The sequence below is a fragment of the Platalea leucorodia genome (genome assembly GCF_965183815.1).
Source record: "Platalea leucorodia genome assembly, chromosome: Z".
NCBI classification, from domain to species: domain Eukaryota; kingdom Metazoa; phylum Chordata; class Aves; order Pelecaniformes; family Threskiornithidae; genus Platalea; species Platalea leucorodia.
Genome location: NC_138858.1, coordinates 72,159,467 through 72,299,544, shown reverse-complemented (window position 1 = coordinate 72,299,544; position 140,078 = coordinate 72,159,467). Strand labels below are relative to the sequence as shown.

Below are 140,078 nucleotides of genomic sequence, written 5' to 3'. Positions count from 1 at the left end.
ACAGAGGAAGCAGCTCCTCTGCCTCTCCAAGCAGGATAATGCAACTGCAAGAGATACAGCAAGGACATACACATAGTTTTAAATTATTCCCTGAAGCCCCTCACAACAGGCATTTTTGGGTGCTTGGCTCTGAGCGGAAAGAAGGACACAACATGAACTAGCATGAGAGACAGATCTGATCGTATGGAGGGCCTCAACTACAGAGCAGAGGAACCGTCATGCAATCTGGTCTCAAAATAAAGATCCTCATCTCTTGTCCAAGGTCTAGAACAGAGCAGGAGGCAGAGAAAGTGAGGTCACGGCTGCAAACTTCTCCCACCTGCTGAGAACAGGGGTCTTGCTAGAATCCAAGCTCTCTGACATGAAAACTTTGTCTGGTCCAGCCCCTTGCAAGCCGTAGGGATTCGGACAACTGGCCCAGCATAATGGAGCCCTGAGGGTAAGCAGAGAAACCTCTGGAGATGTCTTCAATGTGCAGCACAGAGTGCAGGCTTCACTGAAAAATGCTCTACTGTTTCTGTGTATGGACAGGTTAAGTCATGAATGCAGCAAGCACAGTCAGCAACGTCTCATGCAAGGAAGACCAGAAGGGAATCAACCTGGAATTAATGTCTAAGTTTGCTGCCTGCAATACCTTTTTTTTTTCCTTTTTTCAAAGACACAGTCGTATTGTCCTTGGCTCAGCAGTTGGGTCTGATATTATAAGATAAAAGAGCAAAGCAGTAGCAGTTCTGAGCCTGGTCCTCAGAACAGGTGGGATTCCTCTTCCTGGCACCTGAAAAGGTGCCCAGAAAACCACTGGGGTACTTTGATACCCTGAAGCACAGCCTACTCAGCCCTTTCGTGCTTACCAGACATGAGCATGGAAATGCTTATGTGACCTCTAAAGAACAGACAGTTAAAGATGGAGAATCCAGGTCCACCACAAAGCAGCAGCACTGAAGGGACCTTGCTTTAGCTCTGGCTCTTTTAGGAGGTTGTTTATGAAAAGTGAGCTTTTCATGACTCATCTGTGAAACCTCACTGCAAAGGTCCTAGCTCCTTGCTGAAGGTGCAAGCTCCTAAAAGGGCTGTGAAGCCTAGCACTCAGAGGCAGTCTTCAGAGAGCTATGCTGTGGCATATTTAGTACTCTCTAGAAAATGTCAGACAAAACAAAAACGGGCATATGCATGTCCAACTGACTGAACATGTGCTTCATTGTAGGCCAACATGTTCCCACTTGCCCCATTGCGTGCTATTTACCTTAGGATTACAGATTTGCCTGCACTGTGCATGAAATTTGAATTCTGGATGAATTTCTCTTGCTCCTGGACAAAATAACCACACGGAAACAGTGAAATATGTTCGAGGAAACCCAGACATATGGTAGCCTAATCCAGACCCAACTGAGAGCACCTTCTCCTCTGGTGCACAGTATTTTGTAAAGAGTCACAGCAGTCAGGTCAGCCCTAATAGTCTAGAAACTCCAGACATTGGCAGCACTTTATTCTGCCTTTTACCATCTTTGATATCCTTGGCATCAATAGTGCCAGGAGCTGGAGGGCGTAGAGACGAGGAAGTTATTTTCCTTATACCCTGAGGAAGGCCCAAAAGAAGATTGATGGGCACCTTATCTCCTGGAAATACCAACTCTTGGGTGTGGCTCCACCCACTGTTAGAGCTGACCTCTCCAGCACACGCTCCTGGCACTCTCAGTCCCATCCCTGAGCTGATTTCTCTTGCCCAAAGAGCAGAAAATTAACCAGGCGAGAGGGGGTGTTTAAAAAAAAAAAAAAAAAAAACACAACAGAGTAAGGCACTTGAGCATAATCAGATCATTAAAAGTATATCTGATGCGGGTCAAAGAGAGCACAAATGGGGGGCATTCCCTCTGGAAGCAGAGGGAACTGGAGCATCTTTGGCAGCGATGAGATCCCCTCAGCTCAGCCAAGGAACCACAGCCAGGCGTTGTGACAGTGTCGCACCAGGAAAGGAGGAGTAGCTAGGCACCAGACCTTGCTTCCTTCCCCTGTGAACAGGCATGCACATCTCCCAGCAACGGCTGGATGCGCACTGCGGGCTGTGCTGCACCCAGCTGGAGCAGGGAGGAATTTAGACTACATCGAGGTCAGATAGGAGATGGGTTTGTAACCTGACCAAGAAGTCCGGGGCCAGGAAATCCCACTTAGCATGCCCAGCTCCTATATGGCACTCCTTTCAGTGCGTGCCAGCCTTCTGCTCTTTCCCAGTCCCCAGGGACCAGCAATCTCCAAAGCACGCACCATCTGCCACCCAGCATCCCCTATCGTCACGCACACAAAATGTCACAGCAGATCCCCACTGTGGGAGAGAAGAGGTGACGTGGGAGTCAGGACCTCCATGCATCCCGCTGGCTGCCAGGAAGGGCACTCATTTTCTAATTCCCAGGTGCAGAGAGCAGAACTATCAGCTGCCAGGCCCCCGTCTGCCAAACAGACGCCATGGGCTAAGCATGCATGACTCTTTCTGCAGCCAAGAGTGTCCACTGCCATCCATCCTGATTCAGCAACGGGCTTAGTGTCGGTGACGATTTTCCACTGACTTCATGCGAGGGGAAAGGCTCAGTAATCCCTTCATTTACCAACCTGGATGTTCTCTGTGTATTTTTTTTTCCTTCCAGGCATGTTCCCTGCTCTGAAAATACAAGCAAGGAATGAGGTAGACTGGCTCTGTGCCAATACATAACCATGGCATGAGCCATCTGTATTTCTAGGACAGAAACAATACACAAGTGTGCAGAGAGGACAACGCTGGACTGCCGGCTCTCCTGCCCCACTCCATGTGCCTGCCCTGGGATTTCAGTTCAGCTTGGGTTTCCCATGACCACCAACACGAACATCAGACGAAAGACTTCAGCTCTGGACACTGCTCTTAGGAAAGGTGCCAGACAGCTAGAAGAGAATTTAGTGGAGAGTGGTACAGACCAGTGATCAAGGGTGTGTGACCTGCTAAGAAATCCTAAAAGCTTCAGGGTTGAGATGATGGAGGGAAGCCACAGACAGTAGGCTTCAAACATGGAAAAAGTTGCTACAAAGAGGACATAAATTGTCTGCTTTCAAAGTCTAGGGGAGACAGAGAGTCAAAAAACTTGTGTTTTAACTGCATCAGAGAAGTCTCCACTTAGGCAAAAGTAAAACTCCCTAAGAGTCACAGGAGTGGGAGAGGGAAAGGCATGAATCTCCATCAGCAGCATTTCCCAGGCAGACTCGATAAAAGCCTAGCAATGATGACAGAGCTATGGCTGACCCTGATTTGGACAGGAGACAGACTCACAGAGCTGGAACAGAGAAATCACATAATATTATGATTTCATGTGCAGTAAGCCTGCTATGTCCAGTGTGTGGCAGGGCTACACCCGCTCATACTAGCTGCGCTAACCCCTTCAGCAGGGCACCCAGTATCTCCATTTTAAGCAATTTTCAATTGCAATACTTAATGTCAGAATTGCAATTCTTAACATCCGGGGCAAAACAGCTGAATCAGATATAGCTACTGCAGAACAATCTGTTTCATTATGGTACCAAGAGCCACGCTGCAAGCCACGCTGTTTAGCAATGGCCATCATTCCTGCCACTAACAGGTCAGAGTAGCTCCTTTTGAATGTATCACTGTTCAGGGTCACTATTAAGAGTGGTATAATGGCAGATGAAAGCCAAAAGTTTAATTTGAGTTCATTTGTTTAATGCAGCATTTGAGCTGAAACCTTCTCTACAGCCCTCATCAAAACAAGCAGGCCCTATTTCCCTAAGATTAGCCTCAACAACTGTATGGGACTGCAAAAATGACGCATAGAGGGAAGAGATCACCCCATCCAGATGCAGAGCTGAAGATGATGGTGAGAAAAAGGGATTGGACCTTCAGAAGCAGAGATCACATGACATCACGGAAAAGGAAGGAAACTGAGGAATAAAACCATTCAAAGAGGCACAAAATGGCGTCTGGAGAAGTCACAGGAGTTGAACAAGCCCAGTGGGCACAGGAAACTTCTCCCCTTGGCAAGGCCACCTGGAGCTCCTTCAGAGAAGGTGTCTGAGGTCTCTAGCTACAGGAAGTTTTTCAAGCTACTCAAGCTGGAAACCACCTCCCTGTTCACAGAGAGCTGCCTGTCCATGCCCAGAGCTGCCCCCAGGCCATCCCAGCACCCATCTCCTGTCAGGCCAGGCTCCAGACATGAACTAAGCCCCTCTCTCCACCTTCATGCACAGCACATCCATGGGCCTGGCAGCACCCAGCATGCCTCCATCCAACATGCATCCACTGAGACACAAGTCCGCGGCCCCTTCTGTCCCCACGCCAACACATACTAACATTTCACTGACTCAAGGCTGTAGAGGGAGGAGGTTCACTGCTGTCTCCAGTGATACAAACAGGCTTCCTACTCCACCAACTATAAGATCACCTTTATTCAAAGCCTTTTTTATAAGTTTCATCCAAACTAAGCCTGCACAAGTGCAAGATCACAGCCTGTAGAGCATCACATCAGATGAGGGGTCTCTCACAATACTGTATTACAATCCTGGCAAGGAAGCAGGGCACATAAAGGCTGCATGGATTGCAGAAGCAGCACTCAGCTCAGCCAGTGCAGAATTTCTAGGCCAAGTAACAGTCTGTAAGCTCAAACAGAAAGCTCTCCAGCTCTGCCTGCCTTCAGGTAAGCAAGGGGAGAACAGGCTGCCTGTCTCCGCCCCTGATGTAAGGACTACTGCAGTGATCAAAGGACAGACAGAGCTCTTCTGGAGACCAGAATCTGACACAGCATCTCCTGAAGGGACAGACTTGCATCCTCTCCACATCCAAACACACACAGAGATGCTCACACTCCTTAGAACACCCCATGCCTGGGCTGAGAGCCTTCCAGCTCATCATGCGCAATGTGGATGGTACATGCTCCTCGCCAAACAATTGTTTTCCGTTTTCTTGGACTGCTCACCTCTGAGCAAATACAGGCCAATGAATTAATAACGGTTATGTTTGCTTCACGCTCCCCCAGTTTCGCACAAGAAGCCTCCCTTCTCCTTGAGACCTGTGCTCCGCATGGCCTGTGCTGCACTCCTGCATGAAAGCTGCCCTGGCATCAGGAGACATGGGCTGAAATCCAGCCAATACCTCTGGAGACCTCGCCCCAGTGCACTCCTGGGGAAAGCACATAACATGACAATCTTCCAAAACACTTTTAAGTACTGTTTTCTGTTGTTCCTAGGCAGGTTTCCAAACTCTGCCTATACCTCCCCTGCCACTCTCAAAAGCACTTCAGATGTTCAGGTGATCCAGCCTGGCAAGTTGGACTCTCTTCCTCCCCTGTCCTTTTTGACAGAGAATCAAGAGAATTTACAGTTCTGAAGGACTTTTCTGAGGTCCCAATCTCTTGAAAGTTAGTGATAATTTGAAAAGCAGAGGGACCAACAGAAAAAAATAAATTTACCCCTCATTCCTTCTTTTGCATGCAGGGTCAAAAAGAGATACAGGTAGAAAGGAAGGAATGCAAATGCTAATAAGGGGGATTTTGAAAATTACAATTAACATTTCAATCTGAAATGCCATGAAAACTTTTCATTTCCCTTTTCATTTTCTCTTTTGGAATGCTAAACTTGTACTGCATAGGTAACACCTTTTCCGTTCCAACCTCATCATTTTTAGGCGATGTTTCTATGGCCAAAAAACCCATAGGGCAGCCTTGCTAGTCTCTTGAGAGCACTGTTTGCACGTAACCAAGGAGAGCGCCACAAGAGATTCAAACTTCCAACTCCATGCAAATAAGCAGACTGAAACTGGCACAAGGATACACAACTAGAAGGCTCCAGAGAAGACACACATCCTCTTCTCAGTCCTGTATCAGCAGTCCATGAAATAAAAATCTTTACATGCACTCAGCTCCAAGTAATAAAATAAAACAAAAGCAAGAATCACTGGCCTTCCCGAAATCTGCCCAGGCCCATGATTTTCTCTGGCCCCTTCTATCCTACTGTCTTCCACTCAGTTTCATTCATCTTATCCTTCTCCTTTCCTGTTAAATCCTCTCTCCTCCCTTCCCTGTCCTTTTCTTGCACACAGCTGATCTCTCAAAATTCACCCCTCCCCATCCAAAAATGAATAATGTAACTTCCTGCCAAAAGACAAGAAGATTCACTCTGGGAGACTCAAAAAGCCTTTTCAGCTACCTTGTCTCTGCCAATGGCAATTAGACAATGCTTAGATCGGTATGATGAGAGCAAGATGTACATGATGTACATGAAGTCAGTTTCAACACTGCCCTACACTGAACACCAAGCTGCACATGGGAAATAGGAGAGACATTCCCATTCCCAGTACTCCAGGACTTGGAGAAAGGAAGCAGTTAAATACATTATTTTAAATAAGGCAATTAATATATCATGAAATACTGCTGGTTTTCTGCCTGAGAGCCAGCTACATGCACTGTAAATTTCATGACATGACTCCATGTGGAGCAGACTGTACAAGAGAGCTCCATAAAAACTATTCCCCCTCTCCTCACTCTGCTGTCCCCACAACAGATTTATGTTGAAGCAGGAAGACATTTGCTACCTGCTCCCAAACCAGGCTTGTGCAATCTTCATGCAGGCACAAAGTCTTGGTTTCAATGTCTCCACTTTAAAGAGACTGTTGATCCCTCTTCTGACCAGAGAGAGGCGTGCTTCTTGCTGCATCTTGCTTCTTGCTGAATCTCAGCAGAGGAACAGCTGCAGAGCAGGCTTCTCCAAAAGCTTCTGCTCTTACCTAGCCAGCATCAGGGCACAGCTGGGGAGCAGTGCAGTACATACATCAGGTTAGGAAGGTCAGAATTTCTTACCCCTCCTGCAGAAGACATCTGTCACCTGGATGCAGTACGCTAGCAAGACTCACATACAAGCACATTTCACTTGGAAACGGCTGCTTTTAGCCGTTGACTAACCAACCAAGCCGACTAAGTCCCAGGTCCACCCAGCTAGACTGGGACAGTTTTGGCAAAGACAAATTCATCACATCATTATATTTACTCTGAATAATGCTACTAATGCTCCTCCCACAGGGCAAAGATTCTCCCCAAGACCGGGTACTGCAGGCCATGTGCTCCAATACACCCTGCCCCCGTGGTTTAACAAGAGCATTCAAAGTGACAGGCATTGAAAAAATAGTGTGCAGAGGAACTTCTCACTTCCAGATGGCTTTAAAACTTTCAACCTCACATCGCTCCACACGCGTTTCTCACCCTTTCTTCTTGCCTTATGCAGAGAAAAGGCTGTTGGCTGCAACCCTGATAGGAGCATAGTGATCACAAAACAAGCAAGCAGCGAGAAAGGTGTCTGCTTGTTGTGCTAGTCTGCAGGTGCCACTTTCTAGCTACAAGCAACCAGTGCTGGGTTTCAATTTCCCATCCCATGTGTCCTTGTTAGCTACCAGCTTTCATGGCAATGAAAAGGGCTTCATTAGAAACAGCAGAGTGGGCAAACGTGTCCCTTTTGCTAAATTGAGTATTGTAATAAGATACAGTTTTCTGCAAGTAGCGTGCGCTCATCCCAGGAGGGTTTTGGAAGACGGGACAGACTCTTTCCTGCTAGCACGGACCAGACTCAGGCATGAACAGTCAGCCCGTTGGAGTACAGTCTGGTCCCGCCATCATTCCTTCTACCCCACACAAATATTATTCCCAGGTGATTTCACCTGAGCAGTCAGCTCTTCACACCTCACCCTGTTCCAACCCTCCTCTTTCCCCTTTCGTCAGAAGCAGCCGCAAGGGACAATTTTATCACAGATGTTAGTGAACAACCCTCTCGCTCAGAGCAAGGCCACCCCCAGTGACACATCCGTATGGCTGCAGCTTTCTCCAGCTGTGCCTTGCAAACCCCAGGAGAGACCTCCTCACTTTCCTGGTGCCCTGCACCACCCTCTTTAGGTTGACCTACCCCTGGAGACTTCTGCTCACGGCTCTCCATGCATGGCCTGGAGAACCAGCAGAGCAGGGAGTACTTTCGGAGACACCCACCTCCTGCACCCAGAGAGGACTCACCAGCAGCCTAGGGGAAGCCTGCTGGGTTGGGCTTGTAAGTCCCTTAATGACAGGGTCACTAATAATATGGGTGTACTCATAAACAGCAAGTCCTATGCACCACCAGGCAGATGAAGAGGCCGTCCCTGGTTTGTAGCCTGCGAAGAAACTAGAGGAGATGCTCAAAACTCCAAGAGAATTACTGCACTATTGGATTGTTGCAAGAGCAGGTGGAGGCTTTGCCAAGACACCCCTTTGCTCTACTGGTTTGGGACCATCCTCATCTCATCCTATTAGCAGCTCTTCATTCCCCATGTTGAAGGTCTCTATCACAAAGGCAAATGCTCCTCTCTCCTGTCCTCTCCTGCTCAGTGGCACCTCATTTATAACAAGCTCTTCCCAAGAGAATGTTCATCAATAAATCAAAGGCAAACCCTCATACAGCCATCCAAACCTTGTTTTGAAAGGGGCATGCTATCCTTTCTCATTTTAAGCACTCTTTGTCTTGAGGCATGGGAAGCTTTGGGTAAGACTGTATGAAATACACTGCTGACACTGTGGAGTTCTATTGCTAAGAACTGATCATGGAGATGAACATTTAACAGGTTCTCTTGTCCTCAACAACCATCAACAGCAGGCAGTGGTACTGCACGGGGCATCTTCCAGTCCTCTGTACCTAGGACGCAGCTCGCTGGCACACCAGGAAGATGCAGGTGTTGTAGCAGATCTCCAGCATTTCATCTCCTTTCTTAAAGGAAATTTAAACCTTTTCTTTTGTCCAGAGAAGGCAGAAAGCCCAAACATTAACTGCAACTCTGTTTTGTCTCAGGAAGTAGCTGCAAGCACAAATGAGGAAGCTTGTTGCAAAGGAGCAACAGAACCATAGAATCATTTAGGCTGGAAAACACCTTTAAGATCATCAAGTCCAACCATTAACCTAGCACTGCCAAGTCCACCACTAAACCATGTCACTAAGCACCGCATCTACCCATCTTTTAAATACCTCCAGGGATGGGGACTCAACCACTTCCCTGGGCAGCCTGGTCCAGTGCCTGACTACCCTTTCAGGGAAGAAATTTTTCCTAATATCCAACCTAAACCTCCCCTGGCGCAGCTTGCGGCCGTTTCCTCTTGTCCTATCACTTGTTACTTGGGAGAAGAGACCGACCACCACCTCGCTACACCCTCCTTTCATTAGCTGTAGAGAGCGATAAGGTCTCCCCTCAGCCTCCTCTTCTCCAGGCTAAACAACCCCAGCTCCCTCAGCCGCTCCTCATAAGACTTGTGCTCCAGACCTTTCACCAGCTTCCTTGCCCTCCTCTGGACACGCTCCAGCACCTCGATGTCCTTCTTGTAGTGAGGGGCCCAAAACTGAACACAGGACTCGAGGTGCGGCCTCACCAGTGCTGAGTACAGAGGAATGATCACTTCCCTGGTCCTGCTGGCCACAGTTTCTGATACAAGCCAGGATGCTATTCACCTTCTTGGCCACCTGGGCACGCTGCTGGCTCATGTTCAGCTGGCTGTCGACCAACACCCCCAGGTCCTTTTCCGCTGGGCAGCTCTCCAGCCACTCTTCCCGAAGCCTGTAGCGTTGCATGGGGTTGTTGTGATGCAAGTGCAGGACCCGGCACTGAGCCTTGTTGGACCTCATACAGTTGGCCTCAGCCCATCGATCCAGCCTGTCCAGGTCCCTCTGTAGGGCCTTCCTACTCTCCAGCAAATCAACACTCCTGCCCAACTTGGTGTAGTCTGCAAACTTACTGAGGGTGCACTCAATCCCCTCATCCAGATCGTTGATAAAGATATTAAACAGAACCAGCACCAGTACTGAGCCCTGGGTAACACCTCTTGTGACCGGTTGCCAACTGGATTTAACTCCATTTACCACAGCTCTTTTGGCCCAGCCATACAGCCAGTCTTTTACCTAGTGAAGAGTATAAGAAGCAGCAGCTAAAATAGTTAAGTCCTTCCAGGTGGCATGGAAATATTCAAGAGCACTATACTGAGAGCAAGAGAGGTTAAAGTTGCAGCCAAATGAAGAAAACAGAAAGGGGCTCATAAGTTTAGGCAGATTTAATATAAAAAACTGCAACTAAGTGGATGAGAAACAATTTCTAAATGGCACAAAAGCTACTAAATTCTTTCTGAAGCACAACCAGAGCAGGATTTTCAAGGTTCACCTCCTCCAAGTTCATAGTCGTCCATCCCAAAATGCAAGAAAACAAGCAAAGGCAGCATGAGACCTGCATGGATGAACCAGGACATCCTCATAAAACTCAACCATAAAAAGGGTACACACAGGAGGTTTGTATAAAGGATACACAAAGGAGGTGGAAGCAGGGACAAGTGTCCCAGCAGGAATATAGAAACACTGTCCAAAGATGCAGTGCTGGGTGTAGGAAAGCGAAAGCCCACCTGAAGTTGAATCCGGCAAGGGATGTGAAGAAAGGTTTCTACCAGTGTATCATCAGCGAAAGGATGACTAGGGAAAATGTGGGCCTGCTGAGGAACGGGAATGGGGACTTGGTGAGAAAGGACACCAGAAAGGCTGAGGCATTGAATGCCTTCTTCACCTCAGTCTTTACTGCTAAGATGAGCCTTCAGGTATCCTATGCCCCTGAGACCTGTGGAAAGTCCAGGGCAAGGAAGACTTACCCTTAGTGGAGGAGGATCAGGTCAGGGAACATTTAAACAGACTGGACATGCACAAGGACCTGATGGGATGCACCCACAGGAGCTGAGGAAGCTGACCCATGTTGTTGCAAGGTCATTCTTGGTTTTCTCTGAAAGGTCATGGTAATCGGGAGATGTCCCTGAGGACTGGAAAAAGGCAAATGTCACCCTTACCTTCAGAAAGGCCAAGACAGAGGATCTGGTGAACAACAGGCCCTTCAGCCTGAGCTTGATCAGGCAGTTAAATGTAAGAAGAAACTTTTTTACTGTGAGGGTGGTCAAACACTGGCACAGGTTGCTAAGAGAGGCTGTGGAGTCTCCATCCTTAGAGATACTCAAAACCCAACCAGACAATGCCCTGAGTAACCTGCTGTAGGTGAACCTGCTTTCAGCTGGCAGTTGGACTAGATGATCTCCAGAGATGCCTCCACTTTCAGCCATGCTATGACCCTGGGAAATCTGCACAGTGATCTCTAGGGAGAGCATCCTGACCAGATACGGTGAAAGCAGACCAGAACTTTCCATGTGCATTCAGCGTGAAGGAGATGGGAGAAGTTCCCGTTACACAACACTGCCTGCCAGGGACTCATCAGACAGGCCATGCTCACAGGAAGGAAAACGAGCAGCAGCTCAACCAGCTGACTTAAAGCAACAAAAATAGCTGGACTACAGTGTGCACTCTCTCCTTTCCATCCAACCATATGAGGAAAGCAAGAAAGCAATGTTAGAAGACTTTCAGGGGAGGCTGGGGAAAGGAAAATGACATGAAAGAAGTAAAAAACAGAACAAAGTTAGATGACACAGATAAAAGTGAGATAGATGGAGAGTCAGCATAGCTTTTGTAAACCCTTGCCAGGCCTCACAAGCCAAACTGCACTAACAAAAGCCAAAATCTCTGTGACACAGTGTACTCAGTTTCCAATACTAGCATGGTTCCTCACCACCGTGATAAGGCAGCATGAGGTTAGCAAGAAGGTCCTCACATGGATAAGTGGTTTGTGAAAAATGGGAAATATCTACTTTTTGAGTGCTGCCGGCTTAAGTTCAAAATAGACTCTCACCACCCTATTTATACACCCACAAGAAGGATAAATATGCGGAACAGAGGCAGATTGTCACAGGTCTTGGGAGTCCGTCTTTTTTCCCATTCTTCTCATTCATTTCTCTACATCCTTCCCTAAGGATCTTTTTCTAAAATTCTCCAGTAATGGACAGACCATCATCTTCCTGTGAAACTCATCCCAGCACCCAGCTGCCTTTACGATTACAAAGCTTTTCCCTGCTTTCAAAATTAAATCTCTTTTTGTGCCATCAATGTCCCTTGCTTCTTACCCTGTTTAGCCAGATCACAGGAAAAAGACTATTCCCTTCTTGCTGCAGCAAGCTTTCCTCCACAGCTGATACATATCTTTCCAGTCTTCTCCAGTTTTTACCTCATTCTCCTTCTGTCAGCCACATTTTCTAAAGAGCTGATGAATTTGTCCTCTTCGCTTCCGCTGTCTTTGGCTGATCTGTATTTTTCCAGAGCAGTTGCACCTAAAACTGCCATACATTTATTTTACTAACATGGATGAACAGACGCTTCCTTTATAATTTACCAGATACTCTCCTGCTCATATTTATAATTTTCTTGCTACAGCACATCACTGGGTCGTGCTCAGCCTGGAATGAACTGCAGCCCCTGGACACTTTTCTGCAGAACTGCACTGGGTCTGATGGTACTGAGTCATCTGAAGACCTGAACCTCTCACTCCTGAACTGTATCCTGATTTTCCCATGCCATTTCTTCAGTTCATCAAGGCAATTTCAAACCAGAGCCTTGTCCTTCTGCAGGCTTCCTGCTCCTCCTCGTTTCCTGTTTATTATTTATTCCTTTGTCCTAATTACTAACAAAAATACCAAACAGCATCAGATGGCAGAAGAACCCTGCAAAACTCTTCTCAATAAATCCTCACATTTTGATAATTAACTGTCACATAAGCTCTCCTATATAGCTCCCTCACCAGATTTGCATGTACCTTACCATAGACAGGTGTATCCAGTGCATATTCCCTTATCTTAATTGTGTGGGACAGGACTGAACACTTTCCTAAAGTCAAGATAAATGACATCTCCTGCTTCTCCACATCCACCGGGCTCACCACTCTTTGCAAGCAGAAATCAGAGTGTGTTGACATGATTGGTTTTGCCATGCTCATTCTGCCCCTTTTGTCTCATTATTTCTCCCATGTGTTCCACTTTTTCTTGTTGTTCTGATATTCTCCTTATGGAGAGACTCAAGCTTCCCCCTGTCTAGAGCTCAGGAATCTCCTCCACTCTCTGCAGAGTCCTCAAAGACAACCTGGTAATTTCTCTGAGTTAATTTCGGACAGTTCTTCATGTGTCCTACAGCCCGCACCCTACTGGGGTCCCCACGCACCTGCCATGAGCACTGCCTAACCTCACCTGCCCCACTGTAGCCCAAATTACCAGTCATCCCTTCTTGCTGTTGCAGCAGAATATAGCCAGGTTTGGGAAGGGCTCTGCATTTGTCCCTCCAAGAAGCCAATATGGTTGGATGCTGTAAGCCCTGCTAGCCAGGACTGTGCTGCTGGGGTGATCACAGGGCATGCCAAGCTTGCAAGGTGGCAACTGACTGGCTAAGCAACCAGTACCCCACTACCCACTGGGGTCCAGGGACTGGACTGCATGCAGGACAGAAAACTGCTTGTTCTTCATACCAGCTTACCAGGGTTGCAACTTCTTCAGGATCTCCAAGCTTTTGCTCTCATGGGGCTTCGGAAACAGGTTTTTGCAATACATGAGACTGAGGTCCAGGTCCAGCACACCAAATATCTGTATTGTCAGCAGGTCACTCAGGGAAAGTCTCATCTGCAGCAGGACGAGAGCTCCTGTCTCACCTGTGACTGGAGATCTGGAGCAACACCCAGGAGTCCAAATTCAAAATCAGTGAGCCAGGAGACACCTCCTGTCACAGAACACTTTCTCAGGCTGCACAAGATCTTGCTGCTCCTACTGTGGAAAGTCAGGCCCGCAGTGCTGTGCGTGCTGGCGGCTCTCTGCAGGACAGGCTGCCTCACACCCCTGCCTGCATTGGGTTTTGCTCAGCACACCAACAAATGCCCCTGTGCAGACATGCTTATCTACAGGCAAGATGGGGATGAAGAGCATCTTCACCTCTTCCCCTGTGAGAAGTACCCCTTTTGGATTAGTTTTTGCATGCCAAGGTGGACCAGCAACACTGGTGTGATTGTAATAATATAATTACAGGCTTCAGCTTCTACTGAAAAAGTATTCCCACATAAATAGGCCTGGAAAGCCCAGGGGTAGTAACAGGATAAGTAAAGGTGTCCGTACTTTGCAGTACATGAGCAATCACACCTCACACTTTACAGCTCAGCAGATAACACTATCAATCCTATTTTCTTTTCCTCTTCCTCTTATTCCAGCCATAGCTCTTTAATTTCAAAACAGAAATTGTCTTTTCCTGCACAGGAAAGGGGTGGGGGATAGCTCCCAGAGAACACTTTCTTTGGAAAATTTATTCATTCCTGCCAATTTGATTGCTTTTGCAAGTAATCTGTCATCCACCTCTTAGATCCAGCGTGCCTGACTGTTGCCCTTTGCCAGTCGTTCCCCTGCACCCAGCAGCACAGTCAGAGCACGGGCAGATGCACATAGCAGCTATGCCATATGGCCCTGCTGGCCTACGCTAGGCATTTCACTTGCCCCAGTGTGTGGATTTGCCGCAGCCATGTTACAGGCTGGCATGCTGGCTCCAACCCTCATCCAGGCAACATTTTTCACTAATTCAAGGCTCTCAGGTTTACATTTTTGAGTTTGCTTTTTTTTAAAAAAAAAAATCCACCCACACACTTCCATCCTCAAAGTTTCAAAATGTAAGAAAGACGAGTACATCCTCAAAAAAGCAACCCTCAAAGCAAACAGGAATGTCAGTGTTATCTACAATTTGTACGACACACACATATGAAACAGTCTCCTGCCTTCTACAGATGTTTTATCACTGTTTGTGTGAGCTACTCCTTCAAGATAAAATCAGAGCCCTCAGAACTTCATCACCAGCCATCAGCCTCCTGGGTTGGGTGCCAAATAAGCACAAACAGTTTCGTTTCTGGTCCAGCTTCTCTCAAACCTGCCACACCAAATGGTTTGTGAGCCTCAGAGCTTAAGCTGGGCTCCCCTCCAAGCCATGGACGCTCTCCTAGGCACATCTACAAGAGAGTGGGTCATGCACCCCCGGACACACCTTGCCGTCCAAATTCCACTTCTGCTGTGTAATAACACTATCAAGGAGAAATTATCAGTAATAAACTGCTTTGGATCCAAAGTCGACCAGACAACGTGATTATGCAAATATTTTGGAACCCAGAGTTCTAAATACCACCTGTATGTGTCATCTCAAACAATACTACAAGCTGAGACACTACAGATTTAGTGTTACGAGAGTAATAAACAGTACAGGTACAGTAGCTTTCAACTCTTAGTTCACAGCTTCGTTCTACCTAACATAGGGCAAACAGAGGCAGTTGCCTCTTCCACAACTGTAGGCTGAGAAGCAAAATCCTGCCTACAAGGATGTTGCCTTGGAGGTGAGGTTTGTCAGCTCAGAGTCCCCAGATGGACAACCTGACCTCTGGACCACGGCCTTGACCATGTCACTTGACAGCCACTTGCTAAAAGACAGTGAAGGTTGCTACAGAAAGAGGCATGTTCCCAGGCTGGCGTTTTATGCATCAGCCCACAGACTAGTACAACTACAGTCAGTGGCCACAACTGGGAAACAAAGTCTGCCTTGCTGAGTACAGCAAGGTCTTCTCCCCACCAGACGTGGTACAAGCAGGAAAAGCATTTCCCATCTGCAATTCCAGGGTCTGCAGTATAATTTAAGGCTGTTTCTGCAAGAAGCGCACACTACTGGCTGCCAGCAGCTCAGAAGGGGATCTCTGGGGCCTCAAGCAGTCCAGGCACCTGCATACACGCTGCAGTTGTGCTTCTTCCCACGGAAAGAGGGCCCTGTATCTCAGAGCATGGCACCCTGTACCCTGCGTGAGGTTTTCCCACTGTGCCCAGCACACAGAAACACAGGAGCTGTCTCCCGCAGCCCTGCTGCTGGTGGTGGGTGCCCTAGCATCTACGTTCAGCAGCGGGAATCTTCATGGGTAAGACTATTACACTAATGGAGAATCCAACACGGGGCACTGTTACTGCCGGCACTCGGTTTTCAAACTGTGTTGGCATGCATACTGCACCTTGGACACTTGAGCCCCATCAGGGAAGTGTAAGTTGGTGCCACAAGAAAACTGAGTTACTGGTGAAGTCTCACAAGCAGGACCAGTCTAGCAAGCAGTTTTGTATGAATAATGCATTCGGGAAAAAAAAAAAAAAAAAAAGCTGGGAATAGTTTGTAAACAAGAAAGGAGGTGGAGAGCCATTAGCTAAGTGATCTCGCATTCCTCGATTTGCTTTATCAAATCTCAGTATTCAGAAAAAAAGCTTAAGAGCAGCCCAGGCTCTCCAGTGAATCAACAAAACCACACAAAGGACTGTACCACTTCTCATAGCCTCCAGGCTGTGCATTAGCTTTTAGCAAAGGTATCTACCACATGAATAATGCAGCACGTCTTCCAGAGCATCTGTACTCCAATCAATCCACAGTAGCAAATAAAAACCTTTCAGCACGCCTTTCTATCAGGCAGCAGGACCTTTTTACAGCTGCTCAGAGGCATATCCTTGGAAAAACAACCCTATCTGCTACCAGAGCTGGAAGCCTTTTAAATTGGCCAGCTGGGAACCAGCCTTTTAAATCAGCCGTCCTGTGATGGGCCTTGATTTCATCAATTGCCTTTCTTTGTCTTTTGTTCCTAAAGGATCCACACCCACCATTACGGGGCTCAGATTAAGGGAGTTCAGACTAAGGTTTCAGTCCACTTTTGGAAACAGACACATGCCACCCCCCAAAATCAGCAGCTCACAGCCTGCAGCCTGCCCAGGCACCCTCTCCTTCCCAAGGGGACAAGGTAGCCACACAGCAGGCATGCTGCATCCCTCTCCTGTGCTGTAAAGCAGCCTCATAATCAAAGTACCCTTCCCCAATGCGGGGGTATGAGCAAAGAGCCTTCACCAAACCAAGCCTCAGTCATATGCTCAAACCTCTGTATTTTCAGAGGCAAAGCAGGTGACGGAAAGCGGTGCTTTGTCCATGTCCATCACTAGCACTAGTTCGAACATCAGTACTCTGCAGAAGCATGAAGGTCCCTTCTCCTTGGCAGCCCGCTGGGAGCTGTGGGAACTGCTTCTGCCACCTCATTTCAGCAGCACAACCTGCAGGCTACTGGCTACCCGAGGGAGGATGTGCTGCTGGTGCAGATGGATTAGGATCTGCAGAGGTGGTGTGGGACAAAATGACAACAGCGAGCAAGATCTCAAAAGAGACCATATTCTAGAGATGTGTTATCTTTCATCAGAAAATCCAGCTCTAAGTAACACTCCAAAATATTTGCAATTCTCCAGTGTGGCAAAGATACTTAAATATAGTGCCCTGGAAAGCTGGTTGTGAAAAAACGCCTCTGCCTGTAGTATAAACATTGCACAAATACAGAGGACATGAAGCGGGGGGTGAAGGAGTCACTCAAAATGGAAATGAGTTGATTTCCTCATCCACAAAACAGCAAGACCCAAGCCCTTCTTTGAGTGGGCACAGCAGCCCCTCTTGCCCTTTGTTTTTGATGCACGCTGGGCAGGGCAGGACGTGAGCTCTCACACATGTCCCTGGGAGGAGGCATGTCAGACCCTTCCCCATGCTAGCAGTAGGTCAAAGCTTACGCAGAGGGTACCAGGTGGACAAAGCCCCAGGAGAGGTGAGACAGTGGCTCCTCCGCTGACACAGGCATCATCTGCTTGGACTACAAGCAGAAGGGGGTTCCAGTACTTTTGGCTCCCCCACATATCTGCTTGGGCTGGGGAAGGCAAACATTGCATAAGACCTGGCCTGTACTGAACAGCAAGACTCCAGCAGCCCACTGCAGCCCTGCACCCCACAAATATCGCCACCAGCTAGTACATCGTCTCAGAGCATCTCTCTAGTGAGGGACCCCAAAGCAGCCCACCAAGGACATACCAAAGCCCCAAAAGCTTGGCAAAACACACATTATGCAAATTTTGTTCATGTTAGAAGAGACACCAAGTGTTGTGAACCTCAAAATAATTTTAAGCATATATGTCCAGGGGCAGGCTAGGCTGCCAGGAGTGAAACAAGACCACTGTCCACAAGGTACGGTTGAGACAGCAAAAATCGAGTGGCCATCCTGGATGAGCTTTCTGACTGCATTTGTATTCAGTGAAAGTTGAAGCCACAATGCACTCCCCAAGGCAGGCAGCAACACCCAATGGGGTCCAGCATAAAAACTCCCTGATGGTGACATCCACTCACGGTATTGCCACATCCCTTCCACCTGGTATTACTGCATGGTTGTGCTCTTCTGTTATGCTGGCACCACAGGGAGATGGACAAAGGAGCATACGTATCTCACAAAAATAGCTCAGCCAGGTTATTTTTAACTGGGTCATCCCAGCACAGCCAGTGGCAACAGCCAGGAGCAGGGAAGAAAGCAAAGCTAAAAACTGGCAAAGACCACAGCTTCAGGCAGCTCCCAAGAGGCTCAGACTCTCCTATCATCACCTGACCTGACGAGGAGCCCAAGACTGTATTTTGGGTAGGATCCCCAAGAACACTGTAAAGTGAAGCCATGTCATGAAGTACTGGCTGAATTGTCACCCATTCTTTATTTTATTGCCAGGGTCACTTCCAAGCCTGACACTGAATGTGTACTTGAGCCCCCCCCGGGACAAGCGGGAGAAGGAAAAAGAAATTACAACAATAAAGCATACAGAATCACAGGAAAAAAACAGGCCAGAAGGCACTTCTGGAGGTCCCAAGTCCTGTCCTCAAAGCTCACTCCAAAAGCAGGTCATGTTGCTCAGACTCCAGCTGAGTTTGGAAGACCAACAAGGATTGAGATCCCACAGCCTCCTTGGGAAACCTATCTGCCTACAGTATTGTGCAGAAGCGGAGGTTGCAGTTGGCCTGCAGGGCTTGCAAAGTTACCCAGACGACTCTGGTCAAACTTGCTGCCCTCCAGGACCCTCGTGGCCTTCGCTGAAGAGCTGCTCTCTTGCCAGTTGGACCTAGCCTGCACCACTGCAGGGAGCTGCTGCAAATCAGGGGCAGAAGTTGACATTTATCTTTATTGCAGTTCATGAGGGGCTGGTTTTCCCCTCCTGAGAGGCATGAGGGCCTGCTTTAGGCTGGGAGCCTCCGGGTTGCGTAGGAAGCCCAGGTGATGGGAAGTGCCCATGGAGGGTCTGTTGCCAGACCTTGGACCTCCCTGCAGTGGCTAGACAAGCATCGCTCTTCCCATGAGCAATCAAAGTGATTCACCCTGGAGCAAGGGAGCCTGAGGCACCTGTGGGACCATCACTGCTGCCAACGGCACCTGGAGCTCCACTTCCTGAAGGTTCACACCTTGCACTCAGGCACAGAGAGTGAAATGCCACCTCGCTGCGCATTAATTCCCCCAGGCTGCAGGAGAAGTTGCTTCATGAATATTTTTAAGCCAACATCAGCTAGAAAACAAGCTGAAGAGCACAGCCCACCCTTCAACGAGTGTGAAGAAACTTGTGTTTGGTCAATGCAAAGTGAGTTTGTGCATTCCGAGAGGGACAAAGGAATCCTCCAGGGATGATCCCACACTCGGTGGCAGCACCATTTTCTGGCAGTTCAACCTCCCCCTTCACCACGTGTCCCATGTCTGCTTCATGTGGTGCCCTTACTCTGCAAGCTCAGAGACTTGCAAGCAGAAAGAAAGATGATATGTTGAGGACACAAATGGCTTCAGCCAACATGGCCTTTAAGAAATACAGTAGTGGGTCAGGGGAGCGTGAAAGGCAGGCAAAACCCAAAATGACTCCGAAACTCAACTCAGTTTCATTAGGCTTATCAGAGCTCCCAGGAAGGGCAGGAGGTAGTATGACTGAAGCAGAGGATGGGGCCACCCCAGCTTCTTTGGAGAGCGAGCCCCTCCTTCCCCTGGTTCACCTCCAGCTTTCCAAGATAGCCTGTGTACTCCGGCAGAAAGATAAAGCCAACTTGCTTGCATTCTCCAGAAACAATACCCTCTTTCACTCTGCTGGTTACCTGGGCAGCGAAGAAAATATTATTGCTTATCAACTTCCTTGTGAGTACTAATGTGCTTCTGAATTCAATGAGAGGGCAAATTCCACCTTACAAAGCTTTTCTACGCTGGCAAGATCCTGCTGTGTTACGAAAGAAAAGCAAATACAACAAGCCCAGTTCAAAGAACAATAAAAACTGAAGCCTCCTCCACCCCCCCAGCCTTCAAAAAGTCATTATAAAAAGGAAGTGGTGAAATGCACAAACTTTAAGAGATGTTGCCACACTTCTTGTCAGAAAGGCAGCCTTGAAAAACTCATCATCTGACCCTCTGCTAGCTCAGCAGTTTCTCCTGAAACCAGAACGCCGTGCTTTCACTCTCCTATTTCACAGGAAGAAGCTTCCTGCTATTCAAGGCTAAGCCAGCTTCTGAGTTTCAGGAACCAAAGTTCAGCTCCCCATTGAAAAGATGCAGCTGAGTCTCAGTAGCCTGCAATGTTGTTTGGGAAGATAGGGACACTTGGTCCCACTGCTCTTTATGATGAGGTCTGAGCATGCCTGCAGACACCTGGCAGATGGTGTATCTCTGCTCAAGGCTGCCATACAGAGGCTTTCCTTGCAGCAAAGCTGAGCATCACTGGTTTAAGGGGTTTGGCCACCTTCAGGGAATCCCAATACCTCGGTTAGTTGCCCATAGGAGTCCAAGTGGGGTCCACTGGGCTAGCCAGAGTTCTTCCCAGACCTCTTCTGCGTAGCTGAGGAGTTGTGGCTGCCAGCAGGACACAGATACCTGAAGTGGCCAGCAGGATGGCGAGGCAGTGGAAATACACCAAGTGCAGATGTTTCTTCTGAGTTCTTTGAAGGTTTGGGGGCTACACACTTCACTTGAATGTCTGAAGATAGAGCCCTTACATCTAACGTGATCTGATGTAATCACATTCCCCCATGACTGAAGCACTAACCAGCCCACAGGCTAGAATGCTTGCAGGACGTGATGAGATTCTGGCCAGCGAGACCAAGCCTGGCCTTAGGATCTCATCTCCGACGCTACCTGGGAAAACTGGGAGTCTGATCAATCACATGAAAATGGAAACTGCTACAGAGCTGGGGCACTAACCAGGCTCTGACTGTCTGGGCAGGAAAGCACAAGCACAGTTTCAAGGACACAGTCTAGGGGAGCTCGCCTCTAGTGGCCACCAGTCCAGCCTCACAGCAAACCTGCCCATAGCTCTAAATCAGGGCAAATGTGGAGTCTTCAAAACCCCCAAGGATGAAGGCCTCCACCTGCCTGGTCCCAGGGCTGCATTGCCCTCCTGGGGATGCAGCTTTCTCTAAAATGTGACCTACTTCCCTCCAGCTGCAGCTGGCATCCTTTTCTCCTTGTTACACTATCTGTCACTGCCAAGAAGAGTCTGGCTCTGTAACGAGTTGTATCCCGCTGTCAGTAAATCGGTTTGGCAGCAACAGAAACAGGTACCTACTCCCATGGACTAGAGAAGAACCAGCTGTGGGTTTCCCAGTTGTGAGCCAGGAGCAAAGGGAAATGGTCCCTGTCCTTCTGGGAGCAATGACAGCAGGACCTTGTTCTTTGAAAGGTCATGGGCAGCATCAGAGGTCTTCTCTGAAGCCCGTAGCTGCAGAGTTCTTCCATCTCCCTTGCAGCATCATCTGCGTGCAAAAAACATTTAGATGCCCACAGAAAAGAGAAGTGTGGGGAGCAATCCCACACCTATGCAGCGCCTGTGGAATTGCGTTATGATTCCAGTTGAGGCTTTTCTATTTCACTGGCTGATTAAATCAGAATTGACATCTCTCTCTGTTCTTTGGAAAACTCCTAATGTATTTTTGAGCTCTCTAACAGCAGGCCCCATTTATCTGATGCATGACAAGCCAGCAAGAGAGTGTGGCAAAGGCGGGTGTTACAAACACAGTTTTCTTCTCCTGCTTCACAAGTTTTAAAATTGATTCACCATTTAGAGCAGCAATAGCGGGTTCCGTTTTGCTTTTTTTGGTTCTTAGTCTGGCTTTGATTGATGCTGACTAAGTGGGAGGACTACTCATGCTTTCCCTGCCAGGGTAATAAGATTCTGTGCCCATTCATTCACCCACTGGGCTTGGCAAATGCACGGTCTCTGGGAAATCAGTGGCATCACTCTGAACCAAATCCATCGGTGCAAGTGCAGTAGTGTTTGGTTCAGACTGGCAGCACGCTTTTAAACCAAATCTCCTTATTGCTGCCACTTATTGCACTCCAGTTTGCATTGCAAAGCCGTCTTGGAGCATGCAGACAGGATTCCCTCCAGATGAAACTAAAACCATTCCAGGATCAGAACCCAGTGCACTCCATCTGTTAATGGGATCAGCTGGGTCAAATTAAAACATCCAAAATGCCTGTGGATATGAAGTCCTGGTACCACCTCCTTCACTCCACAGGTCTACTCCTTTTGCTCTGTAGATGTGGCTATAGTTAACAGAGAGGTGAGGTCAGTCACTGCACAGACACTTTTCCATAGACATCCCTCTCTGTTTGACCTTCAGCCTTGTCTGTCTTCAGATAAACCATTTTCTTTACCTCCTCTCCAACAAGTATTGCTCTTTTATACTGGTTTTGGGTGTTCCTCCATCTCTGATCACTTCATTCAGCATCACTGCTCTCGTCTGGGACCAGTTCCCCTCTTCACAGCTACCATCTATCAGCAATTAAGATCAGTCTCTGCTCCCATATAGTAGTTTATTTCCTACATACTTCATTCCTGCCAGGCTCTTTGCATATCTCCTCCAGTACGAGTTTTGATCGTCTTCCAGCTCTGTCCCTCTGCACCACCCCTCTCTCCAGCCCTTCCAGCTGGGGAGCGTCCTGGCAGAACCTCCACGTCCCAGCGGAGGTCCCCACTACAGGCTCACTCTCTCTCCCTCTGCCACTGCTGCTTTCCATGCCAGCCTATTTCTCCAGCAGAGCTGATATCCACACCAAGCAGCTGATCTTTTCTCTGCCTTTGAGTCAGCTCTGGGCATCTGTGCCTCAGGGACTTTTTGAGCCAAAGGCTTATCTGTCTGTTTAGCCAGCCCTAATGGATTTTCCGCCTGCAGATTCATCTAATGGCTTTTCTTGAACCACATCCCCAACATCCTGTGTCAATGAGTTCCACTGTTTATCTGTATCCTGTAGTTCCTGGGAAGCGATAAACAGAGGAACAGTCACTCCCTACCTGAACTCTCTATCCCATCATCCTACCATATGTCAAAGGCAATATGTCATATCCCTTTTCAGGCATACCTTTTCCAAGCTAAACAGTTGTCCCTCTCTGCCTTCTCTTCTGCACTACCAGGTCCTCAATGAGCTGCAGAAAGCTAGCATTGCATGAGGCATTCAAGACGCAGGTTCACTGTAGATGTATCCAGACAGTATTTGATCTTTTCACAGTGCCAGTGCAAAGGCGGGGGGGAAGAAAAAAAAAGAAAGGAAAGGTAGCACAGCCCTTGAAGTCTGGCTGTGAATTAAAGCAGCATTTGGACTCCTGACATAATGCAGGCCACGCAGCTTGGGATGCAATTTCCATGCCTTAGGCAGCAAAAACAAAGACTGTCTGAGTGAAGAAGAGTGAGAAGCACTGGGTAGGACGCACTGGGCCACACTGTTCCTGACTGAATATGCAGTTTTCTCTGGATATCTTATATGCGTTCATGAAATTACATCTGCATCTAGGGTTTTTCAGTACCAGAGAAAGTCTTCAGGCTCCAGGAAACTTCTGGAGACTGCTCAGAGCCAGAGAAGAGTCAGCGCCGTGCTCCCAGCTCTTGCTCAGCCAGAGATGACAGCAAGTGGGAAGAGTCCCACAGAGGGGTCCCCAAGCAGGCTTGAGTGCCACCGCTGCCCCGTGTGATGCCCTGGGCGCCCCGCGATGCCAGGGAACTCCAGGCGCAGGAAGGACAGCAGACAATGACACAGGCAGATATGGAAGTAAAGAAAGGGAAGGGTTTTCAGAAAGAGCTCAAAATAAAGACCTGAATTTCCTGGGGAAGACTTGCCTTTCTGGAGGAGTTCAAGACACTTGCACATTTCCAGACTTACAGACTAAGAGACCATGCCATCATCTGCCTGTACTGCCGGTGGCCAGTGGGACCAGTGGCAGCAGAACCCCACAACAGTGAAACGTGTGTGAAACCCTTCTAGTCCCACATATGGTGTCTGTGCCATCAGTCTTCCAAACCCCCACAACCGAGCTCGACTGCAAGACAGGCAGAAACAAGAGTATAAACACCGCTATATTTTTTTTAATATGTAAGACACAAGCTGTCATGAAGCCACAGAGAAGTTCATGTTGCAAGTCATGCTGTTAGGGAAGGAAGAATAGGTAAGATGCTGGAAAACTCTTCTGAAATGCACAAAACCATACACAAGATAATGACTGGTTTCACTGGTTTCTCAAAATCGAAATAAAAGAGCACATAGAGAAATTGTCACTTCAGTTCCCTCTTTACACATCAAACAGATCTACTTTCAATTAAGCTTAAGAAGTCCTGTTCCACTAACAGCCCATAAAGGGCTGGGCACCAAAACCAAGCTCTCAACAGTAAGATTCCCCAAGCTAACAGCAAGATGAGCTTTATTGAAATGTTTTTTGAAACCACAAGGATGACCACAATATATTCAAGGACATTCTTTGATATTTTGCCTCCGTCCAGTGGATGGACCCATAAAGCAGATATGCGTGCTGCAGCAGAAAGTCAGGGATTCTCACCACTCATCCAAGTTCAACATTCAGCATGAGTGCTGGGAAAGAAGCATGAGAGAGAGGGACCGAGGTAGACTTTCCAGGTGGACTTTAGGTATGGGTTTCTGTGGTTTAACTCCTTGGAACTTTGGCTCCTAATATCATTCCCAGGTTTTCACTTCTACTATCATCACAGAATCACAGGCAAATTTAGGCTGGAAGGGGTCTGTGAGGGTCTGTAGCCCAAAATCCTCATCAAAGCAGGGTCAGCCTCTAAGTCAGGCCAGGTTTTTCAGAGCCTTGTCCACATAAATTCTGAAAATCTCCAAAGCTGGAGGCACTACAGGCAAACAAACCATCCTGCTAAGCCCCTGTCTGGCTAATAACTGTGACCTCAGTCAGTCAATACACACCATCTGCAGAGGCAGGTACCGGTCCTACACAGGGCTCTCCCTCCATGAGGATGAGTGACCTACGCCTCCCTTTCCAGATCTCCAGCCAACACAGTCAGTGGAGTCCATCCCCACTTACAGTCAATGTCCCAAGTGGCTCAGAGGACTTCTGCCTGCAAATTGTCATCCCTCCAGTGACCACAAAACAAAAGTCAGGAGAGAAAATCAGCTGTCATGTTGTGGAACAAGAATACCACCTTGGGACCCTAAAGGCAAAGCCCAGAAGAACATGCTGAGAACTTGGAGAGAGAAGTGTGTGCTCTCCACCACGGTGAGACAGGATGCTTTGGGGATGACAAGCCAGGGAAAGAAATCTCTGCAGGATGCCAGGTAGCTGCTCTTCAGCTAATGGCAGGCTGAAAGATGCCACCTACTTCCAGAGAGCACTGCTGTCTGCACTGAGTGACATTATTTAGAAGATCATCCTGTTCAAGTTTCTAGCAATGGATCATCCCGGGAAGCTCTTCCCACGATTCCTCCTCTTTGCTGCTAAAAACACAACTGCCTTATTATTTTGCCAAACAATAACTTCTGCTTCCAGCTACTGGCTCTCATTCTGGTTTGTCAGCCAGATTGAAGAATCTATTATCTATAAAGATACGAGAGGCTTCTGATCTTTTCAACTCCACAGGAAGGAAGAGTTCACCAAAACACAGCCTGGACACCAAGAAAGATGAAAGCGTCAACTTTCCACTTGAGCTTTTACTTATAAATCTCAGTGAGGGGTTGGGTTTTTCTGCTCCAAGACTTGGTTTGCCTGGCAGGGTGAATCACATTTACAGCTGTTGCACAGGGCTTAATGTATGGCAGGGGACACGAGCGTCAAATAGATGGAAGGGGCCGTAAAGTCAAGCCCTTCAGTCCCTATTAAGCCTTTAAATGAGTGCCATGATTTTTAAAACCATGAGACACTGAATTCCTATCGATTTCTATGGAAGCTGTCAGATGCCAGGCTATCATTAGCAAAATCAATCTTTTCAATTAAGACTTCAGGCATCAGTTACTGACATCAAGACCTTTGCAAATTCAAAGAGAAACATGAGGCACAGCCATGACCACAGGCAGGAGGGGTCAGAAGGGAGACTCTGATCCTCCCTGACTGTAAGGAAAAGAGCCTCTATACGTAGGAGGAGCTCGATATTATGAGAGCAGGAACTTGTAGCAATGCTATTCTGATTTTGTTTTTATTCCTCTCTGTGTGTGTATTTTGGTATTCAAATTAAATTAGAGAAAATGGCAGAGAAAAATAATATGAACTAATTACATTTAAGTAGAGGTTAGCAAGACAATCTTTGACTTCTTCTATTTGTCTATTGCAATTAAAGAGCTGTCTGGGTTCTCTGTGCCTATTACCCTGCAATTTTGTTGCCAGCACAGGCTCCTTTTAGGGGCCAGATAGAATGGAAGAAACCAGAGGATGACAAGGAAGATTGGTCCTTCCTGGCATTGTTCACATTACCAGACAGTGTTCCCAATAACATCAATGCAAGATTCCTTAGAAAGGAGCCCTGCAACTGTGCCAGCAGTTCAGGCAAAATGGTAGCTACACTTTTCTAAGGCAATACGTTTTATATTTTTCAAGATTTGTGTATTCTTGCTCAGGGCAAACACTGTGAAACACTGGTTTAAATAACTAGTTTTAAATAACCTCACACATAACTATGTGGAAGGTGTCTGAGAGCTGAATGGCACAGGCAGAGCCAAACTTTCCACAGCCTGGAAAGCAAAACTCCACAGATATACCCGATGGGAGAAGAGCTACCATGCTACAGAGGGCGGTGAAAAGCCTGTCGCTGGATTCAGCACAGATCGCCGGTGTGACCATGACACTGGGTGGCACTCAGGGGCAGCACCACTTCAAGGGTCCTTTTGGCAGACAGTCAAACGTGCTACATGCAAACGCTCCCTGCCTAAACGAGACCCAGGCAAGGCTGGAATAGGAAAAGCAGCTTCCAGAGAGATCCGCTGCTCCCAGTCCCATGCTTGCACATGCTCTCGTTTGCCTGCTGCATCAGTCCATACCCCAACCCAGGGAGAGGGCAACATCTGAGAAAAAGACACTTGTCTACCAAGCACTACCCACGCACCGTGCCTGTGGTTCCCAGAAAACCTGGGATGGGATCCAGAGCTTTCTGACTCTCCAAAGGAGGATTTCAGCCCTCTGCACAGGCACCCTGCAAGGAGAGTTTAAATCATGGTATCTGTAGAGCAAGGATTGCTTAATTTCTGCCCTTGGGAGTAGGCCCAGTACTTACCTTGGCTCCTACCTGCACCTTTTTTCTGACTGTCCCTGCTCTACTCTACGTACAAGGTGGAGCCACAAGGCTCATATTCGCTTTACTGGTGTAACCCTGACCTGGGGAGCCTTGCCCAGCCACCTTTTCCTGGGAGGAGCTCTCCCCCCGACGTTGCCTCCTCTCATGTTTAAGCACAGCTCCCAGAGCTGCAGGAGGAAGAACAAGATGGAGTTTGGCCTCTCCTTTCCTGGAAGCTATCTAATCAATTTCCATGGACTTTGTCTCCAACTCAGTGATAAAAATATCACAGATGCTGGGAGTTTCTGCTACTTTGTCTTCCTTATCATTTTCCTCAGTGACTTTGTCCCACAGAGGGAGAGAGACAGTGCAGAGTCACCGGCGCAGAAGACCTCTTCTCTGCAGGTAGGAATGTCCGTGTTTCCTGGCACAGAGATAAAGAGCACAGCGACTCACCAGGCTGGAAGGAAACCCTTGCACAAACCAAAGCCCAGAAGGATGGTTGGAACAGGGAGGGAGAGAGAGGCCAAACTTCGGGCACCGCTGTGGAAAATGTGAAACCATGTGAAATAGAGCAGGGAGCAGGTCAACAGGGATAGAGAGAACAAGGCTTGGAGCTGCACACTATCATTGGCCCTACCATGGGCAGAGACATGTCTCCAAGCTTTAGAAAGGGCTTTGCTTGGCTGAGGGTCAGAAAGTCCCATTTGTGAATTTTGAAGTGCTTTGGAAATAGTAAGCATCAGCATTACCCTAATAGAGCCCTGCAGGGCGTATTTTCAAGATGGAGAATTGTTGGCAAGCCTGTAATACCGCAGAGGGGAAATCCCTGGAAATACTAGGCCAGTCTGGCTTCTACTTGCAAGCCAGCATAACCCTGTGAGTGTCAAATGCCCTCAGCCCATACAGCCTCCTGGATGATCTAAAGGTCTTTCCTGTTTCTCCTGCGCAGAGGCAGAAGGCGCGTCAGCGTAATTGCTATGTGTTGCAGGCTGCTTGCCTCAATCAGCTCTCTGCAGCCAGAGCAGCTTAACGTGCACTTAAGGGCAGCCAGGTAACAACTACATGTGAAACACCTCACCGCATTATCGCTCTGGTGTCTTCTTGCCATGGCAGCAAGAGACCACACCGTCTGTGGTCCTCTTGTGCATCAAGAGGCAGCCAGCCCCGGCTGTTTCAAAGAGCAGCTGCTGTCCAGCCTCAAGCAGGGATGGGTCTGCAGGTCCCCTTGGGTCTAAGCAGGAGGTTTAGCAGCAAGTTCCTCAGCAGCTGCCCAGGCATCAGCCCACTAGCCAACTGTAATACTGGCTACCATTTTATTGCCAAGAAAGACTGCTGCTCTTTATAACTGGCAGATGGGAATACTCAGAAAAGGTGGGGGGTGGGGGGGGTTCATTGAAGCAAACACTTTAAGCAAACTTTCTTGGAGAAGGTTTATTTATGAGAGTGGAGAACAGTGTCTGACCATTAAGAATCAGGACTCTGCTGAGGTCCCCTTGGACCGACCAAGAACAGATGGTGGGTAGCTGATCTGGGACAGTCTCCCTCCACCCTGTTTCATCACAGAAGGTCTGTCATACCCTGTCACAACCCACCCTCCAAAAGTTTCCCCATCGAAATCCCTGCTGTGGAAATCAGGGCCCACCAGGGTGGGATGAAGACTTCATGCTGTGCAGCTGCTGTGGGCCAAGGAAATACAAAAACATCAGAGGCAGCAAACTGACCACAACATATGAGGACCCTGCAAGGTCATGCACAAAATCTACCTTAGCTTGCCCCTGAGCCAGCAGTCTCTCACTCCAAAGCATCACCTTCGCTTCTGGGGATTTGCCAAAGCCTTCTGTTCTCTCCATAAGTCTCTGTAACACTGAAACGCCTGTGTGCCTGGACACCTGCAGCTCACAGCACAGGGACCTGCTCTGTACTCGAGCGTACAACCCCAAAACACAGTCCACACAGCACTCAGACACCTGGCAGTCCAGACAGCCCACAGGCAAGGGAGAGCTGCCCTTGCGCAAGCACCACAAACCAGTTTGAGAGACCAGCAGCCTGCCCAGTGCCAACCCACCTAGAAAGAGACCCACAGGAACCTGCCACGGAGTCAGACAACCCAAAATCCACTCATTGCCCAGCTACTAACAAATGTAGCAGACATAGAAACATTCAAAATATTATCCATTACTGACATTTTCTGAGAAAGAAATCTGCTCAGAGGGGACAAACCAACATACTCAAGAGACAGGCAGAAATTACCCAGGGGGGTAAAACAGAGTGAGAAACCCACCACATTTGGAGATACCCTGACCTGCTATCAGGAAACCCACCTGCTGCACAGACACAGCCAGCAACCAGTCTGATCAATGGGACAGAGGTGGGCGATGCTGCTGGCCAGGCTGGTGCAGCTGGCGCACAGATGGCAGCACTGTCCCTCTCCCCCCAGACTTGCAAAACCAGCACGCTCAAGCAAAGCCGCTTCGCCTCCAAGGAAGAGAGGTCTGGAGGAGCTCGGGGCAGAGATGGGGTGCAGGCAGCAGAACTGTCTGGCTCTTTGACCATACATCTCCAGTGCCCGGGCCTCACATTTCCCAGGTCCACGGCAGCTCTACAGAGGTGACATTTGTTGCTGCGGCCTAATGGATTGAATGAATCGGAAATACCTCTCACTGATGGAGCTATAGCTTGTCTGCAATAATGCTAATTCACCAAACAACATCAGCACGGATGAAAACACCTCCTTTTTGGCTTGTCTCTAAGGAGCAACCAGCTCCCCCCTATCCCACCTCCCAAAGCTTTGCTCTAGAGTTTCCTGAAATGCTCACACCAAAACATGAACTCCCTGCATGTCTCCATCAGTCACGCCCTATCTCTGATCAAACCAGGAGAGATCTGAGCTCTCCAAAGAGGGCACAGCCAGTGGGAGAACAAAGGGAACGACAGGGCTACACAGGCTACTCCTTTGTTAACCCACCGGGGAGCCTGCGTTGGGAGGCTTAAAAGGCAACCAACACCCAACCTCCCCCCCAGCGTTCTCCGAATCCTCTGAGAAATCACTTCCCTTGAGCACCCAAGAGGCCAGAAGAGGTTAAGCCTGTCCAAGCGAATTCCCTTTACAGCAACTGCAGCAAACATGGTGCTTTCTTAGGAGGTGTAAGTGAACGGGGGGATTAGGAACAGCCAGGATGCTGCAGGGCTGTTTTTCCACACTCCAGAGCAAGACAAGGAGGGCACCACTCCCTGCTGGGTGAACAATGGATGTTCGGCAAGACGCTGCACATAGCTGGCCTCCCCAGGCCGCCAGGGACTTGTTTGCAAAGTGCTGTCATCATTACATATCCCTTCGCCCCTGACAGAGCTGTGGCGTCAAAGCCAGACCCATGGGAAGAAGCGCTACTCCAAAGCTGTGCTGCCTGGAAGTAAGACCCCTTCAAGGGCTTGCCCTGAAGGGCGAACTGGCACCAGGAGACCCCACTCCCAGACAGCATGGCCCAGTGTCATTTATGCAGCTGTCATCGTGCTCTGCGCAAGATGTGACCTGCCCTGACATCAAGCACCCGAAGTCCCCATGACTCCAGCACAAAGGGGCCAAATTCAGCCACTCGCACACACACACAGAGCCATAGATGAGGCTTCTCCCTGTCTCATAAGCAAAGTTGTACAGACGCCAAGCCGTGCCACCCGTTGCCAGCGGGGCTGGCAGGAAGAGGCGCAGCCTTCCCGGGCCGGCAGCACGATGCTGACTCCCACCTGCCTCAACTCGGCGAGAAGCCCTGTTGCTCCGTGCACCGGCCGCGCACCTCGGAGCGGAGCCCGGCCCGCCGCAGAACCCCCGGGCCGGCCGGCTCCTACCGAGGGCCGGCTCTCGGTCCGCCAGGCCGCTCCGCAGAGAAAATCCCCCCTGCAGTTACCTGCAGGAGCAGCCCAAGGGCAGGGCGCTGCTGGGGAGCGAGAATCCCGCCCGGGGACGGCGCGACCGCCACCGGCCGCCGCCACCGCGGCCGGCGGGGAAGCCCCGCTCCCGCTGCCGCTCCCGCTGCCGCTGCCGCCCCCGCCGCACACGCCGGGGGATGCCCGAGGCCCGCGGCACCGGGCGGCCGCCGCATCCTCCGGGCTGCCGGTGTCCCCGCGGCTGCAGGCGGCGGCGGTGGCGGCGGCCCCGGCTCGGCACAAAGCGGGGTGGGGCCGGCGGGGGCTGCGGCACCCCAGGCGCACACGGGTAGGGCAGGCGCCCCCCCTCCGCTCCCCGCCACCGCCGGGCTCCGCAGGCCCGGGGCTGCGGCAGGTGCCGCGGCCGGCCCTGCCCACGCGTGTCCCGGCCCCATGACCCCCCCACACCACCACCACCACCACCACCCCGGTCTCATACCTTGCCGCTGGCGGCGGGGGTCCGGCAGCGCGCAGGGCGTGCGCATGGGAGCCGAGCCGCGCCGCGCCGCGCCGTGCCGTGCCAGCCCAGCCCTGCCCAGCCCGGCCCGCCGCGGTCCCCGCCCCGGCCCGCCCCCCCCGCCGCGCCCCGCAGCCGGGAGGTGCCGGCGGGGCTCGGAGGCCGCCCGCCAGCCCCCTGATGCGGAGCCCGCAGAGCTCCGGGGCGCCTTCCCGGGTCCGGTCCTGTGCCCAACCCCTGGGCGCGATTTGCCGTGGGAAGCGTGGGGTTTGCTCTGCTGCTGTCGTGGGGAGAGCCCCTCCGTAACCACAGCGAAGTGCTCAAGCATCCCTCCTTTCCCTGGGCTCGGGGAGCCAGCCCGCCTGGGCCGACGTGCGCAGCTCCCTGTCACCATCACCGCTGCAGGCAGGTCCCCCAGGTCTGTGCCTGGAGGTACATTGCGAAGGCTGGGTACATTTTCCTAGGAGATCATCCTGACAGCATCAGGACTTGGCCGTCATCCGCACAGAGGGTACCCACAGGCCTTGCCTTAGCTCACAGAGGTGCTGAGGACACGGCGGCATGTTCCCATATCCTCGGTGCGACCACCAGGTACTGGGCATCACACTCTGAACACTGCACACACCCCTGCACCACGTATTAGCGTGCCAGCCTTAGCGGGCAGCCTCTGGCTGGCTCAGCAGTCCCTGGCAGATGGAGAGACACTGGCCCATGTCAGCCCAAAGCTGCAGGGCCTTCACTGATGGCAAATGGCTTTAGAAAGCTCCTCACGCCTGCAGAGCTCACACTCAGACTTCGGGGTTAGCCAGTATCTTGGCAGCACTACAAGCCCACCTGGTACCCTGCATGAGGAACTTGGCAAGTAGACAGCAATGCCCAAGATCAAAGGGCAGAGGAGATGTCCTTGGCCAGCTCACCCACTCAGCTAACACCGCTCTGGTCCTGTCTGAACAGACCCTGAGACAGCTGGCTCATCTCCATGCTTTAGTCCCACCAGTCTGTGGGTAGCAACAGCAACTCTGGGCTGAGACTGGGTGTCCTCCACAAGTGAGATGCTGCAGTTCAGATGTCTCTGCTTTGATTCTGTGGTGGTGAGAGGGGAGTCTGCCAGTCCCTCAGGGCAGCTGAAGTCCTGTCAGGGAAGGAAAAGCAGGCCCTTGACAAGAGCAGTCCCACCGAATCCTTTGAGGGAGTTGAGCTGAATTTCAGAAGCAACCAGCAGCCCCCGAGAGTGATCTCCATGCCTTGCTGCCAGGTGCCAGGCTGGGACAACCCAGGAGACTGAGGCAGTCGAGCAGAGGCACAGCTGTTGAGACGCACTGTCCATGGATGGAGCGCAGGAAGCCATCCAGCTGTGGACACGAACCATAGCTGCTTGTGCAGCAGCTGTCCTGGACCTGCCCTTCCTGCAGGAATTGAGATGACTTCTGGTACCCCTCAGGACCCTCGCAGCGTGTGCTCACATCTTCACCATGGAGAAGTACAAGACAGGTCAGGTGCTGATGCACAGATATCTCCAGTGCTTCCTCTCACATACACTGCGCTCCAGCCCTGACTGAGCTGCAGAAGATTGCATGCAGAACTGATGGGGGGACAAAGATGTCTTTGTTTGAGGTTATTGGTGGGAAACATTTTCAGTGCCTGCAGCCCTGTCGGCTGTAGGCATCCAGCTACGCAAGTGCCGCTCCTTAGAGCTCTTTTAAGCACTGACAAAGTGAACGGTTTTGCTGCTCATTCCCCTTTGCAGTCTAAGACAGAGTGGCTGGGACCAGTGCCTGTACCTCGGTGTCCTCAGTGATTGGGGTGAACTCTACTCTCTGTCCTCTTTCCTGGGACTTCTCAACTGGTCATCCAACAGCAAGGGCCTGGCTGAGCAACTGCTGCTGACCACCTGTGTCTGCAGAGGTGGCTTGTGGCAAAGACCACTCCCACACAACACCTGTCCTGCTGTGTAAAGGGCCTCCAGCAGCCCCAAAAAAAACACTGCCGTTGGTGCTTTCTGTTGGGATCCAACAGCGGAGATTGGAGCAGTGTGCCCTGTAACTCTCTGCCATCCCACATCCTTAAGTGCCACAAATCGGGACAGCGGCAGGCTAGTGTCACCTCTGGACATCTCTTCCCAGCCTGTGCAAATTAATGAAAGTGGAAAGCTACCACTGCAGACAGCAGAGTTCGTTATGGAGGGGAGCCTGACAACAGCGCAATTGAACACCACCACTGGCCCACTGCTAGCCAGAAACCATGTGCAGCACTGCAACCTGCAGCAAGCTGCTGAGAAGAGCAGAGCTGGCACCTGTTGTGGCCGCTCTGTGTTGCAGGAGCCACATCGGTGTGGCTGCATTTGTGGTACCTGTGCAGCTGTGGATAAAGCACCTCTCACCCAGCTGGGGGCAGCTCCCAGGGAGCAGAGTCCTGCCTTGCAGGAAGCAGTTGCAGAAGTGGATGAGATGAGACAGAAGGAAAACGGCTTTCTGCTTGGTGATATGCCTTGCAACCCTAGGAAGGGCATGACCTGTTTGTAGACACAATATCCTCAAGTAGGTTAGTTCAAGGCTATGTTATACTGGTGCACAGCCCAGTACACCTGCACTGAAGAGGAGGTGCTGCAGCAAGCACCGTACCCTGTTTCATCCCAGTCTGTGGAGGACAAGGTAGGTTTGGATGGAGCCACGTGGAGGAAGCTGCTAATCAGTTATACCCAATTAGCATTATGTTTAACAAGAACTTCCCTTAGTTCCCACCTCTCCTGTTGTAATTATTTCCAGCCCTGCAAAGTTCAAGACCACTGACTGTGCCACATGCATGGGGGCAGGTGGCACAGAGGCGTAGGGTGGAAGCTGGGCCCACGCAACACCCACCAGCTTCGGGGACTGATTTAAAACACCATTGTGACGGCAGCATCAAAACTGGAAGTCTTTTCAGAGTCTGTGGCATCGGCATTCCCCCTCAATGCGCAAGAGCTTTTATCACATTGTGTCGTGGTTTAACCCCAGCCAGCAACTAAGCACGACGCAGCCGCTCACTCACTCCCCACCAGTGGGATGGGGGAGAGAATCAGAAGAGTAAAAGGGAGAAAACTCGTGGGTTGAGACAAAGACAGTTTAATAGGTAAAGCAAAAGCCGCATGCACAAGCAAAGCAAGGAATTCACTCTCTGCTTCCCATGGGCAGGCAGGTGTTCAGCCATCCCCAGGAAAGCAGGGCTCCATCACACGTAACCGTTACTTGGGAAGACAAATGCCATCGCTCCAAATGTCCCCCCCTCTTCCTTCTCCTTCCCCCAGTTTCTATACTGAGCATGACGTCATACGGTATGGAATAGCCCTTTGGCCAGTCTGGGTCAGACCCCCTGGCTGTGCCCCCTCCCAGCTTCTTGTGCACCCGGCAGATCATGCAAAGCTGAAAAGTCTTTGACTGGTGTAAGCACTGCTTAGCAACAACTAAAACATCAGTGTGTTGTCAACATTATTCTCATACTAAATCCAAAACACGGCACTATACCAGCTACTAGGAAGAAAATGAACTCTTATCTCAGCTGAAACCAGGACACATTGAAAAATGTTAAATTATTGGAAGATGAAGCAAAAAATATCAGTTGCTTTTAATTTCCTTTTGGAACTTTTCCTCCCTGTAAAATGCTGCCATAAACAATACTATTGTACTAACAGAATCACTTTATAAGAGAAAAAATAAAAATAAAGGTATTATTTTCAGCAGGGGGCTGTGATGTTGGGCTGAGTACTATTTTTTCCCAAAGGACCTTGAAATTTAATTTTACTTACCTTGATGTTGCCTCAAGTCTCAAAGCTTCCTACCAGCTTGACACCAGAACGTGCCAAAGAGGTTCTGTATTATGAAAATTAAGCTTAAAACCAGCGCAGATACTGATCCACCAGCTGGAATCTCAAAGCCAGACTTTGCACTTGGCAGGAAGCCATCAGTTAATAACAAGAAGAAATGGGCACTTTGTCTCAATGGCAGTGGACCACGTGCCTAAAGCAAGCATCTGACTGCAGCAGGAAGAGGGGACACCTCACCCCAAATGTGCTTGCCACAGTTAGTGATATCTCCTGTTCCACTGCCTAACCTGCTGTGCTGTTTTCTTCTCTGGAGAGCTCCTGAGGCTGAGCAGAAAGCGCACAGGCGTATTCGCACGATTTAGCGGCTCGGTGTGGCCTGCAGCCTCTCGCTGAACTCCAGGAAAGCGGTTAAATTACCTCGGGTGGCTTTGAATTACGCCAGCTCCACCAGTATGGCCCTGGCGTGGGAAAGTAGTTTGTCTTCTTGCACCTGGCACATCCCTGGGCCAGACAGAGCTGATGTTCTGTAGAGGAGCTCCTAGCACTGGGAAATGGCTGGAGAAGTCCCAGCTTTGGCTCAGGCCACCAAAGTGAGCTCTTAAATGGGAAGAGAGCCAGCCCCAGGTCTTCTGTCTGTGATGGTGGCATGAGGTTGGCCAGCCTGCAGGCTGAAGAAGAAACTCAGCACCGTGGGACAGCTGCTGCTACGAGGTGTTATTGCTTCCTGCTCATGGGCAATGCCTTGTCCCTTAGCTCTCTCCTTCACCCTGGATGAGAAGCTCGAGCTTGGGATAAACATTAACCCAACACAGAAACAACCTCCTGGGGAATGCCTCTTTCCAGGGCAGAGTGCCAGGATACAGGAGTGGATTGAGTGTCTTTGCTGTGCACTAGTGCTTTTGCATGCAAGGGCTTAGCTGCAGCATATAGAGGTAATGGTGGTTCAGACCAAAGATCCTTCCAGCCCAATACTACCCACCCCAAAAAGGGGTGAAGAAGGGCAGCCTCCCAGCCTCTAACCTGTTTGCAGCTCAGGGACTTACTGAGCCAGCCGTGGCTTTCTGTGTGTTTGGCCACCCTCCACCAATTTGTCCTCTCAAAACCACATAAACTCTTAGTGGCCCCAAAGTCCTGCAACAAGGTTATCTACAGATTAATTGCACAATCTGGGGGGAAAAAAATAATCAAAACCATCTTTTTTAGGGTTGGAGCTGATACCCCAAGGTTTAGATTAATGCAGACACAGAAGGCTTAATTTAACAAGTAATGTTATGCCTACAGCAAAGCTCAGCCAAGGCTGACTCTGGGGTGGAAAGACACCCGTTTTATCCACAGGCACCCAGCACAGGCAGAGGGAGCTATGGGGCTGTGCAACTAGGTCAAACCGTTTTCCAACCACAACAGTTGGCCATGGCAGCATGAATTATCCTTGTGCACTTCATGCAGGGGTAACCTCTGTTCAAAACACCCCCAGCACTGACTGATACTCACTGCAGGTCTTGCAGGGGCCCAAGGGACTTGCATAGGGCTAAGCTAACCTCTGGGCCCAGCTGGCATCTTGTGACACGAGTTCAGTGCTTTTTAGCAGCCCTAAAGTTTGTGGAGCAGAAGGGGAGCCGGGCCCATGAGGACATGCTAGCTTGGTTCTAAGGTGCAGGTCTGCACAGGCCTTGCAGATATTCCTGCATCCACCACATTTTAGTAGAGAACGACCACAAGTGACTGGTTGGCGGTATGACCAGAGGAAATGGCCCTCAGCAAATACACATGTGGAGCAAAACCAAGAGCTGGTGAAGACACAACACAAGAGAAACTTCTAACAACCCTGAGATGTCCCTCCCTCCTGATTTCAATTATTTTCAGAATTTCCCATCAGGGACAACAGCTTGGTCCTCATGTCTTCTACAGAAAAGTTTATTTTTTAATGGGTCATTATATACCACATAGAGCAATGTTTATTTATAAACCATAGACAAACGTCAGCCTATGGTTTGTCTAATAATGCATGTTTCAAATGCCTTTCTTAAAAAACATAAGGGCAGGATGGAAAAAAAGATTTTTAAGTTGTTGCAAAAGGCTCTAGGAAGAATATAGCTGTAACTATACTTCTAATTTCCATGGTCTTGTTTTAAAAGATAATGCCTTTCAAAACTCCATAACAGTAGCAAAAATCTGTATTTGTGTGCACCCATGCACATCGCAGTATGAGTAAATGAGATTAGCAATATCCCCTGTAAAGAAAAACCTTCTGCATTTTGAGCTTCTCTGGCTAGCTGGCATCATTTTAAAACCAGTGCATTTTTTTTGAGATATTGTGGTATGACTCCAGTAACATTTTCTTCTTGTCCCACACTTCCAATGTGTGCAGCTGTCAGTGACATGCAGGGGATCTACCTCACTCTTGCTCATCTATTCACTCTTCCCAAAACCTCATTTCCACTTTGATTACTTCCCTGCTGTGTGGTTGGCGTCTACAGCTCTCTCCCAACTCAGACTTTTATAATTCTTTGAAACTGACCGATTTGTCCAGTTGTGCCCAAGGCAGCACTGAAGCAGACCACATGTCTCAGGTGAATAGAGGTTAGTGCTGTTTCCACTAGTCCGTGATCTCGGCTACGGCCCACCTGACTGAGAACAATACAGGCTATGAATGCTTCTTTTCCCTTCCTCTGCAAGCACTGACGACTTTATACCACAATAGATTTGAAGGAGGCATCATCCACTGAATGGGCTTAGCTTCAAGGTCAGTCTAAAAACATAGAGCAGAGCCCCCCTTACAGCAGGGCGTGCTCCATGCTGTCAGTGCCAGCACTGTGGGCACACCCGCAATAAAGCACTGCTCAGCAGCAGAGCGGGGCAGCAGGATTTGGCACCATGTTAGGGAAAAGAAGTTGTATTTATCTGAAGCACTTGACTCATCCTGGGTCTGGGGAGGACTGAGCTGCACAGGCAGGGCATCCAGCCCAGGGGATGTGCAAGCCTGGGAGGCAGGGGAGAAGGCTATCAGACCCCATTCCCAGAGGCAGGCAGGGCATCTCTGTGTGCTAGACCCGGCAGGGCATCTCTGTGTGCTAGACCCAGGGAGGCCAGCTCCTTGGTTCAGGGGAAATTATTGTTTTTTCTAAAGAATATCAAGGCATCTTTTGTGGCCTAGTCCAAGTGGTTTGCAGGTTCACCCCCAGAGTGCCATATTCCATGGGTCAAACACCTTCAATATTAGAAACTCCTACAGAAAATACTTCCTCCCTCCTATTATGAATGGGAGTCAGAAACAGGGATATCAACAGAGAAACCCAGCACAAGAGGAGCATAGCTGTGAGGAAGAGAGAGATGGCCACACACTCATCCTGGCCAAATGTGAGGAGATCACAAGACCCAGGTAGTCAAAGTCTCCATAATATTAGGCCCTGCCTGCAGCCAGGCTGCGGTTGGCTTCACACTGAGATGAGAGGTCCTCTATGGAGCAAACTCACCTCTGGAAGGCACAGTGCTGCCAGGATCAGGCTAACCCATAGATTGCTCTGCTCAAAGCTAAACAAAGAGGAGAGAGAGCTCCCAGCATTTCCCAGCCAGGCAGGGGGGGACACTTTGTGCTCCCATGGACTTCCACAGGAACAACAATAAACTGGAGACGCAACTCTGCTCTTCAACAACTCATGTCATTTGTCCCAGCCTGAGTCCCATGGGCAGATGTCCTCCAGCTCCCAGGACTTCCTCAGGCCCAACAGTCATCCAGAGACAGTGTCATGACTCAGTAACTGCAATATTAAACACACGCTCTCCTGGCAGACTAGCCGCTGAAGGAACCATACCTTCAAAGAGCAGGTTTCCTTCCTGACCAGTTCAGAAGCTTTAGGTACCAATGAGGGAGAGCTCTTGGTTCATTATTTATGGTGATTTTACTTGTACATAAAGATCTCTTTCAACCCTCCATCAGGAAAGGTAGAAAAGCCCTCCCTGGCTGGGTCTTTTGTACCATGTCAACTTCTGTCATGGTACCACAACTGATATTTCCTATGGACCGGGTAGGATGAATGGGGAGAAGTACAGAAGAGGATAAAACTCCTTTGACACCTTCCAATCCATTACAAAGTCTGGCTTGGTCCCCAAATGGTGCTATACCTACAGCCTTGCTTCCTGGGGCAGATGAACTCCTGCTGTGACCAGCTTTCCCCCTCTGCTCCATCTCTTACAGACAGTTGCTACTGAAGACCTCCTGCAAGGCGGGAGGGAAGTGATGAGGAACTCTGGTTTTGTTAAATCTCTTCTTCCTCTTCACTAACAACCTCCTTCAGATCCTGAGGCCCGTGCTCTGCTCTCTCTTTTACATAGGCTGCCTTGATCTGTTGCAGCTCGCACAGCTCTGCCTCCAGCTCTTCCCTGTGCATTGACCGGCGGTTCCTCAGCAGTTTCATGGGGAAGGGGTTTAAATCATTGAAGGCAATGCTCATCAGTTTCCTACGATGGAAAAGACAGGTCTGGTGAACTGATTTACTGGCTGGTAACAGATGGTAACAGATATGCCAAGTACATCCCAGGGTAGGCAAAGAGTAGGGCCTCAGATTTCAGCTCTCTGAGCTCAAAAGTCACCAACCAGCAGAGTCTTAAAGGAATCACAGCCAATTCCTTCTCACACAAACACCAACCCAAGCAACACTTTAAACAGTGTTATACCACACCCCCCCTTTAAGATACCGGTGTGCAGCCACCAGTCAGGAGACGGTGGATCAGATGCAAATTCTGATGGCCCCGGGGGAGGAATATTCCTGACATTGAGCTCTTCTGACCACAGAAATCTTCCTCTCAGACACATGTTGTCATAAAAGGTTGTGAGTGGTGCTGTGTTCCCAAATACCCCAACTACAGCTGAGAGAAACCCAGCAAGTGGCAGCACCAGTTCAAGCTGCTGCAAAAAGGAGGCTGGCCCAGACTCTGTGGCCTGCTCTGCTGTAGCATGCCTTTGCCCGAACCAAAAAGACTTTTAAGTAACACCATGAAGGGAAAGTCAAAAAGAGACAAACTGCTCTGCGTCCCATGGACCTGCCAATTCGCATGCATCTCTCTTAACAGACTGGTCACAACTCTTTTTAGACTGACCTAACGGGCAAGCAAGTACAAACCCAGGATGGAAGGTTGTCTACAACCCACAGTCCTACCTGCCGTCCGTGATCATTCTCGTGAAAAAGCGTAGGTACTGGTAGATCTCCACACTGTCATGAATTCTTAGGATTTCCTCCTCGTTGTATTTAAAAATGGCAAGAGCATAGCGGAAAATCACCTGGAGGGTTGAAAGGTATTTGAGTTGACAAAGTCTTAGGCAGTTGAGGGACCAGGCCCTTCTCGCATAAAACATGGGGTGGGACAGAAAGCACTGCAGTACAGCCTGGACGCTGGGCTTCTCCTGCTCTCAATAGGCTGCATTAGGGCAGGCCTAAAGAAGCACAGAGCTAATCCCAAGAGAATGACCTTCTGTAAGCTAACTTACAACCCCGCAGGGATTTTGCAAGGGTTCTCCAGTTCTCTCTATGCACAGGGGCAGTGCAAGACTCACGTTTTCAGATACTAACCCCCTGCCCATCTTCTGCTGCCTGTATCTGTGATATGCTCAGCTGTGTTTGGGTCACAGAGCAGAAGACACCATGGCTTGTCAGAGAGCTGTTTCATAGCAGGACTACCTGCTAAAAAGTGGCAGGGGTTCTGTGCACAGGATCAGGGACTAGGTCTGGCTACGGGCAGCAAGTACACAGACAACACAGAGGCTGTGAGGCATCAAGGCACCCCACCAACCAGGCAGGATAGGACAAGAGGCTCAACCCCACATCTCTTTGACACATGTATGTCCATTGCCCTGCCATCATGTCACAGAGGTGGGGCAGATGGGAGGAAGGCCTAGACCGAGAGTTGCACCTTAGTTCCCTCGTACAAGAAGGCATCCCACACTCGCAGGAGGATGTCGCTGACCAAGCTGTCCACAAAGGCCACCAGAAACCAATTGAAGGTGATGAGTGAGACATCAATCCGATACTGCTCAAAATGAGCCATGAGGCGAGGCAGCTTCTCTGACAGGAAGTCTTTGAATACTCTCTGATCTACCTAAAGTTGATAAAAAAGAAAACAATGAAGTCCTAGTCAAGAGCAGTCCTGGTGTTGGAGGAGAGGAGTGGTGCAACAGGACAGGGGCCCACACATGTCATGGTAATCACTGGTGCTGCCTTCTAGCCTAACCATACCCTAGGAAAAGCAGAGAATCCTTTGTCTCCCAACCCTTCAAAATTACTGAGCAGTGTACTTGTACACTGTACCCAGTGCAAGGTGTGGAGCTGAAACATGGCCAAGATACAAGCAGAGATACATACATTCTTCTCACTCAGAGAATCATATTCCTTCCCAACCTCAAAGTCAAGAGGGAAAATGCTGCCACATCATCCCACATCAGTCTTACTGGGATCTTCTGTGATGTCATGAGCATCCGATTGAATGCCACAGATTAAAACCTGCCCAGGTCTGAATGACTGCACATGGCCCAACAGAATAAATACCTAGAATCCCTCTGACTTTGCAAGCAGGACCTGATCTTCTCACTTAGCATCTCTTTGTGGTCTGAGTACTGTCTGTGCTCTGCTTCTGGTTGTATGAGCTGAGACACGGAAACGTAGTTGGTGAGATCCCTGACCCAGGTTTATAAAGGCATCACCTCAGGGAAGCTGTGGTTTCACGAGGGGAAGTGCTAAGGAGCAAGATCATGGTTAGGTCTTCCCCTATGCCATATCATACTACTGCCTCAGCTGTGTCAGCCCACTTAGCTGTGGCACAGTGGTACAAACCAGATGAGGTGACACGTTTGGTCTTTAAAATCTGCAAGAGCTAAACCTTAAGTTTTCCAGCCAACCCACAAAGCATCACCCTAGACCTTCCTCTTTACGTGGGTCTTGGCTAGACTTTCAGAGACCAAACACGAGGTTATGAAGTCTTTCTAAAAAAGGCTCCCTCAGCTGACATTCTTGTCTCACGAAATGTAGAGGAGCCTCTATGTCTTCAGTCTGCCATGTTTTCCCTCTCAATCACTATTTGTCAAGTATTGAGTGCTGCCTATTAAATCTCAGAGCTAACACTACCTGTTCCAGATAGACATTTTGCTATCTGCACAGTGATTTGGCTGCTTCCCCAGTCTGTGGGTTGGCTTTTCCACCAGCACACCACTGTCCCAGTAAATATTAGTCAACCAATTCAGTGGCACAATCAGTCACTCTCAGCTACTGACTCTTGTAGCCTCATCTATTGTGGGCCCACAGATACAGCCCTTTTCTCTCTGAAAGGACCACACACAATAAAGACACCAAGGTCACGGCCAGGCTCAACAGACTGGGCGCTGCTGGGTGTGGGTGGTATGGGCACACAATTACAATTCCATTGAACTATATAGGGCTGATCTTGGCTCTGTGTCTGCCTGGGAGGACGTAGTATATCTGATACAAGACAACACATCTTGAAAACCTTGAAATCCAGTGACTTTGAACCAGGAGGGTAAGTTACTCACAGAATAACATTTTACATCAAATGGCCAGAGGGCTTTATGATCTGCAGGGAAACGCAAAGCCAGAAGTAACACTGTATTTGATCATGAACTGAGGCAAGTACAGTAAATATAAAAATCTCCATATTTTCTTCCGTCTGCACATGGCACTCCAAAGATAGGGTGCAGTTTCCAAAGAAACATCTGAAGGGCTGCAGAATGGTGTCTTCTTCATACTTAGTTCTACAGATGTCAGAATTTGCTGCTTCACCTCTACTAGGCCCTCCTTAAAATAAGTAACTGTGCAATTAATGGGCACCTTCCTTCTGACTAACCTGACCTTCAAGTGATTACTCAGGAGTCATGCCCAGTTTCCTAGTGCTGGGGATCAACTTTGCTGCTCCTTTGTGTGTAACAACTTTGTACTCTCAAGTCTACAACACCTCTGCAATGGAAGGGATTGCAAGATGGTATCACTGTCCTGTGAGAAACCAAACACGCTGCAAGCTGACTGCTTGCTTTTAAATCTTTACTGTAAATCACTGTATCAGAGTCAAAGCAGATGTGAGGGTGCCCAGCTCACCTGTGATGTTATCAGTGTGTCACTGTAGTAGTCTGCCGGCATTAGGTTCTCCACAATATGGACTAGGCACCAGAAAGCACTTTCCTCATCTTCCAGGACGAGGAGGGCAACAGCTGCCAATCTGTGATGGACAAGAGGCAACGCAACACTGCAGGAGGAGACATAGGCCAGCACAGGAACTGGAGAATCCAAGATTCCTCTTGGCATGTCTCTAGCTCCATGAGCGTGCAAAACATCAAATGTGGCAGGACATTTGGTCAGAGAAGCAAGTAATCTGTTCTGTGGGTTTCTGAAGGAAGCATGCAGCTGTGAGTTACTTTCCCATGTGCCTCTGTCAGCAAACAGGAAGCATCAAATACGGAACTGGGGTGACAAAGCCAGACTCCACAGCTAATGGGATGTTCTGTAGGTCTGCTGAAGTTAGCAGTGTGCTGATTTGGGCTATTTCAACACAGGAAAGAGCTCACTCACGAGATACTCCATATTATGTGACATAGCTCACCTTCCCATACATTCTTCTACAGCCTGTACCCCCTTCAGCTCTGACTTACCCCCTTCCAGCCAGGCTGGAAAGATGATACATAATATCAAGGGCTCTCTAGAGTGGAAACTGTCTTTCTGAAGACCATACAAAGAACAGGAATAGCTTATGGAGACTTTCCTCATGTGAAAAGGTCCAACCAGTAATTCCCTTCTTGCAGCTAGTGGCCAGTGCCTCTTTTACTTGGCAGCACACTTCTAAGAAGTCTGGTTTTACCTTTCCTATAGCCTTCCTTGTGAAGTGAAAGAAGCTTTTAGATTCCCTGAACCTTCTCTTCTCCAGACAGAACACCACCAGTTTCCTCAGCCTCCCCTCATGTCATTTGCTGCAACTCCCTCATCTCTAACACTTCCCAACATTTCCTCCAACTCTTCTCAGCAAAGAGGGGAATCACTAGGGTGTTCTTCCGCTGAGCACATTAAGACTTAGAAATTCAGCCCCAGCCTCATGCTGTTATTCTTGGACTGCCTCACTCTACCTCCTATAGCTGCTCCTTCCTATTCTGTAACTATGGAGATGCCAAACAAGTGCATCCTGCTGCTTGCTTCATCCCAGCAACAACACTGGGTGAAAAAAGACACCAAATGCAGAATTCTGCAGGAAAATACCTAGAGCCAGGACAGAACGCTAGAGAGGCAGGAGCCTGGGTTGCTTGAGTCACAGCCCAGAGTATGTGTCTACACCTTCTCAGTGCTATCCCATTAAGAAGCAGCATATCTAGCTCCTCACCTGTTCAGTCCCTGGCAGTATCCAATGGCAGGATTGTGCCAGGAGAATGCAAGCAACACCCTCCGGAGCTTGGGGATGAGCTGGGAGGTGGGAGAGGAAAAATGTTTGTTGTTGGTCAGTGTGCGGGGCAGGTCGAGCTCAATCTGCCGGCAGGCAGGGTGCTCAGCGCTCTTGCTCTGCCGTAACAGCCGCTGGTAGTGGTCAGGCAGATGGCTGCAGTGCCGGCTGACAATCCACCTCCAGACCCGTTGCCGATGCTCCACTGGAATGCCACTTCGGATCAGGTTCTTCAGCTCTGCAGAGGGGCTCAGCTCTCCAACACTGTTCCACCTGTCACGGAGGGGCTTCTCCACTACTTCCTGGCTCCGCAAGTTGTTGGACTTTATCTCCAAGGCTTGGATTTTGGCCAGAAGTTTCCAGTCCTCAACTTCATAGTCAGGTACAGTCATAAACCCATACTCATCATACTCACTGGAGGGACACAAGGCAGAGGTTAGTCCAAAGGACAATGCTGGTACCCGCATCAAGGGCCACTCACTGCTTGGGGCCATGCCAACTACAGCCTGCTGCCAGGTTCCTGTCACCCATGCCGGAGCACAGGTACTCATCCTTCACTGCCAGCTGCTCGTGAGACCCTGCCATGCCCACTGTCTCAGAGCCTTGAAGACAAATGAGAGCCTGCAGCAATGGCATACACACACGAACTGAAGTGTAACTTGGCTCTGAGCTACACCCAACCTCATCAGACCTCTCTCACCTCACCTGCTCCCTTGCCCCTAATGGAGTATCCAGCTCAACCTGTATACCTTCTCTCTAACACGTCCTAGTGCAGAGACAGTTCTGTAGGAAGGGACTGCAAAAGCTTTGGGGCATCAGACCAAAGAACAGAGATCCACAGTCCCTTCTGATGTCTCCCTGTACATAACGCAAATCTCCTACTGATCAGAAAACACCAGGAGCGCTGATAGTACAGCTCGTTGAGGGCTTGTGCATCATCAGTTCAAAGGCTGGGATACTTGTAAGATATCATTATATTCTTGACAGAGAGACCAATCCTGGCCTTGGGGTCTCATCTCCAAAGCTACCTGGAGAACCTGCGAGTCTGACCAACCAGATGAAATGGAAACTGCTACAGTACTGGGGCACAAACTGAGCAGGAAAGCATAAATACAAATGCAAGGACCCTAGCAGTGCTGGTGGCAAGGCTCTCTGGAGGTCTCCACTCCAGCCCCCCTTCACTGCAGGATTGTCCCCAGCACTAGAACAGGGCAACAGTGGTTTTGTGTGGCTGGGACTAGAAAACCCCAAAGGATGGAGATTCCCCACCTCCCAGGTGGCCTCCTCTCCTACAGACAAGAGTTGATCCTCATGTCCAGTGTTTACTTCCCATGCACACCATGGCTGTTGTCACTTGCCATACCGTCTGCCACTGCCGAGAAAAGTTTAGCTGTACCATCTTTAGCTTTCCCTTCCTACAGTGATATGATGCTACCAGATACTTGTGGTCTCCACACCACCAAGCTACATAAGCCTCCTCAACCTCCACTCCTAGGTCATGGCTCCAAGCCCCTGCTGTAGAAATGCCCCCGGATCTTTCTTGCCTGCGCATTCCCCTCCATAGCCAGACTCCTACAAGGGTGTGAATATGCCCTTGCTCTTGAGCCTTACCTTACAGGGTTCAGATTAAAACCTTCTTCTGCTTCTTCCTTCACATCCCACTGGAGCGCTTCCTGGATGAGGTTCCTCACCAACTCAGCATGGGAGCTGGGCAGGCCAGGCACAGCCTCCTGCAGCTTCCGCAAGACTGTCAGGTATTTGCTCTCCATCTGGCAGTTTCGTGCTTGCAGGCAGGCACACTGAGAGGAAGCAAGAGGGAATGAGCTGGCTCATTAATGGTTCTTCCTGCATTGCCACTGCTCTCTACTGGCTTGGTCTGCACATAAAGTGAAGAATCCTGAACAGTGAAGCCCCAGAAAACACATCCATCAGTTTCCTACAGTCAGTGGAACTGCAGCTGTGAATGAATCATCGCAGCCTATGAACAAGCACAAGCTGCAGTAGGTAGCATGCAACAGAAGTTGCCTATTGAGTAGGAGGCCTACTACAGCATCACCTACTTTAGCTACTGCACTGCATCACTGGATGCCCATACCTCCCCCCCAGCTTGGCTCATGACAAAACCAAAGAGCCACCACTGCAGCTGAGTTCTCTGCAGGCTTTCTCCCTGCTCCTCAGACAAGTTCTCTACCCCACATTGAGCTGTATCCTGACAAAACACACTGCTCCTGGGACTGAGCTATGACCATACCATTTTCAGGATACACGGTAGCACCACAGACAAGGTGTCCACATGCCCCTCTGCAACTCCAGTCCTATCACACTGGTACACAACATTTCTCAAACACAGGAAGGCCAACTGGGTTCAAACAGCAGGACACTCCCTGCCACCTCCATACTCCGGGGCACACAAAGCAGAAAAAAGGAATGAGGGCTGTTATCTCCACTCCACAAGTGGGGAATTGAGGCCACACAGGTGACAAGACTCACCCAGTATCTCACAGGAAGCTCAATGAAGACTCCTGCTCAGTGGGAAGCAGCAGTTGAAAACAAAAACAAAACAGAAACCACAGAGAGAATTAGGCTGCATATAGAGGGGAAAGAAAGGAGCATGGGATACTGTCATACTACCACTTTAATCAGCATTTTGGCTCACATTGAGCATGTTGGTCTGATGGCTTCCTTTCTGAAGGTTACGGCAGTTTCAGGATCAGAGAAGGGCAGTAAGTTAGGAGGTAGGCAGGGTTTCAAAGGACTAGAAAGCAAACAGATGTGAAAATGGCAATAACACTTCAGAAGCAGCTTTTTGCCCTGTTCCAGAATCCAAGACTGTGGAGACATACCTTAAAACCCAGGGAAGAAAAACCCAGAAAAACCCCACAGAACAAACAATAGCACACAACACCAGCCTGAGAAAGTGGTTCAGGACCAGAAGGCAGGATTAGACAAGTCTGAGAGTAACCAGGTTATGCACACTTACAAGGCTAGAAATAAAAACAGAGCTTAAGAAAACATAAGAACTCTGCTCTAGCTCCAGGACCTGAGAGTGCTGCCACCTAGCAATGCCAATGCCAATGGTAGAGAAATCAAGACTGAGCCAGGGCTCAGTCAGTCTGCCAGCTCTCAGGAAAATTTTCTGATTCCCTACACATAGTGTTGCTTTTTTATTTGTATCCAAAAGCCCAGAATCTGGGTTAGGTTTCAGCACCCTTAAGATGGAGCTTTGCAGGTATTTTACTTTTATTGAAGAATACAAATGATCATGTCTAATTTCGGAGGAACACAAAGCAGGAAAAAAAGGTCACACTAAAAGAACACATTGGGAAGAAAGCTTATTCCTCGTGTGGTTTGGACCAAAATCCATTCGAGTGATGACTTTGGAAAGAAATTAGTAACAGCTCTCACCAAGGGAAAAAAATAATTTTGTCTTACCTTCATCAGAAGGGCTTTTTCATTCTCAGCAACACGTGTCCAGAGTCGAGTAACCTGGTGGATCTCCGAGTTGAGAAATTGGTTCTGGGTTTTGTATGCATCAATATCATCCTGCCACGAAGGAAAACAGTCACACAAGGAGAGTTCTTGAGGGGCTTGGAAACCCCTCCCAGTTCAGGGACCTCAGGTGCAGATTGTGGTAAGGACAAGAAAATATCTCAACAATTTTGTGTTCTGGGGAGAAGACAGGACTCCCCAGGACAAAGACTGCCTACAAAGGAGATCAAGGCACAACATTAAATAGGAGTGTCATGCATAGACAAGACACTTGAAAATGCTAAGTGCACTGCATGTACATGCTTAGAAAACAGAGACATCTGGGTGATATAAAGCTAGAGAAACACCTAAATAAGATTAAGAATATATGTCTTTTGTTCCATTTTTTTAAAAAATGGCACAAATCTCAGCCCCACAGCTGGCAGCAAAAACACCCTCCCACAATGCAGTAAGTGGCTCTTTTGGCAATTCTCCACCTCATGCTAACTGTTCATTAAAACTGTGCATATAGTGACATACAACAGGCTGGATTTGAAAGAACCAGGGTGTATTGGGAAACTGTTTGCAAGAGTAAAACACAAAGGAACAAAGCTAGTGAAGGCAGCAAGTGAGACTGCAGCTGTGAAACAAAAGAAGAGTGAAGAAAGAGGCAGGCACTGAACGGTGACATGAAGTCAAACAAAGCAGGCTCTGAGCTGAAGCTGAAAGGGACCCAGATGCTTTTGAGCACCCTATTGGTATCAGGTGAGCCCCTTCCAGCCTGCCTCTGGTTTGGAGACAGATGGAGCAACTAGCAGAAGTATATTCTGTGCTTCCCACAAGGAACACCCTCCCACTGAACCAGAGGGCGCAGAAATGGGAGCCCCCAAATGACCTGTGCCATCTCACACACCTTCAGGTGCTCAATCTCCTCCTGCTGCTTATACAATGTCTCTGCAGTGATAGTGTTGGCTTCTTGCAGGGGGTCAGAGAGCTCTCGGGCCATCTGCTCTGTTAAGGCCATGATGACTTCCTGTTTGGCGTGGTTCTTCTCCATCAGAAGCTGCACGTGCTCCTTGAGTTCCTGGATGTGGCTGTCTCTCAGAGTCAGTATCTGCTCCAGTTCCTTCTTTTCTTGCTCAAGAGCTTCCAGTCGACTGGTGAGATCTGCGATTTGTCTCACTTTGTGGCGCACCAGCTCCAGCCTGTCCTTATCTCCCGCTGCAGCGAGATACATGCTAGATACTCGCTTCTCCTGCTGGGCTGCCTCCAGAGCTTTGTGAAGAAGTTTAACCAGCTCCTGAAAAAGGAATGTAAAGCCATTACACCATAGTGCTGCCCAGGGCAATGGCAGAATGGACAGCACAGACCCAACCAGTACTGAGTTAATAGTGAAAGGTCCTCAGGATCTTGAAATTGACTTCTTTCAGAAGCAAAACTGATTGCAGCAATCTTGAAATCACAGTGCTTCCCTAGTAGAGAAGCTCTGCTCTCAGAGCTGCACCTGAAAGGTCTCTGTAGCAGGCCACAGATGACTTGACTTTAGGTGGATTGCTAACAGACAACCTGCTGCTCACGCTGTCTGAATTCTGACTTTCTACAGTCATCCTTCTTGGGGTGGGGAGGTGGGCGCAGCAAAGACCAGAGAACCTGGAGATCTGGCCAGCAGTGTGGTAAAATAGAAGGGAGGGAAATAATGCAGTCTGAATCTACCTGTGCTACCAGAAGGAAACTGCTGTATCCATTCTAGCCTTCCCTCTGCCAGAGTCCTCCCTCACTCCATCCCACATGAAGGCACAAAAGCTTGCCCCAGCAACATGCTGCTGATTCACGCTCTGCCATCTCAGCCATTTAAGGAAGCAAATCAAGGATGCAACTGATTGCCCACCATGGGACCTGGCTCTCTTGCCTCTTCTCCTGGAAGAGCTACTAGCATCATTAGTGGAGAGCCTGGCATTGCTCCGTGCTTGTGAAGACCAGTACCATCCAGGAGACACAGCCCTTGCAGTGACCTGTGCACTGACTTCTACAGTCAAATCACCTCTTAATGGTGGATCACTGTTCAAAAAGAATGACCTGCTGTTAACAGCATGACTCAGCCTGGCAGTTCCTGCCAGTATCACAGTACATATTCAGGACCGTACGTTCACTGAACAATAGAGATGCACCAGCAAGACGCCTGCAGAGTGCACTTGGGTTTGTTTTTCCTCCCTTTTCCAGCTCATCTGCTAGCTGTACTTCCTAGCAGTGGCTGAAGGACAGCCCGTTCTTCCTTGTGCTGGGCACAATCAGGCACATACAAAGAGGTAACACCAGGAGCTTCAACTGGTCCCCAGGAAGTGCCTGCTGAGCACTTCTCAGCCTAACACCAAGGTGTAAGGGAGTCCCTGTGACCAGTCTCAGGCCCCTGCCCTTAGAAGCAGCAAACTCTTTGCCACACTCACCTTCTGTGATTTGACTTCCTCTGTGAGTGTCAGGATCTGTTGCTGTAGGACACTCACTTTATCCATTAGGTTCTTCTCCCTGGACAGTTCTTCAGGCAAGCCTGGGAAGCCACTGTTCATCCACCTGGCTTTCCTAGCCCAGTTCAGCCTGGGCTCCATCCTTCCATCGTCTGGGATCCCCTCCTTAACTGAAGGGAAATAGGGTTAATTTGCACAGAATTGGGTTGCTACTATGGACTCCTGAGTTTTGCTATGGAGAGACTCACAACAGCTCAGCAGAGAAAACTGACACACAGGACAAGAAAAATTGACCTGCTGGGATCCACAGGGTTGAAGCACAGATGCAAGGGATCAGTCAGAGGTACCTCCAGAACAAACAAAGCCGTGATGTTCTATGGTACCTGTTAACCCTTCTTGCGCACAGCAAATGCAAGTTACCATCATGGAGAGGTAACTTCCCAAGCATGCAGTGGAGCTGCTGAGCTGAGCCTGTGACCATGCAGCAATTTAAGTTCTGCCTCAAAGAAATACCAGTATGGAGCTGGCACCATGGATGGTATTTTTGCCTCTGCAGAAGGTTCCACAGGTAGCAGATAGATAGATGCAGCCTGAAGCAGACTGATAAGCTGGGTTTGTGCCAACAACACAGGAAGGGACCTGAGACAATGTGATAGAGTTTTCATGTCCCATGAAGACTTGCCACCCTCTCCCTCCCTTTCCGGCTAAGTCTGACTCCCTGCTGGAAGGCACCACACTCAGACCAGCTCACACAGCTCAGCGGCAAGCACCTGCACACCGTGCTTCCACTTCTGCCTCTTGCTCCTCATCCGGGTTCTCAGGATGCTCCTGGAATTCATTGAAGCTAAAGACATTCCCATTGTTGCCCCAGAGCTGCTTGGAGCCACAGATATTGTAGACAGTGTTTCTGAAACAAGAAGAGAACAAGACAGCCTAGTGAACAGAAGTCATCATCACTACAATCAGTGCATATTCAAACTATTCAATGCCTTACCTCTCCTCATATCCCACCCCTCCTCCCAAAGCCTATCATCTCCTTCACGTGCTGAGAAAATGAACTGTTCACGGCACTGGTGGATCTGAGGGGAGGAAGGTTGTAACTGGTGTAAATCAGGAAGGTGCCATAAAATCAGTATCAGCACAGTAAATCATCTGGAGATATTTCCCCATGTGCTTAAGCCCTGTACATAAATGCATCAGGCTGGACAAAAGGATCAAAGGTAATAATAGGTCAACCACATTCTTCTCTTCCTCCCTTCCCTCTCTCCCTCTCCTCCTCCCCCTCCTTTTTTCCCTCCCTCTCTTCCTTCCTCCCTTTCCTTACCTCACTGCAGAAATCCCCAGGTGCCAAGAAAAGCTCAGCTATCTACAGCACAGCCAAAACTGTCACAATGATCACATTTAAAGAAGCCACAGGTCCTGTGCTCTGAACCACATTTAATAACCTTGCCACAACAAACTCAACAGACTTTCATGCAGTAAAGAGATTCAGGAACAAAATTGCAATCAGACCCAGAACCAGTTTGTTACAGCTGCTGCTACCAGATATTGCCAGAAGCACTAAGAGATGACTTTACAGGATCATGCAGAAACACAAATGCACAAGTATCTTCTGTAAAACCTATATAGGAAAGTGAGACAGTTGCCTGTCTCTATACAGGTCTTTTCCCTTCTACTCCTGTGTTGTCCATCAGCTAAAACAAAACAAGCCCCTTGTTTTCAGATCTACAAAAGACTCAGTGTCAGCTACTTCCTAGCTGTAAATGAAGTTGGCATTTAGATATTTTTCTCCTTTTGCCTTGTTATTGTAAGGCTCCACAGCAGAAGAGCAGACACTGCTGACCTCAGGGAACATATCAGCACATAAGATCAGCAGACCTTCATTCCCTGTAGTCTGCAGTTGGCACTCATCCAATGCAACTTTCCTCTACTTTGCTCTACCTCATGCTGCACTTTGTTTTTCCTCTGAGACAGCAGCAGCTCAGGGATCTGATGAACTTAGCTGAAATCGGACACACTACACTCATGAAGACCCAGCCTGATAGTGCCAGAGCCTGAAGAAATGTTCACAGAACCAGGGGAGCAATACAACTTGAAGCCGAAAGGAGGCAATTGTTATTCAAGCCAGCAAAAGCAAGGCTCAGGAGGAGGGAGGATATATGATCATATTATTTTTAATCAAAGTGAGGAGGAGAGAATGCATACCCTGCAAAATCGTACAGCTGACTCTGATCCTGTTTGGTCCCATGGGGGATCTTTCTTCCTATTGGCATCAGATTGTAGCTACAGTAGTGGTGGTAAAAAACTACAGCCAACCTCCCCATCAAAAACATTTGGCAGGTGCCAGGCTACCTACCATACCTGTGGCCACTTACACATTTTTGGTTATATGTAAAGAAGTGACTAGGACACACTTAAGGAGATATTGATGGGGGTTGTCTTTGTGCAACTGTACCTGCCCAAGTCTTGTAACTTGTAGCCTTGATGGAGCTACACATTGCAACTGCAGATCACAGCATCATTGTAGGCAGTGGAAATATTCACATACTTGAAACTCAGCAAGGAGTAGGAAGCTGCACAGTGTCAGGCCATATTACAGGCTCAAGTGCCTTTTGCTTGGGGTTCCTGCTTTAGACAGTGAACTACATTCAAGGTCCTTTGAAACCACTGGGTAGTGCTAATGGGCTTCTATCGCTAGCCTACAGAGTACAGCTCAGCCTGCCTGTGTGCCCTTTCAAGAGCGACGTGCAGATGCATCGCAGCAGACATGCAGACCACTACCTACAATGAAGAAAGCTTAACCAAGCCCTAGGTCTGCCACTAGGATCTTTGCTAAGAGAGGTAGATGATGTGAAATGCATTGGAACAGGGGCATGTGAAAGACACTCTGGCAGGTAGTTTACTTTCGCCTGAAATATCCTTCAAAAAGCTGCTTCATGGTTCTTCCACCTAATCAAGAGTCCCATTTCACACAATATGTGACAGGCAAGGAAGGCACAAAGTGGCAGGCCAGCATGTCAACTGCACTGCAGCTCTCCTCACACACTTACTGTATCTCTGTCCAAGGATGCTTAAGGGAGATGTTCTGCAAAGCAGTAGATGTTTGGGGTGCAGGCAAAGACGCTGCCTTTAAACCCACTGCTTCTGTTGGTGTTTTCACTAGAGGCAGAAAGTCTTCATTGTCAACAACATCTATGTAAAAAAACAAATCAGGACACGGAAGCAAGTGAGCAAGACAGACTTCCATTGGACTTTGGCTCCTTCATGTAACTTGAGAGCCACAACATTTTACTACAGGTAATTTTTTACTACATGTTCAACTGGCCAGGTGGAACAAGGACAGCAGAGCAGGTTTCCTTAGCTTTAGGTGAAATTACAGAAGGTTCCATGTACAAATAGAGTCATCTGTTCAAGGACAATCAAGGGACTTCAACCATTTGTATATGAGAATGACTAACCCCAAACAATCAAACTTTAACTGCCTAAAGGAATAAGGAAGGGAGCTGTTGCTGTTCTCTTCCCCTATCCCAAACAGTGTTTGATAGTTTTAATGTGCAGATAACACTCCACAAACACAGTTTGTTACCAAATTATTGCCTGCTGTAGCAAAATGCCAAGGTACCCAGAACCTTTCAGAGCAGACACTTACTAGGGAGGGGGTTACTTGTTTCAAACAAAATGCGCATCTAGTCATAAGAGGTGGACACCTTGCTTGTGTCCTCCCCGATCCACCGGCCTGTGTACTCACACTGCTAAGGATGCACATCTTCATCCCACCAGTGCTGAAAAAAAAAAACTTGCTTGCTCTAAATTTCACAGGCCTCACAAGAGGAAGGAAGGGGATATACCAAATGTGCACACTTCACATGCGTGAGGAAAATCAAGAGGGAATTCATAAGGATGATAAGAGACCTGAGCATCTCCAACCACATGCTGTGGATTAGGAGACAGCCCATTCACATTCATCCGTAATAAGGCCAGAAGTTCCAGACATCGACCACGCATTGACAGTTGGCACCTGCATTTAAAAACCTGGCCAAAACCTCTGCCCACTTACAGATGAGGAGCACCATTCGTCACTGGGGGGCTGAAAGCAAAAGAAAGGCTGACATACGCGACACCTACTTGATCTGCCAGCCAGAGGTTCATTCACAAGCTGTGAGCTGCCCACAGGAAATCTGCTCTGAGCATTGCAAAATTCCCAACGTCTCATTTGTAGCTGCTGCAGCCAGTACACCATTGCCTGTTTGCTGATTGCCTAACATAACACAAAACAGAAACGTGAGGAGAATAACCTCATCAGCATGAGACACATCCTGAAGGGCTGACCACCACTTCACAGCCCAAGTCAGCAGAAATAAAGGCCAGCTGTGTCAAGCCTATGCTATATCCTCTGGTCCTAAAACTGATTTGGGAGGACAGAATAGATCTTCAGCATGCCCTTAGTAATAGAACCTTACTGGACTGCTGACCTAATTTTAAACGTTTTTTGGTGTATTATGCTCCAAGGCTAAGCAGAAATGTCACCATTATTTTAGCCAGGAATCACCCACAGAGTTTCTTAATAGCAATTTTCACAGAGAGAAAAATCTAGCAAAGGTTCCTGCTGGGGCAACCATTTTAGAAAGGGGAGCTCATTTCCGTTCAGCAAATTACATGTGGACTGCAGGACTCCTCAATGATTGTAATTCAGTACCCAGTTCAGCTTTTACTCCTATTCTGTTAAACAACAGCCATCTCACGGGTAATGGAATCCCAGTCTTGCCAAAACAATGCAAGTTATTTAGGTCCAAATGGTAACAGTCCAGGCTGGGAGGACTAACGTGAAACTCAAGCTAAGAGATATCTTCGCAGAGATGTGTCTGTCCTGACTGGGAATGTTTCATAACAGCCCCCACAAGAAGATGCTGCCCCTTACCTTCAAAGTAAAAACTCTGCTTGGTGTTCTGATCTCAAAAACCCCTTCCCCATTTTCCACCTTGGAGTCAAAGCTGGCGCTGGAGAGATCAATAGACCCCAAAGGGTTGATGTCCTGTGCAGTTCTGTAGTATAGTAAATGACATTTGTTTTCATCGTAAAAGAACCAGCGAGACTTCCAGGTCTTGATTGGCCCCTTGATGCCCAGCTTATTTAAATAGCCACAGAGTGTTTTTCTGGATGTTTCTCTGCTGGGTTTCAGCTGTCCGTTTCCCAGTTCTCCAGAAGAGGAAAGCATGTCTTTTGCTGAGGCTCCATTGCTGCTATTATTGTCTGGATTTGACTCCACCAAATTGCCCGGAGCGGCAAGGGGACAAGCTCCGGTTTCTGGTCCTTTTTTCATCTCTTTCAGGAAATGTACTCAGAATTGGATTGAAGTAGGAAATTCTCTAGGTAAATAAGTAATAGCAGATCCTGACTATATCATCATTGTTATAGAACCTGCAGCAAATGAGAAAGGAGGAATAAGCTCAGGTCTAGCATACAACAAAAAACAGTCCCTAGCTTTCAAACTGCCCAGCCAAGGTCTGTGATTTTTGGTCATTGCTCCCTGCCTTCCTTGGCTCAGATGACCTCTATATATCTGTTTTCTCCCTTTTCCATTCCTAAATTAGCCCGGACTAGCAGCCAAGAAGCAGTACCACAATCTCTTGAGTGAAAAGTAAGTACAGTCTGTGGGCATACCAAATCAATAGCAACAACCAGGGCATCTAAAGCCACAGACAACAATGTTAAGTAACAGTTGCAGAAAACATGGCAAGATAACAAGCTCTGGGGGGCCACGTACTTGGGTCAAGGGATTTCAGGTAAGTGTATCCTAGCATTTCCACTGAATGTTCAACTAGTATTGTTGAACACCACAAACATGGTGTTTAAACCATACAGCCTTATGCAGTATCTTTATAAATCATTTGTGTCAGTTGAGGACTGCTGTTAAAAAGCCTGCGTGCCATGTGTTAGGTCTCCATCCAGTAGGCCTCCTATGATGGATTATACACCAAAGAAAGTAATTCTGTGATCGTTGCAAAAGAGACTTGGTTGCTCAGTGGCCAAAGTAACCTGCTCGGTTCCCAAGAGGAACACAATGTGCAAGAGAAAAATAGAAAAGTAAGGCTGGACGGGATCTGTGGAGATCTCTAGTCCAACTTCCCTCTCAGAGAAGGGGCCAACTTAAAATCCGCAGCCAGCTACTAAGGTCCACATTCAGATGAATTTTGATCATATGGAAGGATGGCAATTCTGCCACGTTTCTGAGCACTTTTTCAAGTGCTTAAACACATGGCAGGTGTGATTTTTTGCTGCAGACACCCATGGCCCTTGTATGAAGAAAGCTAACAACACTCCAGAAAAATACCTATAAATAATTTCTTACATTTTTTTCTTCAGTAAACCCATGGTTTAAAGATCAATAAATGAAGACTACCAGAGACTTCAGTTCAGACACTAACATATCTGAAGCAAATATGTAAGCAAATAAATTGTTGCAGTGTTATGTTAGCAGGAATCCAACTGCAGACACAAAACTACTGAACAGGACAGCCACCTGTGTGACAACAGGTGAATAGAGATTAATGCGGTGGAGCACACAGAGATGTTGCCCAAGCTCATGCTCTTAGGAATGACTTATCCCCATGACTGAAAGAAGGCTTACCCATCCTAGCACTGGCTAAGCCTCATCATGTTTATTGCTGCCCCCTCCTGTTCCCACATGAGCTTTTTAGACAACTATAGATAATGTTCACTCTTTTTGGAAAGCTACTGAACTTCTTTTAGTTCACTCCTGTGCCACTGTGGATCTTGCTACTGAAGGCATTCACAAATGCCAGGAACAAGCACACTTCATGAAGGTGCTGCCTCACCTAAGCTTCGTAAACACCCAAAAGCTTCATTTCGAGGCTAATTTTTCCTGGCACAAAGGAACCATCATCAGGAAGAAGAAGCAGTCTCAATCTCCCTAAGGGACCCTGGGGCTTTTATGGCAGTACCGGCATAAGAATCCCCTGTGCTGTCTGAAGACTCCATCACACTTCTACCTCTTGCGAGCATGACGGTCCATGGGTCCACACCGTGAACAGGATCAAGTAAGCGTTTTGCGTTCAAGCACCAAGTTATAAAGAGTCATGTCAGGTCTGCACTGCAAAGCACTCTAGAGGAGAAGATCTCACCTCCTTAAAAGAAGTGGAGAGATGTCCCTGGAAGACACCATCTGCTGCCGTAGAGCTACTGCTGCAGGCACCACCAAGCAGGTAACCACAGCCTCCAAAACAAATCTGACAGCAACAGAAGAGGGGCTTCTGCCTCAAGTCTCCCTCGGTCCAGTCGCTGCCTGGGAACTGTCTGAAAGAGATATTTAGCTGAAAGCAGCTCTGACGCCGACTCATCAACGAAAAGAGAAGATGCGGCGAAGCCTGCACGTACCTTTCCGCAGCTGCACAAGGCAGCCCCCCCGCCCCTCCCGGCGCCGCAGAGGCGCCTCCCAGCCCAGCTGCACCGCGCCAGGGCACAGGCGAAGGCTGCCGGAGCCTGGCACAGGGCTGCGCCGCCCGGCGCGGCGGCGACCGGACCCTGGCACCGCCCGGACCCTGGCACCGCCGGCACCGCCCGGCCCGGGGCGGGGGGGGAGCTCAGCGCCGGGCTGGGGGGGCACCCGGGCGGCTGGCCGGAGGACGGCCGGCGCGGGCGGGGTGGCGCGCGGGAGCCGCAGCCCCGGCCGGGGGTACCCGCTCCGGCCGCCGCCCCGCGCTGCCGGCGGGCCGGGGCGGGGCGGGGGAGGGCGGCAGGGACGGGGCAGCGGAGGGCGCCAGCTGCGGCCGTGGAAAAAATAATTAAAAAAGGACACTTCAGCTGGGTATCGGGAAGAAAACGATTCAGCAGGGCGACGCGGCACATGAGAGCGAGCCCGGAGGGGGACAGATCACGGGCTGGAGGGAACCAGCCGGTCCCATCTGCTGGGAGGGATGCGCCCCAAGCCTGCAAAACCGCTGGGGCAGCGGATGCAGACCCGCTGCTCACGGACCCCACTGTGCCAGAGCCACGGCCATGCAGTCAGCTGGGGCAAATCAGAGAAGGCAAACAAATTTCACAGGGTAAAGACAGCAATACGTGGTGTCACAGGGGATTGGAGGCTGGTAAGATCAAGCTCGGCCAAAGGGTCTAGACTGACCCCTTGAAAAAGCCTCCGAAAGAGGTCCTGCAGGGAACAGGGGTGTCGGAGGCTGCCCTAAGCCAGCGGCGCAGGTCCTGGGGCCATGCAGGGGGACGGGGCACCCAGCACAGCCGGGCTCGCAGGCTCTCTGGCAGCTGCCTCTCCTCCAGCCAGCGCTGCCAGGCCCTGCTGGGCTTGGCAGGCACTGGACTGGCCGGGGGGGGGGTGGGGACACACGACTCCTTATGCCGTCTCCAGAATAAGGAGTCCTTACATGGCTCTGACTTTCTCTGCATGCAGTGATAGCTGAGCTTTGACGATGACTCATTTCCGTCGGGCTCAAGAAACCCCTTTCCAAGTTTAGCCAACTGTACAGAGTTTTATTACCAACTTTAGCAAAGTTTAGTACCCGAGCAGCAAAAGGCAAAACGGTGGCCCATCCTTCCACTGGCCTAAGCTCCCAAACTGTAGCGCACATGAAGCTACTTACAGCATGAAAACTCTACACGCTTCCGTAGCCAAAGCTGATTTCACCCAAATTCAGCTTGCACAGCGGACAGCCAATAGACTGGATCAGTGCTGATGGAGCCTGTCTCCAACAGACAGAAGGGGAAAGTGTGAAGGCTATACCTGCGACTGCATGAAGTCCTTGTCCCCTCTGAAGCCTGACCTGCCTTCTCCTCCCTCTCAGCTGCAGCTGGAGGGACAGGACCGAGTGTGACAAAAAGGGCGGTATCAGGGCAGCACTGGCTATGTCTATGTGTAGGCTACTCTGGGAGCGCCTCAAAAGAAGTCTCACCTGGAGTTCCTCAACTCGTTAGTACCAGCACGGCTGCAAAACAACCACCCTGCTCCCGGCGTTACCTTATACCCCGGCACAGGCACGCAGCCATAGAGGGAACGGAGCTGCCGAAGGCTCGAAGCAGGGGTTTTGCAGCCTACGGCACAACCCCGCGAAGGCGGCGCAGGCGGAGCGCGGGGGCTCCGGCCGAGCGGCCACCGCCCGCCCACCTGCCCCGCCGGGGCCGCGGCCTGGCACGGGCAGGAAGCGCCCGCCCTTCGCCCCGCACGGCCGCCGTGCCACGGCGCGACAGGAGAGGTGCTCGGGAGGGGCTCAGCGAGAGACCTGACAGCAAGCGATCCGCACCGAACACGGGCGACACCGCCAGCTCGGCCCGGGGCTGGCGACACTGCCGGGAACAGCGCTTCCCGGTGGCAGCGCGCCGCGCCCGCTCCAGGACGGCTCTGAAGCCTCCAGCAGCCCTTGGGCGGGGCTTGATGCGAGGCCGCGGTGCGGAGCGGGAGATGGCGGCGGCCGGGCCGAACCGCGCCTGCGCCGCCTGCGCGCTGCGCCTGCGCCGTCGCCTCCGCGCCTGCGCCGTCGCCTCCGCCCGCCTGCCCGCCGCGGAGAAGATGGCGGCGCCCTGAGCGGCGCGGTGCGGCGCTGCCCGGCATCCCTCCGCCATGAGGAACCTGCGGCTGCTGCGGACCGGCGGGCGCCGCCTCGCCGCCGCCCCCGGCACCCCGCAGTGCTTCTGCCTCAGCGCCGAGCCCGGCACGGTCCTCGTGGGCTCCCAGCACGGCCTTCGAGAGCTGGGCCCCGCCGCGGACTCGGTGAGAGCTGTCAGGCTCGGGCCAGGGCTGTGCCTTCGGGGGAGGGTGCCGGTGCCTGTCGGCTGTCGCGCATCGCTGCAGGCGTGGTGTCAGGGGCGGCTTTGGTCCGCCCGTTGCAAAGCCGGAATAAAGCGTTTGGGTCTTCTGTCCGCAGCGGCGCGTCGGTGCCCGCCGGGAGCTCGGCTCTGGGCGGGCCGCGGCTGCCTTCTGACACGGCGGCGTTTGTGGGGTCTTGGAGCCTCCTGCTGCTCCCTGCCGCCGCTGGCGGCTCTCTCCTGGTGCCTAGGAAGGTGGCTGTGTGGCTGCACCGTGATCTTAGCGGCTGAAGCGGTTTGCTGTGCTTTTAAAATACTAAATCTGCCTCCCAGAGGGTGGTTGTATTTGACACGGGTCATTCCTGTGGTTTGGTCTTAAGCATGATCCGGTGAACCGTTGCATCAGAGATACAACTCACAAAACAGAAGCAAACAGGCAAAGGGATAGTGAAGAGTACACGAGGAAACTTTTGAAATCGTGTTCTAGGGAAAAAAAAAACAAACAACATATTGCCAACGAAAAATAATGCTGTTGAGCCATGAGTTCCTGTTAGAGCGGAGTCGCAGTGTCTTCTCTGGAAGCACACTATGCAACTCTGAGACATCTAATTCCTTCAGTAAGTTCAGTTCTGAAGTTAGCAGACAGAAGAGCTTTTGAGCTTTCCTGGCATCTCATTTTTAAAGAAGGGTGTTTTCTGAAAAAAAAAATATGGTCTGTTTGTGAAGACTATCAACTAAAATCTTTTTAAAATTTAAAAGAAAAAAATCCTGAAGCCTGTCTGAAGTTGCTACATATGTCAGGTTCCTTTTCTGGTTTGGGGGAGGGACTTATTTCAGGTCTTTATTACTGTGGTTTTTTTCCCTGATGACTGGATGTGTAAAACATTCATGCAACTAAGCTAGAGAGAGCTATTTTAGCTAAAGCTTTCTTCGTTTGCTGTACCTGAATGCACATCCAAATGGTTTTCCTTTGATTTTTTTTTTTTTTTTGTGTCGTGTCTGTAAAGTCTGAATGACCCCTTAAAAGTATTGGGACACTTTAAGCAGCTACCTGTTCGCCTCTTAATGTTGACAGTGTGTGGAGAAGTATGAAAAGGGGGTTGAAAGATGATTAGCAGGACAAATTGGAAGTTGTAGCATTGCCGTTTATTATTTGCTCCCTTATGTGAGTTTTCTTATTGTCTGCCTGGCACTTTTAACATAAGAGGACCTTCACAGTTTCCTATGGATAAATGAAGTTAAGTACTTGCACATTGGCTGTTTCCTGGTGCCATTCACATACTCACTTCTGCTGTGTGATGCTTTGTGTAATTGTAGTAGGACGAAACACACCCATGGATGTTATTCTGTCATTTCTGCAAAAATCCCAGTGAGGTGACATGTAGTTAATAAGTCATTGGTCTCTCTATGTCAAGGTGACAAGAGAAGTTTCCTTGACTGCAGAAGGTTTCATGCCCGAGGATGGAAGTGGCTGCATCGTGGGTATCGAAGATCTTCCAGAGCAGGAGTGCGTGTGTGTTGCTACAGCAGCTGGAGACATCCTACTGTGCAATCTCGACACGAAGCAGGTAACATGGCAGGAAAGACACAACAAGACTGAGGGATTTCAAAGGAAAGGGTGACACTGTTTTAATTTGTTCAGGGGGCAGTTGTGTGTTTATTACGTACCGAGCTGTGGTTGATTTCCCTTTTCTGGCCAGATGAGCTGATTTTTGTGGGAACCTTGAGCAGGATTAAGGACAGAATATACACTCCATAAAAGAACCGTAATTGAAGCAGTGGCTTGCCTGTCCACAGCCCTAGTCCTGTATGTTTGCTCAGGGGGCTGTTGGCACACACCCAGCAGCATGGGATCCACTGAACAGTCTTACAGAAATAAGATATTGCTGAAACGAGGTACAGAATAAAGTAATCCATTCATAACTCACAGTGTAGCTACCTTTTTGTTATTATCAGTCAATACAGAACATCATGCTGACATGACTTAACTGAAGAGAGGAGAAAGTGTTGCATGTTGTGATTTGAAGAACATTTGGAATAAAAAAGCTCTGGAAAACACTAAAGGGAAACCAAAACATCCTGGATGAGTAAATATGGCAGGACCTGAGATACTTGCTTTCTGTTCCTTCCTTAGTGTCAGATTTGTACAATTGTCAGCAAGACGCTTAAACACCACAGCAGCACCCCCTGAAATCTGCATCAACTTCCACAATACCAGCCCAACAGTGCAGGTGTAGGTAGGCATGAGATGACAGTGGTTTGTCTGGGCTAACTGTCAGATTGTGGTTATTTGCAGCTCACCTGTTTCGGTTCTTGTTTGGGTTTGATTTGCAGATACCACTTAAATATACAATCAACTGTATGTGAAAAATGTATCCCTTATTGCAACTTAAAACATGTCATAAGGGAACAGAGATTAACAAAAGATGCGATACATGAGATTTTTCTTGCAGTGATATGTGGGTCAGAGATGAGGTTTAACTTCAGATCCTTTATTTCAAGGCCTTTTGGCTTACTTTCTCAGTTTTAAAATTGTGTTCTTTTGGTGCAGTCTGGGCACGAAGAAAGAAGTCTTGAAGGTTACTCTGCTTGTTCTGAAACCTTTTGTATGCAGGTGATGGTTACTCTGCCCACCAGTGCCCAGTCCCACTTTGTTTACCTGAAAAGATTGTGACACCCAAGCTCAATTCCTTGAATGGCATCATCTTGCTCTTTATCACAATTGTTCTGTTCCACGCCTTTTGCAAATCAGAACAGTGCATGACAGCAGTTCTCTGCCCACTGCTATTGCTTATATACTCATGATGGCCAAGTAAAACTGGCCCAGTTTTTCATAAACTTTGAAGTTAGTGCAGCTATATACAATTGTCAAGTTCAACATGCACAAGCCAATTAGAGTTCTAATGGATGTTGAAATTCTCTAGGTGAGAACCATTATGTCTGGGTTTTGTGACTTCAATACGTTTACCAATGTAACCACAGATCCGATCAGGCAATATTAGTATTAACACTATACAGGCTGACATAAGGCTGAGAGTTGCAGAATAAAGCTCTTATTAAAACTGTATGGTAGAAAATGCTAATCTTTAGATTATCTGGACTCTCATATATAAACATTCTGGAACCGTCTTTGGTTAGAAATGTTTCTTTTGTTTCGTTCAACACAAACGGTGAAGTAAGACTTTTGACTTTTCTAAGTATGAGAGGATTTCCCTGCCTTGGTGACTGATTGCATTTGTGCTGGGATGGTGCTGCACTGGTGTTCCTGCACTTCCCTGATCTTATTTTGGTCTTGCAGGTGGAATGTGTTGGAAGTGTGGACAGCGGTCTGAGTACCATGAGCTGGAGTCCTGACCAAGAGCTTGTTCTGCTTGCAACAGGTATCAACAACAGCCTGTAAGCTTTCTGCCTTTAGGAGTGAAACTCGCTGTGGCCAAAATGCAATACACAGTTAAGTTTAAGATAGAAGAAGCAAAATACGCAGTTATGAAATTGGGACCAAGACTTAAAGAGAGAAAAAAAAACACCTGATCCTATATATGAGATTTCATTTCATGATCCATGAGGTGCTTTGGTGATGCAAACAGAAGCTGTTCAGGCCCAAAAAGCTGAGTTTTATGGAACAGTAATTAGTCTTTCAGATCTTCCAAGGAAGTATATTTGATCTTGCCTCTAAAACATAAAGACTCCTGCTTTATATCCCCATTTGATTTCCTAGTAATAAAAACTGCTTCTTGTCCTTTGGTAAGAAATATATGTGTCACAGGCTCAGTTTCGCTACAGATGTGTCTCACCTAGAAAATAAAATTAGCCTCAAGCAAAACAGAATTACAGAGTGCTTGAGGTTGAAACGCAGCTCTGGAGATCACCTATTCTAACCGCCTTGCTCAGAGCAGGTTACCTGGAGCAAGTTGCTGGGAACTGTGCCCAGTTAGGTTTTGGATATCTCCAAGGATGGAGACCCCACAACCTCTGTGAGCACCCTGTTCTTGTCTGTGACCACGCTCACAGTAACAAATTGTTTTCTTATGTTTTAGTGGAATTTGCTGTATTTTAGTTTGTGCTCATTGCCTCTTGTGCTGTCACTCAGCACCACTAACAGTCTGGCTCTGTCTTCTTTACTGTACCCCACCTCCCACATAATATATTTGTACACACTGATGAGATTCTCCCTGAGCCCGCTCTCTAGAGCAGTCTGCCTTTTCTCAGCCTCCCCTCATGTGACAGGTTCTCCAAGTCCTTAATCACCTCTGTGACCCTTTGCTGGACTCATTCCAGTATGTCTTGTACTGGGGAGCCCAAAACTGGAGCCAGCATTCCACATGTGTCTCACCAGCACTGAGGAAAGGAGAAGGATCGCCTCCCTCAACCTGCTGGCAACCCTTCTAATGCAGCCCAGGATGCCGTTGACCACCTATGCAGCAGGGGCATACTGCTGGCTCATGTTTAACGTGGTGTCCTCCAGGAAACACAGGTCATTTCTTTGCCAAGCTGCTCTCCAGCCACTTGGCTGCTAATCTGTCTTAGTGCCTGAGATTATTTCCCAGGTGCAAGACATGGCTTTTTTCCATGGTGAGCTTTATGAGGTTCTTGACAGCCCATCTCGCCTACATGACAAGGTCCCTGTGGACAGCAGCACAACCTTCTGGTGTACCTGCTACTCCTCCCAGTTTTGCATCATCTACAAACTTGCTGAGGGTCCCATCCTCCAGGTCATTAATGAGGATGTTTAACATTGGCCCCAGTGTCCACAGGCACACCCCTGGTGACAGACCTCAAGCTGGACTTTTTGCCACTGATAGCAAGGTTTTGAGCTTGGCAGTTCAGCTGGTTTTCAGTCCACTTCACTGTCCTTTTATTTATCCAATGCTTCATGAGTTTGTCTGTGATGATGTTATGGGAGATAGTGTCAAAAGCCTTATTAGAATCAAGATAAATGACATCCACTGGTCTCCCCATATCCACAAGTTAGTCATCTTATTGTAGAAGGCTATCAGGATGGTCAGGCCTGATTTCCCCTTCATAAATCCATGCCAACTGCTCCCAATCATCTTCCTGTCCTTCATATCTCAAAAGAAAATGTTTAAGAGTGCCAGGTACTTATTTTGAAGGTGGACGGAAGTTTTTAAGGTTAGGCCTGGAAGCATGTTTTGAAGGGGGAGACTTGAAAGTTTCCTTCTGTTCCAGTTTGAGATTTTCTGCTTTGAAGGATATGTTCTTCTTAGCATCATGTTACCATTAGAAATATTTCTATATTCAAGTCCATGACAGGACAGTAGGACAACATAGGAGAACACTGAGTTTTTATTTGCTGGACATATCATTACCAATACTATCTTTAATGTCTGTCCTGCAGGTCAGCAAACACTCATCATGATGACAAGGGATTTTGAACCAATTACTGAGAAGCAAATCCACCAGGATGAGTTTGGAGAAGGTGAGAGGTGCACTGAAATGAAGTTGCTCAAACTGATGTCATCGGTGTGTTGTAAGCATGTAGAAAGTAAAGAAACGGAGCTGAGCACTTACTGGCCCCCAGGAGACATTTTAGACTGTAATGCCCCTGGGCAGCTGAAGGGGAACACCAATATTTAACTTGTCAGTGTAATTTCAAGTAAGTTTCCTGTACTAATAATACTAATAATCAGAGGACTTTCTGGGCTATGTAAATTTCCTGCAGGTTTTTAGAATTAAACTTGGATGGAAGGCGTGGGTGGCTTGGAGCTGTGGTTGTGTTTACCACACTGTGCAGAGTAGTGCTGTAAATCTTCCACTACAATTATTATTTCTTCTTCAGGAAAGTTTGTTGCTCTTGGCTGGGGTAAAAAGGAGACACAGTTCCATGGATCAGAAGGAAAACAGGCAGCGCATCGCAAACAGATGGTATTGTACTACTTCTCTTATGTTAGGCCCATGCTGTCTCTGGGAAAACATGTATAAAGAGAGTTTCTGTTATTCCTGTGGTACCAGTTTGCCACCGCCTTTCTGGTGGTTGTCTTCATAGGCTGCTTCTGTTTGTTTCTGTTGTTATCTGAAATCCAGGATTTTTATCCTCCTCCTAATTCAAGACAGCAGCTGGGAGTACTTAGGACTGTTTGTACAGAGCTCAAAGCAAGAAGATTTGCAAGCATTAGTGCTTGCAGAGGTAAAGCCACCCTTAAATCAGCATGACAGGTTTTGCTGAATGTGTACTGTAGACTAAAGTGTTCATATGACCAAGAGAAATAGCACTCAGTGTGGCTGAGAGGAGCAGAAATAACAGTAGTTTGAGCTCTCAGAAGGCAAGAGTAGAAGGATTTGGGCTATTGAGCATCACCAGTCATGTGAGGCAGCTCCATGTGCCTGCACATTTTAGCTCTTTGCTCCTTTGTCTGGCACTTCCTTGTTTGGGTCTTGTTTTCTCATTTTTTATTTGATGAAAAATCAGGTAGCTAAAAACACCTCACTGCTGGATTTTTCTTGTTGTGTTTAAGTTTCAAAATTAAAACTGTCCCGCTGAAACCTGGCAGGCTACAGTGCAGAAACATGAAATATGTCCTGTTCCAGCTTTACTGTTAGGAGGGACAGGATGAGGCTTGGCTGTTATCTGGGAAAATAGGCCTAGTTTGACAAAGTTAAACCTTTGAACAGCTGCCTCTTTATCTGTATTCTGTTGAGTTTGTTTCCCCCTGGCCGCTGTGTTGTTCTGTGAAGAACCTGTTTGCCTTGAAGAAAACTACTACTCACCCCAGCTTCTGTCTGCCCTACAGACTGCCTGGATGGCATGCCTTTCTTGCCTTTCTTCTTCCAAGGGGTTGTGACTCCAAGCATCAGTCATGAACAAACCCTGATTCATCCTTGTATCCAGCTTATGCAAACCTGGTCTATAAGCAGAGACCCTGGTGGAAGGGAAGGATAGCATGTGATCATGTGAATAGACAGTCATATGCACTTGCAGGAAGAGCAGATTGACTCAACAGACAGTTTTAATTCTAGTATTTCCTAAAATAACATTCTGAGTAATGAATTTTTAACTTTGCAGCCTTAAGATTTTTTAATGGACTGATTTCATGCCAAGGCTCTTGAAAGAGCTGGCTTAGCAATGCAGTCTGTTGAGACAAAGACAGCAGTTGCCTTCCCAAGCTTTGATGGAACTTTCTTTTGTGTGAGTTCAGGAAGTGTCACCTGCTTCAGCCTGGGATGACGGCAGGCCTCGGGTTACATGGAGAGGAGATGGGCAGTTTGTTGCAGTGAGCACCGTCTGTCCAGAGACAGGTATGGGACCAAACTTCTTTGAAATACTAACATGCATAAAAGGCTTCTTAAGCAGAAACTAAGCCAGGCAAAAACTGGCTGGTGTTCATGGTCTCTTGGCCATGTAAAGCAAGGGTGAGTTGAGCAAGTTAATTGCTCTTTTCTCTGTTTTGGGTGTTCTTGGGGGTACTTTATAGACACGATGTTTTGAACACTTTCTTTGCAGTTTCATTTTCAGTCCATTGAGAAGCCAGGAGAGGTTACTACTGAGTAGTTACTATCTGAACTGCTTCTTTCACCCGTGTTAAATCACCACTTAAGCTCTAACCGATCTCTGGTGGGCTCCCAGTGCCAAATGGATGAATCTGTTTGGGTTGCCATGCTCGCTGTTCCTCATACTAGCAGTTTGGCCTTGCACACTTCTGTTTAAATACTGGTAATACTTTTCCCTAGGTTTTGACCTAGAGCCAAAGAGGTGATAAGCACATATATTTCGTATAAGACTGTAATTGTTGTCTTCCGTGACAATTATATAAATAGCAGTTTAAGTGTATTGGTCAACATATTGAACTGTACCAAACTGCACTGCTCTTCCACTAGTTTGGGTTTTTACCTTCAGTACTTCAGATTAGGGAGGATCTTGCATTTACAGGAAGATTTTAACATTTCTGTGGTGAAAGTTGGAGAGGGAAATGGCTATGACTGAGCTACATCAGACTGAAATTCTTACTCAGGTCCTTTAGAGTCACTCAGTTACTATGGGAGAACTGCCTGAGACAGAATAAGTTCTTACCCCTTAAGGTGTACAAGAGAAATCTCCTTTTTATTCATGTGCATCAAAATTTGCTCTCCTACCCTCATAAAATTAGAAAAGTCTCTTCCCAGTGCTTTCTTACATCTTTGTCTCCTTGCTCTCTCAACCTATAGGTGCTCGGAAGGTCCGAGTATGGAACAGAGAGCTTGTGCTGCAGTCAACGAGTGAGCCTATCTCAGGATTAGAACAAGCGCTGTCTTGGAAGTGAGTAGCAAAGCAGTCTGCATGCTGGCAGCATTGTTGCTTTTTATTCCCTGGTCACAGTCTTTGATCATCATCAATGTCATTTCTTCTGTGTTTATTTCTCCCAAAACTTGAAGGAAGCTTCCTTCTGATCCAGCATGAGGAAGAGTAGCCCTTTAAACCCTGAAAAGCCTAATACTTACATTACATGTGGGAATAAGGGATAGATTCTCTGCACAGTCTCAGTGTCAAGTGTTTTTGGACCTAACTGTATAAACAGGAATCTTACAGGTCCCTTTTCCAGTGCTGACATTTGCTTGCTCATCTGGGGATGTCGTGAGCCCTGGAAAATGTCTTTGCTGGACCTGTGTCTTAGTCTGAACAGTGCTGAGGAAAACACATGCTCGGCTGCCCTTTTCTTCATGTCTCTAGAGAAAATGCGAGATGATTGGTGTTTAAAATGACAGCTAGTGATTATGTGAGCTACCACTTTTCATTTGGTTCTTTTTTAAGGCCCTCTGGAAACCTGATAGCATCCACACAAGAAAAACCCAACAGACATGATGTGGTTTTCTTGGAGAAGAATGGACTTCTTCACGGGGAGTTCACCCTTCCATTCCAGAAAGGGCAGGTCAAAGTAAGTGCTGTGTCTGGGCTTCTTTGATTAGAGTGTAATGGAGAGGAGGACTAGATCTTTTCTAGATTCTAGGAGGAAGTTTTTAACCTAACACTTCGTGCTGGTCCTAATGGAAAAAGTGACCTGAGAAGAGAACAATGAAGAAGCCTGTGGAGAAGATGCAATGCCCTCTGCAGGCCCATAGTACAGAGACAAGTACAGGAGGATTGTAGCCCTGGGGTACTTCTGGCCCCGTATACTTTCTAGCAGGCAAATGCTTCAAAAATGCTGTTCAGGATGTCAGCTGTTGCAAGAGTGAGGTGAAATACTCGCATTATCCCAAGTAAGAGAAGTGAGAAGCTACTGCTAGGGTGTTACTTCAACTTCTGCCTTTGGATGCTGAGAGGTCTTTTGGCAGATGCTTCCTCAGGGTCAAGAGGGCAAAGAGAACCCTGCTGCCATGCTTGTGGTTGTATCACCTCTTCAGCTGTGTGGAACCACTGTGACAGGTTCTGCTTCAGAATGCTTTGCTCCAGCTGTCGGGAGCTTTGCAATACACAAGGGCTATGTTAGTATATTAAGCCCTGCACCGTGCATTGTTGAAAATAAGGAGCGACTCATGGTCTTGCAAACCAATTGGGAGCATACCCACCCTACACAGAGGCAACAATATCAGTAAGAGCCATGTTTGTTTCTGCAGGTTAATGAATTGCTTTGGAATGCAGATTCTACGATCCTGGCTGTATGGCTGGAAGACCTGAAGGTGGAAAACTCCAACCCAGACAGTTATGGTGAGGGCACTATGTGAGGCTCTGGCACTTACACTTGCCTGCAAATGTCATTAGCAGTGGGTATTCCCCTGCAAGTTAGGAGACACTGGGGAGGCTTACCTACAGCTTTGAGACCCCTGTGCAGGTCAGGAAGAGCTGGTAGTTCAGCCTGAGCTCAAAGCATCTTCCAGGCTGCTGTAACTGGAAATGGTGTTAATGGAACGCTAAATGTGTGACCCCTTCATAAGACGTGTGCCTTCTCACAAGGGGAGTTCAAAGAGTTCTAGGACTGACTCTTTTGCACAGAGTCTGTTGTTAAGTTTTCTTGTGCTGGGTGTTGTACGACACAGCCCATGGGCTGAAGGCTAGAACTATTATTTTCATTGCACTTAAGCCACCCCTAGAAGAGCAGTGGTGGTGGGGAGGGTTTGAGATGGGTCTCAAGTAGCAGTCTGTAGTAACCATTTCTTTTTCTATAGTTCAGCTGTGGACCACAGGGAACTATCACTGGTACCTGAAGCAAAGTCTACATTTTGGTAGCTTGGAGGAAAATCAGTTGGTGTCGCTGCTGTGGGACCGAGAGAACCCGTATAGGCTGCATGTACTCTGCCAGGGCTGGCATTACCTCTCCTATGACTGGCATTGGACCACAGACCATGGGATGGGGGAGAATAGCCAGCATGTGGCAAATGTGGCTGTCATAGATGGAGGTAAGCAGGGGGACTGCTTTGCAGCTCTAGGGTCACAAGAAGTGGCGTAGCCTTTTGGATGCAGACTCGATGGGATTTTGGTAGTTCTTCTGTTAGTTGCTGTTTCTACACAGCTGTTAGTGAAGGGGACCATGTAATTGATGGAAGCTTCAGAGGTGGTTCAGTGAAGTTAACTGCTAAAGGCACAGCAACTATATTTTCCTGTAGCGTTGTTCCTACTTTCAGTAAAGAACCTAACAAGAGCCTCACTAACATTTGGACTGGGTTACAGCTTGGGTTTTTTTCTCTTTTCTTCCACAGATAAAGTGCTTGTCACAGCGTTCCAGCATGCTGTGGTGCCTCCACCCATGTGTACCTATGAGGTCCAGCTCCAACAGGCAGTTAATCAGGTTGCATTTCACACAGATCCCAAACACAGTGGAGACATGGCTGTCCTGGATGCTGATAACAAGATCTATGTGTACAGATACGGTGAGAGCATGTTGCAAGGTCTTGTTAAAGGAAGCCCTCTGTCCCTGAGAGCAGTACCCTGGGGGACTAGTAGGGTGATGGTCACTCAAGCCTTTAGTAGTCAGGAGCGGGATATATCTGGTTCAACTGTGAGTTCAAGCTCTGTTCTCTCATCTGCAGTAGTCTGGGTGGCACAAGGGCATTCTGGTGGTGCATTGGCTTTGTGAGAAGGCAGCGTTCAGCACTTGGCTATGTGATTATGCTGGTAGTATCCCCCTGCCTAGCCTCAGCTCGAGTAGAGTTTAGCAAGTGGTATCTTGTGTAATCTGTTCTGATGGCATGTTGCTGATTGGCACTGGAAGTGTCTGGGAATAGCTACCTGAGGCCTGTCTGAGGCACCCAGCACTTCCCAAAGCAGTCCGATATGCAGTGTAATACTCAGTGTGCTGCGAGACAAGAGACTGTTGCTGCTGTCCCTGAGTTTTGAGTTGTGACATTACAAGGTAACTGTGGTCCTCGGGGTAAGTGTTAATGAGGATTGGGTGTTGGCTGTACATGTAGGGATGGTATTTTCTGACTTTTATAATAGTTTCCTGTGGCATCTACTTTTTGGTAAGAATGAAGATGGAAGGGGCTCTGTTGGTAGCATCTCTAAACTCTGCTTTGTTCTATGTTTGCTAGGACAGAGCACAGTGAATGACCCCACTGTCAGGCTTGGAGGTGTGGGTGGAAATGGATTTAAAGCATCTGTGGAAACACCATACCTGGATAAAACCTACAGGTAATACAGAACTAGTACAACTGTAGTGAGGAGAAAAGGGTAGTGCCTGGCTGGACGTTTTAGAGGTCACAACTCTGACCACTTGTCTCAAGATTTTGAAAACGTTGTCAGATAACATGGTTTCATTGTGCTGACACTGTGCCTGCAGCTAGTGCTAAGGATTGGGCAACACAGTGGGCAGTTTATCCTGAGAAGTGCCCTTGACTGAGGTCTTGATCTACTGGGAGCAGTGACTGTCAGTGACAGCAGTGAGATAGCTTTTCCTGTGCCTGGTGCTCTTGTCATTGAGCTGCTGCACTTTGCACTCCTGTTCCCAGAGCCAAAGGAATGGCTGTGCAGTGCCCAGGCCCATGGACAAGGTAAAAAACCCACCCTGCTCTACATTTGTTTCTATACACAGTTGGCATGGGAGCAGTACTGCCTAGGGAAAACAAAGAGGGCTCCCTGGGTCTCGTCCTTCATCACCAGTCCAGCCTGTGGCAGGATTCATGCTTTGGGTGACTGTGGACTGGAGCCCTCCTAGCCACGCTCTGTGTCTGAACAGCCAGGTTGTGCCTAGGAGGATCTTCGTCTCTCCAGTGAGGTGGCCCCTACTGAAATCAGGTTCTGTTTGCTTCCCAGTCTTTCTTATTTTGTGACAGAGTTGATGTGGGCAGCGACAACAATGAAGCAATGAATCCTCTCGGGCTCCGATTTCTCACCTGGCTGCCAGATGACAGCTTCCTGGTGGTTGGTCAGGGTCAGCATGCTGCTCAGTCTGTCCTTCACCATCTGACTGCAGTGCCCCACGTGGCTGGAGCTAAAGAAGAGCGCCTGAATTTACGGTACCAGAGATCTGCCAGTTGTGGGTGAAGTCTGAGAGTGTCTCTGGACAGTGCCTAGAAGGAACTAAGTCTCTCAGTAGACGTGCAGCCTGGAGGCTGTGGGTTGGGGAATTTGGCTCTCTTCCTGCAGGAGAACCAAACAACTTGTGAAGCTGCCTACTGGTCAGCGCTTGCCTGTAGTCCTAATGCCTACACCCAGCCTGACAAGAGGGTGTATGCTAGCATGCCTGTGTCAGTACAGGACAGCTCTGTTCCTTTGAATTCCAGGCCCCTGGGGGGACTGAATTCCTCCATTCTACCCTTTGCCCACCATTATCGAGGTCCAGGAGGGGACTGGTAGCCCTTGTTACTCCTGTCCTCCTCCTCCTCACCTGCTGGGCTTTGTGGGGTCAGTTGAACTAAAACCAGATCACAGAAGGAAGCCACCTGGGGTACAAAAATCTGCTTTCCAAAGGGATCCTGAGAGTTGCTGTTTGCAGCAGTCACACGGCAAAGACAGGCTGATTTGCATATGAACACTAGATTAGAACAAAAGAAGTGTGGGCTCTGCAGAGTGCTCTAAGTATGCAGACAGTGACTGGCACAGTTAGGCAAATGCCTGTTGGCTGCAGTTGCTGGTTCTCTGTGGTGCCAATGTCAGCTGACATAGGTGTGAAAAGACTGCAGAACATCCTTGCATGAACAAGGTATCTGTCCATGCTGGAGAAGAGCATCCTTCCATCTGGCCACGAGAAATGCAGGATCTAGGTGTCAAATGTATCTCCTGCGACTGATGTTATGTGTCTTGCTCCAGATTGTCTGTGCCTGTAGATGGAGAAGTGATCAGCCTGTGCTGCAGCCCAGTGACCAAAACTGTAGCTCTGCAGCTGGCTCATAGACAGATCCTGAAATACCTCTGGGGTAAGCTGAGCCCTATTAAAGTACCTGGTCTGAGGTGTAGTTATTACAGATTTCTCAAAAGGTTTAATGAGATTATTTGACTTCCAGGGACATGGGTGACTCTTGCTGGTAGTGGGTTCTGCCTTTCATGCTCCCTCTGCTCCCAGAAATGGTGATTTGTGTCAGAAAGCAGTTCATGTTGTTGAGAATGATAGTTCAGACTTTATGATTTGAAAAGAAGATGACTGGTTTAGCGATTGCAGAAGTGCTGACTGACTGCGACGTCCTTGGCACTTCTCTTGTTCCACAGGGGAATAAACGTGCTGCTGAGCTCCTAGAAGTTACCACGTTCTTGTCTGCTGTGTCTTGGACTTTTGTGTCGGCTTTCCTCCTCTCTGTCAGATAGTGTAGTTTATTCCCAGCTCTCGTTTTCTTGAGATACATGTCATGTGGTTGTAATGTCTGAATCTTTCATTGGCTGGAAAACATTTTGATCTTCTTTGCTCTTTAGAGGCTTCTACTCCGGTCCTTGAGCCCTGGCGGACTAGCAGTGGCTCTGCTGTTCAGTTCCCCTACCCGTGCGTGCAGACTTCTATCACGAGGATCAGTGGTGAAGTAAGTAAGACTCTGAGCAGATTAAATTCCCTACTTGATTGTTCTCTGTGTCACATGTGCACCATGATCCTCTGCTCAGGGTGCAGTGATGCTTCTTAACAGCATTTTTCATAAGGCCTTGTGCAGAGCTGAGAGCGTATCTTACCTTGTCTTCTAGAGCATTTCTGATGGCTTGCAGTTAACACCCAATCTGCCCGTTCTATGAATACAATGAATAATGTCATTGAAGAGCAAGACATTTCAGGTTTAAAATTTCCAGCAGTCACTGCCCTGCTCTTTTTGAAAACAGCATTTTGCTCTGTTTTAATCTGAACTTACCCTATTAGCAAACATGGCTGCATGGAGTTACTGCAGATCTTCTACTACTGGTGTTTCCCATTTGTGATGTTTTTTTGATAGTTACAACAGCTTAAGGAAAGACTAGCTATTTTGCTGGTAGTTTCAGGGTTTCTTTCCTTCAGCATGCATCCAGGTGAATGCTGTATGGAGTTGCTTTGCTCTGCTCTGTACTAGTGCTTTTCCTCTGGTATTTTGGACCAAATGCTGCTGGAAAAAACCTACATTATCTGGTGTGGTTTCTGCTTCTATTTTGTTACTGTGCAGTTTCCGTTACAGGGTAGACCAAGTTGGGTTTCCAGCCAGAAGTGTTTAAAGACACTTAAGTAAGCCCTCCATATAGAGGTTGCATGACTTCCTGTCCAGCTTCTCCAAGTAATTCACGTGAGGTACTCCGTACCTAATTGTAAGGTGCTTCAATCCAGTGCTGGTCAGTGTTGTGAAGCACTGGAGATTGTGACACTGATAGCTTATACGTGTCATCCTTTTTATTTACAGGAGGTGATCTTGGGCCTCACAGATCGATGCCGTTTTTTTGTTAATGATACTGAGGTACCTAAGTTTTTGCCCCTCATTGCATCCCTTTTTCCTCTGCCAAAGGCAGCTTTCCTGTTCTGCTCTATACAGCAATAAACTTAATCATTTTCTACAGGTCGCTTCCAACATCACGTCATTTGCAACATACAATGAGTTTTTGTTGGTGACAACCAACTCCCACACCTGTCAGTGCTTCTGCTTGAAGAACATGTCAGTGAAAGGTAAATGCCAGCTCTGGCTGCCTGCTGCCGGCAGCCCATGGCCATTGTCTTGGAACCACAAGATGTCCCCATTTTTCACATCCAATCCTGTTGTATTTGGGTCACTCAGAGAAACTGCTTAAGAGACGGAGGAAGAAGGAAGATTTTCAAAAATCTATCAGAGAGCAAGGAGCACAGGGAACTGACTTTGTATATCACATGCTTCTCCCTGGGAGCAGGATTTGTCCTGTAGTTGTTGTCCCTTGACTGTTTTCAACAACCTAGCCCTGCATTCTGTCCCTCCCCTCCATGTCCAAACAAAAGAAAGGGCTGTGTGCTATTTGAGGGTGTGTGGTAGAGAAGGGATCCCAGTAGAAAGAGTTTCTGGTGCTGTCTGGGTCTGAGATGTATGAGGACTATGGGAAAGGCAGGATAACAACTTATTGGTCCTTTACATTTTTCAGTTCTCTCATCTGGTCTGTTGAGCTTTGTGATCCTGTCGTATAGAGGATGTATCTCTACTTTGTGTACAGCAGTGCTTAGCACAGAGAGGTCCTCTTCCTATCTGGAACAGTTGAAGATCACTGGTGTATTTTTGACTCCGTTAGTCCAGTATGACCTTGCGGGGCCACATAGGAAAGCCTGACTGGGGCACTGCGCTGTGGTGTGCCGTGTGTGCTGATAAATATGCTGTCTTCAGCTCTTCAGGCTGGCCTGAGCAGTCCTGCTGCACCCAACAGCGAGACCCTGCGCAAGGTGGAGCGAGGTTCGCGTATCATCACCGTCGTGCCCCAGGACACAAGGGTTGTGCTGCAGGTCAGTGCTCTGCCCCTGTCTGCTGAGGTCTGCAATCCAAGGGGGTGTAGGGGGGCCATCTCAGGGGGCAGCTGGCCAACCTGCAAACGATGTGTGAAGTGCTACAGAGCTGCTGCCCTGTGCTGCTGCAGCACAGCGCTTCACAAATCTCCAGTTGCCTGGCTGGATGCAGAGGGATTTTGAGCATGCCAGGGGGAGTTAGGTTCAGCACAGGCAGCTGAGTATGTATGGACCTTGGAAGGGCTATTCAGATTCCTAATGGCTGAGGTAGCGTAGTGCTACATATTGTGGCCTCTCACAGTGACTCTGACTCACCTCTTAGTATTTGCTGTATTTGCTAGCAGCCCTCCATTAGCCTTGGCACTAAGTTTGTCTGAAGTGCTGAGCTCCCTCTTCAGAACCAGCAGAGGTTCACAGAATGGAGAACAGTGTCATTTGAAAGGCACGTCTGGAGGTGTGTAGCCCAACATCCTTCTCAAAGCAGGGCTAACCTGAAAGCTTGATCAGGTTGCTCTGGGTCTTGACTGGTTGAGTGGAGTTCAGCCTCTTGAGGAAGGAGTGTTTCTGAGCTGAGAGAATTTTCAGATATTTTTCCACAGTCGTTGAAATTGCATGTCCTTTGAAGTGAAAAAACAGGCCCATGCACCTGCAAGTAGCAGACAGGCCTAGAAAATTGGCCAGTCCTCACTTTGCCTTCATGTAGGCAGAGTAACTACAAACAAATAATTGTGTGGATCTTGTGTTATAGATGCCGAGAGGAAATCTGGAGACTGTTCACCACCGAGCTCTGGTTCTTGCCCAGATTCGGAAGTGGCTAGACAGGTAAATGGCACTGGTGTATTCTGGTCTTCCCTCCCCCTGCCTGAGCTATTAGAGGCTGGCTGGCCTGGTTTTGTTGTGCTGGAGAACGGAGGCTAAATTCAAAGGAATTGACTTCGTTAGTGGCATTGAGACTGTTTCTGGGGCTACCAGCTAGAAGTCCAGCTTTCAGCAGTCCCAGATGCCTCTCACTTCACCACTGAAGGGCTTATATGTGTGCTGAGACTGTGTGGGTGGGAGAAATGTTCGTCTGCTCCATTCTCCAGACATCTCAATCACTTCATGATGAAGGTTGCTGTTTTTCATGTTTTATTTGTTTAATTGATTTACATTGACGTTCCTGAAACAGAATTTGGTCCCTTAGATTAAAATGTAGTTCTCTGCTTTAAGAGAGAAAAAAAATAATGTAAGGCCTGTATTGCTTCCTCAACCTGGCATGCTGGTCTGTCCCACTGCAGAGGCTGGCAATGAACAGGATTGACCTTGCACATTTTTTCTGGAAGGCAATCTATGTGGCTTATTGTCTAGGCTGTTTCATTGCCAGGGAGTCTGTGCTTACCTCTGGTCAGTTGCCTTTATTTGCAAATGTTGCACCTATCCACTATGTAAACTGTCCCGCTTGACTTACTCCTCCAGGCTTATGTTCAGGGAAGCATTTCAGTGTATGAGGAAGCTGCGAATCAACCTCAATCTTCTCTATGACCACAATCCCAAGGCAAGTATGCCCAGTTCTGTTGAGTTGTTTTCCATATTCATCTAGCTTGGAATCCGTTGACATTGAACAGTGGGCTCAAAAGAGCAGGTGGTGGTGTCAGTTCTGCTTTCAGCAGAGATGGCTACTCTGCACTGCTGCATCCTCATGCAGGCAGATTGGATTTAGCATTTCCTTCATCTTGTACATTCAGAGTAGGCCTTTGAATTTGTTCTTGTACTTAATGTAATTGTTCAGAATAACAGTAGTAATACTCTTGTCTATTTCAGGTATTTCTGGACAACGCAGAAACCTTTATCAGGCAAATAGATTCTGTGAACTATATCAACTTGTTTTTCACAGAACTGAAGTGAGTATAATTCTGCAAATGGAAGCATGCATGTAATCAGTGGTGGTACGTTATTTTGTCAAAATATTGGCAGCCCTTCAATGTGGGTGCAAAGAGTCAGTCAGAAATCTGGCATGTTGGGTCATAAAGACTCGAGTAAGCTCAGTAGTTTCAGGGGCAGTCAGTGTGTCTTGTTGGGAATGCCAGCTTGCAGGCAACCACTAGATTTTTCCAGCCAAGGGATCAGTACCTCATCTGACGGCTTTGACTTGTCTTCTGGTTTGCTGTACAGGGGTAAATATGAACAGAAAAAGTTTTGTTCCCTCATAAACAGGAGCAAGATAGCACTGCTTATCTGAAGCTTGAGGCCAAGATACTTGCTTAGATTCCCAAATCATGTCCCCTGACCTCTTTCTCAAAGGTGGAGTGACAAGAGGCTTTAGGGCATTGGTAGCTTCCCGATTTCTCAAGCTTGCTGAAGTAAATAATTGTTTAGGAGCTGGAGTTATCACTTAGCCATTCTGTTTTATTTTCAGTTTTGACCTGACCTTAAATCTTTGTCTAGAAATAAAAGCAAATGGCTTAATTTTCAGAAGTTCTCTGTGTTCAGCATCTCCATAATGGATTTAGAAGAAGACAGCTGTATCTTGAAAAGCTTACCCTCTGCTTTTTTTGTGCAACTGAAGTGGTTGTTCTGACCAGTTTTTTTCAATGCCTCTCTTGGCTGAGAATCAATTAGGACGGATGAGAGATGTTAAAGAGCTTTCTGGTAGTGTGGCAGGTTGTGTGTCAGTACTGAATGACATATGAGCTCTTTTGTTGAGTAGTTATTTTCTGCATGCATTTGTGTTTCTTAATGTTATTGTCTTTGTGCTGGGCCATGTGATGGACCATGGTAGTATTCTTGGTATCTGTTTTTATTTAGAGAAGAAGATTTCACAAAGAGTATGTACCCATCTCTGAATGGTAGCAGTAATGCTCAACCGCGCCAGCGTCCTGATCAGAAAAAAGTAAACCTGATATGCGATGTGATGAGAGCTGCCATGGAACACATTGACCCTCAAAAGTGAGCATTTTCTTATTGTAGGTGAAGGAACCATTAGAGAGATTTCTAGTTAAGTCACTTGCAGAAAGCAAAACTGTCCTTAACATCAGTTATTTTGCTTCAGATCCTCTGAGGTGAGCCTGTGCTCCACAGAATGTATGTAGCCATGCCTTCCATCTGCTGAGGATGCTGTCCTGAAAACCACAACATCTAATAATTCCACAGATAGCAAAACAACTTTTTACTACAAGAATTCAAGTAATAGATGCAGGATGCTTATAAAGGTTTAAGAAATACACTCAATTTAGGAACAGTCTGTGTGGCATAGAGGACAGAGAGACATGAGCAAGATTGTAATCTCGGGGAGATGCTGGCTTTTTGGAGCAGCTGGCCCTTCGGAAGGATCTCAGCTGTTCCATTTGAGACTGAATTACTTTTGTAAATCTTCAGCTGCATATTTCTGAATGATTACCTTTTTGGTAACCATCCTCCTTGGATGAATCAACACCAGACAAGGATAAAGGGTGGGAAAATAGGATAATAACAGTAGTTAGTGAAGCAGTGTTAAACCATTGGCAGCTTATTCATGAAACGGTGGATAGAAGAGCAACAGATGGTAGGTTGCTGCTAAACAGTGAAAACTTAGACACTTTTCACCAAATGGTTTCGGAAAACAAAGCATCCCCTTAGCTGGGAAAGCTGTTTTGAAACAGTATGTGTGAAATGTATGGAAGTGGAAATAACCTCCTAGAAAGCTTTCCTTTTATAAAAATGACCATTTTCATGCCAAATGTGATTTGGAAAACTGTGTCCAGCTATCTGAGCTTTCAGAGAGACATGTTCCCTATCCATTATGCTGGCTGGCATGGTAAGGAAGCTCATTCTACTCAAAACACACATCCAGTCTTGTGACATGTTTGAGGAGACATGCTAAGTAGAAAAACCTTTCTGGTATATTCTGTTCTCTTCCCATTTTTCCTGCCTTCCTTTAAAAAGATTGAAATACCTGAGGTTTTTTGTTGTTTGTTTTTTTTTTTTTTTTAACTAAATGTAAACTAGAACTTGCACAAACTGGGCTAAAATAGGAATAAGCAGTGTTTCTGCCTTCTCGCTTTTTCATTTACTGCTTCTGTTTTCTTCAGATACTGCCTATCAATACTGACAGCACACGTAAAGAAAAGTCCTCCAGAACTGGAAATTGCTCTCCAGAAGGTTCATGATCTTCGAGGTGTTGTATCAGGAACTCAAAAGTTTTGAAAATGGGTGGTTTGCAGGAGCTTTCATTGTTAGCATGGTTCACCCTGAAAATGATTTTAAGGTGGCTGTTCATGGAGTCAGCTGGAAAACAGAAATGTACTTGAAACAAGCTGTGTGTTAATGGAATAGCAGCATATCAGCTGAGACGCACTGCTGTACGTGCCCTCAGCTCATGCTTTTATCTAGATATGTCAGCAGATAGCCAAGAGTTGGAGCTATTTTCTCTTTCCAGTCAGAACTTTGGTTCTCCCAGCATGGAATAGGAGGTTCCCATTTTCGGTCCTGGTATCTCAAACTGGCAAACTTTGCTTTTATTCTGCGCTGGTACTTCTGTTGCACACTTAACAAGTTACTATGCTTTGGCTGGTGCTTGGTGTTGCCCAGGAAAGGCAAAATAACCCCTCCTGCAAGACAGAGCAAGCTGTTAGTTTCATGGTCCCTATCTGGTGTCAAGGATGTGCTTGGTAATGCATCCCTTCCTTGGAGCGGGGTTCCACTGCTGATGGTGTAACTGATTGTATGCTTCCTTATCTTGTTACAGAAAGCATTATTCCAGATGTCAAAGCTGTGAGTGCAGAAGAAGCACTGAAGTACCTGCTTTTCCTCGTGGATGTCAATGAATTGTACGACTATTCCTTGGGGACGTATGACTTTGATTTAGTCATCATGGTGGCAGAAAAGTCTCAAAAGGTCTTGGTTTATAGTTCCAGCCAAGGAACTATTTTTCTGCGTTTCCAAAGGTTCTTTGTAGTCTGCGGATCAGCCCACATGTTTTGTTAGTCATAGTTCTCTACCCAGGCAGGATTTAAGTTGCTCAGAAGTCCTGTGTGTGCTTGGGATGATGCTGGGAAGGTGGCATGTCTCTGCATCCCTTAGTACTTCTTGAGCACAGCTTTGGAAACTTGCTTGTGCTCAAGGTGAAATAGGGCTCTTCTAGAGCAGCACGGCAAAGTAGCTCAGGGGAAGGGAGGGACTGTGGTCTGAAGTGTTGTGACTGCATGCCTTACGTTCCCAGTTCTGTACTCTTGATTCTTGATTATTTGGTGGTGGCCACGATAATAGTGTGTATCTTCCAGCAGGTTTAATTTGAAATCTCTGAATGGAAATGCCCATCAGGATATTCAGAGTTTCCTAGAATTATAGCAGAGCCTGCTGTCCATCAATTAAAACACCCTATTCATGTTAACAGGTTTCATGACCTTTGGCATGGGGGAAATTGATCAGCTTTACAGCTGCAAATTTATACATTATAATAGCTAATAGCAAACAATATTTGTTATGATACGTAGCCTTGAATTTTAAATGGCACCAGCCTTTAGATACTGCTGAAGTCCATGTGGGAGCCTGGTAATTTAAGTTAGTTGTTCCTGGCAAGAGTACATATACAGAATTGATGCTTTAAGATGGCTTACATTAAAAAAAAAAAGCTTTTTTAGTGTATTATTGTACAATTTCAAATATGGGACTGTCTGTTGGTGACAATGGGGGCAAATAAGGATCTTACCAGATTAGCTCAACTGCAGTTTTTATTATTCTTTGCAGGACCCGAAAGAATACTTGCCCTTCTTAAATACCCTCCGGAAAATGGAAACCAATTATCAGCGATATACAATAGACAGACACTTGAAGAGATACACAAAAGCTCTTGGGCACCTCAGCAAATGTGGTAGGTGTCCTGCACATGCAGCATCTCTAAGGAGAAATTCTGCAGTGGAACATTTCCATTTTGGAGAGCCTTTGGGGGGCTCTTACACAATAGCTGAAGAAAGAGAAGGATTGCACAAGGTCATCTTCCCTCCTGGTAGTGCATGGTTAACTTACTTCTGCAACATGTTTTTTGTAGTGTAGCTTGGCGCAGGAAGAAAGGAGTGAGAATGTTTACTGTTCTGTGATCGTGAAGCATAAGTCTTGTTTTGTTCCTGTTGTAGGTGACTTGTCCCCAGTTAATACTGCTGGCAAAAGTGGAACAAACCTCAAGGAAATGACCACCTTGATTTTACAATAGTAGAATAGGTGCTTTTGTGCTCTTCCACCCAGCCACCTCTAGTTCTTTCTTAATGCAATGAACCCAGACTGGCTGGGAGCCACGTGCTTTCTTTTTTATTGCTATGAAAAATAAATTATTTCTGCAGGTCCTGAACACTTCTCTGAATTTCTGAACTTGGTGAAGGATCAGAATCAGTATTGTGAAGCGTTGAAGCTGTACCCCTCTAGCACTCAGGAGTACAAGGTGTGTAAGCATGTGACACTGCAGTGTGCAAGCTTTTTATTCTCTCACGCGTGTGTTTGCACGTCCTTGGCACCTTGAGTGAGAGCAGGAATGAGACAGCACTTGCTTGCGTTCAAGTTCTGCAGGTCATTGCTATTCCTGTGCTGTCTGAGACCCTCCTCTGAGATAATAGCTGGAATGACTCTCAGCACTGACCCTGCGAGGTCTGGTCATTGTAGGAATGGCTGTTATTTCTTTGATCCCGTGACCAGGAGAGCACCTGGGAGTCTGGTTTCTGCTGCACTGTCTTGTGGTGTGCTGGAGAACTCCCGTTACCACGGAAAGACTTTTCTTCCTGTTTTGACCTCTGTGATGCCAGCTTTCTCTCTGGCACTTGCAGGTTGTGTGGGGACACTTTTTTATCCTTAAACTATTCTGAAGAGTGCTAGAGAGCCTGGGGCACTTGTAGGTGTGCTGTTTCCCAGCATGTAGTGTCCTTTGTTGGTTTCAGTATTATTGAAGAACTTTAGCTTGCCCAAGGCTGAGGTAAAATGTGAATGAATGCATTTAATATAATTTAATTTAGATATTGTAAATACACAACACACAAGCCTTTGTAAAAGAAGTAGATGAAGAAGTAAGAGGGGAAATAGAAAAACTCAGTCTGTTTGCAACACGGTGAAAGCAGAAAGGACTCTTTCCTTATGAGGGAGGTCTGTTCCTGACTCTGACTCATTGGAAGTCTGTCTTTATTCCTTCTGTTCCTTCTGTACTCTTCCAGTCAAATCCACCCGCCCCTCCTTGATGGAGATTATGAGCTTTGAATAGCATAGTGAAGCTCAGGTTATTGATTCACAGCAGCCTGTGTCTGTAGAGTTGCAGGGCTTGCATCCTCCCTTGTGCCAGTGTTTGACTCCTGGAGTAAGTTGGTTCAGGGAGACGTTCTAAGAAAAACCGCTCATGTGAGTGGGGAAGAAGGGGATGATTTCCTGCAATATGTAGTTTACCCAGCCTTTGGCTTGGAGGTTATGCACCTCCCCATGTCTCTTGCTTTAGCTCTGTGAAATGTCTCCACGTGCTAATCATCAGCCCTTGGCTTGATATCAAGTTCGAAATGGGGTAGGAACATTGTGCCTGGAGGTTCCTTGGGAGAGGGGGAAATAGGCTTTTGTTGATGGGCACTTAATTTTTACTAATGGAGGACTGCTACTGGCTCTACAGCTGATTTCTTATTTCTCTTTTGTCCCTTTCTTGCAGGATATCAGCGATGCATATGGGGAGTACTTGATTCAGAAGCAGCTATATGAACAGGCTGCATTGATATTTGCTCGTGCTGGCATCTTTGCAAAAGCACTTGATGCTTTTCAGAACAGTGGCAGCTGGCAGCAAGCCCTGTGCATGGCGTCACGGCTTGGTTACACAAAGGATGAGCTGTCCAGCCTGGCACGGAGCATGGCAGGTAGGCCTTGAGGAGATGGAAGTGTGCAGAGCAAAACTGGCTGCTGTTACTTTTGGTTCATTTTGATTTTTCCTAAAATTTAGTGAAAACCTCAGTCTTCAGTGTTTTTCTTAAAGGGAGAACAAAGATCCCATGTTTCCCAAGGGTTTATGTGTTTGCACATCACCTTTGTTTCTCAAAGGAACCAAAAGATATTAGAGCTGAGCTGGTAGGCACCCAGGAGTTGCCAAGTTAGCTGTGGCCTTGGCTGCCCCATGCTGACTGCTTCTTACATTTCTTCCTTGCAGCTGGTTGCTGAACACTATTCCAAATTGCCTCTTTGGTTAATCTCAGGGAATGGGGATTCTTTGAAGTGTCTGACATGACTGAGACCTCTAGACATCAGCGGCATAAGTACTGTGCCTAGTCACAGGCCCTAAAGGCTATTGGATAATTCAGAGCTGCGTCTTCGTGTTTTCTCCTGAAAGCCTGCTAGCAGCTAGGACAAACTGGTACATGTAAAGCTATGTGCCATCCTACTGCAGGAGCAAAAGGTGGCTGGCCTCAGACTTTGTGCTCACTAGGACATAGCAGACTGCATGCGTGAGATGTGTTGTGGACCTGGCATATATTTCAGCAAGAGAAATGGAACATCATCCTGACTTCTGCCTTACTCAGAGGCAGTTTATCAAGGGCCCACTTACACGGTGGGAATATGGCTCCTGCGAATGTAGTCTTCCAGAGTTGAACATTCCAGTGTTTTCTTTTTCTGTCACTTCTTGCAATTTGGATCCTTCATGTTTTGCCTTTAATACCTTTTTTGGTGCCCCTCTTAAATCACAACTGTAATTTAGCGAAATGAGCAGACACAAGCTGTCTTGGATGAGATTGCTTTGCTTGGGTAATTTCTTTTTTTTTTCCCTGGTGTTGTGTATCACTTGCTCTCTTACATTGCATCCTAGCATACTGATCAGTGCCAAAGCTGGTTCTGACTTTTAGGGGATTGGAAGCCCTGAATCCCACACGCTTGATGGTTGTTGTCTATACCACAGAGAGCAGGTGGCAAAGTGCTCCCTGCAGATAGCAAGGCTGCAATACACTGAAGCTTTTAAGAGATATTTCCTTTTTACATCCTGGCCTCCTCCACTTAAGACACTCTTCACTATTTCTGTCTCAGACTGGGGGAGAAAATGTTCTCCAGCTGGCCTTGAGGGACGTGCACTAGCAATTTCACAGGCGACTGGCTGTTGATGTTGCAAGTTGATGAATTCTTGGCATCAGGCAGCCCTTCTTTTTACTGAGCAGATTGACTAAGTGTGTGAGCAGGTAGAAAGTGCTTCAGTGAGTGGGATTTTCCCCTGCTTTGTAGTTTTGTGGCACAAAATCCAGCTGCTCCTGAAAAGCTGAACTCCACCCTTTCTTGTAGGAAAACTAGTTGAACAGAGAAAGCATGCAGAGGCAGCCATACTCCTGGAGCAGTACACTCAGGTAATGTAATCACCCTCTTGTCTGTGCCCCAGTCGTATTCTCTGTCGGAGAGATACGCCATCTGTGTTTTGTCTGTTCTCCTGGGCCACATGTGACTCCATGCATGCTGACAGCAAAACAGTCTGTGCCATGGGCTCTCTTGGGGAGGGCAGAGGAGGTCCAGGTGATGCAGTGAGCAGGGTGGGGATGAATGCTATGTCCCTGAGTTTTTCCACCTCCTGAAGCTGCCTCTGTTTTGGTATGAAAAGCTTTTGTCTCAGAGAGCTGAAGCATGAGGGCTGGTGTAAGGAAGACGGAGTTCCAGAGGGATTTCCCCACAGCATGGGAGAAATGACATAGTTTGTTGGGGTTTTTTTATGTCAGCACTTCAAAGTACCTGGCACAGCAGTGTTTTCCTGTCCTGACTGTGATACTGCTGCATAGAAATGTGCATCTGAATAGGTGCTACTTGAATGTGTATTACTAACATCAGTAGCAGTAGGTGGTTGCTCTTTCCTTCTAGGACTATGAAGAGGCTGTACTCCTGCTCTTAGAAGGGGCTCTCTGGGAAGAGGCTTTAAGACTGGTAAGACATTTCAGAGCACAAAAACCAGAGTGGAAGTATTTCTTTACCGTGCAAGAACAGAGGGATGGGATCTGGGTTAGATCCTTAAATAATACCTTGTTTCCTTTCCCTGATCCAGATTCACAAGTATGGTAGACTGGATATCTTGGAGACCAACTTCAAACCTGCTATTTTGGAAGGTGAATCTGTGCAGGAATCTGAGATTTCTCTGGGCTATAGAGGCTGAAGAAGGTCTTTACTGGGTCTGTGGGAAGTCCCAACACTCCAGTACTGGAAGCTGTATGGAAGGATGCTTTGATTCTGCCTAACTGATGCTGCCCAGTTAGCTGCATTTGGCTCTACTCAATGCAGCTTGAAGCCCTGCAGTGTCATGGGCTCTTTTTAGCCTAGTCAGGCTCCTTTTGAGCTTTTCCAGACCCCACAGTCACAAACTGCAAAGGGGTCTGTGTCTGCATGTCCATGAACAAGCAGGACAGTCCTCGTTCCAGAGCACATGTTGCAGCAGAACTATGGACTAAGAAAATTGCTGGTTGTCCTATAAGCTTTTATGAGTAGTTTCTGAAAAATATGATTTGATAGCTGTGTTCTCCCTTCCATCCAGGAAGGATGGTTCGTTACTCTTGGTTGTTTTTCCTTTTCATGCTATGGGCAGTAGGCTTTGTGAGATGAGGGATTTTTTTCTTTAATTCAAACCTAATTAATGTAAAGAGATTTGGCCACAGAGCTTTCTGCTCTTCATGTATCAGAAACAGACTCTTGTTCTAGAAAATGCTTGTGTGGCAGGTTAATTCACTCCGCATCCAGGTGCATCTTGTTTGGTGAGCTCCTGTATTATAAGCTTTGAATTTCCTTCCACTTGTGTGCTTTGCATCTGACTTCTGAGCTTGTTGAAGGACTGTGCTCCTTCAAACTTCTTGTGTAAAAAAAATGCTTTTCTGGTTCTCTTGCACAAATGTTTGTGTTCTGATTTTCTTATTGAGCAGCTCAGAAGAGTCAGCTGATATTCCTAGATTCTCAGAAAACAGCATTTCTTCGCCATAAGAGTCGCCTGCAAGTGGTCCGAGAGCTGAAGGAGAAGGCTTGTGAGAGCCTGCAGGGTTGGTACTGAAATGCATATGGCTTTCTATGCATTAGTAACTGTGATCATCTTTTTCTTTGTGGTTGCCATTTGCCCTGGTGGAGCTGTGTGCTCTCCTAGCTCCCGTGGTATCTACAACAGAAGAACAGTATTCTTCTCACCGCCTCCTCACACTGTACTTGGACTGTGATGGTTTGACCTTGCTCATTCTGTAAAGACAGCTTTGTTCTCAGTGCTATCTGTGTCACAGCTTTCATGGGATCAAAATGCACCTGAAAGCTCTTCAAAATGACACAGCATTGTCTCCACAGTGCCAGCTTGGCTGGGTCAGGCAGTGCTCAGCATGTCCTTTGTGCTGAGTACCTATGAGGCATATTCACCTGCCAGCTCACACAGGCTCAGGGAAGTTTTCTGAGAGCAGAATGCTTTGTCCTGGTCCAGATTTGCTGCAGTGAGATTGTCATCCCTCTGCTGTTTAATATCACAATCCCCACCAGGGCAGAGGAGCAGTGTTCTTCTCACGATTGCTGTTTCTTCTCATGTGCTGACTGAGTGGGGTTGAGAGCCGAAAAGGCTCCGAAAAGCCAGCAGGTAGAATGAATCTGCCCAATCTGCTTCTCCAACAAGCTACATAGATTACCAGAGAGAAAGCTTGGAATAACTGTGACCTTTTTCCATGCTGTGACACTTATTAACATGTTTTGCAGATTATGAAATGCCAAACTGCCCCGAATTGGATCTTTTCTCTGAAACCAGCAGTGTTGTGACAGCCAGCGACATGAACAGCAAATATTCACACAGCAATTCAAGAATATCGGCGTAGGTATCTGCCTCCAAATTAGGTAGTGGCTGCCCTGGCATCAGCATTTGGGAGGGCAGCTTGCTCATGCTTGGCGTGCTCCTCGCAGCTGTGCATGCCTTGAAGCTGCTTTAATTACAGGCATTTTGTGGTTATTTTAACTCTTATTGCAAGGGAGAGAGCAGAAAATGCCAGAAGCTCTAGTGCAACAGGAACTGAGTGCCCAGCAGAGGAGCTCTGAACACAGGCTCTGGGCAGGAGCTGGCTCTGTGGATGTCGGGCACATTGCCAGAATAGCTGGCTGTAGGAAGCCTCACGCAGAATGTGGGCAGAGCTCCTCAAACATTAACAGCTTGTGCGCATGGCTTGTGCTCTTTGTCCTAGGTTTTGCACTTGATGGGTGGGGGTTGCTACTAAATCGCATACCGATGTCTTCCCGCAGTGGGCGTCTGTGTTGCTTTTGAGTGCTGTTACGAATGTGAGCTGCAGCGTGGGGTGGGGTGTGCTAGAGGCCCGTGTAGTCTGTGGGACCGCTTCTGAATTCCCTAGCTGAAATGTGGAAAAATACAGTTGTGAGAAAAGTTTGGACTTTTTAGGGCACTTTCTGTGGCACAGATGAAAAGAGGAAGAGAATGCAACCTTAGTATTCAGCATACCTGTGTCAGAGCGTGCTGATCATTTGGGGACATTATGCAACTAGTACTGGCCTATGATTAGAAGTTGCTTTCCTGTGATAATGGGCAGGACCTGAGTTGTATTAGTGCACAGCTTGTGGAAATAGCAGAAATGAAAATGTGCACAGGCAAGCACAGACCCTGGCACCAAATTGTTTTAAGTGGAGCTCAGCTTTGCCTGATAGTGACTACTGCCAAACAATTTACCCTATTTTGTGCTTAGAGCAATGCTTTAACCTTGCTGGAACACAGAGTAGTCCTTTTTGTAGTAGAGAAACAGCCCAACTACTGACTTGTGTTTCAGACCACAAAGGCTATTGGTTGAGTAGCATTGACACAAGGATACATAAGCTTATGTGCAGTCCCCTCTCACTGGAGAGAGTAAGGAATTGAGTAACAAGTTTCATGCACACTGTTGATGTTCCTTCAGACTTACCCTGTTACAGCTAATCCTGTTGTGCATGCTATAATTAAGCATCCTCCTTTTCAGACGATCCTCAAAGAACCGGCGCAAGGCTGAACGCAAGAGATACAGCTTGAAGGAGGGGAGTCCTTTTGAAGATATGGCCCTTCTGGAAGCCCTGGGAGAAAATGTTCGTGCTGTTGAGACTGTGAAGGGTAGGACACTTGATGATCTTAATCCACTCCGCAGCTTGTGGGGACAACTGAGGCAGTGTGCCCTCTATTGTTCTTAATGGGTATGCTGGGGAGAGAAGCTGACTGGTCCGTAAGACCATGTTGTGGTTTAACCCCAGCTAGCAACTCAGCACCACGCAGCCGCTTGCTCACTCCCCCCTTGGTGGGATGGGGGAGAGAATCGGAAGGGTAAAAGGCAGAAAACTCTTGGGTTGAGATAAGAACAGTTTAATAATCGAAGCAAAATAGAACAGTTAAATAGGTAAAGCAAAAAACTGCACACGCAAACAAAGCAAAACAAGGAATTAATTCGCTACTTCCCACGGGCAGGCAGGTGTTCGGCCATCCCCAGGAAAGCAGGGCGCCATCACACCGAATGTTCCCCCCTTCCTTCTTCTTTCCCCAGCTTATATACTGAGCATGACGTCATATGGTATGGAATAGCCCTTTGGCCGGTCTGGGTCAGGCCCCCCGGCTGTGCTCCCTCCCAGCGCCCCGCCCCCCCCCATCTCGTGTCCCGTGCCGTAGTCTGTCCGTCCGTCCCCCTGCCCTGGCCCCCTCCCCCACCCCCGCAGAGCAGGGGAAGCTGAAAGTTTTTTGACCGGTGTAAGCACTACTTAGCACCTATTTAGCAACTACTTAGCACTACTCAGCAAGAAACAAAACATCACAGTGTATCATCGACATTGTTCTCATCCTAAACCCAAAGCACAGCACCATACCGACTACCAAGAAGAAAATTAACTCTATCCCAGCTGAAACCAGGACAGACCATCTGTGTTGGACCTTGATTTAGTTCATCTGCCTCTGTGCCTGGAAGAACACCTAGTAGTGTGAGATCTCCACATTTGAAGTTTGGGAGTGGAGGAGTGAGGCCTTGTTAGTACCATGACAGATTTGTCTCACAGTTGTACTCGGGCACAGTAGGGGCTGTGTAGGGACAGAATCAGTTCTGATTTGCTCCCCTTCTTGTGCCCTGATACGAGAGAAATACAGCTGTTTATTTAGCATGCCTGTGTTGCTATTGTTTGTTCTTCTGTTCCATCCTGCAGGAGAAATACACATCCTTCTGAAGCAGCTTGTGCTGTTTGGCTACGATGGGCAAGCTGGGGCACTGCAGCAAGTCCTGGAAGATGTTTTGCAGTTGATGGAGACCTCAATCCCAGAAGTCTGGACTCCAGAACTGCAGCAGAGCTCTGTCAACCCGGTCTGTTCTCATCTGCAATACCCCTTACACCTGTCATACAATACCAAGTATTTAGCAGTATTTTGCATTCTCCAGCAAAGAGTCTGGAATCCTTCCCTGGCTTTCCAGATCTGCTTTTTTTCTGTAGAGGTCAAATAGATATTCTGTGCAGTACCTGCCAAGTCAGTACACTGTAGTGTAGATGGGTATAACAGGTATAGCCTGCTGTGGCCCTTGCACCGAATGCCACATTGGACATGATGAGGTCTCATAAGGCTTGTGCTACCTTGTCCTAGTGGTGACTTCTTTTCATAAGCTCTGTCTTAAGCAATTTGTAGAACATAGGGGCACTATTTTCTTTTTTAGGCCTGATGGTTGAAGTGTTAGCACAGCTTTTATGTACTGGAGTAGTGGTCGTCCGACCTGGTGTTGTGAAGTGAAAAGCTACCAGACTGGTCAGCTTAGTCTGAACCAGGATATCATAAGGAGTATATTGCAAAAAGAAGGGTTATGTCAGGCTTCCAAGCTTCAGCTTCATGCAGAAAAAGGAGATCATGAGGGATGCGCTTAGTTCCCTTCCAAAGTAAAAATCTTTAATAAGTAGATTCTGAGCATTCATGGTGAACATGAGATATTCCCCAGTATCTTTTCCCTAGCTACTGATTAGCAAGACTTTAAGGACAGACTAAAACTGTTCTATGTGACAGGGAGCTGAGACTCTCAAATGAACTTCAAATATTTCTGGCACCGTAATGAAAGTAGTCCTGCCAAGTGATGACACTTAGAGTGCTCGGAAGAAGTAGGTGCTGGGCTAAGGCTTCTGTGTCCTGAGCAGCTGTCCGAAAGCAGTTCTCTCTTTCTGCCTCTGTGTTAACTTTTCTGAGACATTACTGGGCTTTGATCACATATCGCTGGTCACTTTGTACTGTGAGGTCTCCTGCAGGCAGCTGCTTCTGCTTCTGGAGACTAACAGCAGAGTTTTCTTTGTAGGTATCCCTGCTCTTAGCCTTGCTTTGTGCAGGTTGCAACATGGGTCTTGCTTCTTCATACAGGTCCTGGGACCCAATTCAACTGCAAACAGCATTATGGCTGCCTATCAGCAGAAGAGGATGGTGACTCCTGTTGTACAAGGTAAGTTGAGGCTTTGAGTTAGGTGTGGGTGTGAAATGTCAGTGAGGTTCAGCAGGCTTTGAGGCTCTCCAAGCATTGCTACCTGCCAACAGTTGTAGCATTTATTCAGTTGTAGGAATTTCTTGCTTTTCTTTATGGTGTACCCTCCCACCTTGTGGCAAGTGAGCAGCTGCCTTAATAAGGTTTTATTTGCTCTGAAGTCCTGTGCTAAAACTACTGTCTGAATTGTGCTCCTGGCTTCCTGTGTGTGTAGTGTCTGTCTGTTGTGAGGGAATTGGAAGTCTGATTTCTTTGGGAATGTATTAGATAATTCTGCTTGTAACTTACCCGCTGAATTTTTCTGTCTGGCTTTGGCAGCCAGGCCAGGCTCTTGACCAGACCAGGCTGCAGTCTGTCGTGGTGCTTTGCCATCTTTAAGTCCTTCCAGCTAATAACAAACTTAGGGCTGAGAGACCTAGCAAGGGCTGATCCCATCTCCCCTCTTTCTTCCCTCTTCCCCACTAGTCCTACAGTCTCTTCCCCTACTAGTCCTGAATTGCCTGGAGAAATCCTTTAATAAACCTGTAGATGCAACCTGGCTATTGCCACTTGCCAGGGCTGGCTCCAGAGAAGACCTTGTGCCTCTTATTCACACTTAACAAAGCCAGCTGGCTGTTGTGTAAGATGTCCCAGTTACTGGTGAATGAATGGGGTTCTGCTTTCTGCCATTGATTGTTGCCTCCTTGTTCTGAACGATAACACTGAATGGAGAGGGGACTTGATGTGCCACAGAGATTTATTTCTGTAAGCAGTTCTGCTGGGTCACTCTTCCGTGCAGGCTGGTGATCAGTCATTAAAGGGAAATGCTATGTGTCAGAGACTTCTCGGTGTCCTTTGATAAAAGTGAACTAAGTAGTTGACAGCTCCTGAAGAAACCATATTGCTGTTACCCTCTGTTCTGACACTTGTCCTGTTTGCCTTTCAGATCCAGAATTACTTATTCCACCAAAACTCAATAAAAATCTGCAGTGGAAACTGCATCTTCTCCAATAACTAAAAGCCAAGGAATCCCAGTGGACTCTGAACTGTAACTGTTCATATAATTTCATTACACCTTTACAGAAACCATTGTTGTCGTGGCGTTTCTGATACAGTGTTCTCAGGGCTGTGCAAGTGAAAGGTCCCTCCACCTGATGCAGCTGTGACTGTGACCTGGATGGCATCATGCTAATGGGGACAGCCACTCGCGTCCCACTGCAGAGGTGGTTTGTGAGGCTGGGGAGTAACAGGGTGTGCAGCTCTGAATGCTGCTGGTTGAGTCCAGCATCTCCCACCACTGTTCCCTCCCTTCTGGATGAAGCAACCCCACCAGTGCTGGACTGGCTGTTTTCTCTGCCATCACTCCATCCCGTGGATGGTACCTGCCATGATGACAGGTCACATTTTAAGCTGTTCAGCCTGGTTCAGAGATCTCACCAGTAAATCTGTACCAATAGCAGATTGTTGTAGTTGCTAAACTAATGAGTTGTGTTTTCTGTGTTGATGCTGGATGTTGGTAATACCAGATTTTCATCAGAATCGCTTTGTTACATCAGAGTGAACCCTGCAGTACCAACAGCCGTTACTGTCCCGAAAGCATACCCATTCGCACCAGGGAGACCTTGGGTAGAGGAAAACATGAATAAAACTGGAGGGGGGGGGAGGGTGTCAGCGTTACACACTGCTGGGTAATACTACCCAAATTATCTGAGTTTAAAGATCAGCTAATGCTGCTGTATGGCACTGACAGAGCAGCAACTGTACCCTGGTTATGCTATGTGCTACTGCAGAACTGTTTCAGCTGGAAACTGCTCTAACCTCATAACTGAGAGTTAGGTTTTACCCCAAAATACTACTGCCATCTGACTCAAGAAGTAACAGCAGCAGCGCTGGAAGGAGAGGAAGGGAACAGGCTCTGCAGGCGAGGCTGGAAACCCTTTCAGCGGTAGCAGCCCCCCTCTCCCTCGGTTAATCCTGGCCTGGCAGCTGCTGTGTTCAATGCAAGCCATCTCGGTTAGGTGCTGTGGAAAAACGCCAGCACAAACAAGGCGCTTCCTGTCTGTCGGAGGTATCCAATGACCCAGCGATGGGCTGTGCTCTTGCTGCATGGCATTAGCACGTGTCCAGTGCTGCAGATCATTGTTTTTGTGATGCGAGAACTCCATCATACTGGGGTGGCCATGTGGGCTTGTGTTGTATGTGCTATACTGGCTTGGGGGTGTTGGAGTGGAGTGGTAAAACAACCCTTTGTCAGTGTTGCATGAAGCATTCGAGTGGTCTTATTTCCAGCTGTTCTGAGTTACGTGGCCTGTTCCGGGTGGTGTGGGGATGGCTTAAGCCTGTTGTCAAGTACTGTGACTACACTGGAAAGAGATTCTCCAAGAATAAAGCCTTGAGATGGCAAAACGCATGAAATGCTGTACAGGGTAGGAGTGTTTCACTGGATCTGGGTCTTCAAAATGGTAGCAGGACATAGTCCAAGATGAAATACAGAAGCCATCTTTCAGATCTGGAGAAAGGGGTGATGAGGGAGTCTGCGGTTCTCTCCAGGGTATGGAGGAATCTGGCCCCGCAACTGAAATGTGACACTGACACCACTAATTCCTGACATTCCTCAATCTGATGCCAGGAAGTGCTGAGGTCTTGCGCAGCCTAATCTATTGTCTAGAAAGAAATTCCTTCTTTAAAGAACCCAAGAAAAGATAAAACTACTGCCAGCTTACTGAGGATTCATGCTTGTGCCTAAACACAGTAGTTCCTTTCATGTATGCATATGGGTTCTGCTTTTCCATCACGGTGATGGTCAAAGCTGAAGACCCTGTGGTCTTGGACGTGTTTTCCTGTTCCCCCATCAAGGCAAAATCACTTTAAATCTGCCATCCAGGTGGAAGACCAGTCTTCTAAATCATTCATATGGTAATTCATCCCTGAACTCCATTGTCTTCCCCTACCCCTCTCCCTCCTGGGTCAACTTTGACTCAGGAGCAGTAGAGCTGGAAGCTGCCCCTCCTGTCCGTGAGCCTGCAGGGCGGGTGTCCGGCCTCCTGCCTCCCACTTGGGCAGCTGCTGAACCTTAGCTTCTTTTCAGCAGCAGCCAGGAGTCTGCTTTCCCCTGATTTCTACCAGGATGCTCTTTAGCTTTCTTAGTGATGCATGTCATCTTGAAATGTATTCTGCCTTAGCTGCTGCCTTTACAGACACGTTGAATTTGCTCTTCTGAGTTCTGTGGAGGCTCTTGCAAACAGATGCAGTTATCAGGAATTGAAGTAAGCCATTAATGCGGAAATATGGAGTTAGCTTAAGAAATGTCCCAATTTCTGAGGAAATGTGGCTGTATGGAAGCCTGATTCTCTTGTTAGAGTAGAAGTTTGTCACCTATCTGCTGTCTAGCTTCATTAAATACAAAATAAAAAAGAAAAAAACCTGTTTCAAGCACACAAAATCACAAAAATAATACAGCTCCAGCAGAAATCTCTTAATTACAGCAAGGGGGGAAAGGGAGGTGCTCTTGAATTGATTCAGGTACCCTTTGTCACCACTGGTCTTTCTAAGGCACCCAGTGTCTTCCTCAGAAGCACTTCTTAAAAATGCAGGAAGGGCCACATTCCTCATATTCACTCCTGTAAACCCAGAGCTCCTGGAAGGAGTGGAGGGAGGCCAGAATAGACCCACCAATCCAGACAGATGACTTTCTTTGAGGGGACGCAGCTGTGATGAGGTTGTCACCGGGGCACATCCTGGCCAGTTCCATCTGGAAGCGGTCGGCGAAGCCCTCCATCACAGTGCTGCCCCCACACAGCAGGATGTTCCCCACCATTTTTTTTCTGACGTCATCATCGCACTTCTTGAGACAGCTGAGTGTCAGCTGCACAAGCCCCGGCTGCTGCAAGCCGAGTAAGGCTGGTTTGAAGAGTGCTTCGGCACAGAGGAATCTCTCCTTGCCTAGAGTGACGAAGTGTCCATCTGGCAGCTCATAATCCATTTCTTGTTCCTGAACAGGCAAACCCAAGTCCTGTGTAAGGTCCAGAGAAGCGTAACAACAGTTCTCTTTGAGATCTTGTACGATGCTTAGCTGGTGTTCTGTCAACGCGTTTCCAGACTCATTTAGTAACTTCATGAGATAATGTGTGACGTCCAAGCCAGCGTAATCTACTCTCCCAGTGATGCTACGCATAATGTAGCCTTCATAGATGGGAACCACGTGCGAAGCACCATGGCCGCTTTCCACCACGAGAGCTGAGGTTTTTCCATAGGAGTACATGGATAAATGGGGCTGGTAGGCAATGTACATGGCAGGCGCGTGAAATCCTTCAAACATCATCTCAGCATATCTCTCCTTGTCGGTGATGGAACACAGGGGAGGCACTGACACCAGAACAGCGTGGTCCTCTGGCTGAATCTTCATCTCCGTCTGGAAAATACGCTCCAAAGTATCTTGGACACCATTCCAGTCCACCACTATGCCATGCCTTACTGGCTCGATGAGCGTTAAGGGTACGCTGCTATTCTGAAGCTCTCTTCCAACAAAGGTTTCTTCTCGATTGCTCCCAGTCTCCCGTGTGGGCTTACCGACTGCAGATGAAACGATGCAGGAAGGCCACGGGTCCCCTGCAAAGCCACACTTGAAGTAACCTGTGCCAATGTCTACGACTACTGCTTTGGTTTCCCTCATGGCCTTGAGGCTACCCTCAGTCGCGGATACGCGGCTGTCCCTTACAGGCTTCAAACGGCTTGCCTCCGCTGCTGCCGTCCTTCCAGACCTTTCCCGTAGCTGCGACTTCATACAGCCAGTGCTGGACATGCTTCGCGGTAGCACTGCCCTGCCACCACTCCACCTGGGGTCAGCGCAAGCAGCAAAGGCATGCCTGGAGCCCTGCTGGCAGTGGCTCTACTGATGCCGCTGGCTTATGACATCACACATAGGCTTGCCCCTCAGAAACCAGTAGTCTGCATGCAAGTGTGTGACAATTGTGACTCAGACAGCTGCGCGCTTTTTCTGTATAGAGGGATTGCAGGTGTTTGTGCTTCACTTTGACCTGCTGAGAGGTGCTAAAAAACATGACACCCTCCCCGATGTGACAGGCCGTGGGGCATAAACAGCGCCTTTCACTGTGGAGCAGCATGGCTTTCCTTTCTGGCCTGCGTCTGCCATGTGAGGAAGACCATGGTTCTCCAGCGTTTGCAACTGCTCTTGGTCCAGAAGAGTGCCTGTCGCGAAGCATCGGTGCTGCTTCACCCCTGGGGCCAAGTGAAGCCCTAGTTCGACTGTGCCAAGAGTGAATCCCTGGGCTGGCTGTGCTTTTGTCATTGTTTCTCTTTTTTTTTTTTTTTTAAGTTTTGCTTTCTAAATTAAGGCATAATATTAGTAATGTCAGCAAAACCTGAAGTGTGACTGGTGTTTGAAATTAGGCCACAGCCAACCCTTACTGTCCCCCATTCCACTACAGGAACGTCGTCGTTCTCCTCCAGCAGCAACAGGTCGCTATTTGCCCCATCTGATCTGATCTGAATTCTCTCATTGCCAGGAGGCACACAAAGCGCGAACATCGTTCTTCCACTTCGATCGGTCTGCGGCTGCGTGCTCTGGAGTCCCAAGGGCCACAGCGCAGTCTTCTGTTGGTTTTTTCCTCAAGACATGACCGATCCAGTTCCATCTCCTCCTCCTCACTTCGTTACCGATTTTCTCCATCTCCATCTCAAGTTGATGCTCGTCGTTTCTGCAACTTTTTTTTTTTTTTCCGGGAGGAGGTAGTTGGCCTCCTGCCCAACCCCCATGACTTGGAGGGCCGGTGGTTTTTCTGTCAGGGTGGCCTTCCCTTAGGCTGCGTTGGTTCGTGGCACCTTCTTCAATTTTATCCGGTGCACTCTCCAGAGAGGGATCCCCTATCCACCACCCAGGGGACGCGCCTTCTAGCCGTGCAGCCCCAGCCGAAGGATTTGCCCCATCAGAGCGTGCAATAACACGCTGCTGCACGGGGGCACGGAAGAGGGCACCCTCTCCCCACAGAGTATGTGATCAAGAGTGACAAACAGCGTTTTCCTTGTGTAACAAAAGCTCTGTTTGCTGTTTTACTGAAAGCCATTTCACCCAGAGGGCATCTTACTTAACAAGTCAAAGCTGGGCTTAGAATGAAATTGAACCCTGCAAACCAGTTCTGGACCCAGAAACAGATTTTTATTACTACTGCTCTGCTACCTATCTGGGAGTTCACATCCTGACAACAATCAAATGATAGAGGCTCACCAAAATCCCAACGTGGAGAAACAGGGCAGCATTAAACCACACAATTTCTGTACCAACCTCAACGTATACAGTCAAACAACGGCAAACCTTGACAGTTTATTACTCTGAGGAGCAGTAGAATTGGTCGTTGCATATTCTACAGGTATTTTCATATATAAATGATTAAATACACCCTTGCACATGAAAGAGATAGGCTGCCCCTCTCAGATCCTGAGCAGTGACTACCCTGGTGAGGGGTGATGCCTGCTCCACAGCTAAGGACCGAGTTCAGCAGGACGGAAATCGCCGAGCCATGCTGTGGCACAGCGAAGTGGGGACGCTGCAGCCGACGCTCCTCCCCATGCCCTCCTAGTACATTCCTTGGACAGTTTTGCCGTCAGCCACACCAGCCTCTGCAACGTTATCATTTAAGAGAAACTTCAGTGATAGGCAGAAGACATCAAGAGAAAGACCTCTAAATCACTGTTTCTTTACTTTCTCAGTAGAAACCTAGATCTGGGCTTAACGCCTCAGCTTCTGAATTAAAATAAATCCTTTCATCCCAACACAACACGTCTTCCAGACTTTGGTTCACATACAGATTAGCGTGGCAGTACCACAACAAAGCTGCAAACACACCTTCAATTTCAGAAGTCACTTTATTTTATGTTGGGGTTTTTTTGTTTGTTTTGGTTTTTTGTCTAAGCTATTACGAAGTTGGCATGCTGCTGTTTCCAGGCTACTTTTCCCCACGTTACATTTGCCATTCCAGTTAACAAAAAACATACATGCCCACTGACATTTCAAGGTCTTCGTGGTAGCCTGAAGTCTGAAGACAGGTCGTAAGATGATTTTTTGCAAAGTCATTTTGGCCAATGTTTCCTGAGATGTTCCTTTAACTGTGGGATAGTGGACAGCTGTTGTTTGCAACAATGGCATCTGAGGGGCAATTTGAGAAGTTCAGAGGCATGATCGTTCACCATCACCTTTCCCTTGCTTCTCACCATCTCTATCACATCTGAAATAAATAAAATAAGAGACAGGAAGTATTGGGACCATGTAGCGTCACGAAACACGTGACACTGCAGAATCTCTGCGCACTGCTTTGCATGCACAGCACGTCATCGCTGCATTCTAATTTAAACCAGTCACAAAATTCGGTTGACTTTTACTTAGTGCTATTCCCCAATATCTGAAGTTACATAAAACCTTTAATTTATGACAATAGAATTTATGGCTTACACATTTGTTTGGGAAAAAAGCCCAAAGCCAGAACACAAAAGCAGGATTACGTGTTATGAAATACCTTTTCTAATCATTACCTTGAGAGTTTAAGAAGTAGTCTGTAGTAAAAGAGTTCCAGTGCTTTTTGGTTTTCAGGGCCGGAGAATCAAAATCCTGGCTAATTACATGCAAATGTAGCTGACTGAAACAAATATATTATGTAGATAAGAGAGAAGAATAATGTTAATGCTTGAAGTTCTTTTGCAGTAGTATCAGTTGCAAACGTGATTCAGCAGAGTCAGACTGCTGGCCTTACGGCTCAGTTATCATGTTCGACCCATAGCCCTGCGACAGAGGAAACCCAGTCTGTTCTGGAAGCGCTGTCTCATGCCAAGCATTTCAGTTAAACGGTCAAGGTCACTGGTCTGCGTATTCCACTGGCCCCTAGCTGCAGTCTACATTCCTGCTTGTTTCCAAAAAGGCAGAAACAGTGGCTTTAATAAACCAAAGGTTTAAGCTTTGTAAAGCACCTGAATGGGACTTGATCAGTGACTCAAGATTTCGTCCAAGAACTGGAGGACAACTTAGGAACACTGACTGCAATACCTGCAGGCATTTGGACGCTGTAACATCTGGATTTATTTACACACAAGATTTGAATCCTTGCTCAGTAGCAGGCAGGACTTGACAGGCCTAAGAGTCACCTCTGATCCCGGATCGGTGCGCTGGGAGGGGGGATGCCCTAGCACTTGGCCGCTGGCAGTGCCGCCTCTTTCGCTGGGACGGGACCACAGGCGTACCGTAGCCCAGCTGCAGACCTCTGCTAGGGGAGCCCACAGGCATTTCCCACCCGGCCCACGACGCCTGCGCAGCCCATTGGCATGTACACAGCAGCACGTGCAGAGCTGCACCCAAAGGACTTGGACACCAAACTGTCTGTAGTGTTTAGGAGGGTACGTTGTTCTTCAGCAATGCCAGATCACGTTACGGATTTAGCCCCAAATCTGTATAACCGGAAGAACAGGGTCTCCACCTGATGACTCTTCTAGGACTCACCTCATGCTGGGGATAGCGTGGTAACCCAGTCTGAACTCCAGACTCTCTCTGGCAGGGCACTGTTCAATCACTTTTTGCCCAACTGCATGCATATGTTCCAGGAGCTCAAGATGGTCCCTGGTGACTGCCTTCAGGCTTGAAATGGGGTCCCACGGTAAGATAAGCCAGTGGTAACGTGCTTTGGGATATTTGTCCTTGATGACTACAGTCTTTTCATCTTTGTAAACCTTGCAAAACAAATAACTAGATTATTCACGCAATGGAGGTCAAATATCTTATTCCTATAAGCACTATATTTAGTGGATTGAGATGTTACCCATCTGCGCGTCCCATTGTGGTTGCAGAAGTCCCTAAGCACACGTACGTGTTGCCAGTGCTAATGGGACTGCCAGGAAAAAAGCCAGGAAAGATTACTAGATGGGGAGAAATGTCAAGCAGCACAGCATTCCACTTCAAGGAGGACTTCTGCTGGAACTAAGCTGGTCCAGGATATGCTCCCTCTTCCATACCACGTGCCAGGCAGCTACAGAGAGATGTTCCAGCATCCCTCTTTATATACTTTAAGGAAAAAGCTTTCTATTCTTACATAGCAATAAGTTAACCATTGCTACAGGTGGATATGAACTCTCCTGAAAGTCACCTGGACTCAGATACCAGTGAGGTTTGGGAAACTCTGCTTCCACCAGGCTACGTTCAAGCTTTGCGGTCACTGAAACAAAAATCACGGCACTGTGCTCAATATTGAGGACGCAGGAATGCACGGGGCTTCCTCACACTTGGCAGATTTCTGGAGCGAAACCCAAGTCTCAGAGGTGCTAGAAATAGTATGCTCAGCGCTGCAGACCTCCACCAGCGTTACAAAGACAAAAACATTCAAGTCCGAGCGACCTCAGTTCACACTACCCACTGTGCTACTTTGTAAGACTGCTCACAAAAAGGAGAACAGATTCCTGTCTACCCTGCCCCTTCCTCCCCATTTTCATTTTGTTTTGCCTTCCACAACAATTTGATGCAGCTGATGAAGAGAAACAGTAGCAAAGCATGTGGAGAAGAGGGGGGACACCTGCCCCTGGCAATAAAAATCTGGTTGGGTTCTGAAGCAGAAACTGTGTGCTGTGTCTCTGATCTCTTAGCGGCGCGTCTCTTGGTGAGAGATGGATGATGTCTTTGTCATCTTTGCTAATTATTCTCATATGTTTATATACAAAGCTGATCAGTCTTGCTCTACAGGAAGGAAAATTAAAATTTTATCAGCACACAAATCACAGGACTGATTCTTTCAGCAGCAAGACTGGTTGATGCTGTCATATTTTTATATACACACATTAGCGTCTGCATATGCAGCCAGTGGGAAGGGGATCACGATCACGTGTTTTCAGAAGAAAGAAATATTGCCATTTATTTAATATTTGATTAAAAAGCAAAGGCACGAGTTCTATTGGCTGTGTATTTAGTTCAGAACCACAACTAATAAAGCTAACACTAAGTCACAAACAGTTATTTGTGTTCTAACATTCAAAGAACAGCTTTAAAACCAGCTTATCTTTTGGGTCAAGAAAGCACTGTCTTTCATATAGCATTGGTAAGTGGTATATGAAATTCCACTTAAGGAACGAAGATTAAGCTTCATGATTAAAAAGTAAGCAAGTATTTCAGCAGCTTTATCATTCCCCATAGAAAGACTCATTTGAAACTGCTGGCATTTCCAGGAGAATGGGCATCCAGTTCTCCTACAACTCTATGCAGTTCAACACTTTAGACTTGAAATACAAAAAAAAAAAAAAAAATCAATCGCGAAATAGGGACATTCTTACTAGTTATGAAGGAAATTATTTTCAGCCTGAGGGTGATCATCACCCGACGGGGCCCAGTGAGGCTGTGGGATCTTCGCCCTTGGAGATCATCTCAAATGGACAAAGGCTGGGGCAATCCCACCGAGTGCCAGTGATCAGACTGGGTGACCTTCAAAGGTCTTTTCCAACTGAAATTATTCAGTGATTTCAAGAACGAAGTATCACAGGTGTCTGTGCTATCCATCCTCCTGAACACAGACTCTGGCTGAGAAGTACAAAGGGAAAAATATATCTCTAATGTTAAGATGGCCACGCAGCAGTCAACCAGCCAAAACCCAAGCTAAATGGACCCAAGCTTCAGGCCTTCCTCTGCCAGACAGTGGAATAATGATGGAGAGCATTCTCCCTATTTTGAAGTTGAGCTAAAAAGCTTGGTTTTGAGAAGGAGTTGTCTATATATTTGCCATAACTTAAAAATAAAATGAAAGTAGGTTCTGTACATGGATAGGGAAGATTCTCTCGGGGCTCTCTCAGAATACAGTAATGAGGAAGTGTGTATACACGACAGCCACAAGAGACATTTGTCAGATTTCTGTGTCTTGAGTCCCACCTCCCCAAAAGCAGGCGGCAGACGACAAAAAAAGAGCTCAAGGAAAACCATTATGCAGCCACAGGGAAGCAGAGGGAGGGAGGTGCATCTGGAGAAGGTCAGAAGAAACCACCCAGGAAATTCCTGTTGGCACAAAGGAAGCGGGAGGAGGAGGAGGCAGGGTGCATCCGGTCAGCAGGCACAGAGGTGTGGCGGTTCAGAGTTTGCTGGAAACCAGGAAACCGCACCATGCTTGGGAACAGGGCAGTGCTGGCTGCCTCAAAACAGGAACCTCCACTACTTGCTCGGCTTCAAACGACACCGCCATTTCAGCTGGTTTCCCTGAGGAAGCAAAGCAACTGCACTGCTCGCCTGCTCTCCCAACAACCTTTTTGAAATCTGTTGGCCAAATATGACAGTGTAGAGAGCTTGAAGATAATTAAGATAATGACATTCTGCAGAATCAGTATACTAGAGATTCCCAAATTAATACTGCTACAGGGAGAGATGCAAGTACAATCCAGCCTTTATGCATAAGATAATGAATTCCATTGGTTAAAGGTACTCCACTGGTTAATCAGATCATTAAAGTAAACTGCAGAAGGAAGCAAGCAAGCTCATTTAACTGTGTTAGACAGGAACTACCGTAAAGTATAAGCGTACAGCTCTCACCTGCATTTTTGGATCTTGCATGGAGCTCTTTAGACCCTGACTCCAGTGTCCTAAATGTTCCTAAAGCACAGAAGGAAAAAAAACAATTTATAAGAGAATTAAGAATCCAATTATGTGTTTTAAAGCATTCAGTTCTTTCATTAGTATACAACAGTAAAATAACAACTGAATGACAGCTGAATTGTTTCATTTCTATAAATGCCAACACACCTGCTCCAACTGCCCCCACGAAGCTACTTTTGAAAACTTTTAACAAAATACTGTTAAGATTCAAAGTTAAGTCTTTCAAATGTTGGAAATTTAACAACAGGGAGTTCTAGATCTGTTTGAATTTAATAATTTGCATACATATATTATGGCACAGTTCTTGATTACTACTGGTGACATTATTTTCCTAAAAGACCCTGTGTTTCATGGATCACAAGGGCCAAAGGAAGCACAAGAAAGTCCATTAACTGTCCTATCTCATGCTGCTCTGCACAGAACAAAGCAGTGGTTGCAGTGTGTGGCCCTACTCTTGGATATATTTATTTTTTGATACTGTGCAAGGAGTGGCTTGTACAGAAAAAAAGGCACAGAAAGATCAAGCCAACACCAGCAGATACCTCTGAATTTGGTTACTGAACACCTAATAGAGCGCACTTTTTTCAACATAGATAATGTTTTATCTGTTCAGATCACTTCACAGGCATTATCAATGATGATGATCATCATATTTATAGAGGAAGATGTTCAAACATTATTATAGTGCTGGCAGAGGAATAGCGTGAATCGAATTGTCTCCCTGCTCACACCACCACAAATCTGGCCCTAATATAACTGGCCTGAGTTCACAAATTAAATAAGCGGTCAACCCACCACAACCTGGGACTGACATTTTGTCCTGAGGGGTTTAATTTCTGTGCCTTCTCCTCCAGCAACTCCACGTTGTAGTTCAAGATGTACTAAGCAGTCTTTTATTTTGTCCCCATCAGCAGGGCTAAAAACTCCCTTTCAAAAGACTTTGGCTGGTAACACTCATTAATGTAAGCATGGTTCTCCCATAAGGAAGGATCAAAGCCGGGGGGGGGGTGGTGGAAAAAAGGCAATTAAAAGAAAAAAAAAAAGAGGGTCAAGTTGTTCCATTCGCTGTGCGTAAGCTTTTAGATGACCACTGCTCTATTCGTAACACAGATGATTTCACCTCAAGAGCCAGCACAGTATCCTCGTGTGACTCCAGCTAAACTGAGCTCATGTGGACTGTCCTTCTAGCAGAAACTGCAGCAGGAACCAGAGATTAAATCCTCGCTCACTACAAGCAAGCCCCTTCATGCACACTCACCCCCCAGCTCAGGTTAGACTGGGTCCCAAGTAACCTTCTCAGGACCTGGGTGATGTCAGGAGCAGTCTTTGCCTCAGCGCATGTCAGCTCACATGCTCTGAATACTGTTGAGGATCTGTGTTCACCTGAGACGCCTCCCCATCAGTAGTACCCACAAAAGTAAAAGACCAAAGCCCTGATGGAGGAGACAACCCCAGGAGAAACAGCACAAGCAGTAATACCAATAGACTTGCCTTTTTGCTCGAAGTTCCTTCCTGTGGAGAGACACCAGTATTGCTTAGCTTGGGATTTGCAGAACTGCCTTGTGTACCCACCACCTCCATCTTCATTGTTTTTCTGGGCACAAGCTCTACATCATCATTCTCGCAGGAGGCCTCCCATGGTGTCTTGTTGGTTTGTCTTTTCTCTTCTGCTTTTCTAACAGTTTCCCCTGACTCTTCAGCAAATTGCACTGTGTAGGGGTAAAGTTTATTCACAACATGCAGAACCTGGCCTGGCTTCATTTTCACCTCTTCATCCTTGCCAATATTCACGAGATCAACACTCGTTGGGTTGACTCCTATCTTTGGTAGGGAGAAAGAGGAAAAAAATAGCAAATGGTGTAACTGGAATCTCCAACTACCGCTCCATTGTCCTGGAATATCACTATCCTGGAAAGCAAATGCATTTTGTATTCACTGCACCACCTCCTCACAGCGACCCACTCTAGAGGATCAGGGAAGTCTAACGCTGGAGACACCTCTCTACAGCCCAGCCTGGCAATCACAGCTGCCAGCACACAACCCGCAGGGGCATGGTGTCACAGGGACCCCACAGTTCTGTAGCAGCTGGCTGCAGAGTTACAGCAAGACCTATGCTGCACTTCGCTCACAAAAATTAACAACCTATTAAACAACTGTTAAAATAATAACAGCCTTAGTAACAATTATTTCTGAAGAGTAACAGTAGTTTTAACAAATTATTTCAGTCCAATCATCTCCAGGAAGTTTTCTGTTTTCAAATTATTTTACTTTCTCTTTCTTCTCCTTTTTAATACATTTTGTCTTCTGTTTCTACCAAATGCTGTCCCATCAACACATTTGCCTTCAAATACACAAGCACACTCTTGTGGCTCATTTCAAGAGACAAAGGAGTTCAGGCTCACAACTGCTGGCTCACCAACCACAGTCCACTGTGCTTGCAACACACTCCTACACAGGCAAAAAAAAAAAAAAAAAAAAAAAAAAATCAGTTAAAAAGTCCCTCTGAGCCTCCAGAAGAGTCTACTACAAAGGGATCAGCTCCTTGCTCCATTTTTTCCTTTCCCAAGCCAAATGTGATAACCCTTCTCCAGCTCACAGAAGACCGTGTTCAAACACAGTGACAACGCTTGCCTGTTCCTTCAAGAGGCTAAATCTCTCTGTCCATCTCAGCTTGTGCAAAGTATATACCAGCCTATCTGTATTTTAATGCTTTTATTTTCATTTTGCATCTTACACTTTCAGAAAACCAACTCTCTTATTTATTCTGTTCTAGCAGAAAATGAGGACAGCAAGGTCAAATTTTTACCTGCCTCTCCCATTGCATCAATTTACAGCTCTATGCAACTCTAAAATAATTTTCCCCTCAAAACTGTTTTAAGGGCTGAGAAGTTACCTGAAGTAGCTGATAACTGAAAAGCAATACATTTTCCTCTGTCTCAGGCATAACTGGTAACACAAAGTGTCATGGGCAACCTACAGTGACTGCTTGATAGATTTTGCCTGATCATGAGGGTGACCCTAGGGAAATTAGGAGTCTCCAACTTCAGCAAAATGCTTTTGGTTAACGTTTATGCATAAAACAAGCTCTAGGAAACCAGCTCTTCCCTGTGACTGATAAACTGTCACAGAGTGTTTCTTTAGCTTTGTCACTGTGATACCTGCCTGCTTCACAAAATGGTACTGTGCATCCATCACTTGGTATTCACTGCGATGAAGCACCCACCTGATTCCAGCCAGGATCTCCTCAGCCTGCACTGCCGCAGTTTCACTCACGTCAACTACAGATCACATCCCCTGGGCCAACATGATATCAAACAACTGATCACTGGAACCCTGTGCCACACACAAATCACCTAGGCAGCAACTCTAGAGGAGGCAGCAGAAACATGCTAGCACCACCACCAGAAAGTATTCCCGTCCCTGAGATTCCAGTAACACTGTATTCAAATGGTGGCTAAGGCTGACTTCTGTGAACAGCTGTCTGAGAGCTTTGCCAGATTCACCAGATACCGGTGGGGTCCCTGTGCTTACTGAGCTCTGGAGGCGTTTTGACGGAAGCTGTTACTCCTCAGTAGGCAGAACACATCGATGTGTTGTCCACCCATGCTGATGCTGCGGGTGCATACCCATGCCCCAGCACCTGAAGCCAGAGAATTTTCCCTTCATATTATCTCAGGGATACTGATCCTCTTAAGTATGAGAGTAGGCCTACAACCATCCAGTTAGTCACATGAGAATGCCTTGAGTGCTGTCTCACATCCCATCCCTTCCCAGAGGTGACCACACCTTTGGCTCTATCAGCCGTCAAAACAAAAACCTTCCACAGCTGACCAGTCTCATTAACACAAGAACCAATTTCACCTTAAATGAAGAGCCGCCTCAGCTTTAGAAGTTTAAGGCTCAGGAGGCAGATCAGCAAGCTTAGGGGAAGAACTCCACCAAATCTCCCAAACACAGCGCCTGGAAGAACAGGTTGAGGATTCACAGTAGTGAATCCCTGGTGCTGCAAGTCTGGCTGTCTGAGACTGAAGCATATCCAGAAGGAACAGTGCAGTCTTTCCATTCAGGTACACAAAAGAAGACGACAGATCCCTTCTGAGGACCACTCACTGTGCTCTCCTTGGTCATAAAACAGCTTCAGGCCCTTCAGACAAGAGTGATCAGCATCATCACTTGCAGCATTTGCGGAGTTTAAGTACAACAACCATCCCTATAGGTATCAGAAATATTGTACACCCGTTTAAAAACATACCTGCTTAACTGTGACATATCCCTTGTTACAGTCTGCTTTTAACTGAACTGGAAAGAAAGAACAAAGTGTCACAAAACAGCGCAAACAAAAAGGCCAGCACTCTGCTGAACCACGCCTTGCAGAAAACACTCCTGTATTTTAAGATCTGCTGCCTTCTGAAGTTGATCTCTGTGAATGTACGCAAAGAATACTTCTGCCTCGTCCTCTGTTTCCAGGACCACAGGTAAAATGGAACCAGCTCATACACTGAGTCACACCTGAATATTTCACATCATGGATCAGCAAAATTACTTCAGAATAAAGGTGAAATCTGTGGAAGTCTTCCACATGTTCTTGCCATTCTCACCAGCCCTCTGTGACAAGGCATGGAGCAGGACTGTGTCCAGAGGGAAGAAAGATAAGGCACGGAAGATGTGAAGGGGGGTATTTTATAGATCACAGATATTTTTATATATTCTCCCAGTGCATCTATAAAATAACAAGTCATACTTAAAATCAGTTGGTGGAAGACTAGGGAGATGAAGCAAAAGCAAGAGCGTAGGCAGTGGAACATGACGGCGGGCCTGGGGACTCATGCTAAGGTTCAATGCCTTAGTTTACAAAGATGAACTTCCTGTTACTAGGTGTGTCCTCTGATTTTTTAGGACCCAGAGATCTCCATAGGTGCTTATAAAAAAAAAAAGTGATGACTTCAAGAATCAGGCAACACTATGGACCATGCTGAGAAGAAAGACCACAAGCCAGTGACTGCAGAAGCAAGCCTAAGGAAAGCCTGCTTAGATTTCAAGGAAAAACTGTGATTTCCCATTTAGACCCTGCTCAAAGCAGGCTTGTGAATTAGGCCAAAACATTGGTCCAGTAGCTTCACTGTAATTTAATCAAGCAGAAGAACGATGTTTACTGGTAAGCATGAGTGCTGTACTTATATCTCGCACTCTTCACTACTTTGGCTGCTGCTGCATGTAGAAAGAGGGATCTGAGCTAAGCCTTACCTTGCTTCCGTGAACATTTCTTATCCGTTATCCCAGTCTCTGGGCCACGCCCAATTACCACTGCTTCCAAGTGTGGCAGTTTCATTCGCTGACTGCATTTCTCCTTCCCCACGAGCCAGCACACACGCATCACTGTGCTACAGAGCAAAACAAACAGCATGTTACTAACATGCAGCTTCCCAGTGGGTCACCTTCCTGTGGAACAGGGTCCAGGAGATTCTGCTGCCAGCCCATTCGTTAGCTGATTCACTTCTGCTAACTGGGTTCATGTTTCTGAAATTCAAGTCAAAGCACAGCATTAACACTAGCATAATCTACGAGCAAGCTGCTGTTGAAAGGGAAATCCTATTTTCCTTCTTCTACATCACCACACACTCTCACATCCAGCGATCATATATAGGAAAAATCAATTGGATGAACAGTGCCATCTGACAGAAAAGCCTACCCACAAAAAAAGTGATTTGTTTCCCACTGAATCAGAGTTGATTGGAGAGATTAACTTACCCACCAAAACAAAGAAAGCGGCAGAAGACTGAGAGAGGGGGATAGCTTCATCCAGCAACAGTCTGCAGATGGACCATGCTACAAAACCAGGCCCTCAAGTTTACAGCAATTTGACCCTGGACAACAAAGATCCCGCACCCTACCCCTGCCTGCTGCTTCTCAATTGTCTTATAAATTGTTTTTTGTCTTCTGCACTCCTTCTCCTAGCTCTGTGGTGAGCTTATCCCGGTGGAAAGCAACCCTCTGTTCCCAGTGCAACACCAGCACTGTCACAGACTCAAAAACGTGAGACGTGTAGTTAGGCCCACCCAGCTGCGCCTCCCGGTCGGCCTGCTGCTCCTCAGGACGGGCCCCCTCCACCGCTGACTACACACCCCGCCTCAGGGCGCCGCCTCCACGCCCCACCACCCGGGGGGGGGGGAGGGGGGGCTGCCACACGGCAACGACCGCCAGCACCACACGGCCGATGCAGAGGCGAGGGACCCCCGGGGACGGCCGGGAGCACCCCAGCCCCGCCGGACCCCTGCCCGTGGCCGCCGCACGACGGCAGTTACCGGCCGGCCGCGCCGCAGGCCTGCAGGGGAGCCGGGCCCCGTCCCCATGGCAACGTCGGGCCCCGCCCTCGCAAGCTACCCAGCCAATCGGCTGGTGCAACGTAGCCCCCCCGCTCCGTGACCGGCAGGCCCGGCGCGCGGCCCGGCGCAGGCGCCCTGAGCCCGTGCGCTCCGCGGCGGGAGCCGGAGCTCAGCGCCTGCGCGGTGCCCCGGCCCCGGCCGTGCCAGACCCGCGGCGGGGTGGGGGGGGGGGGGAGGAGCGGGGGGTGCGGAGCGGGGCAAGGAACGGCCCCGCTCCAGCAGCGCTGGGCGCCGGAGGTGCCGGGGGTAGGGCCTGCCCGGTACACACCCGTAACGCGAAGCAGCGGCAGCGCCTGCTGCTGCTCCCCTCTGGCGACGGCGCGGCCGGAGACGCCACTGAGCGCCCTGGCGCCCGCCAAGCGCCTCAGCCCGCCGCGCGGGGCAGGGCGGGAGCCACCCCCACCCCCCCGAGCATGCGCCCTGCCCTGCGCGGCCGGTGCACGCCGGGAGCGGCGGCGGGCGGGCGAGCGGGGCGGCGGAGGGGCGGCGCTGATTGGCCAGCCGCGTTCCGCCTCCCGCCCCTATTGGCTGCCCGTCCTCCAAAGCCCGGCGGGCGGCGGGGCGGGACTTCCTGGGCGGAGCGGTGCCGGCTCAAAAGCGCCCGGATGCGGGACCGGCTCGGAACTTTCCAGAAAAGTCGGGATCGGCGCTGGGCGAGGAGCCGCCGCGGGGTGCGGGACCGCCCGCTGCTCAGGGGCCGCCCTCCGCCATGGTGAAGGAGACTACCTACTACGACGTGCTGGGCGTGAAGCCCAACGCCTCCGCCGAGGAGCTGAAGAAGGCCTACCGAAAACTAGCGCTCAAGTACCACCCTGACAAGAACCCCAATGAGGGCGAGAAGGTCGGCGGCGGGACGGGACGGGGCTGCGGGGCCGGCTGCCCCGGGGAGGGCTGGCGTGGAGGGCGAGGGGAGCGGCTGGGGAGGGCTTGGCGGGAGCGGGAGGGTGGCCGGGGGCGGGGGGCCGCTTGGGGTTCCACGGCCCGGCCGTCTGAGGCACGCTCTATGTCTCCCGCAGTTTAAGCAGATTTCCCAAGCTTACGAAGTACTGTCGGACCCAAAGAAGAGGGACCTGTACGACAAAGGAGGGGAGCAGGCCATCAAAGAGGGTGGCTCTGGTGGTGGTTTCGGGTCACCCATGGACATATTCGATATGTTCTTTGGCGGCGGTGGGAGGATGCAGAGAGAGAGACGAGGTAACGTGCCATCTTCCGACACTCTCCCAGACTTTACGGCGTGATCGCTGTGCTAGGCGGCATCAGAGCCTCTGAGGAGAGTGCCGTAGGTGTAAGACTTTGAATAGCCTTAAAATGAAGTTACAGGCTTGATCTCACAATCGGAGGAAACTTTGTCCCAAGCCCTTAGCGCCTGAAACGGGCAGGGGAGGGCATTTGGTTCATACGGCCGTAGTCTGGTCTCTTGTGCATTGTCTCATGTTAATAGCTAACCAGATTTCGTGTTTGGAAAGCCTTTAGCTGAGCGTAAGCCCAGCTGCTGGTAGACTGAATAGGAAACGAAACAGTAACGTCTTAAAATGCTTTTTCAACTAAGCCACCATAAGTGTAGTGTCTAAATGTGAACGTCGTCTTTAATTGCAAGTAACAATATCTAAATAAGATAGCCAAATCAATTTCAGTCTGTAAAATCTTTTTGTTTTCCTGTGCTGTTCAGTGGAATTGAGTTGAAGCTGTAGTAAAATGCTGCTCAGATCTTAAAACTCCAGATCAATCACGCTGGAAAAGACTCTAGTGTTAAACTGTTTAAGAGTAGTGCTGACCGTATCACTTTTAGTGTAGACCTGGTGACAAAGGGAAGAAAAAGGGGTTTGTATCAAAATGTTACAGTGTTGTATCAAAGTGTTCCTAGGAAGCCAGAACCTGGTATCCTTCACAAAATTAAGCCTGCAGTAGCTAAGTTCTAATTAATTCCTGAGCGTGAAAATTTAATTACTCAATTCAGTTTCCAGAAAGTCCCCTGATGAGAAAAAGAAAGTACTCTGCTGGCTCTAGACAGCGTTTCCCACTTCCTTGTAGGACATGCGTTCAGTCACTTTGTAAAAACTGAAGTCCTGCATTATAAAACTTAAATGTCTAAGGTTCTACATATTTTGTTTCCGTTATTATTTGTGCTTTCACAGAGGAGTCTCTGACTTACTGTAAGACAGAAACGTTACTGACAAAGCCATTAGAATTATTACTTAATTTGACATCAGATAGGAATTGCTGTTAGCTATTGACTGATATCAGCAGAACAAGATAAAGCTATACTAAAACAGGATGTTAAAGCTCATAGACTTGGTTTGTCATGACTTGAGCATAGCGACATGGGAAGTTTACTACTACTTGGAGACCAAGCTTTCAGACTTGAGTGAATATCTGTTTTCTTTTACAGGCAAAAATGTGGTCCATCAGTTGTCAGTAAGTTTAGAAGATATGTACAATGGTGCAACGAGGAAACTTGCACTGCAGAAGAATGTTATATGTGACAAATGTGAAGGTAACTGTGAAATTGAAACTAAACACCAGTTGCTTCTAAAGCTTTCGGGTTCTTTTTCTGGCAGCGCATAACCGTCTATCTCCAATTTTCATTCTCGTCAGGTCGTGGTGGTAAGAAAGGCGCAGTAGAATGCTGTCCTAATTGCAGAGGAACAGGCATGCAGATCAGAATTCACCAGATTGGGCCAGGAATGGTGCAACAAATCCAATCCGTGTGTATGGAGTGTCAGGGGCATGGGGAGCGTATCAGCCCCAAGGACCGGTGTAAGAGCTGCACTGGCAGAAAAATTGTTAGAGAGAAGAAGATACTAGAAGTTCACATTGACAAAGGTGAGGTGTCTTACTAAGATGAAGTGTTGAACTCGGATGTACTGACTGACTTTACAGCACTAAAACAGAAGCTTTAGCAAATGCATGGTGTTGATTTGGTGAGTAACACTGCTGAATACATATACAGTAAAATTGCCTGTTGCTGCCTTTGAAAGTAGGAGACTTGGTTTTAGGGAAGGCTGATTGTTTGCATCTAATACGTGTGCACATAACTAAGAATGAATTCTGAAACCTGCGGTATTGTAAGCGGTGAATTATTTTTTTAACAACCTCATAGGTGCAAGTCTTGCTCAGGTAGCTGGACTGAGTAAAATAAAGCTCATCACTTGTAGGCTTAGCTTGCCTAATGAGTTTTCCCTGCCTGTAGGGAAACCCTGCAGACTCCGATCACTTCTACTGTGTTTCAGTGTGAAGGGGAACCAGGTCTGCTATAGTAATAGGGTGCAGAGACAGTGCTAAGCCTCTCATGCTTAGAACTCTGTTTGCTACGCAACCCTGACAGTGCTGCTCAGTGCAGGTACTCTTTGCCTGGCAAAATGCAACTTGATACACAAACCCGCACAGTGACGGGAGAGCACAGTAGCGTTCAGTGAGAAATGCATCTCTGTTGAGGAGGCTGCTCAACAGCTGGTGGGAGAAGTCTCTGGAGTAGCGCAAGGCAGAGCAAGCTGACAAACACATGACTTCTACAGACTTGCGCCTGATTATCATCTGCAACTGTTCTATGTGTAAGCACACTTTATGCAATGCCTGGATTTGTTTTTAACAGAGAAAATCCTACAGTAACAAATATGAGGGCTAGTAGGGATATATTACTGACATTTTAAACAGGGAAATCACTGAAGAGTTTTGTTTCCCTTCCTTATAGAAAAACAGACTGTGAGCTAGCGTGAGGCAGCTAGAATTTATGGTAGAGAGACTTTTGGGGGGGGTGAAGTGGGTTTCTTACATGATGATTACAGTCCTAGGGAAAGTGCTTCTTGCACTCAGCAGGCACTAGATCATGTTTCATAAGTAGCTCTGCCACATATATTTTCAAACTGAAGAAGCTGATTGGTCACTTGCTCTCAAAATGTATTTTGTATGCAGTGTTTTTGTTTTCTTTTTAGTGCTTGTGCATATAATGAAAGCTGTTTTGATAATGTTTTCCTTAAGGACTTTATCTTGGCAGATGGCTGTTTTGCACTGCAGTTAAGCTTAATGATCTTGAGACATAGTTCAGGCTGGCACAACTAAAATCTGTGGGACATGTGAGTGGATTAAAAAAAATTATGAATGCTTCAAGGGGAGTTTGTGATGTTCTAATTTAAAGATCCAGAGATCTGGTACCAGCTTGTGCCTATAAAAATATTTTTTACTGCTGCTTTTCACTTAAAAAGATGAAAAATGTTTGTTTCTTTCTTTCTTTTCTGCAATAGGAATGAAGGATGGTCAGAAAATAACATTCCATGGTGAAGGGGACCAAGAGCCAGGACTAGAGCCAGGGGACATTATTATTGTCTTGGATCAAAAAGACCACTCTGTATTTACAAGGTAAAAAACTCTGGAAGTCCTTCATGTTGACTCCCAAGTTGCTAGTCCACACGATTCCTTGGTTGCCACTCACCTTTTATCTACTGGAAATATCAGTAGATAGGATCATGTGGCTGGAACTCACCTGTGAGTTTGTTTGGGTGGCCAAAGGAGCATTGAGGTGTGCAGGAATCCTGGTGCAACTAGTCACAGCCACTTGTGTTCTGGCAGCACAAGGTATTCTTATGTGAGCATTGGCAGTGGGAGTGGGTGGAAGGCAAACAAAACCAGCTACAGTTATTAAGAGTTTACAAATCTTGAATTTTAAGAAATCTTAAAATGTTGAGATTTTGTTTAATAGAGGTGAATATTTGTGATTATTTCCTTGCTCTTTCTAGAATAGCATTTCATCATTTACCTCAGAAAATTACCATTTAGTGTAGGCAGCTGTTCATTGCCCACTTGACTTCAAGGCACAGGAAACTTCAAGTGTGTTCACTTTTCCTCAGGGATCTTATTTATGACAAACTTACTGAATATAGCATGCATCCTTCTGACCAAAGGTGGTTTCCCACACTTCATTTCCTGCCTGAGTGCCCTGGGCAGGGTAATCAGTCCTGTCTGTTCTTTCTTGCAAAATCAAAAGTGACTCAAGAGCATTGACCATGCCTCAAGTATTTCACGTTACCGGACAGTACTGCCTGGTGTTGCAAGTCTCCTTGTTTCAAGTTACTGTTTGTGGAATGAGTCTGTCCAGTACATTTTGGTCCAATTAAAAGCAACACTGGTCATCTTGCAGAAATGTGTTTTCACTGCTTCTGTTCAGAGCAGTAACAAGGGAATCAATAGATTTAGAAAAAGCGTTTGTGTCAACACCAGCCAATGACATTGTACTTGTAAATAGGAACGGTGAGTCAAAGCTTCTTGGGAAACCTGCAGCTGGTCTGCCTGACTGTCCTGTATGGTGCCGAGCTCTGGAAGTTGGTGCCAGAACTCTATGCCAAAGAACACTGAGCTCACAGGTTAAGAATCCGTTCTGTTCACTTTGGATAAGCTTACTCAGCTGATTTTTCTTAACTTTTTGCTGAAACCAGATACTGAATTGGCTATGCCAAAGGGACAGTCTGGGCCAAACTGTTTGCATGGTTACCTGGGGCTTGAAGTCACAACTCTGCTGGCTTATTTTTGTCCATCTTTCTGCCCACTGCCTTCAGTTCTAGTGTCCTTAGATAACCCTTGATATTAGTGGTCTTGTGGGGTTATGCTGAGGTCATGCTGCTTCTGGGACGAGTAGAACGTTCCCTCTCCTGTCAGAGTCTAAAATTAACTTTTTGGGCAAGGCTCCTTCCAGAGACCTTTTAAAACAGGATGAGTGAAATAACTAAGTTCTTTGAATAGGCTGGAGGATTTTGTAGCCCTTGAACCTGCAGTGCATGCAGACATCACTAGCAATGCCATATTGAAGTCAGAATAGGCAATTAAAAACAATAACATTATCTCTTCCAGATACTTCTGGGTGCTTTCTAGAAAGTACTTTCACCATAACCCAGAGTGGCAATCACCTGTTCAAACTTCCCTAGTACAAGATGTTCAGAAAGCAAGTGTAAAAGAATAATGTAGAGCTAGCTGATGCACTTAAAGTATTAATCTACATAAAGGAAGGGACTAATTGTCCCAGTTGCAATGTTTAGGAGGCTGAGAGAGAACTTCTTCCTGGAATTGGGAAGGGGGGGAGGTGAAGTGAAACTGAATGCAATTGAGCCTTTCTGTATTTATTTTCAATAAACACTTCTATGCTTTGGATAGCTAGACTTGATCAGTAATGGCTCTCAGTGTGGGTATCACTCCTGTAATTGCTGGGTTGAGGTGCTGCATCAATTAAAAATTATATTAAAATTACAGCTTTATTGTCCTTGCCAAGTTAAATCATGAAGTTGAGTGTGATCCTTTCACTGCTTCTCCCTCTTTCTGACTGTTTTTGATTGGTTCTACCTTAGACGAGATGAAGACCTTCTTATGTCTATGGATATTCAACTGGTTGAAGCACTATGTGGCTTTCAAAAGCCTATCACAACGCTGGATAATAGAACTATTATTATTACCTCCCATCCTGGTAAGTGTTGATTTGCTTTCTGCTAAAATTCCAAGCATACAGTGAATGCAAGCTGGAAGTTTAAAGGAACAGAAGCATCCCATCTTGATGTGCAGTGGATGTGTGCTGGTATCAAGCTTTTTTTCCTAGTCTTTGCAGTACAAATCTTTAAACATAAAAGGGTTTTTGGATAGCAGCCAGCAGTAACTTTCTCTTTGCGTGATATAGTAACAGACCTTACCTCACGGACATACTTGTATCCTGAGGATACCTCATGAGAATTGAAGGCCGTGGGTCTCTGAAAACCACTTTTTCAGCCTTGGAACTGATGGAGCACTTAATAAATTTGTAAGTATGCTTCCCAAAGGAAGCATAACAAGGTTACAAGAATGTAATGTAGACGTCAACCTGCTTTCCTACTCAGAAGTTATCAGGCAGTAAGTCCCTATTAGACTACTATATACTGGTGTAGCTGTTCAATTACAATGTAGAAGGTTATGTAAATATTGAAGGGAGTTAAAATTAAAGCTGCTTCTGTTGCCTGCATGGATCCCTTCCTTTATTTGGTTGTCTTTTTTTTGTTGTGTTTTTTTTTTTTTTTCTTTTTTTAGGCCAGGTTGTCAAGCATGGGGCTATTAAGTGTATCTTGAATGAAGGTATGCCAATTTATCGCAGACCATATGAAAAAGGACGTCTGATCATAGAATTCAGGGTAAGTGGATCAGCTTACTTCCATGGCACAGTTCAGCATGGAATATCAGTCCAAAATTTAACCTCTAAGCATTACCTCAATCAAGAAGAGATACCAGTTATCAGATGTCGTGGTTTGGTATTTGTTTTTGACAATGGTGAGAACATGTAATTCATCAAACAGAACAAAGAGAACAACAGTTCAGAACAAAGAGAAAACTTCTGGAATGCTCTGTGCTGAGAGTACATTAAGTGCCAGAAGAATTTCTTTGGATACCTGGTGAAATTCCACTTGCTTGGCATGTTCTTCAGTTTCTGTCATCCTGTAGGAAGGGTGGATTAGTAACTTTCCTTGTGCTGGAGCAAAGGAGTAGGCTGGAAAATGAGCTGACTACTTCTCTGAAGAGATGCTAATGCTGGGAGCTGTGGCAGCAGGCTCTGTTTGCTACGGGTTTAGAGGAGATTCAACCATATCTCTAATGTTGATATATCAGGTACTTTGCTTCTAGGATGATTCCGGGGGCAGCCTGAGGCAGAAGAAGTGTTGGATAAGACTTGGTTAAGTGGCCAGAGTTAGAAGCTAACTTCTTGAAGGCATTAAAAAATAGCCTAGTGATGTAGATAAATTTTTTTAAGCACTGGGTTTAAGTCATCTGTGATGATACAGCTGACTTTGGCAGATGTTTGACCTGTAGTGGGATGGAAAAAGGCCAATTCAGGCAGACTTGAGTAACCCCAGTTCTTGATGATTTCAGGTGAACTTCCCAGAGAGTGGCTTCCTCTCCTCAGATAAGCTGTCCATACTTGAAAAGCTGCTACCTACAAGGCAGGAAATAGAAGAAACTGAGGAAATGGAACAAGTGGATTTAGTGGACTTTGATCCATCTCAAAAAAGAAAACACCACTATAATGGAGAAGTCTATGAAGATGATGAGCATCACCCTAGAGGTGGTGTTCAATGTCAGACATCATAAATGGGCCAGTGAATAACTTGTGATGCTTGTTTTGTATGCATTAGTGGATGAGTGAAGGACTACAAGCAGTTTACCCTCACTTCCTGCTATTTGTTGTTCTATCCAGCCATAGTTGTTTCTAAAAGCATAAAGAAATAAACTAAGTAATTAAACTGACTTTGCAATTTCTATAAAGCTCCAGGATGCAAGCTCAAATGAAGTTGATTGCACTTCACCCCTGCCTCTTGGTCAAGAAAACTCCCTTACCTGCTTGTCTTTTATTCGAAGCCTTGTAATTCCTGTATGTGCAATTGCCCAGGCTTAGACTAAGATTCTGTGGTGTTCTTTTTAGGAATTCTAGATCTTATACTCTGTTATATGCACAAGTACTTATAATTCATGGTAAGATATAGTTAAGTTTTGTACCAGTTAGGATAACATGTAATGTTTTGGGCTTGTACTGGTGTTTGTTAAATAGGGACTGGCTGTAATGCAACCACATAATATGTGAAGCTGACAAGGATGTGGTCAGTCTTCACAGGCCCATTAAAGTCATGCGATCCACAAGCTCTCTGAAGCTACTGCACTTAAGGTCAAATAGTCCCTTCTTCTGCCAGCTTTGGTCCTGACCCTGGAGCTAGATGTGAAGCTTGCTTTGGTTCATCGCTGACTACTGTTTGGCTGCTGTCCTGCACCATACTGCCTATAGAGCCAGTGGTTGCTTGGCTGCTGCAGGACCTTCCTTCGCTACCGCGCATGAGCAGAAACCTCCAGGCTTTATCAGCACACATGCGGTTTGGAATTTGTCAGCCTGCTGGCATGTGAAGCTTGACTTCCACCTTGATTACCAAAATCAGATACCCCTCAGTGGTGTGTCGTGGAAAGCAGTACCAGCCCTGCTGGTGGGGATATATGAACCTGCAGAGGAAAGAAACTTACTGTCAGTGAATACAACCAACTGATGCGTCTAGGATGTTCTGAAATTAATGTATTGTGTGCATTATTTTAAGCTGACTCTTGAAAATTCTGTATGAATGTTCTAATTATTGTAGATGAAGCATTTCCAATATAATTACAAAATTGTTCATTGCCTCTTTTCTTAGACCAGATGTTGGTTTAAAGACACCACCCCCTTCTTTTTAGACAGCTATTCACAGAAAAATCTTAGCAAAAAACTTCTTTCAGAAAATGTGCTGAGAAGACAGGTCCAGATTTAACCTCCAGTGTGGTAGTTCAGTCTCGTTCTACCATCTGGCTTGGGACAGAGCTTACGCTTTTCATAACGCTTTGAAGCAAAAGTGTCATGAAGAGAACTCAGTTTTTCTTCCTGGAAATAGCTGCTACATGACACTATGTATGTTGTAACTTGAATATCTGGAAACTGTTAAGTGTTAGAACTAGTTCTTTCAAGTGTTATGGATTTCATTGTATTAAGACAGCTGGTACCATGGGTTTTATACCTCAAATGTAGTTCCCTTTCAGGTACCTACAGAATAGCGATCCCCTACATGTTTCACCTACTTTTTTTTTTTTTTTTTTCTTTGTCTCAGCAGGAATAAAATACTGTAGGCAAAGTGTCTTTCTAGATTCTACTTCAATGAGCTCATCGGTGAGCTGTACAAATGTGACCAGCAGGAGCCTTTGCTCTATCAGTAGCACAGTTTGCCCAAGTCAAGTGGAGGAACAGAAAATAATCCTGCTGCTGGCTAGGGCTGAGACTCCTGCACAACTGTCTTGAGACTAAACAGTACTACAATATGCTACTTGTTTTCAGTTCAGTTTGGTTTTTTTTTTTTTCCCTTAACTACTGGATCAAAACAGCTAGGGCAGACCAAGCTCAGTGCAGTGTCTTGAGGATAACAGGACATTATTTTGCTTCAGGTGACTCTAAAACATTCCATAGCCCTTTTTTTACCAGGGACACTTTGGTTTTCTTTTCACAATACCCATAACTGCATCCACACACTTGAGGTCATGTTTCTGTTCTTGACTTAGTCTCAAGACCATGGTGGCCAATTGTGCTTCATGCTTGGTGACACCACGGCTGGTCTAGAGGATGGGCCAGACGCAGTTTCCAGGAGGGTGGCTGACCAGAAGCCTCTGGAAGCCTTGGCAGAGCAGCCCAGGGAAAGATGCTACTACTAATGCAGGGAGGGCAGCAGAAACACCAGCAGTTTAGCATTCTGCTTTGGAATGAGCTAGTGACTGACATAAAAGTGATGTCCCAAAGAAATACACTGGCAGCAGTAGAGTAAGCTTTCAGCAAAAAGCACTAGCGATTGAAAGCAAGAGCTAGCAAGAAGAGGAACCCAGCCCTTAGACCTTCAAGTGGGATATTGAATACAATGTATGGCCTCTTCCAAGCTTAGTTCTCCCGTGATATTCTAGGAATCACACGGCTACAGCAAGCAGCAAAGCATGTTCTATACCACTGAAAAAAAAGATGATTTTTTTCTGATTTCTCATTGCTCTATGTGGGATATTGTCTCCTATTTGGGGGAATGAACTGAATGGACAGCTGTAGAAATTGAGGATACAGTAACACAAAATAGCTGCTTCCATAACTACCAGCATAGCAATCCAACCTATTGTAACCTGAGTTGATGTTTGCAATTACTTCCAGTGTTTCAGTTTCAACAACACCAAATTCATATCATCAGACTCATAGTCTAGTCTGTTACAGTGATTCTTTCCACTGTGCGCCAGGCACATAGGACTTGTTTTTTCCCCAGAAATCTAGCAACTCCACTATTCCACAGGTTTGCTGTGAAACTGAGAACGCCCACTGCAGATTCATTCAAAAGCCTGCTCTCATTTTTGCTTCTGCCTCTAAGACTTCAGGGCCCTGACTGTCCTCTCCTCCCTGTGCTTTGTCTACCTGCTACCCAGCAGCAGTGCAAGAAATTTGCTCAGCCCGAGGGAGTAAACTTAATGATCCCAAATCTGCTTTGAATTTGCAGTGTGACACAAGGTCAAGCAAGCAAGCAACTTGCCCTATGACTTTTTCATTAGCAGCTTCATCTGGGAAGACATGTTCCTGCTTCCGTCTGTGATTGATTGGTGCTCAAAGCTTTAGTAAGGCAAACTGAGAGAAGCAAGGTTTCATTTAAGCCATCCTTTTCCAAAGCCACAGATAGATAAAGAAATGCCAGGTTCCATGTTTTCTTAGGAGGTAAGATGAGCACTATTATAGTGCCCAAAGAATGGGGGGCTTCAACCGCCCTGATATCTGCTGGCAGGACAACACAGCAGGACATCATAATCAATCCAGGAGGTTCCTGGAGTACCTCAGTGAGAACTTCCTGACCAAAAAGTGACAGAGGAACCAGTGAGGTGCTCTGCAGACCTCATACTCATCAACAAGGGCCTTGTTGGGACTGTGAAGGTCAAAGGCAGCCTTGGCTGCAGTGGCCATGAGTTGGTGGAGTTCAGGATCCTGAGAGGAAGGAGGAGGGTAAAAGCAAGCTCCTGGACTTCAGGAGAGCAGACTTTGGTCTCTTCAGAGGCCTGCTTGGAAGCATCCCATGGGATAAGGCCCTGGAGGGAAGAGGGACCCAAGAAAGCTGGTTAGTATTCAAGGTTCACCTCCTCCAGGCTCAAGAGTAGTCCATCCCAGTGAATAGTAAGTCAGGCAAAAACGCCAGGAGGTCCGTGTGGATGAACAAGGAATGCCTGTCCAAACTCAAACACAAAAAAGAAGCATCCAGAGGGTGTAACCAAGGACAGGTAAGTTGGGAGGAACACAAACACGCCCAAGCATCCAGGGATGAAGTTATAAAAGCTAAAGCTCAACTGGAGTTGAATCTGGTCAGGGATGTCAAAGACGACAAGGGCTTTTGTAAGTACATAGGTGGGAAAGGCTAGGGAAAATGTGGGCCCGTTGCTGAATGAGATGGGGCACCTGGTTACACAGGCCATGGAAAAGGTTGAGGTACTGAATGCCTTCTTTGCCTCAGTATTACTAGCAACAGTGGCCTTCAGGCATCCCAAGTCCCAGAGACCAAGGGGAAAGTCTGGAGCAAGAAAGATGTACCCTTGGTGGAAGAGGACCAGGTCAGGGAAGACTTAAGCAAACTGGACATACTTAAGTCCATGGGCCCTAATGGGATGCACCCACAAGTGCTGTGAGAGTTGGCAGATGTCATTGCGAGGCCACTCTCAATAATCTTTGATCAATCATTGCAATTGGGAGAAGTGCCTGAAGGCTGGTGGAAATCAAATGTCACTTCTGTCTTCAAGAAGGGCAAGAAGGAGGATCCAGGGAACTAAAGGCCTGTCAGCCTCACCTCGATCCCTGGGAAAGTGATGGAGCAGCTAATCCTGGAAACCATTTCCAGGCACAAGAAAATCATCAGTAGTAGTCAGCACAGCTTCATCAAGGAGAAGCCATGCTTGACCAACTTGACTAACTTTTACCATGAAATGACTGGCCTGGTAGGTGAGGGGAGAGCAGTGGATATTGCCTACCTGGACTTCAGTAAGGCCTTTGATGCTGTCTCCCATAAGAAGATCCCCACAGAGAAGCTGTTGATGTGTGGGATGGATAAGCAGTGAGAGGGATTGAAAACTGGATGAATGGCCAGGCCCAGAGGGTGCTGATCAGTGGAACAAAGTCTAGTTGGAGGCCAGTGACTAGCAGTGTACTGCAGGGGTCAGTGCTGGCTCCAGCCCTGTTAAACATCTCCAGTAATGATCTGGCTGATGGGACAGCATCTTTGCAACCTCAGCAACTTTGCAGATGACACACAACTGGGAGAAGCAGCTGATACAAGAGAGGGTTGTGCTGCCATCCAGAGGGACCTGGACAGGCTCAAGAAATGGGCTGACAGGAACCTCATGAAGTTCAACAAGGGGAAGTGCAAAGTCCTGCACCTGGGGAGGAACAACCCTGGCACCAGGACATGCTGGGGGCCACCCAGCTGGAAAGCAGCTGGGCAGAGAAGGAACATTGGGGTCCTGGCGGACACCAAGTTGAACATGAGCCAGCAATGTGCCCTTTTCGGAAAGAAGGCTAACGGTATCCGGGTTTCCAGCAGGTTGAGGGAGATGATCCTTCCCCTCTACTCAGCACTGGTGAGACCACACCTGGAGTGCTGGGTCTGGTTTTGGGCTACCTAATATAAGAGAGACATGGACATACTGGAGAGAGTCCAGCAAAGGGCCATGAAGATGCTGAAGGGACTGGAGCATCTCTCCTATGGGGAAAGGCTGAGACATCTGGGGCTGTTCAGCCAGGAGAGCAGGCTCGGGGGGGGATCTCATCAATGTATATAAAAACCTGAAGGGAGGGTGCAAGGAGGACGGAGCGAGGCTCTTTCCAGTGCTGCCCAGTGACAGGACCAGAGGCAATGGGCACAAACTGAAACACAGGAGGTGCCCTCTGAATATCAGGGAATGCTTTTTACTGCGAGGGTGACCGAGCACTGGCACAGGTTGCCCAGAGAGGTAGGTGGTGGAGTCTCCAACCCTTCCAACCTCAGACATCCTGTCATTCTGTGAATAAAACTTGAAAAAACACTTATTTGTTGATTTGGCTTACAAAGCTTCTAATTTGGGAAGACAGGAAAGGCTTAATTAGTTGGCAGCAGCACGTGCTTGCTCCCAGACAAGCAAATGCCATTTCCTGCCCAACAAAGCAGAGGCAGTATCAGAAGAATTTGTTACTACACAGGGAGCAATTTTATAGGCTAAGGGACACAAAGAAACTGAAAGAGGGCTTCATAATGAAAGCAGCACCTGTTATAGGTAAAATTGTTGTGCTCCCTTCACTTCAGCAGCATCTGTCTCCTTGTATCTTGCTCCATGGGGAGCCAAAGAATTCCCACATACCATTTTCCTGCTCTGCCCCTGAAATAAAACGTTTAGCCACCTTTCTCCTTAGGATTCACCTAAAGCCTATGCTTTTCCCCTTGACATTCAGATCCAAGTTTGCTCAGCCTGCCTCTCACAAGTTGCCATGATCCAGAAGGTTGTAGGGTTTATTTACAGCTATCCAGAGCACACACACTGGAGCCCACATCATCAACAGGGACTGGAAATGGAGTAACCACGCTTAAAAAGGACTCCTGAAACCCATCCAGACACTAGGCAAAAAGTGAAGAAAAGCTGTACCTGAAGAGCATTTATAACTGACTTTTAGCATCATCTTTCCTATGAATCTCTGCGACATATTTTCTTTCTCTTCTTATCTCAGAGTGAACACCGGTGTTACCAAGCTGCCCCAAATCAGAGGCAGGCCCTCTCACCCAAGCTCACCGTTCAAAATCATCAGCAACATACAGAATCACAGATTCACGCGGGGTGGCAGGCACCCACGGAGACTGTCTGGTCACTCAGACCTCATGAGAATTTGGCTGCTTTATAAGACATTCACAAAGGATATTTTTCTTTTGAGATCAAGTCTTCATTTTTCAGCTGGTCTCTCTAACTCTTTCTAGGACTCAAGTGAGGGTTTGATTTTTCTTTGCAGATGGCAAGCTGGTAGTGGTATCAGAGCAGGACTACACTGCATCCACAGCCTCACACGTTACTAGGACAAAGTTACTACCCCAGTAACATTAAAAAAGCGTTACAACCACCACTTGGATAACTGTGGAGAAATCCAAGCTCACTTATTTTTTGCTGAGATGGCAGTAGTTCCTCCACATACATTCTGCAAGCACATACTGGCAGGCAGCTGATTCCACCCGCGCAAGGCTGAAACTGATTGATCTCCAGTTCAGAAACAGGGGGATGAACTGACCCATGAGACTTTCATTATATGGCGCTCCCCCCGCAAAGCATTTTGCACTTCTCTATGTATGACAGAACTCGCCAGCTCCAAGCAAAATAATTCAAGAATAAAGCAAGGCCCATGGGTGAACAATGCTTTCTTTAATATTAGTTAAAGCACTAGATGTTGCCTTGTTCAAGTCTTACATACAGGTAAGTGGCGTAACACCTGGCTGATTCTCCAGAGACAAAATGTCTTCCTAGATTACACTAAAAAAAAAAAATTAACATTTCTATTTTAAAAAAAATTACATTTTACCTTTAAAAAAACTTAACGTTTTCAGGATTATCATTGTACTTTTGTGCCAACTGCCACCTATTTTACTAAATACAGCTGCAGCCCAGGAGGTAAGTTTTACCATTGCCCTTCTGTAAGTATAAGTACATTTTGCTTTTTTGTCTCGAGTACTTGATGCAATAAACTCAGAAAATCTTAAATAAAAAGCATAAATGCCACATTTTCTCACATTTTTACAGTAGAGAATATATTTCAATCTTTAAACATTCAGGATTCTGACAGTTTTATTTGCTACAACTACTTTTCTTTTAAAGAACAATGTAAGATATAGTTTACATTGAGGATTAGCAGTTCTGCGTAATCTGAAGGCAAAATGAACCACAAGTTAGATAATATTAAAAGTATTTTGACAAGATCATCTCCTGTATCAAAAGTACTAATTGCCAATGAATCTTGTTAGAGGTATTACTGTCAGATGTTTCTGACACACTGGGGTTTTTTTCAGGCAGGAAAAATAATCACTTCTTGCTATCTAAAAAATAACTTTATTGCCATATATAAGGAAGTAAAAAACAACTTAATTAAAAGTTAATTTTTAATTGAATTAAAACATTACAGCTAAACACAGTACTAAACACTACAGTTGTAGTGAACAAGCAATGCTATGTGAGAAGTTAAGCCGCAATTTTTCTGCATTTCCTTAGACCAATGTGAACATAGACCATATGAATCAAGTGCATCGGTCAGTGCTGAAGGAGGCCAGTCACCAGCTGACAACCAATACTTGCGTTAGGATGGAGCCCTCCAGCTGAAAAAAAATCTGAGGTTATTTAAATTGGAACTAGTTTATTAAGTCAGAGAGAAGTTATTATTGTTTGAAAGATTAGTGTGGCAGCAAAGCATTCTACAAGAGATGAGGACAGGAAACAGCGTGGCAGATTCAAATCTACATGCTTTTGTCTCATTACAGACAAAACCTCATTTTTTGCTGCATCCTAGAAAAACCATGGTCAGACTTGAGAATATTCTGGTGTACATTCACAACAGTGTGCATTAGTCAGGACCATCACCTGCTCTAAACTGAAGAGCCTGAAAGCTTCTTTTTATCATAGTATGGGACCTAAGTATCACCTTAACTAGGTCCAGAGATATATGAATTTAAAAAGCAATCTTAAATAATTATTTAAAGCTTAAGTATGCCATGGCCTTTTGGGAAAACAGGAAGTTAAACTGAATAAAGTGGAAAAAAACAGAACAACTGCAGCATGTGCAGCATCACAGCACTAGGAACTCGGCCTATGTAAACCGGCTTTTGCATGTTCAAAAATATTGATCCCCTGAGGCCTGCTTCAGTTAAAGCTGGTCTGAAGACATTATGCACTTACAGGAAGAGGGACCAGGTAATAATTCCTTTTAGCCTTGAAGCAAAACAAAACCAAACCAACCAAACAAAAAAAAAAACCAAAAGAAACAAAAAACCCACAAAAACAAACAAACAAAACAAAACAAAAAAACCCTATGTCTCACTGCCACTTTAGGCGGGTTTATAGCAGGAAGTGCTGGGAGATGGGGAAGAATAGTTTCGTTCTGGGGAAGCCGTGTGACACTACTTAATTGGAAAAATTATAGTGAAAATTGAACATGGCAAAACCCAATGGACTAGAAAAGCCTCTGCCTTCAAGCCGAGGACAGAGTAGGCTCATCTGCATTCCAGTAAAAACTGTGCCTTTGCTTCAGCAGTGGAGAAGAGACAGCTTTCCCATTCCACATAATTCACTCAAATAAAAAAAGCATTTTACTGTATTCTAGGAAGTCAGCAACGACTTGTAAGTGTGTATAGTTCCTAGCTCATTCAACTTTTATAAACACTGTAGGAACAGTACAGACTTCAGAAGACAGGAAAAACACTCTCGCTGAAATTGCTTCTGCTACTCTGGTAAAAATAAAAAGTATCTGAAATCAACTGATGCTATATTTAAGCATCAATCTACCTAACTTTAGACCAAGAAGTAAAAATCTCATTCTCTGGAAACCTGAACTGAAAATTGAGCAAATATCACATCCTATGCATTTAGACCTTGTTAAAACACAAACATCAATAACCTGCAACTAACAGGCACACTTCATAGCTCACTGTAAAATCAAGCTATGGCTTCCAGAGCTTGAGGAGGCCATCTTCACTGTAAGTAGCAATCAGGTTCTGGTGGGGGTGATGAGCAATGCCAATGACATCTTTTTCATGAACCTAGAGAATAAGCAGAAAAATGCATCAGAAGGTTCTTCCTTTAGCAGATTCAAGCCAAATATCCTCTTCAAACAAGAACTAGAGGAAAGCTGCACTGAGGTTTAACATGCTTTGTGCATACAGCAAAAGCAGAGGTACATGCCCCCCAGTATAAAGTTCCAGTTGCAAACAATTTTTGTGACTTAGCAGTTACTTCTTCTGGGGTGACGGAAGGTTCAGTGAAGGTTTACATCCACTGAAATCCACGACATCTAAGTGTTCCCCATTAAATTTAGACATTCAAGCTGGTACTCCTCTTTAGTTTAATCCACAGCAAATTTAAGCCTGACAGCTTTAAATCTAACAGCTTGGTCAGATTCTCCATCAGCCGGAGCCTAGGTGAAGACATGCTCTAGTTCAAGTAAGTTTGAACCAATTCATTCTTGGCTTGGTGCGTAAACATTTTCATAAGTTTTAAAATTAAAATGGTTCTAAAAAAACTGAAGACATTCTACAGCCAAGTGTTCTGGAACGCATTTGTTACCAATCATGGCTGCTAGAGGTGAAAGATTCTTTGGTACAAGACTTCTCCTTACAGACTTCATAAATAACAAATATTTCAATCATCCTTGTGTTTAGAAGTCTGCAAAAGCTCAAAGCTAAGAACTTACAGTCAGAGTTCTCTCCAGCTTGCCGGTCACTGTGCTAAAGCAATAGAGCACAAAATCTTCACCAACACAGTAGATCCATTCACCACGAGGTGAAAGTGCACAGCAGACAAAGTCACCACCTTCTCTCTTACCGGAGCTAAAACTTCTTACAATCTGTAAAGATATCCCCACAAAAATATTTGTCAGGATTAAACTGCAGCACATCATTACTACATCCAGGACAAAAATATTTAGGCAGCACTAGGTCTGTTTAGAACACAGGATCTCTCCATAGCTGCAATTGCTTTCTGCAAGTCGAGCTGTTCTATAACCTGAGTACAGAGAAGTCTCTCATGAAAGCAAACTGGAGAAATCGGGTTTAACCCAAGGCTAGGTTATTAACTAGGTTTTTGGCATTCTTAAAATGACTGAGAGAGAGAGAGACTTGAAAGGACACCAGTAAGACCACATACTTGTCCTTGCATATTCATAATGACGACTGTATTCGATCTGTTGCAAACAACAAAGTGTTCCGGGTTTTTAGGCAGCAGAATGACACTGTTCACAGTAATGTCTGTCCCAGCAGTGCTGCCAAGAGATTTGAAGGTGTTTGAGCACTCTGTCGTCTTCACGTTCCAAACCTAGTATGAAAAATAAACGTAAAACCAATTAGCTTTAAAAAAATTAAACAACAAGCTCATTCAGGATAGAGGATTCAGATTTCTTAAGGCTCCTGAAGGGAAATATGAATTCCAAAAATTGTAGTTTAAAGCAGATTTAAAAAAAAAAAAATTATCAAACCTATTTTGAAGTGTGGACACCATGAGCAATTTCACTACAACTGAACTGAAAGTGAATTTCCATTATCCACATTCAGCCTGGCTCCCTTTCATTAAGCATATTCCCTGAGGGGTGAGTCCAGACTTGCTTTCTGGTTTTAGCTGGTATCTGTGAATACATGCGCAGCCTCTGCACACACAGTTTGCCTTACAAAGGACAGGCATGACAACTGCTGAAAAAGCAAAGCCTCACTGATACTGGTGGGAGAGATGTCCCAGCTTAGAGCTGCTTCAGGCTCAACACCAGGCTGTTCTAGCTGTTTGTAAACAGGAAATGGACCTGCTTGTTTAATATTTAAAATAAAATGTAACTTGCCATCTGTGGAATATTTTTGCTGATTCATACTACTACAATCAAAATGAAAGATACCACCTTCTTATGCTACTCCCATGACTGGGGCAGTCTAGCGAAGACTGCAAGTTTGAAGTAACGCCCCATTTAATATGAGCAAAATCTATCACACTCTCCTAGGCCAGATCTATACACCAGACCTGTTTACCCACCCCCCATGCACTGCATCGATGTCCTACTTAACGTAGCTGTTTCTGTATTCATTTATTTATTATCAGTCAATAATGCCCTATACACAACAATGCTTTACTCCTCTTAACTGCTACATACTGAGTAGTTCCACTCTTTGCTGAGACCAGAAGCCAAACCTATCATTTCTACAACCAGTGTCATTAATGCTAGATTACCTAGCTTACACAACAAGGGACTCCTAAGCACCAAGAAATAAACAGGCGTCCAACACAGTAAGCAAGAAAATGCCATTATTTCAGACAAGGGAATCCCCACATTCCAGGACAAGAGGCGTCACAGTCAATTCTATTTCTAGAATAATGCAGGAGCAGGCAGGTAAGTACTGCACTTATGTCCTCCTTTCATAAATACAGCAGAAACAGGCTCTGCAGCAGTCTGTAAGCACAGTATGAAACTTCATCAGTTCTCATTTACACCAATCTACAGCAAAGGTCACAAGCAGAAAGACATATTATTGCAGATAACCCCAAGTCCTTCTCCAGTGACTGCAGCAGTTATAACAAATCAGCTACAACACGCAAATAGTCTGAATGTGTTATTTACAAAGGGTTAATGCTATCTTACCTTCACTGTGCCATCAGAAGATGCACTGATAATATAGTGGCCGTCCTGGGTAAAAGTAGCTTCATTGACGAAGGAAGAATGACCACGGAATTCCTTTAAAGTTTTCCCAGATTTTAAACCATGAATCCTGTCACACAACAGAGGTCACAACTGAGTGAGCAACTGAGGTAGTCTGAACCACTCTCTGCCTTCACCATTTTTTAAATGTGGGATACCTTTCATAGGCAACAATAAAAAGTGCTAAAAGTCCGCAACTCTTAAGTCTTTATCACAAGCCCCTTTCATCAAAGGCATTATGTGTTCCTGGGAAAAGCTTAGGGAAATACCATCAACCTTCAACCTCAAGGCCATGTATGTAATATACGCTGTACATATTAGAAGACAGGACTATGAAAGGGGAAACTAGGAAGCTAACAAGACAAAAATTACGGAATTAAGTTTGAAAGTCTCTAGTCCAACAGACTCCTCAACTTTAAGCGAGGTCAGCTTGCTCAGGGCTTTGACCAAGGCCTTGTCCAGTTGAGTCAAGAAAAATTCTGTCCTTACACTCAGCCAGAATTTTTTTCTTTTGCAGGCTGCTCCCATTGCCTCTTACTGTGCAACTCTGCAAAGAGTTTGCTTGGTCTCTATAAGGAAATTATACGGCTAATCTCTATCACCCTTAAATTGCAGTACCTACTGGCTACAGAAATACGGTTTTCAAACAGAAGTCTGAAGCCTTGAGAATGAAATTCCTTGTTGCATTTGAAAATTGCTGTCCTTGATTCAACATCCAACCTTACATAATTTCAATTAAAATGCTTATGCTATAGTTCATATATATCAGGATTTAAACAGATTAACATCTCTCATTAAGATGTTTTGTAATACCTGTTCACTGGGCAGTTGCCTCCAGATCCACACATTTCTTCATTTTCATCTAAAGCAGTAACATTAGTACCATGGGGTTTTACAGTACAGGCAAGGGCCTAAAGCTATTAAATATATTATACAATCCCATTCAATTAAACATAAAACATATACAGTCATCAAGCACTGGATCAATCTGATTCACAATGTAAGTCCCATATCCTGCAACTCAATTTTGAAAAAGACAGATAAGGAAGTTGGAAGCCTTGACCAACCGGACAGATGGACTGAGAGAAACCTCGTGATGTTGAGAACAGATTGTTGCAGAACCACCTCAGGCATGAGAATTAACTGGGGGCTGAGCGGCTGCAGAGGAGGTCTGCAGCAAAGGACCTGGCAGGCCCTGTGGGGAACACAGTGAAAGCCAGCAGCGTGCTGTGGCTTTGAGGAAACCCAGCCACACACCAGGTGGATTAGGAGAGGCACAGTCTGCAGATTAAGGTTCCCCTCTGCTTGGCAGAGGTGTAGCCACCTCTGGAGGACTGTGTCCAGTTTTGGGCTCCCACTAAGAGGCCACTAAGATGGCCAGAGGGCTAGACATGATGCATGAAGAGAGGCTGAGAGGGCTGGGTGTGTACAGCCCAGAGAAGTGAAAGTTCAGGAGCATCTAATTGCTGTCTTCCTTGTAGACAAAAAAGTTAAACAAATTATTAAGTAAGTCAGAATACCTCAAAGAAGAAAAATAACTGTGAGCTATACAAAACTGACCTAAGCTGCTTTCAACTGCAGCAAAGTCTCTGCGTAGCAATAGAAAAGCGTTGCTGCAAACCAAATCTACCCGGCAGCGACCAAATTCCACGCAGTAACAAGACACCAAATAGGTGCAGGATCAGAATTACTGCACTACACAAATGTTAAACAACGCTTTCCAGATGCTAAGCACTGCAGAAACAAGGATTTGATGAGGTTGCTACCCATCTGGTAACTTAGATTACAACAGAGTTTGAGTATTTTTGTGACTATTTGCTAGTATTAAAAGTTACAATTAACTTTCGTTCTTGCTTTTATCCACCCTGCAATGATCCTTTAAAAGAAAAAAAAAGGATATCTTAAGTCCTTACTAAACACCTGAAAAATTGTAACTATTTAGTTAGCATCACTACCTAACAGTTTTTACAGAATAAATGGAGACATATTCTTCTCAGAGGTGTACAGCTAAAGGACAAGAGGCAAAGGGCACAAGTTACAAAGGAAAACAAAAGAGAACATTTTTCCTTATGTCCAAACAGGATTTTCTCTGAGAGGGTTGTACAGCCCTAGGACAGATGCCAAGGGAAGCAGTGGGGTCTCCACCCATGGAGATTTTGAGAACTCAGCTGGACAAGGCCCTGAGCAAGCTGTCCTAACTGAAAGGTTGGTTGTGCTCAGAGAAGCATATTGGACTAGAGACCTCTAGAGGTACCTCCTAAATTAGTCTTTTATAATTTATGTCTAGCCTGCCTTACACAGTTTGCACAGACACTTGAGCTTTCTCAGAGCACAGATGCAAGCCTAACCACCTTCATACCTGTCCCACAACAATCCATTGCTCTATCGTGTTGCGGCTTAACAGATTATCTGCACACCAGGTAAGCTGCAGTAACTGTACGCGTGTAGGTCTTAGCACACGGAAAGTGTCACGTAATGCCAAGTGTGTTCAGTTTAGCCCAACCACATTAAGAGGGATGTAATTCCTTGGATTTTCTGCAGACAGACCTCATATCCAACTGCTGTAACTGAGTCGACACATTACCAACTTGCTGAACTACACTAACTGGATTGCGCACCAAAGCAACTCCAAAGTTTGTAGAAAGCCCAATCCTGGGTTCCCAACATCTCAGCTTGCAAGCCTTCAATATCATGAACAGTTTGACTGCCCAAAAGGAATGTTCCCACAGACACTGGGAAACTGAACTATACACATTGGTTAAGAAAAACCCCACAGCTCATATCCCAACACAATGATGGTGCTACACAGCAAAGGATGGTTTGCATTACAAATGGAAAGAATTCCCACGCCCAAAAGCAGAACTGCAGAGACAGTCTGGAGAAATGGGAAGTATCTTTTGGGAGTGAAGAGAAAAATTATCCTGTCTCTATGGTTCTTTCTCATCACTGAAAATATTTTTTTTTCTCTTGCCAGCATAAATGTATAAACCATCTGGCTGCATGATTTTTCTCTAACAGAGATTCCAAAACAATGGTACATGTCAGAGAACCACAGAATAACTTAGGCTGGAAGAGACCTCAGAAGACCTCTATTCCACTGCTCTCCTCAAAGCAATGTCAACTTCCAAGTCACTCATGGTCTTGTTCAATTTAGCTTAGAAAGTCCTCAAGGGTTGCGATCCGCCCCCAGCCTGACGCAACTCTCTCAGTATTGTCCAAGCTCTGCTTCTTTCTCAAGAGGAAAAAAAAAGTTTTTCTGTATATACAATCAGAATTTCACTTCCTGGAGGTTGTCCCTTGTAGGAACTGTGCACTTGAGAGGAGTCTGGCATTGTCTTATCTATGACTACCTCTAGATGAGGCAACTAGATCCCTTCTAAGCCTTCTTTTTCCAGGCCAATCAGGTCCAGCTCTCTCAGCCTTCCCTTATACACCATGTACATCTGGAGAGATACTCAGGTCAAAAAACAGCACCCTAAAGCACAGGAAAGGCTGTACTGCCATTTCCAGATATCAATTGCAACTCCCGCTGTTGCAGCTCTTAGGGTCTATCAGCCTGGCTGTCTTCCAGGGTTGTATCTCCAGTATTCCATGTCAGACTGCTGGGAAGAATAGATGTCAAGAAAACATTTTCTTTGGGTCCTTCTTCCTCTTGTTCCCACTCTAAAGGGAGTTCTCTGGATCCAAGAGACAGAGGGGTGGATCTGGGGGCTGGGATGACAGAGATGGGTTCAGGGTGTGGGCTGGCAATGCATGACTTCAGGAGCACCAACAGGATGCAAAGTGATTGTTCGTGAATGTGTAGGGATGCACCCTATCCCCTCTCGCCTACATGCAGCTCGCAGGGACACACAGACCCTTATTCAAGCCCACGGGAGAGCCATGACTGTTGCTAATCGAGATCCCCAAGCACTTTTGGACTTTTGGAAATTTTGCTCTATTCAATAACTATCAGGAGGAAGCAGAGAAGATGTACCAAAATACTTAAAGCTGCTCTGAGAGGATTTCTTTAGATAGTACAAAAAGAAGAGCCTATAATACTGCTTCACACGGAAAATAAAAGGGATGGAACCAACTACTGTCATGTTGTCTATTAAAGCTAATGAGTATGATTAGGCCGTTTAGGCTGTTTCAAAAAATGTCATCATCCTGTTATCCTCAGATCTATTTACCCTAAGCTTATTATAAAAAAATGTTATTTTTGAAGGTGGACACAACTGTTTCTTAAGCTAGGAGTCTCCCAAGAAAGAAAACAGGCAAGGTCAATGCAAAATGCACTAGACCAGAAGAAGTACTTGGCCTCTAGCCCTGGAATAACGCAAGTTAAGCAAGGTCAAACTTTCAAACTGTTCCTCTCAAACCCTCAAGAGTCATGCTCTCCTATTAGTATTAAAACTCAATACAAGGGGACCAAATCCCAGGTCAAGTGAATCTATATTCAAAAGTTTAACTGCTTAATGTGGAAATTCTGTTTTCTTTTCTCCTGCACTGTAGCTCACACATTCAGTTTATTTACCTGATTGTCTGATCAAAAGAAGCACTAAGAATCTGGCTGCTGTCTTTAGAGAAACTGAGGCATGTAACACCTTTACTGTGAGCTCGTTCAAATCTTCTCAGACACTGACCGCTCTGGATTTTCCACACCTGGAGAGGAAAGAGCAAATGAAACAGAGGTGGTTACTTTGTTATGAGATCGCGGATGCTTCAACATCAGAGCCAACACGTATCTCTTTCTGAGCCATGCTAAACTTCATTTGTTTTTATACAGAATTGCAACATTACTGCAATTGAAAATTAATCCTTCTGGTCACCACCTCTACTAACATACCGTATGAAAAGATTTGTACCTTGATCTTTCCGTCTTGTGCCCCGGTTGCTAGCATTTCTGTATCTCTGCTGAAGCACATGCACAGCACTGCATCATCCATCATCATAAAATTATCTTGTGCCTGGTACTTCAGATCCTAAATGAAAGCAGAAGATCCACCAGTCAAAATAGTGACTTTAATGAAAAATATTTTAAGGCAAAGTGCAAAAGTACTAGCAGTTTTAACTTCAGTTATATTTTATAACCTATCATCAAGCAGACTTCACAACCTTATAATAACGGGGAAGTGCTATCATCACCATCTTAGAGGCAACAACGATGATCCAGAAAGGTAAAAAAAAAAAAAAAAAAAAGTTATCGCAGACAGAAGTCTATGACAAACCAGACAATTAAACCCATGTAAAGATTCCAGACTGATATTTGAATCACCCAAGCAGACATCCTTTTCAGATTCACAGTCCCTGAGAAATGAAAACAAACACAAAGTGTAATCTCAAAGAATAAAACCAGGTGCTCTGGCCAATGAATTATCCGTGTGAAATAAGGTGCAATTTACCTTCCTAATCTTTCCAGTCGTGAAGTTCCATACTTCAATGAAGCCATCAACAGAGCCAGTAACCAGATACTGCCCATCTGGGGAAAACCGAGCACACTCCACATGCGACTTCTGCCCGAACTGTTTTTAGGACAATATAAATTAAGCCTAGTAAGCAATTCATGAGAAGCAACTCATTAAAACAAAACTGCAGCCTCCTTTCGGTGGCAAAAATACAGTATTTTCTAGAGGTATGGATTCACAAATCCATCATCACAAAATCACCATGTGTAATGTTAAGGCACAAAAAAACCTATCAATACCTACATACTAGCACTTCAAAAACAAACAAAAACCCCTCCTTTTGATCTGGTAATATCTGTGAAACTTACACCAAACACTCCATGCTTACAGCAGCAGTTAGGCTGGTTGTCTTCATATTTTTGTTTTTGCAGTGAACGTGTATGTTAACAAACACCTTTCCAAGACCCAACATGTATTCCTAGCAGACCAGAAATTTCTGAAGCAGCACAAGTTGCTTCACTTGGGATGATGTTTCTCCAGCGACATTTTCACAGAGTATGTTTTGTATTTTTTATATACAATTTTTAAATTTTTAACTTTTAAATACAAGTGACCATGACAACTGAGTATAGAAAAAAGTTTTCACGAATCAATACAAAAATCCAAGATCAGTACGGGTAAACAAGTTCTAATAAAGCATTTTTACCAAGCTGCTACTGAACACAACAAATTGAATTTCACAAGTTCCAGTTCATGACTTCTGAAAAACATTCTCTTCTGTTCATTGTGAGAACTGGTAGAGCTACTACAGTGAACTAACACTTCTCACTGTACAGAACTGCTTGGTGAAGGTGAAAAGCCTTCACCAGAGGAAGCTGCCTATTCCATATTGTGAGTGCTGCAGGACAACTATGTCATTATAGCACACCTCTCCTTGTCTTTTGAAATCTGTATGATAAAATCCTTAAAAAGGAGACATTGATCACATTAGTAGACCTGGTATGTAGTAGTTCATGATCAGAACTTACGTGGTTCACAGAAGCTAATGTGCACGCACAGAAGTTTAAGATATGAGTATTTCCTTGCACAAATAAAGAAGGGGACTAAGCAAACCACTACTGAAAACGGAATGATTCTGGAGTGTGAAGTCAAAGAAACAATTAATACATTTATCATATTCACAAATACCATGAGCACCCAATCTTGTTAAGGGACCTCATTTCAGACTCTCATGAAAAGTCTCATGATGAGATAAAGCATGGAGAAGAAGTAAAAGAAAAAAAAGAGAGAGAGAAAGGGAAATTACTTACAAAAAAGAGAACAGAAGAATTCAGAAGGTTTACTCCTACCTCCCAACATAACGCACAGGAAGGAACAAGCAGCAGTAACACACATAAAAGCAAACAAAACATCACCTTAATATGTCTGCTCAGCTGTGTGGGGAACTTTTCTTCTTCTACATCTTTCACCGCTGCTTTGCCTCTGAACAAGTCAATTGTCATACCAGGCGGAAGCAGGCCCTGATGCTGCTGCCATTTCAATGCCTTTTGAGGAGTTGAAAGCCATACAGTTAGGTATCAGTTAACGTACACCTTCCTCATCAGAACTTGCTTCTAATTAGCACAACACAGCAATAGTTTCTTGTACCCTTACAAATCGTATACCTGCACAGTTTGAGACAAATACACTGCAAACAGTTACTTGAAACAAGACTTACCAGATTATGCTTCCTAACTCATGACAATAAACAGAACAGAACATTATCCCCAAATGCTTTTTGCAAGGGAGAATGACTCAGGCCCACCCTTCTCATTCTACCTTCAGTACGTACTGTGAGTTCATTCTTCTGTTAATTTAAATTACCTGACCTGTTGTCTATTTGCCTAGAACCGCATACATTAAAATTAAAAACGACACATAAGCTTTCTTGGAAGGCACAAGTGAACTTTGTTCAAAAGACAGAATCTTATAAAACCCCTTTAGCAGAGAGCTGCCTTCAGTCACAGGACACACCTGTTATGCTGAGAGAATTTATTTGGCATATGTACAAACTTAAAAAGGGAGATGTAAGCCATAAGCCAGCAAAATCATTAAATACTGTCTGCATAGAGTATCAATGAACACCTTCTGAGAATCAAAAGAAAGCTGCAAATACGACAACAGAAACAGTGTGTGTAGTATGTGCTTTGAAAATAATCTTCTCTATGCGCGGAGTATTTATGCTACGGGAAGAAATCTACTGCTGGAGTGCTGTCTTTTCCTACAACCACTAAATCCTTGCCACATGGAGAAAATATCATTTTCACTATACCACATGTAAATGTGCAATATTTAAGCTTTACTTTTATAGAGTTGGGGAATCAACTACATCACAGTTAGTTTTACGTGGCAAAGATCTACAGAAACTGACATTGCTACTAAAACATTCTTCAAGAATTACCTGCCCCAACAACGCCATAAGACGAGATGGAGGTACGACACTGACTTCTCCAGCTAAAGCTTGTGCAATAGCAGCCCTCCGCTTCTCTTTGCTACTTCCATCTGGGTATGCCTAGAGAGAAGTTATTTTTATGAAGTGATTCTTCAAAACCATTTTGCATAAAAACATTCATTGCTCTGAATTGAAGCCCCTTCCAAATTAATTTTCTATTAGCCCTTCAAAACAGCCCTTCCCTTTAACACCAACCCTTGAAACATTTGGGATATGCTTCCACTAGAAATGTCAGATTGACATAATCAGTCAGAAATAATGCCTTGTTATCTTGGTTTTATTGTTATTATACAAGAACAATTTTATTTACAGAACGTACATTTTCTTCTGCATCCATAAGACAGGAAAAGCAAGGCACAGGTGTCATCCTGTGGCAGGATACAGGTATAAATCCCCAAACTGCCACCTGCAGTATTACTTCAGAACCACCGCTCATGATGCCTCATGATCAAGTGTTACACATCATTTCCCACACACTTCATAAAACATGTAAAATTGTCAAACTAGGAAGCTGCACGTTCTCGCTCCCAGCATGGAAAAGAAAAGATGCCATAAGCTGTTAGCACCTTGGACCGATGCTAGGGGTCATGCAAGGCAGCATCATGAGGTCTCTAGGAAAAGCGTAACATACCTCGCGAGGATCAAAGTAAGACCTGGCCAGAAGGTTTTCGAGGTGGATGTACCGCTCTGGCTGAGTTTGTTTTAGCATGATCATGGGATCTGTTTGTCTCAGGAGAGACCTGGCAGCACCTAGCTCCCGAAGCTCAATCAGCTCCAGCACAACCTGCATCAAGAGACAAACATCTGCATCAGCAAAGGCTAAGCGGAACACTCCAGAGAGGGGCTTCCACCCGGACCAGAACAGTCCGTACAGAGCCTGCCCTGCCTCACCTGCTCATAGAGATCAATCAGGGTCTTGTCGGGCAGCTTCAGCGACTGTATGGCTTGCAGCACTGTGTCCCAGTGCCCGCTGTTGATGTCAGCCACAAAGCTCTCAATGCTGTCCACAGTGTTGAGGGACACAGTCGTTTCCTCCTGAAGGGTAGCGAGGGCTCGGTGCAGGCTGTTCTCCTTCAGGTACTGCATGATCAGCCGGATCACACTGCGGGGGCACAGGGAGCACTCACACCAGCCCCACGGCCTACCCCGCCCCCCGCTCGTCCCCGGGGGCCCGGCCGTGGCGAGGCGGGCACCACCGCCACAGCCCTCACGTCCCCCGAGCGCCTCGGGCGCAGCCCCTCCCCCGCGGCCGCGCCCGCCGCCGCCGCCGCCACCCCTCCCCGCCGCCACACGCACTCGGAGGACTCGATTTCGATCGACATCTTGAGCCGCCGTCACCGCTCAGGAAAGGCCCTCTGCCACCGCCACTTCCGGCCTCGCGCTCGCCGCTTCCGGTCCGCGCCACGCCGCGCCGGACCGCCCCTTCCACCTGACCCCGGGGCCGACGTCACATCACGTCACGTGGCGGAGGCGGGCGGGGAGGCGAGGCGGCGGCGGGCACGCGCGCTAGGACGTCCCCGCCGTGATCCTGCGCCCCCTGGCGGCGGCGGGCCCTCAGCCGGCCCCGGTGCCGGCGCCCCGGCTGGGCCCGAGGGCGCCCGGTGCCAGCAGGCCCGAGCCGGGACCGAGCCGGTGCCCCCGGGGCGGGGGGCCCGCGGGGCCGTCCCCGGCGGTGCCCGGGGGCCCAGCAGCCTCCCCGTCCTCGCCGCTACCCACCGGGTGGGCAGGTCGGAGTGAGCGTTGGGCGCAAGGCCTGTGAGGCGGCGCAAGGCCTGTGAGGCGGTGCGAGCCGAGCGCTTGAAGCTGGGCTCCTGATGAGGCCGGTGCGGCGCTGAGCCGGCCAGGAAGGCTGAGAAAGACAAAAGAGGATCAAAAAGGGACTCTCCCCGGAGTGGCTGTCAGTTCTGGAAACTGAAAGCGTTTGGGGTTTTTTTGGTTTTTTTCCCCCGTTCCTCAAAATAGCAGTGCTTGAAACAGAACAGCCACTTGAGTGACACAGCAAGCGTAACATAAGGGCAGAGCGCTAATGGAAGTTAACCTGTGGAGTTACGCTGCAGGTTGGCTTTTCAGCATTCTCTTAGAAGTATGGTCTGCGCCTTCAGCGTCAGCCTTGTTTGAGTGTTTTTACAGTTTGAATACAGATCTCGGGTTTTGCAGCAGGTTTCCCACAGAGCTGCAGTCCACCCACTGTCCTTCGCTTGTCAGGATTTCCGAAGATTCCTTGCAGTGACACGGACATGTCAGGCTGCAGGCGGGGCCTGACGTGATGTGGAACAGCTCCTTGGCCACCGGCTTCTTTGCACGTGCAGGTTTGCAGATGCAAACCAGGGATCGGTCTTGCTGTTTGCAAGCCTGAAGTCAATGCAAGCTCTGCATTTCAAGAGTGTGGCCGTGTGCGAAAGAATGACACTGCATAAAGTAATATTTCATTAGTAGGGAAATTAATAGCGTATCTTGGCTGCTTTAATTATGGACTGAGAATTGGAAAAATGCTGCTG

At 47.0% G+C, this 140,078-nt stretch overlaps 6 protein-coding genes across 19 annotated transcripts; 2 read left to right on the top strand and 4 right to left on the bottom strand.

Annotated features, from left to right (window-relative positions):
* Positions 1-37,119: 37,119 nt before the first annotated feature.
* TBC1D2 (TBC1 domain family member 2) lies at positions 37,120-59,922 on the bottom strand. 3 transcript variants are annotated; one of them, XM_082335734.1, is made up of 16 exons: positions 59,746-59,922; positions 59,437-59,535; positions 57,967-58,138; positions 55,743-56,242; positions 54,950-55,082; positions 53,875-54,016; positions 51,595-51,731; positions 50,807-50,994; positions 49,276-49,662; positions 48,327-48,437; positions 46,506-46,693; positions 44,838-45,308; positions 43,568-43,688; positions 41,379-41,564; positions 40,628-40,749; positions 37,120-39,929 (listed from the first exon to the last, which is right to left on the bottom strand). In XM_082335734.1, exons 4-16 carry the CDS (start codon positions 56,142-56,144, stop codon positions 39,728-39,730), a joined length of 2,790 nt encoding a protein of 929 aa, XP_082191860.1. In that variant the 5' UTR covers positions 56,145-56,242; positions 57,967-58,138; positions 59,437-59,535; positions 59,746-59,922; the 3' UTR covers positions 37,120-39,727. The 3 variants fall into 3 exon arrangements, with proteins under 3 accessions (XP_082191860.1, XP_082191862.1, XP_082191861.1); XM_082335736.1 differs by lacking the exon at positions 59,437-59,535; XM_082335735.1 differs by lacking the exons at positions 59,437-59,535; positions 59,746-59,922 and adding an exon at positions 58,220-58,324.
* Positions 59,923-60,346: 424 nt separating this feature from the next.
* Positions 60,347-93,167, top strand: ELP1 (elongator acetyltransferase complex subunit 1). Of its 2 annotated transcripts, XM_082337132.1 has the most exons (36): positions 60,347-60,560; positions 62,011-62,163; positions 63,894-63,975; positions 65,952-66,032; positions 66,393-66,478; positions 67,750-67,849; positions 68,756-68,846; positions 69,339-69,462; positions 70,142-70,232; positions 70,691-70,921; positions 71,222-71,392; positions 72,053-72,152; positions 72,794-72,976; positions 73,770-73,876; positions 74,367-74,470; positions 75,305-75,358; positions 75,459-75,564; positions 76,244-76,359; positions 77,108-77,181; positions 77,815-77,893; positions 78,160-78,239; positions 79,144-79,284; positions 80,406-80,491; positions 81,062-81,210; positions 82,063-82,186; positions 82,653-82,750; positions 83,987-84,188; positions 85,594-85,655; positions 86,158-86,220; positions 86,339-86,399; positions 87,204-87,317; positions 88,006-88,117; positions 89,262-89,389; positions 90,460-90,614; positions 91,646-91,724; positions 92,689-93,167. In XM_082337132.1, exons 1-36 carry the CDS (start codon positions 60,411-60,413, stop codon positions 92,754-92,756), a joined length of 4,005 nt encoding a protein of 1,334 aa, XP_082193258.1. In that variant the 5' UTR covers positions 60,347-60,410; the 3' UTR covers positions 92,757-93,167. The 2 variants fall into 2 exon arrangements, with proteins under 2 accessions (XP_082193258.1, XP_082193259.1); XM_082337133.1 differs by lacking the exons at positions 85,594-85,655; positions 86,158-86,220; positions 86,339-86,399; positions 87,204-87,317 and having other exon boundaries at positions 92,689-93,163.
* Positions 93,168-93,354: 187 nt separating this feature from the next.
* Positions 93,355-97,089, bottom strand: LOC309602953 (actin-like protein 7A). Its single transcript, XM_082337134.1, has one exon. The coding sequence runs from the start codon at positions 96,541-96,543 to the stop codon at positions 95,311-95,313; it is 1,233 nt and encodes a 410-aa protein (XP_082193260.1). The 5' UTR covers positions 96,544-97,089; the 3' UTR covers positions 93,355-95,310.
* A 514-nt stretch (positions 97,090-97,603) lies between these two features.
* APTX (aprataxin) lies at positions 97,604-110,138 on the bottom strand. 7 transcript variants are annotated; one of them, XM_082336286.1, is made up of 8 exons: positions 108,607-108,730; positions 107,615-107,661; positions 105,765-105,810; positions 104,854-105,183; positions 103,300-103,359; positions 100,246-100,472; positions 99,288-99,391; positions 97,604-98,983 (listed from the first exon to the last, which is right to left on the bottom strand). In XM_082336286.1, the coding sequence occupies exons 2-8, from the start codon at positions 107,629-107,631 to the stop codon at positions 98,829-98,831; spliced, it is 939 nt and encodes a 312-aa protein (XP_082192412.1). In that variant the 5' UTR covers positions 107,632-107,661; positions 108,607-108,730; the 3' UTR covers positions 97,604-98,828. The 7 variants fall into 7 exon arrangements, with proteins under 7 accessions (XP_082192412.1, XP_082192413.1, XP_082192414.1 ...); XM_082336287.1 differs by having other exon boundaries at positions 104,854-105,179; positions 105,779-105,810; XM_082336285.1 differs by lacking the exon at positions 105,765-105,810 and adding an exon at positions 109,419-109,791 and having other exon boundaries at positions 97,609-98,983; positions 108,607-108,743.
* Positions 110,139-110,294: 156 nt separating this feature from the next.
* On the top strand, positions 110,295-117,836 carry DNAJA1 (DnaJ heat shock protein family (Hsp40) member A1; the record flags this gene model as incomplete). Its single annotated transcript, XM_082336281.1, has 8 exons — positions 110,295-110,586; positions 110,762-110,939; positions 112,135-112,239; positions 112,341-112,568; positions 113,987-114,101; positions 116,078-116,193; positions 116,784-116,884; positions 117,618-117,836. The coding sequence occupies exons 1-8, from the start codon at positions 110,455-110,457 to the stop codon at positions 117,834-117,836; spliced, it is 1,194 nt and encodes a 397-aa protein (XP_082192407.1). The 5' UTR covers positions 110,295-110,454.
* An 813-nt stretch (positions 117,837-118,649) lies between these two features.
* Positions 118,650-138,990, bottom strand: SMU1 (SMU1 DNA replication regulator and spliceosomal factor). 5 transcript variants are annotated; one of them, XM_082336277.1, is made up of 13 exons: positions 138,877-138,989; positions 138,472-138,682; positions 138,212-138,364; positions 137,530-137,640; positions 136,505-136,633; positions 135,087-135,206; positions 134,550-134,666; positions 134,219-134,346; positions 129,646-129,772; positions 128,172-128,339; positions 127,720-127,872; positions 126,928-127,069; positions 118,650-118,733 (listed from the first exon to the last, which is right to left on the bottom strand). In XM_082336277.1, the coding sequence occupies exons 1-12, from the start codon at positions 138,900-138,902 to the stop codon at positions 126,971-126,973; spliced, it is 1,542 nt and encodes a 513-aa protein (XP_082192403.1). In that variant the 5' UTR covers positions 138,903-138,989; the 3' UTR covers positions 118,650-118,733; positions 126,928-126,970. The 5 variants fall into 5 exon arrangements, with proteins under 5 accessions (XP_082192403.1, XP_082192406.1, XP_082192402.1 ...); XM_082336276.1 differs by lacking the exon at positions 118,650-118,733 and adding an exon at positions 124,673-125,632; XM_082336278.1 differs by lacking the exon at positions 118,650-118,733 and adding an exon at positions 124,673-125,632 and having other exon boundaries at positions 126,939-127,069.
* Between the last annotated feature and the right edge of the window lie 1,088 nt (positions 138,991-140,078).

Excerpts from the sequence above, each read along its gene's own strand:
- TBC1D2 (XM_082335734.1), bottom strand. The coding sequence starts at position 56,144 with ATGAAAAAAGGACCAGAAACCGGAGCTTGTCCCCTTGCCGCTCCGGGC. Across the intron at positions 49,663-50,806 it reads AGGAAGTCAAATCACAGAAG|GAGCTGGTTAAACTTCTTCA; the intron begins GTGAGTGTGGCA and ends TTCCTTTTTCAG. Across the intron at positions 45,309-46,505 it reads TTTAATCTGAACCCTGTAAG|TGAGTATGATGAGTATGGGT; the intron begins GTAAGGCTCAAG and ends GTGTCCCTCCAG.
- ELP1 (XM_082337132.1), top strand. The coding sequence starts at position 60,411 with ATGAGGAACCTGCGGCTGCTGCGGACCGGCGGGCGCCGCCTCGCCGCC. Across the intron at positions 75,359-75,458 it reads TTTTTGTTAATGATACTGAG|GTCGCTTCCAACATCACGTC; the intron begins GTACCTAAGTTT and ends CATTTTCTACAG. Across the intron at positions 88,118-89,261 it reads AGCAATTCAAGAATATCGGC|ACGATCCTCAAAGAACCGGC; the intron begins GTAGGTATCTGC and ends CCTCCTTTTCAG.
- LOC309602953 (XM_082337134.1), bottom strand. The coding sequence starts at position 96,543 with ATGTCCAGCACTGGCTGTATGAAGTCGCAGCTACGGGAAAGGTCTGGA.
- APTX (XM_082336282.1), bottom strand. The coding sequence starts at position 109,161 with ATGAAGCTATCCCCCTCTCTCAGTCTTCTGCCGCTTTCTTTGTTTTG. Across the intron at positions 103,360-104,853 it reads AAGGAACTTCGAGCAAAAAG|GAACATTTAGGACACTGGAG; the intron begins GCAAGTCTATTG and ends TCTGTGCTTTAG. Across the intron at positions 99,392-100,245 it reads CACGCTATCCCCAGCATGAG|TCAGCTACATTTGCATGTAA; the intron begins GTGAGTCCTAGA and ends TATTTGTTTCAG.
- SMU1 (XM_082336277.1), bottom strand. The coding sequence starts at position 138,902 with ATGTCGATCGAAATCGAGTCCTCCGA. Across the intron at positions 137,641-138,211 it reads CTTACTTTGATCCTCGCGAG|GCATACCCAGATGGAAGTAG; the intron begins GTATGTTACGCT and ends ACTTCTCTCTAG. Across the intron at positions 136,634-137,529 it reads TTATGGCGTTGTTGGGGCAG|GCATTGAAATGGCAGCAGCA; the intron begins GTAATTCTTGAA and ends ACTCCTCAAAAG.